The following is a 144,179-nucleotide window of genomic DNA, read 5'->3' on the forward strand; positions in this document are numbered from 1 at the left end:
CCCCTGGCTAAATGGGGGCTTGGAAATATAGTTTTTTTAGCTTTCTTCCCTCTACAGGTGGAGGACAGCAAAGGAGAAGGGACATGTGAATAGCTTTTAGGACTAGAATATGTCTACCACAGTCATGTGGAATTTGAGATGCTCTCTGTCATCCAAGTAGAGATGTCAGGAGACAGATATATTGGCTGAGGGCTATTCTTCCTCTTGAGGGGAAAGGGGTAATTTGGCAGTAGTTTTAAAGCATGACAACTAAGACATACATCTCAAGTCTTCTCTATTTCCTCAAACAAGAGGAAAGCAGAAACACTCCAGCCAAAAGAATGACTCCTTAACTGCTGGATTATTGAAGGTGGGTGACCAAAGGGACTTTAAAATAAGGACACAATAACTCTGTGTAGGTTGTGCTTGAAAGTGGCAGGGAATGGGCTTCCTGACCTTGCAATGACCCAGCCAGCCTCTCTGATGGTGCGTGAACCTGTAGTATCAGCTCTTAATATGTGGCCACTCTGGAGCACATCATAAACTTTAATGCACCAATTATAATGATGGTAATAACTTTTTTGCTTCATGGGCTGAATCCCATTCCTCCCTGTCCATTTTCTCCTTGAGAGGAGGCGGTGAGAACAAGGGAGCTGCCATTTCAAAGGAGATTGTTACTGGTGAGGTAACAGCTGAGCTGAGACTCAAAGGAGGTGAGGGAGGTGCCAAAAGAGCCTGTGCCCAGAAAACCCGGTTGTGGAGCAGTTCAGGCCGGGGCGAGAGCAGCCCTAAAGCCCGAAACTGTGCTGAGCAGTTTGGCACTGCACAGAGTGGGTTTATAGGGAAGAGAACCTATATGTTTAGGAGAAAATGGAATATTAACTCCAGAGTTTTTAATTTTAAAAGTTTTAGGTGAATTGTAAAAATGATAACCACTTGAAATATAATCCCATCTAATCTTCAAAACCTTATCCTCTGGGAAACAAGTAGTGACTCCAGAAAAAGACTACAAGAAAATCTCAACACAGTGGTAACTTATGTTATGCAGATAATGATAGACAGCATAGTGATTAAGGGCACATACTCTGGAACATTTGAAATCCTAGTTTCCTAGTTCCACCACTTAGCACCTGTGTGAGCTTGGGTAAGTTACTCAATCTCTCTGGGCTTCAAATGGGTATAGTATAGTAACCTACTTTCTAGAATTGTTGCAGAGCCTGAATGATCAGTAGATGAGTTAATATGTGTAAGGCATTCAGAATGGTTCACATAAAATATGCTATCTGTGTTAGCCATTACTCTTGTAAGGAAATTTCCAGGTTTCAGAAGGCAGAAACTGTTGGAAGCTGGAACAGGAGGATGTTGGGGTTTTGAAGGAAAGGCAGTAGGCCATGAAGGCATTTCAGGTGGTGGGCCAGGGCTTTGTTTTTTTAAAGAACAGGCTAAATGCTCATAAGTTTGATAAAGTATAGCTAAGAGTTCTTGACTTTTTCAGGCTACCACTCTTCTATTTTCATGTACTTATTGATTTGTTTTTTCTCTCCATCTCTTATTTTGTCCACCATTTCTGTTTCAAAGACATCAGTATCCTCTCCATTATCCAAGTCAGAAGGCTCGGCATGACCATTGTCTTCAAAGGGTGCAGTTGGCCAGGTGTCCACTTCCTCCTTCCCTCACTTTCCCACCCCCACACCCACTGCCATTTTCTTCCTTTGGGTCTTATCTCCAAGGAATCCTGTAGTCTGACTAGAGCCCACCTGCAGTCTCCTTCTCAGCCATTTCTGGAGGTCTCGTTAACCTCTCCCCATTTCCCCATCACTCTGTAATCTACAGCTAAGAGCATTCCTTAATTCTTCTCAGCACTTCTTCAGCAGGGCTCAAGTCACCCACCTTCCATCTGAGGCCATGTCTTGAGGAGCACCCTCTCAGCTGTTCTCTAGTGCATTTGTTCATTTATTTAATAAGCATGTATCTGGCATCATGGGAGGTAGTGAGAAAAAAATGTCATGTCCAGCCAAAAGCTTTCATCGCTGTCCTCATGGAGCTTACACATCGGCAGGGATATAAATTTAACCAGAAGAACACAAGTAAATTTATGGTCAGCACTGTGATGGACATTCTGAAGGAAAAGTATAGAAGAAAATATATTACGGAACTTTCTCTTTCCACTGCCACATTTGAGCCCTGTCCCCTGCACACCATCCCTCCTCATTCAGCTGGCTTCAAGAATCCCATCTTTATCAATGAGAATAAATTGAGTGCAGGTAACAGAAACCTTGACTAATGTTTATCTCATATGAAATGAGGTCTGGAGAAGGAGGGATCAGGGTTGCTTGAGAAACTCAATGAACTTTCCTTCATGGTAATGACTACAGCAGCGCCAAACATCACTCAGTGATGCCCCAGGCAGGCAGGAAGGGGGAGGCCAGAAAAGATGCCCTTTACTTTTCCAGCTGTCTTTGTTTATCCATGAGAAAAAGAGCTCCTCAGCTCCTCCGCTTATGTCTCATGGGCTGGTACCCAGTCACATGCCCACTCCTAATGATTATCAGCAAATGGGAATGGGATGGTTATGCTTGACTCGCATGTACTTGATTCATCCCAGGGCCTGCAGGAGGGGCTTAGCTACCCTCAATATGTTGCAGCCAAACCAAATGGGTTTCCATTGATTATAGAAGAAGGAACAATTGCTTTGAGATCAATGAGCGACAGTGCCAGCCCCATGAGCCTATCTATGAGTCCTCCCAAGACTGGTCCTAGAAGAGATGACTGTCTTCCTCTCTTTATTTTCTTCCTCTCTTTATTTTGTCTGGACATGGGTCCCCAGTGGTGTATTTCCTAATCACATCTAGAGGATGATTTGCCCTGTCCTAATTTCTAGAATTGTTGCAGAGCCTGAATGATCAGTAGATGAGTTAATATGTGTAAGGCATTCAGAATGGTTCACATAAAATATGCTATCTGTGTTAGCCATTATTTTAGACAAGACACCTAATTTGGGTGTCTTCAGAAGCTGACCCTGACACAAAGATTCATGTGCAAGGAGTTTCTTTGGGAGGTTTGGGGAACATTGGCAGGGATGGGAAGGGAGTCAATACAGGTGAATTAGTAAACCAGGTACCGCAGTGAGTGGCTGGAGCTTAAGCCCAGGGGTAAACTGGGAAGTAGTGGAAAGCACATTCCTCAGAACTATTCTACTCAAGAGATGAAGGAGCTGGAGTGTTTATATCCTAACTCCTACAGGCCATTGGGTGAGGGCTGCTCCCCAGGTGTGTGGATTCCCAGCACCCCTGGGCTGCACATGTGGACAGAATGGCCTTCTATGGCTTTGGAAAAGCTCTCAAGCCCAGAGATGCAGGTAATCCTAGTGGAAGTCATCCAAAGTAGAAAGAGATGATGAGAGGGGCACTGACCACATTTGCTACACATTCTGCCTCTAACACGCATGAGCCCTTCTTTGACGGAATGCTTCTAACTCAAATGTGTAACTTTATCAGTGTTCGCCATCAACCGTATGCTTCTCAAAATAAGGGTGGATTAGACTTGTGTAATTTAATTGGCACAGAATCCTGCACAGTACTGGGTATAAATAACCACTTTCTCACATGCATTTGATGGTGTCATATTGAGGATAAGAATAACTTCTTCCATGCCACAACATTTGGGCCAGTAGTTATAATCATGACAAATTTATAACTTTGATACAACTTTCCTAGTCAAGCCAGTGGGTTAAGTGATAAAGTCTGTATGGAGCATAGCTCTGTAACACAGGGACAATCTACACTACACCAAGGGGAGTGGAGATTTGGCAGATCCTTATTAATTTGATTTGAGTAGCCAACACAGTGGAAACATTCAGTACTTCAAATTCTAGAACCTAATCATATGTTAGGTCTACATGTTTTCTTCTGTCTCCTTTGAATCTAAGTGAAAAGAAGCATAACAATTTTTAGTCTTCATAATGGAGCATAAGCTGTTTTTATAAATGTGGAATAATTCATTGAGTATATAAGTAATGTTGAGGAAGCATCCTGAGAAAACCCTGCTTTTGATGTAATGTAGTCAAATGGATTATTTTCTTTCTTCCTGCTCCTCCGCCTCCCCCCCCGCCCCATTCATTTTTGTCAAAGTGAGTTTCCATATGTTTCATCTAAGTGAGTCACATTCAGAGAAATCATTCAAATTATCTGTGGGCACAGATACTTTTCTTTCATTTGTGGCTGTAAGGTGGGTGGTTATAAGGAGTGGAAATGATGGTGGGCTCTTCTCCAAACCCCAAATCCTTTGGCTTGCTCTGATTCTCTGAGCTCTCTGCATCTCCAACTTTATTCTATACCAGAGGGAAATAGCCATAGTAAATTGCAGAGATTATTCAATTTCAGTCCACTTTAAGTGCCCTTAAAGGGAGACTGCACTCATGACTTCTCAGGGGATAGGCGATGCATCTTGCCACAGATAAAGTGCTGGTTGAGAGGTTTTAAATCACATTTGTAGCTTGGGAGAATAACACTGGAGGCAGTCCTCTTCCTAAAAAGTAATGTCATCTGTGTCCCAGACCGTACAGAGCACAAGCCGGGGAGATCAGAGCCAACTTATTTAAAGCATGATAGAACCATTTAAAGGGTTTCTTTCAAGGGACTTAAACACCTTCCCCAGGTTAATAAAGACTGTCACTGCATTTCACACTTTCAGCATGAGGGATGCAATTGCTCTTTGCATCTCCCCAGGCTACCTTATATTGCACACACAATATAGCAATATACTCAAATCTGAATTCAAATGAGACAATGCACTTGATCCACACCAGAAAAAGAGATCTCTATTGACTGAGTTTAATGCTGTATTTGATCTTCACCCTTCTAATCAAAGGCTATGTTTGTTAAGTGAACATTTACAGGACACTCACATCTGAATGGTCTAGCTATGGAAGGTTTGCTGTTGACTTTTCTCCTCATTTGGCTGATGTTTTCAAATGAATGGGTACATTGTAGATTGTTTTGTGGATGTTATTGCTACTTGGGTTCAATAATCTCTATTACTGGAAAAGACCCACTCAACTGATTTCCACACACCCTTATTGAACACCAATGCTGGCCTGACTCTGGGGTAATGAACTCTCCAGCCTGTCTGGAATCCTGAACAACTGCTGGGCTCTCATGAAGACCACTCACTGCTGCATCTCACTGATATCTGGCTCTATCTTAAGAAAGGGAGAGCGGGTGAAGGGAAGGAAGGAAAGAAAAAAAGAAAAGAAGGAAGGAAGGAAGCAGGGCTCTAAACTTTTTAGATCATTTCAAGAAGAAAATATGTCTGTGAAAAGAATGCAACTGAAGAGGAAAATATCTTTCCTTTTTGCATCTGTGAACATCACTCTGTTGGACACATTCCATGTTGTGGGCAGTGTGATACACCCAGACTCCGTCAACCTCAGCTCTTTAAATGTTTCTAAAATTGGTGAATCTGCAGTCCTTCTATGCAGATGAGGTGGCTCTTGTCCAACCCTGGCTGTTGCCTTTCTGCTTAAACAACGACGTGGGCTCGGGTGGGAGTGTGTGTATTTCTCTCGCTTCCTTCTCACTCATTTCTCTTGTGTCTGGGCAGGATTCCTACAGCAACCAACCAGCTAGACCATTAGGTTGACTTACTACATGGGATCAGGTATATGGCAGCTGATTATGATCTGCATAAACAACAGAGTTGGGAAATAATGCAGGGTCAATGTGTTTGTCATTATTTGTTTTTTAAAAATGTATTTATGACTTAGTTCCTACCTATTTCTAAGGCATCTTTGAAATGGCTTAAAATAAAAGAAACATAACTAATTAGACTACTTATGGGATAAAAAGTTAAAGCTCATGTAATGTATGAAGTGATAAGCCTAGGCTAATGATAGCTAATATAGTTTCACACTAATTTTAGTAGTGGGTTCCTAGGCAATCAAAATTTAAAAACATAATGAGGGACTTAATTTTGGTTACCTGACAAAAGGAAATGTACTTGTTCATCCATAGGTGAGATTTCTTCTTAGCTCACTAACTGTTAATTGAAACTTATTACATAAATCCTGTATACAGGCAAAGGGTAACTAATGAACACATTTAATGATATTTGTAAAAATATTCTTCCTGTGTCTGTTTCTCACAGTGTGAAAAGAAGTTGGCGGCTTTGTATAAAAGAAATAAAGTACTTTTTAGCTTTTGAGTTTTTCTTTATCTGAATACCATCTTATCCGTGTCAGAAACACAGACATGAGCTTTTTGGCAGGACGTGTGATCACTGGCTACCCTGTCTTTGGCCAAAGGGGTTTATACCCCAGGCTCTTAAAGCGTTCACCATGTGCTTTTCCCTCAAGGATGTGTTGCCAAGCTTCCATAGCTCTGTGGTTCCAGGGTTCAGCCTGCATTAGGAATTCTTAAAATGTTTCTCTTGGCACACCCTCAGAGGTGCTTCGAATAGAAACTGGTAGACCCTTTAGTGCTTAGTTCTGTCCCCAGAAATCTTGGATTATTTTCAGGGAAGATTCCGGGCCTACTGAACATCTTTTGCATTCAGTTAAATGCATGGGCCTCTGGTTTCAGAGGTCTTTTGAGATGTATGCTAAGGCTGAGCTCTGGTGCTGTAGTTGCTCAGGCGATGAGACTCAAGCTTTTGGAGAGCCCCTCAGAGAACTAGGCATCTCATTTCAGCACTCAGTGCCACAATTAATTTCGGTAATCTTCAGTGTTTGACAAAAGTGCTCCTCATCATTAATATTTAGGGCATTTTATTTCTAAAATCCTGCCTAGTGCAATGACATCATACATGAGTAATACTGTATATCCCAACTTCAAAGGCTGACAAACAGTTTGATGAAAGCAGCAAATCGAGTCTGGCTCAGAGCCATCCATGCAGCAGGCATAGAACCCAGATGTCAAATGTCAAATATCATTTAAGACTGGAAGAGCACTAAAGCAATGGAAAATTTTACCTGGATAGGCGATACTGTCCCAGTAAACAGGCAACACAAGAAGGAAATGATATCAGGGATAAAAACACATGAGAAACATTTAATAACCCTAAGAACATATGGAAATTAATGATATTCAGAGCTTGTAGAATACCGAAATTTTTCAGCTTAAAATAATCTTCCTGCTGATGCACAGTGACTGGAGGGCTCCCAAAATGCCACAGAGAAAATTAGATGCAAGCAAAAAAAAAAAAAAAAAAAAAAAAAAAAGCAAAGCTCTGAGATTCAGGACATGGGGTAGAAATAAAGTGTAATTATTTGTGAAGATTTGAAGAGATGATGATATGGAGAGAGCCCTAGATTGAGACTTGGGCTCATGCTCCAGTTTTCTCCTTAACCATCCTAATTGGACACAATTCTTGTTCTTAATTTCTTTATTTATAAGGAGGGGTTTTCCTTTGTTATCTTTCAAGGTCCTTTACATTTTAAAAATGGTATATTCTATGCATATGATGGCAAAGGCCTAGTAGCCAGAATGACTTCTATCAGAAGAATCTCTACTGAAGTTGGTAGAGTTGCACCCCAGAATCCCCAGTGTTGGTAAATGTAGTAAGAACTCACAGCAGGAAGAAGTGCTCCTCTACTTCCACCCTTAACTACCATGACACCATAACTGCCTCAAGAACAGAGTATAGCTTGGGGAAAAGATGGAAGAAGAAAACAGATAGTTAATCCACCGCAGCCTATATTTGACCACATTACTCATTTATTCTTGTTTCTGCTTGAAATGGGGGCTAAATTGGGTAAAAAAATTTAGTGCAACTCAAAATCCCGAGGGTGAGGTTCTTCCAATGACAGGGTTCTCTAGTTTAAAAAAAAATAAAGAAGAAAGATGTCCCTAAGGTCTGGGAGGATGCACTCAACAGTGACATATCTGATTCTCTTATACTCATTTACCATAATTGAATCAGAGCTTCAAAATCCTTGAACTCTGTCTTCCATTTAACCCCAAGACCTTGCTGGCAAGCAGGATGCCTTCTAGAGAGAGGACAAAACCAGAAAGCTTTTAGTCAATGCTAGAGTCAAGAGTGACAGACTTTCTTCAAAGAGCTCTGAGGCCTGCAAAAATCACATGAGTGTTGGGAGGTCACCAGTAGATTTTTGAATTATTAACACATGTTTAACAATTAAAGGAATATTGATAGGTTATCTAGGCAATTAATTATTTAGCTGTACAAAGTAAAGCGTGGAAAAAAAAAGATTAAGTGCAGTGGGTATGAATCTCAGGCCACAAAGACAGGTGTGCGTGGAAAGCCTGTTGTAAAACTTGGTTTACCTGATATCAAATCACATCTAGCTTCAAGCCCCATTCTACGGGGCTGGTGCAAAATTTAATCTCAGGCTTTCTTAGCATTCTTTTTTCACCCTTCTTCAGAATCATGCAAAAGTCCTTATTGAGAAGCGGTAGATCCTTCATAAACTGTTGCTTGGGGTGTCTTTCTCTGATACTTCAGTGCAGGTTGAGGTTCCAGGGTCTCTGAAATTCTGAGGTATGTTTGGGGGCAGGACAAATTGTATTTAAGGACTGGACTTCTTGGATGTATCCCTGCCCTCAACTGCCTCTCCAGGCATGTGAAGGAGCCAGCTGTGGGTGGAGCCCCAGCAACCCTCCACTGCTTTAGCAAACTCAGGCCATAGCATTTCCCCTCTGCTGTCCCTCTTTTCCAGCAAAGGCATTAACTTCTTCACCATTCCCTTTGGAATGCCTGCCACTATCCCCTCTGAACTGCCTATGTCACTCTCCTCAAGGACTCAAGATTTCATAAAAGAGAGGAGGAGAGTCTATCTTCAGGAAGCTTCTTTTTTTTCTATCTGGCAATACAAATTTCTCTCCACACAGGAAGCACAAAACCTCAGCTACCTGCATGGAAATGGAGGTGGGAGTTGGAGAGGGAATGAATGGTCACTGCAAGTACAAACTCCAACTAACACTTCAACTCATCATTCCATCCCATTCTCCCATTCTCCCCTGAGTGAATCTTTGGGTTCCTGTAGCTGATATATCTGGGGCTTTATCCTAAGTAATTTCCACACACAAAGCTGGCTGAGTGGATGATATTTCCCCCTGACTTCTCAGGATCTGAGTATGCAAGCCCAGGTGCCAGGCAATGTTTTTGCTTTCTGGAGTGAGGAGGCACGTCTGTGTAACAACTCAGAACAGAAGTATCGATTGGGTTTCAGCGCAGTTAGGTATTAATGTGTAAAATATGATGAGAAGAAGGAAGGCTATAGTTTAGGCTCTCACTGGCAAGGAGGAATCTTCATGAAAGAATCTGGAAGTGGCACACAGTATGAATTGATGTAGAATATTGTGGTGCCATGGTGGCCATCTTAGAAGTAATTAATGGCTCCCCTGGCTATTGCATTACTGAAAAGTCTGAAGAAAGCTTCAGAAAGTCCATGTGGTTATGATAATTGAAGTTCAAGAAAAACTGCTTAACTAAATTCCTATGCTAGGAAACCTCCTCTCCATCCCTCTAACAAAATTCTCCTGGTCTTGGAGATTTTTTTAAATGTGTAGCCTGTAGCAAAATAGTAATTTCAAAATTATTGCAATTATTTATTTAAGGTTTGCCTTCCCTGCTATCTCTATAAGGACCAATATTTGAGTTTTTCATCCCTGTATCCCCAGAACCCAGTGCAGAGCCTAGTGCATAGTAGATGCTCAATAAATAGTTTGGTTGAATGAATGATGATCCAGTTAAAGTTGCATTTTTATTCTAAAGATATTCCTGGCCATGGAACCATAAGAACACCCGCTTTCCTCCTTTAAATGCCAGAAGCACTGATCACTCACATCTCTCAGCTGTCACTGAACATAAAATGCATGATATTGCCCAGTTTTTTAGGACAAATATTCCACATTCCTGCGTTGGCAGCTTGTAAAGTCTTAGGGGAGATGAAACTCACACTCCGATTCTCTCTAGCAGTAGCACGAGCTTTGGTCTCAGTAGGAACCTGATATATGGTATTTATAGACAACTGCTTTGTTTAGAAATAAATGTTTAGCACTCAGCCTTCTCTTGCAGATGATGTGCTATTCATGTAATGAAAATCCCTTAGCTGGAAAACAGCTGTAGGCACTTCTGCTATTAAAACACTACATGCATTTCTGAAAAAAGAGCATTTTGCTAAACTGTGCATCAAACATAACAGGGCTTATGGAAAAATTAGGATTAGGTGCAGGCCACTCAAAACCTCTGAAACTTTTGTAACTACAGCCCTTATAAAAAAATAATTGGTACCTGGGGAGAGAACTGAGGCAGAGAGGTGACTGCAGATGGCCTCAGGGGATACCAAAACGCATAAAATCAATAGAGTAGAGATGCTGGTCTGTGGACACTGAGGCCATGCAGATGGAAGAGCAGGTGCAGACTGTCAAAGCAGAGAGTGCTGCAAGGCTGGTAGTGGTGGTAGTGGTGGTGGCAGTGGGAGGTGGGGTTGGCTGGCTGTAGCCACTGATTTTATTAATAAATTTTCTTAAAATTGAACTAAAAGGGCTCCTGTGTACACAGTAGCCAAGCTAAGGGCTCTTTTCTTTGCTGCTGGAGGTTCTTTCTGTTCTGTTCCCTTTGCCTGGGAAAAACTCACCTACGAGCCAACAGAACTGGCTCCTCACATGGATAGCATTCCCTCCTTTAACAGTCGTGTGTGAGCTACCCATTGGTGCACAGATGGTGGCAGATAGATTGTACTTGTTTCAATCTCGATTTACTTGTCTTCCAATATTCCAGAATGTAGTTCCACTCGGAACGATTGGCTTAGGTGTTTTATTTTCACATCCTTTACTAAAAATATTAATGATGACAATAGCAGCAACAATCATTCCTTTCACACCTACAGCTACTGTGATAAGCATTTTACAGATTCTATTTAGTAGCCAGAGCAACCCTGCAATGAAGATATTCGCGTGCTTTTGTTACTGATGAGTAAACTTCCCGTTGGAACAGAGCATGCTCTCTACGAGGGTCAGTGGTCATGTCTGGATGCGAAGCTGGTTTGAATGTGCCGTCTAAAGCATGATGGGTAGTGAGGAAGGTCTGGAAAACACTCTATAAACTGACCTTTCTCCGCTCTTGGCCTCAATGAGGTTATACTAAGTTTCATAGTAAAGAGTGGCTGATTGTCTTCTTCTTCATCACCCACAGGTAAATGGTTTAGCATAGTATTGTGCCTTAGCAGGCAAATAGTCAAAATGTCTTCAGATTGGTAAGGTGAATCATCAGTTTCCAAGCTGACATTTCTTCTCCTTCAAGCTTTTTAATATCCGTGCTGCGAAAGCAAGCACCTCCTTAAAGCTTTTTGATCCCTTGTTTTGTAGTCAGTCAATTCTGTTGAGAATTTTCAATAAAGATTTCTTCCTTTATTTATTCTGAAAACGCTTTATCAGTCTCTTTCCCCAAGCAATTCTGAACTCACCAGGGGCTGACAGAAATTAAACTTCTTGAAGGCAAAGTTAATTAAGTTTCTCCTCTAATGCCAAAAATATATTGGAGGATTTTAGATAGTGACTTACAGCTTTCTTTTTGGTTTACCTATCTACCTACATTGTCTATATGAACATACCTTGTTTTTAATTAGATTATCACATGTCAGCCTTCACTTCTAATACTTTAATAGGAAAACTTTGTAAATTAATATAAGATTGTCAGCTATCCTGGCATTGACTGAAGGGTGCATTGACAGAATAAATGTGTAAGTCAACAGCATTAATCAGAAGTAAGAAACAGTAATTTGTAAAAATCTAATGAAGTTGTATGGTTTGAATGTTTGTGTCCCTCCAAAATTTATTTGTTGAAACCTAACCACCTAGGTGATGGTATTAAGAGAGGGGGCTTTCGGGAAGTTATTAGTTCACCCTTATACCCCTTAAGTCACTATGGGATTAGTGTCATATAAAAGAAGCTTGAGCCCGGGTGTGGTGGTGCATACCTGTAATCCCAGCACTTTGGGAGGCCAAGGCGGGTGGATCACCTGAGGTCAGGAGTTTGACACCAGCCTGGCCAACATGGTGAAACCCCATCTCCACAAAAAATACAAAAATTAGCTGGGCATGGTGTCACATGCCTGTAATCCTAGCTACTTGGGAGGCTGAGGCAGGAGAATCCTCCTCCACGAGGTGGAGGTTGCAGTGAGCCAAGATCACATCACTGCATTCCAGCCTGGGTGACAGAGTGAGACTCTTTTTTTTTTTTTTTTTTTTTTTTTTTTTTTTTTTTTTTTTTTTTTTTTTTTTAGAAAAAGGTAGAAGAGGCTTGAGAGAACTTGTTTGTCCCTTCTGCCATGTGAGAACACATAGAAGTCACTGTCTATCAGGAATGGGCTCTCACCAGACATGGAATCTGCTGGAACCTTGGACTGCCTAGCCTCCAGAACTGTGAGCAATAAACTTCTGTTGTTTATAAATTACCTAGGCCAAGATATTTTGTGTGGCAGCCCTGAATGGACTAAGACATGGAGCTATTATGCATATGTCAGAGATTGGAGGAGGGGCCTCAGGAAGGAGCTCTCAAAATTACTTAAAATCAGTCTTTTGCCACTTATCTAAATCAAAATACAATAGAGAAAGAGAAGGTTGAGTTCAAGTATCATCCAATTCCTTGTAACATTCTGAGCCAGTAAAAGGAGATACTTTTAGTTTCTTGCACGATAAAAAGAAGAAATTGGGGACACAGCAAAGATGAGCAATGTGACCTTAGTAAATCAGTGAGGTAAGAGGACCAGGAGCAGAGACATGGCATGAATTTTCCTAAATTAGTCAGCTAGCACTGGAACAAGCTAATGTTATGCACTGACATGCTTGTAGCACACACTGGGAATCTCTGTTTCTTTGGTCCATTCTCTGAGTCCCAACAAAGATGCTAAGGCAAGTGATTTTGTTGGTTTAAACTTGAGGCTGTAGTCTTTCTTTGTGTCTTCTTGCCCTAGGCGGGTAAAAATAGTTCTTATGGACAAAGAAAAGTCTATAAGTAACTCTTCAAAAGCTCAGAATTTATGTCATCCATTCTCTTTTCAGACTGAATTTGACTCCTACTGCTCTTTTTCCATGGATCTTTTTGGTGTTTATGATGGGGAACAGTGCACATCGCCTTCTAGGCTTTCTCACTAGAGCTGGGATGTATATTGCAGTACCGGCAGGAAGATAAAATACATTTTACGGTGGCAGTATGGTGCCCTTTTGGTCTGGCTTTTGGGACAAATTAGGACACATATATGTGGCTTTATCTCTGAAAGACACCTTTAATTAGTTATATGAATTGATAAATCGTTATTTAACTTACAACATGAACCAACTACTATCAATTTTTACGGCTAAATGAGAAGCTCTGGAGTGACGTATGTCTCAGGTCTGAAAAACTGGAAGTCATTAGTTGTCAACCTGAAAATTGTGAACACGAGTTCTCGGCCCTAAGAGAGCCTGAACCCAGCGTAAGCTGTAACATTACTTTGCTCTCCTCGACATTTGGTGTGGCAAAGGAAAATGATGCACATAATTCATGCCGCACTGTCAAAAACTCCACCTTATTGTTAAGAAGACATACTTCAAGTCAGTTTTCTCAGGGATTAAAAAAGTTGATCACTAGCGCAATTCTCCTTTATAACTGAGTAAAATATACCAAGATTTGGTCTTCCACAAGTGACATGATAGCTAATGGTTAAGGATGAATTCTGGAATCAGCCAGCTGGGGTTCAAATTCCAACTCCACCAGTTTCTAGCTCTGTGACTTTGGGCAAGTTAGTTTACTTCTCTGTGTCTCAGGTTAAATGAGTTAATGTAGAGACACACTTAAAACAAAATTTAGTGCATGGTAAAACTAGATGTTTGCTATTTATTTTAGAAGCAGAGGTAAAATTTTGCATATTTACTCAGGAATTTTAGAGACTAGTTTTCAATCACTGTAAATAAATTTTTGAGAAATATCAATGATTATAAATTAAACACAAATGACTCCTTACCCAGAAGCTAAACAATCATTGGAGATAGACTTTCCATGTCATATTTAAGTCAGCAATTCACTTCTGATCCCTTAAGAGATTTGTTTATTCAAGACACATTTATCTTTAAGAGGAATCAGATCTTTTCTAACTGTGGATTCATTGAAATACACTATAAAATTGTACAAACGTCGCTATAATAAGCAAATTTATCCTCTTCTCTTCCAATTGCTGCTCATATTTTCCCCCACTTCAGCAAATTAGCAGATGTTAAAATTTCATCTTGTCACTCTAACTTTGCAAACCAATAATCACTAAAAAATAAAACATAAAAAAAAAACAAAGAAAAGGTCTTTTTTCCTAGTGCTTTCCATACACAAAACTATTTTTTTCTTTCTCTGTTCACTTCCTTTTTTGTGTTGAACACCTATTATTGCAATGTTGACCAAAAAGCCATTACAAATGTTCCTTGTGAGGTTTCTAATTTAGCTCTCAAGCTATGAGATCACCTTAGGCAAAGAAATATGGAATTTGATTTCCTCAAGAAGCCACCATTTCTGGAGCATATGGTGAGACACAAAACAAGCAAACACAAAGCCCCCGGAGAGGCAAGACAGTGTCCAGGAAAGAGTTCTTTGTTTCTTCTTATAACATAGCACACAAAATGCAGTGCTCTTAGTGCAACAGGAACTCAGGATTGAAAACAAGAAATGAATATATTTTAGATAGTTTAGCAATACTAAACTTTACAGTTTAGTATTACAGTACTAAAGTATTATTGTATGCTTTATACTAAACTGTAATACTAAACTTTACAGTTTAGTATTACTGTCAAGCATATGTCAAAATCGATTTATGAAGTATTGACAGTTTAGTGGGATTCCACAGAGGACGACAAGCCAAGACTGAGGTTTGGGATCTCATCACCTGAGAAAGGGTGACAGGAAGTGGAGACATTTGGAGGAGGGGAAGTCAGAACTCTCTCCCTATATTTGAAGTGATGATTTGTAAAAGAGGAACTTGTTTTGTTACCTGAGAGGGCATAATTATCATATAAGTGAAAGTCACAGCAATTTACATTTCAACTCAGTATAAGGAAGAACCAAGTAATAATTGGAAGCATCTAGGAAATAGATTGGGTCATTTTAGGATATAGTTTATGTTTTTGTCAAATTAGCTCTTCTGACAGACACCATTTAATCATCTATCAGGGATTCTTTAGAAGATAACACTGGATGGAAGGTGGGTCTTGCTAATCTCTCAAGTTCCTTGCAACTGTAACATTCTGAATAGACTTTAAAAATCATATTTAAACAATCAGCATTCTGTGTCAGGAACAAATGAATTGTAGCACAAGTTCCATAAGGAAAAAAATGAATGTGACTGTCCAAAAGTAGAAAAGAAAGAAATAAATGGACTATATTCTCCCAGTCTTCAATGGGATGGGGTAGACTTCCGTCACGAGCATTTATTAGGCGCCTATTACATGCATAGTGATGCTAGGCTATGTACACGAAACACTCTGCAGTGGACAAGTATTATGCTTTTTGGGCTACCCAACATCTGAGCTCTCTTCCTCTGTTTTTAGAAGTTCCCTCACATTACAAGCCTTGAAGAGAGGTAGGTACCACTTTCTTTAATAGAAACTCTTTTTAAGTAGTTAAAGCTTACCTGCAACAAATTCATGGGAGTATAATCTGGAATCTACAAGTGAGAGCCATCCATTGGAGACTTGCTAAGGCTGTGAGGCTCCTCCTCAAAGGGAATGATGGTTTTGAGAAGAGTTCCAGGAACAGCAACAGCTGTGGTGCTCAGGATGGCATCGAGGATCCAGGCTGGAGATCTGTGTGGGAGACGATGTAGCATCGAATCTTGGGGACTGTGGCCAGAGGCATCCTCACCAGCAGTTCTGCAACATGATTTTAGGCATTGTTTCTAATTATATATCCCTAAACTTTGTTCTCCAGCCTTTTAAAAAATTCTGTGAGACATGCAGTGTCTTTTAATAGTTTTCTTTTCTAGCCGTTATCAGTCAGAGTTAACACTGTCGCTTTTTTATCAGAATGCTGAATGATGCTTAAGCTGATACCAGGAATGGTTGCAAGCAACTGGCTTTCAAAGACACAAGGGAATCTAGAATTTTTATATGCCCTGGTTGGGGCTAAAGTTCTTGCAGTTAATGATGCATAGTTGCAAAACAGCTGCAAATCACGAAATGTCTATGAAAGGCACTGAAAGATTTTGCCAAATTATAGGTCTTCGAAGTCTGAAAATTTGTGTAGGAGTAGATTCTAAGGTAGCTAGATTAAGGAAGAAACAATACAATATTAAGTAAAGTTAAATTATTTATTTATTTATTTATTTATTTTTGAGACGGAATCTCGCTCTCAGCTCACTGCAAACTCCGCCTCTCGGGTTCATGCCATTCTCCTGCCTCGGCCTCCTGAGTAGCTGGCGCTAACTTATTAATATGGGTGCTCTTAGCAAGTATTCTGGGTTGAATGTGCTAGCTCAAGTGATGAAGAAGTGGTTCCAATTAGTTACTTGCTTTGGTGTCTGATATTTGAATTAAATGGTGCCCATATTAAGTGAAGTTAAGATGCTAGGATTCCCTTAGTATTCTACAGAGGAAGAAATCCAAAGTCTTTGAAGAGGAGAACGTTGGAGTGGATTTATCATGTGTAATCTGCATATACTAACTATATACTATTAATAAATAGATTGGTAAGAGAAGCAGCAACACTTTTGTAAAGTCTCATGTGTCTGCTCTCCATAGGCTGAGGATTTAGTGCAACATGTTGAAGTGTAAATGGGTTCTCTATTTTTAATGTGGAAAGCAGAATGTGGTTATGCAGTTACTACACTAGACAACAAATCTGGCATCAGAAACAGAATTTTCTGATCCACAGGAATCTTCGTTGATGGTTAATTGGTCATGGGGCTGTAGGGTGGAAATGGATGGACCATCCCTTAAGATATTATTTAATTTGTGTTACTGTCAAAACAGTAAACTTGGCTAACAGAGGCCTGATTTGAGTTACTAGAATAGAAGCACAGCCCTGTTTTGTGCCCAGGTCTTAATTTATAAAGGTGACATCAGAGAGGCCAATGGCATTGAAAGTAGATTTTTATTACTTATATTAATACTTCCTGAGAGAGGGGAGCATGCTATTCCTCTCAGGACACAGGGGAAGCAATGGGATTAGTCAAGAGGCAAAAGCAGGAGAAGGGGGAGAGCCCAGGCCAAAGCTTTTACTGGAGTTTCCTTGGGAAATGTGAGGTAGGAGAAACAGTTTGAATAATAACAGCAGGCTCTGGGCTGCATGGGTGGGCCTAGTTGTCTGGAACTTGGTCCTGATTTAGGGCAGTGGAGATATTGGTTTTGTGTGTGGATTTCAAGGTAGATAGACTGGATGACTGGGGGGTGTAGACTCCCCAGATTATTGATTTGCATATGAAAGGCATATCAAAGGGATGAACCCTTGGCAATTTCTAAGGGCTGGCGAGCTCTGGGAAGGGCAGTCTTTCCTAGCCAGCAAAATTTTTAAGACATCAAAGTATTATAAGATACAGGAAATAAAAACATGGTTAATACATATCCTCCATCCATGTGCAGACACAGAGCCTGCTGAGTAAAGGGAGGTTAGCCCTTGAGGAAGGATTGCTATAAGATAGTGCCATGATTCTTCCCCCTAGACTTCTCCAAAGAGACTGAAAGATATGTATCAGAGTAAATAGATGGTGGAAAAGAAAATACCCAAACATTCTGAGTATTTTCTGGATAAAAGCAATACAAATTCTTGGAACTAAGAATGTCATTGTCAGATTGCAGCTTATGGTGGTTGAAAAGTAAGTAGAGTTTTAACTGCAGGCTCATTAAGACCTTAAATACATTTTGTGGTTATTTCCACAGTCTGTAAGGGCATACTTTTGATAGATACACGTATCAGTTGGTAAAATCCCTGCAAAGACTTTCTGTCCTGGAGTAGTGGCTGTTTATGACACGAAGGACTAAATGGAAATCCTTAGGACTCTTTCTTTCTGCCAAAATGGTAAATACTCCACCACTAGGAGAAACGCAGAGTTAAAGGTCACCATCAAAAACTCTGAAACGTGCAGGGATGCTGTTCTCACTACATACCCACCTAACTCACCAGTTTGGCTTATGCTGGAGATGGTTTGCTTGATCGGGAAGAATATCTACTTGCAGCTACTGTTTCAGATATGCTCTCCTTACTGAAGAAAATCAATGCATTCCCTAGCAAAAGGTATACAACTATTAACACAATGAAATCCCTTTTCTCCCAGCAGTCAGCAAACTTTTCTTTAAGGAACTAGATTGTAAATATTTCAGGCTTGTGGAGCCACATGACCTCAACTGCAACTGCTCAACTTTGACACTGTAGTGCCAAAGCAATTGTAGTCAGCATGTGATTGAATGAGTAGAGCTGTGTTCCAATAAAAGTTTATTTACAAAGAGGGGTGGCCACCTTCTAGAGGGCAATTCTGGGAGAATCTATAAACAGGTAAAGATGCCTTTTAAATCAGCCTTCCAGGTTTATGGAAATCCTCCTGAAAATTCTGGCACAGAGATGTATGCACAAAGATAAGCCTAAGTGTGCTACTGACTGTTAGACTTTTTTAAAGTTTAGCCCTAGTATAGGAAGAACCAATAAGATCCATGGAATAGAATTGAATCCATAAATGGACCCAAATATATTTGGGATTTTAGTGCATAATAATAATAGTGGAGTTTGAATGGAAAGTTTCCTCCCTTAAAAAAAAAGAGGACATAGAGTTATTTATGTAATGGGAAACCACATCAAAAGCAATAAAAATAAATGATGAGGATAATTTTGGTAATAAAAAAAGAAGGGTGAATACATGGAACTGGAAGGAGAGGTGGGTCAGAGCAAGTTTGCTTTTTCTGTCTCTCTTGGTGAGCAAACTCTCTAGCCAAAATCCAGCCTACAACTTGTTTTTCTCCTGTCTCATGAGGTAAGATTGGTTTTACATGTTTTTAATGATTGGAAAAAATCAAAAGAAGAATAATGTTTCATGACATGCAAAAATTAGATAAAATTCAAATTTTCATGCCCATAAATAAAGTTTTATTGGAACACACCCAGACAAAAAACAGGCGGCCAGCCCCTGGGTACAGTTTACCAACCTCTGCTTTATCGTGATAACCAGAAAGCACTGAAAATAATTTGCTTTAACCAGCATAGGACAATCACACATTTTTACCAGTGAGGCTAGGACAAGAAGCATTCTGGCAATAGATACATGCCAGGACCAGAACAAGTTTCTCCCAAGATAATTTTGGCCCCAAGTTTCCATGGCTGTCATGTACATATTTTCATTTCTTTTTCATCATATTCCAAGGGTACAAAAAGAGATGCTATGACACCCCATTTGCCTATTAAGTCAGTCTCAAGCTCCCACCACGACCTATAAAAGTCTAGTTACACTCTTCTCTCAGAATATTGGGCGGAAGTTGCATCACATCCATATAATTAAAAGGTTTCATTTTGGTGACTTTCCAAAAGAAAAATAATCTGATATTAGGTGACTCAGTAAATTTACCATTAGAAACAAATGTCCAGCAACGTCTCCCCCTAAAAGTAGAATGATAAAATTCTGCACTGTCTAGTACTCTAGCACATCCTCAGTTCCTTTTCTGTGTTTTCAATAGTGTAAACTATTTGCTACTAAGGGAATGCCCAGGCTATCACCCCATTCCTAATAAATTTCATCTCTTGAAATCTGATCTGTCTCCAGTAGAGAGGCACCACAGTTTCTAAATTACTGTGTGGCAATCTTATCAGTCACTAGAAAGCTGCTAATGTGTCCCATTTAAACAGGCATATTGGATTTGAGACCAGCACAGTGATAGAAGGCAGAGCTGACAGCTGCTCTGTCAATCTTTTTTTCTAGGCTGTGCCCTGCAGCTGTTTAGTATGATCACTTATTTACTGTTTAAAATAGGCATTTTGTAACAATAACTCAAAGCCAACTTGGCCACAAAGAAGAGAAAACTGGCCCTTGGGGTCTGGGGAAACTTTGTGGTCAGATATATATTTAAGCTTATGTTGTTTGAATACATCTCGTTACTCACTTTGAGTGACCCCATATCCTGCCACATCAAAGTGATCAAGCTCACCGCAAAGTGACTAAGTGGAAATACACAGCCCACTTTGTCTTTAAGCCCTCCTCATGAAACCAAAGTGCTTAAATACCTAAGAGAGATTTCCCTGATTCCAGAACTCAATGGCTGTGGCTAACTGCCTTGGCTTTCAGTCTTGGTTTCTACAGCCTAATTAAGTTTGCTGAATGTTTGAAGCTTCCATAAGAAGTGCTGTGTCAATCCAGTAAATTTTTCTCTTAAACGAGTTTGTGGCAACATGCACCCAGTAAATCATAACAGAGAGAGGGAGAGGTAAAGACAGAGGGAAAGAGAGATAGAGTAAGAGCTGAAGATGAAGACAGTGATGTAGGCTCTGTTTATACACAAGTTGTCTTAGAAAATGTGAGCATCTCTGTCATTGTCATGAATACTGTAAATCAACAGGGTTGAATAGGCTTTGGTGAGATCCATTTTGCTTTTTTAAATGGCTGTGCCATAGTCCAGCATCTCATGGATGTAAACCAGTCTTCAGATATGAATGGCTTTGAAAAGCAAATCTGCTAGCAATGTGAACCACAACTGGGCTATGGACCCTTAAGTAAGATAGTCTAAAGATAACCTCCCATTCATTGACAAAGGGCAAAGGGAAAATGTAGTGGAAGAAAAATAGAAAGAAAAGCTTTTCTAACATCCATCAACAGTAGACCGGATGAAGAACATGTGGTACATATACTCCATAGAATACTATGCAGTCATAAAAAGGAATGAGATATGTCCTTTACAATGACACAGACGGAGCTGGAGGCCATTATGCTAAGCAAACTAATGCAGGAACAGGCAACCAAATACCACTTATAAGTGGGAGCTTGTGATGGTTAATACTGAGTGTCAACCTCATTGGATTGAAAGATGCAAAGTATTGACCTTAGGTGTGTCTGTGAGGGTGTTGCCAAAGGAGATTAACATTTGAGTCAGTGGGCTGAGGAAGGCATACCCACTCTCAAGCTGGGTGGGCACCATCTAATCAGTTGCCAGTGAATATAAAGCAGGCAGAAAAATGTGAAAAGGCTACACTGGCTTAGCCTCTCAGCCTACATCTTTCTCCTGTGCTGGATGCTTCCTGCCCTTGAACATCGGACTCCAAGTTCTTCAGCTTTGGCACCCAGACTGATTTCCTTGCTCCTCAGCTTGCAGAAGGCCTATTGTGAGACCTTATGACTGTGTGAGTTAATACTACTTAATAAACTCTCATTCATATATAGGATATATATATATATATATATATATATATATATATATATATCCTATTAGTGCTGTCCCTCTAAAAAACCTTGACTAATACAGGCTTTGGTATCAGGAATGGTTCTAGAGGAACAGAATATTAAGGATGGAGTTCTTTCATTGGTTTTGGGGTTTCTGGAGTTGGCTGTTGAATCTGATTAGACCCACAAATGCTAACGACTCTACTTCTAATAGTATGGAGAACACTGATAGTCTTTGGCGTGAACTGTTTAGAGAGTTATGCAAAATAAATGCATTTGACACTCCCGGTTCACAGCTCGCGAGAGGCAAGGAGTTTAATGACTCTATACATAATACCCTTTGACCATATGTGGAGAACCAGGAAACATAATAAAGCTGGTTGGTTGCTCCTAAGTTCACTGGACAAAGTGATGAAAAAAATGATGAACTCAGTGATTCTAACTCCTGGTTTGAGAAGCAGATACTTAGCCTCAACTCATCTAAGATTGCCCTGAGTCAGAGTCTTATCTCCTGTAGAGAAAGAGCTGAAACTGTGGAAAATCAGACACAAGCTCTTATCATGCAAGTGGCTGACCTGCAATGAAAGGTGCATGCACAGCCTCACCAGGTATTTTTTGTTTTGAGATGGAGTCTAGCCCTGTTGCCCAGGCTGGAGTGCAGTGGCGTGATCTTGGCTCACTGCAAGCTCCGCCTCCCAGGTTCAAGTAATTTTCCTACCTCAGCCTCCTGAGTAACTGGGATTACAGGCGCCCACCACCTCATCTGGCGAATTTTTGTATTTTTAGTAGAGATGGGGTTTCACCATCTTGGCCAGGCTGGTCTCGAACTTCTGATCTCATGATCCACCTGCCTTGGTCTCCCAAAGTGCTGGGATTACAGGCATGAGCCACCACACCCAGCCTAGGTGTCTACTGTTAAAGTGAGGGCACTGATTGGAAAAGAATGGGACCCTGCAACTGGGAATGGCGATGTGTGGGAGGACCCTGACGAAGCTGGGGACACTGAACCTCTAAACTCTGATGAAACTTTCTTGCCAGAAGAAACAGCTTCCCCATCACCAGTGGTGGCAAAATCCCCTTCCTGATCCATGCTGCCATCAGCCTTTCCAGCTTTATCTGAGGAGATAAACCCTGCGCTGCCTGAGGCAACGGTGATGGCCTCCTCTGAGGTAGTTACCAGGCAAGATAATATTGATTCTCCTCAGGAGCCACCCCCAACACCCCTGTTTGCTTCTAGACCTGTAACTAGACTAAAGTCCTGGCGAGCCCCTAGAGGTGAGGTTCAGAGTGTGACTCGTGAGAAGGTGCACTACACTCGAAAAGAACTGCTTGAATTTTCTAACTTATATGAACAGAAATCTAGAGAACAGGCGTGGGAATGGATATTAAGTGTGTGGGATAACGGTGGAAGGAACAGAGTTGGATCAGCTGAATTTATTGATTTGGGCTGACTAAGTAGGGATTTTGCTTCTAATGTTGCAGCTCAGGCTGTCAAAAATGGTTCTAATAGTTTATTTACTTGGTTAGCTGAAATATGAATTAAAAGATGGCCCACTGTGAGCAAGCGGGAAATGCCTGACCTCCCTTGGTTTAATATAGAAAAGGGATCCAAAGGCTTAGGGAGATTGGGTTGGTGGAGTGGATTAGTCACTTTAGACCTACTCTTCCCAGCTTGGGGGGTCCAGAAGACATACCCTTGACCAATGCCTTGTGAAATAGATTTGTGAGGGCAGCACCTGCATTTTTGAAGAGCCCTGTAATTGCTTTTCTCTGTATGTCAGATCTAACAATGGAAATCATAGTTGCTCGACTACAACATATAAATACAATGGGGATAATTGGATCCTGAGGTGGCAGGGGCCAAGTGGTGGCACTCAACCATCAAAGGCAAGGTGGGCATAGCTACTGTAATGGACAGCAGAGGCAAAGCGGCAATCAGAATAGTCTGACTCGTGTAGAGCTCTGGCGTTAGCTAATTAATCATGGTGTTTCTAGAAGTGAAATTGATAAGAAGCCTGCTGAATTCCCACTTAATTTATATAAGCAGAAAACTTCCAGGTTGAATGGACAAAAGACTAACTTGAATTATAAAAACAGAGAATCACGATCCCTCAATCAATTTCCAGACTTGAGCCAGTTTACAACAGAACCCCTTGAATGAAGGAGATGCTGGGTCCCCTTGAGGAAGGACCCCGTTACATCACTGAATTTATGCTGTTAATCTTTCTCCCATCCTTCCCCAAGGAGACTGCTGGCCTTTTATCAGGGTAACTGTGCATTAGGGAAAGGGAAATGATCAAACATTTCAGGGACTACTGGACACTGACTCTGAGCTGACATTGATTCCAGGGGACCCAAAACATTATTGTGGCTCTTCAGTTAAAGCAGGGGCTTATGGAGGTCAGGTAATTAATGGAGTTTTAGCTCAGGTCTAACTTACAGTGGGTCCAATGGGTCCCCAGACTTATCCTGTGGTCATTTCCCCAGTGCCAGAATGCATAATTAGCATAGACATACTTAGCAGCTGGCAGAACCACCACATTGGCACCCTGACTGGTAGGGTGAGGGCTATTATGGCGACAAAGGCCAAATGGAAGCCATTAGAGCTGTCTCTACCTAGAAAAATAGTAAACCAAAAACAATATTGTATCCCTGGAGGGATTGTGGAGATTAGTGCCACCATCAAGGACTTGAAAGATGCAAAGGTGGTGATTCCCACCATATCCCTGTTCAACTTTCCTATTTGGCCTGTACAGAAGAATGATGGATCTTGGAGAATGGCAGTGGATTATCATAAGCTTAACCAAAGGGTGACTCCAATTGCAGCTGCTGTACCAAATGTGATTTCATTGTTTGAGCAAATTAACACATCTCCTGGTACCTGGTATGCAGCCATTGAATTGCTAAATGTCTATTTCTCCATTCCTGTCGATAAGGCCCTCAAGAAACAATTTGCCTTCAGCTGGCAAGGTCAGCCATATACCTTTACTGTCTCACTTCGGGGGTATATCAACTCTCTGGCTTTGTGTTATAATCTCATTTGGAGAGACCTCGATCACTTTTCACTTCCACAAGATGTCACACTGGTTCATTACAATGATGACATTATGCTAATTGGATCCAGTGAACAACAAGTAGCAAACACACTGGACTTATTGGTGAGACATTTGTGTGCCAGAGGATGGGAAATAAATCCGACTAAAATTCAGGGACCTTCTCCCTCAGTAAAATTTCTAGGGGTCTAGTGGTGTGGGGCCTGTTGAGATGTTCTTTCTAAGGTGAAGGATAACTTGCTGCATTTGGTCCCTCCCAAACCAAGAAAGAGGCACAATGCCTAGTGGGCCTATTTGGATTTTGAAGGCAGCACGTTCCTCATTTGGGTGTGTTACTCCACCCCATTTATTGAGTGACCTGAAAGGCTGCCAGTTTTGAATGGAATACAGAAGAGGAGAAGGCTCTGCAACAGATCCAGGCTGCTGTGCAAGCTGCTCTGACACTTGGGCCATATGATCCAGAGATCCAATGGTGCCTTGAGGTGACAGTGGCAGATAGGGATGCTGTTTGGAGCCTCTGGCAGGCCCCGGTTGGTGAATAACAGCAGAAGCCTCTAGGATTTTGGAGTAAGGCCCTGCCATCTTCCACAGATAATTACTCTTCTTTTCAGAGACAGCTCTTGGCCTGTTACTGGGCTTTGGTGGAAACTGAACGTTTGACTATGGGTCATCAAGTCACCATGCGACCTGAACTGCCTATCATGAACTGGGTGCTTTCTGACCCATCTAGCCATAAAGCAGGTCATGCACAGCAGCCTTCCATCATCAAATGGAAGTGGCATATACGTGATCGGGCTTGAGCAGATCCAGAAGGCACAAGTAAGTTACATAAGGAAGTGGCTCAAATACCCATGATCTCCACTCCTGCCACCCTGCCTTCTCTCCTCCAGCCTGCACCAATGGCCTCATGGGGAGCTCCCTATGATCAGTCGACAGAGGAAGAGAAAACTAGGGCCTGGTTCACAGATGGTTCTGCACGATATGCAGGCACCACCTGAAAGTGGACAGCTGTGGCACTTACAGTCCCTTTCTAGGGTATCCCTGAAGGATAGCGTGAAAGGAAATCTTCCCAGTGGGCAGAACTTCGAGCAGTGCACCTGATTGTGCACTTTGCATGGAAGGAGAAATGACCAGATGTGCAATTATATACTGACTCATGAGCTGTAGCCAATGGTTTGGCTGGATGGTCAGGGACTTGGAAGTAGCATGATTGGAGAATTGGTGACAAAGAATGTTGGGGAAGAGGTATGTGGATGGACCTCTCTGAGTTGTTAAAAGCTGTGAAGATATTTGTATCCCATGTGAGTGCTCACTGACAGATGACTTCAGCAGAGGAGGATTTCAATAATCAAGTGGATAGGATGACCTGTTTTGTGGACACCACTCAGCCTCTTTCCCCAGATACTCCTGTCATCGCCCAATGGGCCCATGAATAAAGTGGCCATGGTGGCAGGGATGGAGGTTATGCATGGGCTCAGTAACATGGACTTCCACTCAGCAAGGCTGACCTGGCTACGGCCACTGCTGAGTGCCCAATTTGCCAGCAGCAGAGACCAACACTGAGCCTTTGATATGGCACCATTCCTCGGGGTCATCAGCCAGCTACCTGGTAGCAGGTTGATTATATTGGACCTCTTCCATCATGGAAAGGGCAGAGGTTTATCCTCACTGCAATAACCACTTACTCCAGATATGGGTTTGCCTATCCTGCATGCAGTGCTTCTGCCAAGACTACCATCCATGGACTCACAGAATGCCTTATCCACTGTCATGGTATTCCATGCAGTGCTGCCTCTGAACAAAAAAACTCACTTTACAGCTAAAGAAGTGTGGCAGTGAGTTCATGCTCATGGAAGTCACTTGTCTTACCATGTTCCCCATCATCCTGAAGCAGCTGGATTGATAGAATGGCCATTTGAAGTCACAATTACAATGCCAACTAAATGACAATACTTTGCAGGGCTGGGGCAAAGTTCTCTGAAGGTTGTGTATACTCTGAATCAGCGTCCAATATATAGTACTGAATCTCCCATAGGCAGGATTCACAGGTCCAGGAATCAAGGGGTGGAAGTGGAAGCGGCACCACTCACCAACACCCCTAGTGATTCGTTAGCAAAATTTTTGCTTCCTGTTCCCTCTACATTACGTTCTACCGCCCTAAAGGTCTTAGTTCTAGAGGGAAGAATGCTGCCACCAGGAGACATGACAACAATGCCATTAAACTGGAAGTTAAGATTGCCACCTGGACACTTTGGGCTCTTCCTACATTTAAGTCAACAAGCTAAGAAGGGAGTTACAGCATTGGCTGTGGTGATTGACCTGGACTATGAAGATGAAATCAGTCTACTATTCCACAATGGAGGGAAGGAAGAGTATGTATGGAATACAGGAGATCCATTACAGTGTCTCTTAGTATTACCATGACCTGTGATTAAGGTTAATGGGAAACTACAATAGCCAAATCCAGTCAGGACTACAAATGGCCCAGACCCTTCAGGAATGAAGGTTTAGGTCACTCCACCAGGAAAAAATCTATGACCTGCTGAGGTGCTTGCTGATGGCAAAGGGAATACAGAATGGGTAGTAGAAGAAGGTAGTCATTAATACCAGCTATAACCAGGGGACCAGCTGCAGAAATGAGGACCTTAATTGTCATGAATATTTCCTCCTTCTTTTGTTAAAAGCATGTTTGTGCATGTATACACTTGTACTAAGAAAACATCTTCATTTTATTTCCTTTTTCCTTTATCTTGTGACGTAAGATTTATTGACTTCACATCAGCATTTAAGTACTGTTAACTTTCTGTAATAGCATTTGGGTTGAGGATTGGTGCATTTCCGGTTGTAGGAAGGATAGTTGTATTATGTTAGGTGTAATTATGACCTTATTATTGTCTTTATTTGAAGATTATGTATGATCTCAGGAGACGTGTATGGGTTCAAGTTGATAAGGGGCAGACTTGTGATGGTTAATACTGAGTGTCAACTTGATTGGATTGAGGGATGCAAAGTATTGATCTTGGGTGTGTCTGTGAGGGTGTTGCCAAAGGAGATTAACATTTGAGTCAGTGGGCTGAGGAAGGCAGACCTACCCTTATTCTGGGTGGGCACCATCTAATCAGCTGCCAGCAAATATAAAGCAGGCAGAAAAACATGAAAAGGCTACACTGGCCTAGCCTCCTAGCCTACATCTTTCTCGCGTGCTGGATGCTTCCTGTCCTTAAACATCAAACTCCAAGTTCTTCAGCTTTGGCACTTGGACTGGCTTCCTTGCTCCTCAGCTTGCAGATGGCCTATTGTAGGATCTTGTGATTGTATGAGTTAATACTACTTAATAAACTCCCTTTTAAATATATATCTATCCTATTAGTTCTGTCCCTCTAGAGAACCACGACTAACACAGAGATAAACAAAGAGAACACATGGACACATAAAGGGGAACAATGGACACTGGGGCGTCCTTGAGGGTTGAGAGTGGGAGGAGAGAGAGGAGCAGACAGAACACCTATCAGGCACTTTGCTTATTACCTGGGTGATGAAATAATCTGTATACCAAAGCTCCATGACACATGGTTTACCAACACAGCAAACCTGCACATGTACCCCTGAACCTAAAGTAAAAGTCAAAAAAGAATTTGCTCCAGGACCAAAGAACTTTCCCTGGTTTCTCTCAATGTCAGCACTAGAAACTAAAGTGCACAAAAATCATGGGAAATTCCATTGGCTTTATCAGGCAGTCAACTTTGATCAATCTATGTGAACTATAAGAATAAAATAGGAATTTGGGGGTTTTATGTATAAAAATCAGCTGTTCATTATCTGAAAAAATATTTGTTAGTGGATCAGACAAAGATCTATTGTATCTATTATCTGTGAAAATGTTTCAAATTGCCTTCTTGAATGAGATAATTGTCTTGTTCCCCGCCCCCCTCTCAGTGCATTTAGTTGCTGTCAGATTGTTTTCTTTTTCACTTTGTGAAATTGGAACTTTAAAATAATCAAAGTTTCTCAAGGAATCTTTCCAAGGTTTTGTATTTTTTTCAAATTAAATTCATGAATATTTTCAGAAACGGGAATTAATATTTTGAAAAGTCCCAAATGAAATAGATGTGTTTAAATTATACAGGGTTTGAAAACACAGTTTCATTAGATGACAATCTAATATACAATTAGATAAATATTCAAGCTCTTTTGGGTGAGGATATTGGGAGACTGGAGGTGAGAGGGGGTCCCAGTGAGTGGGGATGCACCTCACTTTCCCAAACTTTGCCAATCTTTTTCTCACATGCTTCCCATTGTCTCAGGAGTAGAACCATCAGTGGATGAGGAAGAGCATGTGGTTGGCACCTCTGCACTGAACACCATCCTAAAAGTGTGGGTAAGGGTGGTTAGGATTCTTGAGGGTGAGACGGGTGTTGTGTGGGAGGAAGAGAATTGCAAAATAAAGGAGTACTGGAGTTAGGTAAACAAGGGAAGTCTCTGCTCCCAAATTCAGTCCTTCCGGGGACCAAGGCCCTCACACATGAGAAGCATAGCCTTAGTGCTCCAATTAGCACTGGAGGATCACATCACACATTCAGGATTCATGGATGTCAGAACTGAGAGTCAGCTGTGGCCATGTGATCTGTGGCCACTCTGAATATAGGGCCGGGACTGCTCCGGAGTCCATCTGCCTGCCTCTTCATGGAGAGGTTTTTTGTTAGGGCTGCAAAAATGGGCCCAGGAACACGTCTTTGTCCTTAAGCACATTTGAAAAGAAGCGGGATTGTCCTCATTCATAGAAATTAAGATTCAGCAAAATGCATGCAACTTGGCTTGGATTATGGGGGGGCATGGAGAAGACTATTTGGGGAGGCTAGTTCCTAACCAGAGGTGGATGGCCAGGGTGCAGGGGCACATGGGGTGGCCCAGGCTCTCTGTCGCCCCTGTATTGGTTTAGATCCTTTCCTTCCATGAACCTCAGTTTCCTTCTCTGCTGGTTGATGGGCCTTGGGGCTTTCCAAGAGCTTGTCATTTCAAGAGGCCCAAAGGAAATCATCTTAGACAAAGCCTTGGGTAAGGATTGGGTCAGCCCAGACCAGGGTTCAGACTGGCTAGCATTTTACCTCCAGATCCAACCCCAGATCTCTCCCTCCAAGCTTCTGAAGGCAACTTTGACTGCAAATGGATCTTCTGAGGTGCAAGGATGTGTGTAGTTTCCTATAGAATATACCTTTGGCTTGGGGCACTCCCTAATATTTGTGAGGTTCAAGGCAAAAGTATATGGTGGCACAACAACCAAACATCTGAATGCTTACAATATAAACACCAAGCTACAAACTATTAAGGAAAAGATGTTCTATCCTCAAATTTAAAGTAAAATAGGACCAGGAGAAGATTTGACTTGATCTGTTGCTCACTGGTGCTGTGCTCCTGGGAAAGACAGACCACCCCTCATTCCTGAAGTTCGTATATTAGAGCTCCACCCTGATTGCAAGTAAGAATTACCTTAAGGTACTTATGCAAAATACTGTTGCCTGGGCTCCAATCCAGAACAAGTAAATATAAATATTATGGGTGGGGTTGGTGTAAGGCATTTAAACAAAAGATTTAGGTAACTTTAAAAAAACATTTTTTTTTTTTTGAGATGGAGTCTCACTTTCTCTGCTGCCCAGGCTGCAATGCAGTGGCACGAGCTCTGCTCACTGCAATCTCTGCCTCCCAGATTCAAGCAATTATCCTGCCTCAGCCTCCTGAGTAGCTGGGATTACAGGTGCGTGCCACCATGCCTGTCTACTTTTTGTATTCTTTTGTAGAGGCAGGGTTTCACTATGTTGGCCAGGCTGGTCTTGAACTCCAGACCTCAAGTGATCTGCCTGCCTCGGCCTCCCAAAATGCTGGGATTACAGGCGTGAACCACCGTGTCTGGCCAGGAGACAACTTTTGATCTGTAAAAGATTGGACTTACTCTCTTAAAACCCTTTGGCTCTTAATATGTCTGATTCTAAAATAAAAATTCATTTCAGAGTTCAAAAGCTTTTTTTTTCCATATGCTTTTCCTAAATGCTAAATCATTCTATTTTTATTGGATTATATGGCCTTTGCCCAAAAAATAAAATGGTGAGCTCTTGAGAGTCAAAAGTTTCTCATTCATTTTGATATTCTTGAAGTCTGGCACCTGAGTGGCATCTCATTAAGGGCTCAATTCATTCAATATGGACCAGGTACTAGATGAGGCACTAAGAATATCAAGAAACATTTCATCAATTCCATCAAGAGGGAAATATGTGAATATTTGGAGGCAGCTGTCTTTCTCCAGAGTAACTTGATAGGATTTCCCACACTTTCCTTGCCTTCTCTAGAAGGATTTCAATACATAAATTTCCTTCTTCAAACATGTGGGACCTGAAGGCCCTTAAAGGCAGAAGGATCATTAGGGCTTATTAGTTACTTCTAGATTCTAGTGTTCAGAGCATTGCTTTATTTTCACCATTGCCCTAAAGTTACGACTTTAAGATTGAGAATAAATAAAACACAAATCTGGTTTTTAGAAGACATGGTTTTATTTGAAATAAAAGGGTTGCCATTCTCCCATGTCCCATTATTCTCCCTTCTTGTTAAACTCTAAGCCCTTCTTGATATATTACAGTTGAGAAGAAAATCTTTCTCTTCTCTCTCTTTGGAAGAAAATAGATTTATTTTCTTTTATTCTATCTGGTTCTTCTTCACTTACTTGGAGTCCTAGGCAAATACTCCTAGGGTGAGAGAGGAGATAGATGCATAAAGGAAGAGACTTATTCTTTTTTTTTTTTTTTTTGAGACAGAGTCTCCCTCTGTGGCCCAGGCTGGAGTGCAGTGGCGCGATCTCGGCTAACTGCGAGCTTCGCCTCCTGGGTTCACTCCATTCTCCTGCCTCAGCCTCCCGAGTAGCTGGGAATACAGGCACCTGCCACCGCACCAGGCTAATTTTTTTTTGTATTTTTAGTAGAGGCGGGGTTTCACCATGGTCTCCATCTCCTGACCTCGTGATCCACCCACCTCGGCCTCCCAAAGTGCTGGGATTACAGGCGTGAGCCACTGCGCCTGGCTGAAGAGACTTATTCTTTTCAGAACTATTTGCTTCCTCATATGTCATATTCTATGAAAATTCCCTTTCACTGTTCCAAAGTTTGTTTTGTTCGTATTCTTTCCCTCATCGTTAATTCATTTTGTATTTCCAGGCTACCTTCATACTCCAAAGTCCTACAACTCTTTTGAAAGAAATACTGCAGCCTGATACTCTGTTAGTTTAGTTTCACAGTCTCTGTATATAATTTTCCTGTCAAAATTCACTGCATCTACTGAATGGATGTTAAGCTGCTCCTAAATCAATCAATATAAGTTTTCTTTGCAATGTTATTTGTCATTCTACCCTAAAATGCATCTTTCACTCCTGTCTGGCCAGCCTCCTTCCTGTTAAACTATTAGTCAATAAGATTAATACATTTATCTGGTCATTTGTTGAACAGATATTTATATTGGGTCCCATTTATGGTTGTGTTTGTCTCTGAGGGTGGTTTAGATACTTGGTACATATATGCACATATTTCACACCTGTCATTGTAATAGCCAAGGATGTTAATTCGCCAACCTTTGTAAGCAGGAAAATGGCTGTTGTTGTCATCCCAGAGATGTGAAGGAGGTGTTCTCGCAAAAGAGTGAGAGCAGAGAAATATTATTCTTTTGGACTCTTCTGTGCTTTGGGTTAATGCAAGTTAACTTTCCAACTTCTATTCTCCTGGCTAACAATTGGAAGAACCGTTTATCACAGGGCCATACAGATTAATAAGTATAAAGTCCAGGTGTCTTTGGAGGGGCAGTCTTCTGGCTTCTGAAAACCTTGTACAATATTAGTTGGTGTTATTTCTTCCTTAAATGCTTGATGGGATTTTCCAATGAAGTCATCTGATCCTCAGACTTTCTGATTGAAAAATGTTCTTTTAAATTGTAAGCTTAATTTCTTTAAGAGATGTAGGGCTATCCAAATTTTACATTTTCTTATTTCATTTTAGCAAATTGTATCTTCCAAGGAATTTGTTCATTTGAGCTAATTTGTCAAACTTATTGGCATAAAATTGTTCATAATTTTTCTTATTTTTTAAAATGTCTGTGAGATTAGAATAATGTCATCTCCTTCAAGGGTGAAACTGGCAATTGCCATTTTATCTCTTTTTAAATAACTGTAGATAGAGGTTTATTATTTTATGAATACTTTCAAGAGACCCATTCTCAATTTCATTGATTTTCTCTATTATTTGTCCACTTTCTATTTCATTGATTTCTACTTCACTTTGATTTTCATTGTTTTATTCCTTTTGCTTTAATTTGCTCTTCTTTTATTATCTTCTTAAGGTGAAAATTTAGATCTTTCCTTTTAAAACTTTCTTTTGTCCCATCTAGGGATTTCCCTCTAAATATTGCTTTAGCTGCATTTCACAAAATTTTGATATGTTTGTTTTCCTTATCATTCAATTAGAAATATTTTCTAATTTCCTTTGTGATTTATTTTTCACCCCATGGGTTATTTAGAACACTGTTGCTTAGTTTCCAAATACTTAGAAATTTTCATGATATCTTTTTGTTATTCATTTGTTGTGTCAGAGATCATACTTTTAGTTGCTTTGTTATTATTGGATAATATACTTTGTATACATTCAGTTCTTTGAAATGTATTTAGACCTTTTCATGGTCCAGCATATGATTTATTTTGGTGAATGTTTCACGTACACTTGAAAATATGTGTATTCTGTGGTTATCGAGTGCAGTATTCTATAATGTTAATAAGCCTAAGTTTATTGATAATGTTATTCAAATCTTCTATATATTTATTGATTTTCTATATATTTATTCTACCAATTTCTGAAAAAGAAATGTTACATTCTCCAACTTAAACTAGAGATTAATCTCTCCCTTAGCTCTGACAGTTTTTGTATCATATATTTTGAACATGTGTCTTAGGTACATACACATTTAGGATTGTTATGTCTTCTTAATGAATTGTTTATTGCATCATTATGAAATATCATTATCTTTATTCATGTCATAGGGATCTTTGGAAGTTTGAACTTAACAGTGATGACTTAGGGTATCTGGCAGAAGAAATTTCTAACCAGTAAAGCATTCAAGAGTAGCCTGGATGATTCCAACAGTCTGTGCTCAGATGTTGGAGAAAAGAAATGACTTAACATTGGAAGTTACATTTAAAAGAAAAGCAAAGCTTGTTTTTTTCTTGTAAATTTGTTTGAGTTCATTGTAGATTCTGGATATTAGCCCTTTGTCAGATGAGTAGGTTGCAAAAATTTTCTCACTTATAGGTGGGAATTGAACAATGAGAACTCATGGACACAGGAAGGGGAACATCACACTCAGGGGACTGTTGTGGGGTGGGGGGAGGGGGGAGGGACAGCATTAGGAGATATACCTAATGCTAAATGACGAGTTAATGGGTGTAGCAAAACAACATGGCACATGGATACATATGTAACAAACCTGCACATTGTGCACATGTACCCTAAAACCTAAAGTATAATAATAAAAAAATAAATAAATAAAAAAAAAGAAAAGCAAAGCTTAAAAGTTTGGAAAATTTGAAGCCTAGCCATGTGGTAGAAAATAATGCCCATTTTCACAAGAAGAATCCAAGCAGGCTGAGGCGCAACCATTTGATAGAGATATTTGCATAACTATAATGGAGCCAAGTGGTAGTAGCCAAGACAATGGGAAAAAGTCCTTGAAGGATTTTTTTTTCCAAGATGGTGGATGGGGGCAGGGTTAGCCTGCCTCTCCCACTTGGAAGAACAGAATAGTGTAGGGAGATTCACACTGTGAACTTTTTCAAAGAACCACCACAGGAAGTTACCAGGAAAACTGAAAGAATTCACAGATCGTTTGAAAGAGGCCACAGCATACTCTGCAAGACAGGTGAAAAGCTGTGTTTTTGGAGTATAGGAGGGGAAGAGCCTGCCTCCAAACACACATCTCCATGGGGAATCTGAAAATCCAGATCACAGGAGAAGGCTTTAACCTTACCTAGAGCTGGAATGGATTTAGGGAGTGGCGTGAAATAAAAAAGTAGAGGTGACAGTGGGAAGAGCCTTGTAGGCATTCCCAGTCTCCAGAACAAGCCCAGGGAAGCCATCCCTGACTGTATCTCACAGGGTCCCTTGGGGAAGCCAGACAGTGAACTCAGGAAGGGGCTGCAGGGAGAAAGAAGCCGCCAACTGAGTTTTATGATATAATTTCAAGTGGGCATGACCTCCCTTGAACGGAATTCAGGAGGCAAGTGGAAACTGTGTGCAGATATGAGTGCAGGAGCTAGGCACCTGGCCTTGCAGGCAGATGGAGAGGTGTGTGGCTTGAAAGCTGTGCATGCTTTCTCAGTGGGAAAGATTACGGCCTTGGGCAGGACTGACCTGTGTGCACAGGCTACCTGGATCTAAACCCAGTGCTGTTAGCGCTGTGGGAGTGAAACTGGCCTCATCAACTGTGTGGGAGCTGGGTGAGGCCTACCACTGCCAGTTATTCCTAACTCCCCTTGTGAACTCTACTGCACAGTAGAGGCAGTTATACTCCCCTCTGAAACATAGCTGTACTGGCCTAAGAACCACCCCCCAACCCCCACAGTGGCCATGGCAGGCCCCTCCCAAGGAAAGTCTGAGCTCAGACCTGCCTAACCCTCTTCCACCTGATGGTATTTCTCTACCCACCATGGTAGCTTAATACAAAGGTCATAAACTCTTGGGAGCTTTATGGCCCCATCCATCACTTGAGAAACACCAGAATATTTCCCCTGGCCAACTTAGGGCAAACTCAAATTCCACTGCTACTACTGCAGCTGGTGCTCAGTCTTCCTAAATTAACTCAGACAGTCTCAGATATTTGGGGTTCACGTAACTTGTAAAGGAAAACTTATCAGATTAATAGCAGATTTCTCAGCAGAAACCTTATAAGTCAGAAGGGATTGGGACCTATCTTTAGCCTCCTTAAACAAAATAATTGTCAGCCAAAAATTCTGTATCTAGCAAAACTAAGCTTCATAAATGAAAGAGAGATAAAATATGTTTCAGGCAAACAAATGCTGAAAGAATTTGCTACTAGCAAACCTGCACTACAAGAAATGCTAAAAGGAGTTCTAGATTTTGAAACAATACCTCAATATATACACCAAAATAGAACTTCCTTAAAGTATAAATCTTACAGGTCTTATAAAACAACAACACAATGAAAAAAAAACAAGGTATTTAGGCAACAACTAACATGATGAATATAATGGTACCTTACATCTCAATACTAACATTAACTGTAAATGGCCCAAATGCTCCACTTAAAAGATACAGAATGGCAGAATGGATTAAAAAAACCCCACAAACCAAGTATCTGCTGTCTTCAAGAGACTCACCTAACACACAAGGACTCACATAAACTTAAGGCAAAGGACTGACAAAAGATATTCCACACAAATGGAAACCAAAAGTGAGCAGGAATAGCTATTCTTACATCAGACAAAACAGACTTTAAAGCAACAACAGTAAAAATAGACAAAGAAGGACATAATATAATGATAAAAGGATTAGTCCAACAGGAAGGTATTACAATCCTAAATATATATGCACCTAACACTGGAACTCCCAAATTTATAAAACAATTACTAGTAGATCTAAGAAATGAGATAGGCAGCAACACAATAATAGTTGAAGACTTCAATACTCCACTGACGGCACTAGATAGGTCATCAAGACAGAAAGTCAACAAACAATGGACTTAAACTATACCCTAGAACTAATGGACTTAACAGATATTTACAGAACATTCTTCCAAACAACTGCAGAATATACGTTCTTCTCATCAGCACATAGAACATCCTATAACATAGACCATATGATAGGATACAAAGCAAATCTCAATAAATTTAAGAAAATCAAAATCATATCAAGTATCTTTTCAGACCACATTAGAATAAAACTGAAAATCAACTCCAAAAAGAACCCTCAAACTTTACAAATACATGGAAATTAAAAAACCTGTTCTTGAATAATATTTGAGTAAACAATGAAATCAAGATGGAAATTTAAAAATTCTTTGAACTGAATGATAATATTGACACAATTTATCAAAACCTCTAGGATACAGCAAAAGTGGTGCTAAGAGGAAAGTTCATAGCATTAAATGCCTACATCAAAGAGTCTGTCAAATAGAAACAGCCTAATGTGAAACCTCAAGGAACTGGAGAAACAAGAACAAGCTAAACCCAAACTCAGCAGAAGAAAAGAAATAACAAAGCTCAGAGCAGAATTAAACAAAATTGAAACAAAAAATTACAAAATGTAAATTAAACAAAATTCTACTTCTTTGAAAAGATAAACAAAATTGATAGAACGTTAGTGAGGTTAATCAAGAAAAGAAGAGAGAAGATCCAAATAAGCTAAATTAGAAACAAAACTGGAGATACTACAACCAATACCATGGAAATACAGAAGATCATACAAGGTTACTATGAACACCTTTACACACACAGACTAGAAAATCCAGAGTAGACGGATAAATTCCTGGGAATATACAACCCTCCTAGATTAAATCAGGAAGAAATAGAAACTCTGAACAGACCAATAACAAGCAGCAAGATTGAATCAGTAATAAAGAAATTGGCAACAACAAAAAAGTCCAGGACTGAAGGGATTCAGAGCTGAATCTATCAGACATTCAAAGAAGAATTGGTAACAATCCTACTGAAAGTATTCTGACAGATAGAGAAAGAGGGAATCCTCCCTAAATCATTCTATGAAGCCAGTATCACCCTAATACCAAGACCAGGGAGCAAATAAATAAAACTACAGATCAATATCCCTGATGAACACAGATGCAAAAATCCTCAACGAAATACTAGCTAACTGAATTCAACAGCATATCAAAAAGATAATACACCATGATCAAGTGGTTTTCATACCAGAGATGCAGGGATGGTTTAATATATGCATATCAATATATATGATATATCACATAAACAAAATTAAAAACAAATATCATATTATCATCTCAATAGACACAGAAAAAGCATCTGATAAAATCCAGCATCCCTTTATGATTAAAAACCCTCAACAAAATTGGCATAAAAGAGACATACTTCAAAGTAATAAAAGCCATTTATGACAAACCCACAGCCAATAACATACTGAATGGGGAAAATTTGAAAGCATTCCCTGTGCTAACTGGAACTGCAAACTGGAAGACAAAGATGCCCACTTTCACCACTTCTATTTTACCTAGTACTGGAAGTCCTAGCCAGAGCAATCAAACAACAGAAAGAAATAAAGGACATCCAAATCAGTAAAGAGGAAGTCAAACTGTCACTGTTCACTGATGATACGATTCTATACCTAGAAAACCCTAAGGACTCATCCAGAAAGCTCCTAGTTTTGATAAGTGAATTCAGTAAAGTCTCAGGATACAAAATCAGTGTACATAAATCAGTAGCACTGCTATACACCAACAACAACCAAGCTGAGAATCAAATCAAAACATGAATCTCTTTTACAACAGCTGCAAAAATTTTTAAATATTTAGGAATATACTTAACCAAGGAGATGAAGGACCCTTACAAGGAAAACTTAAGTCACAGATGACACAGAGAAATGGAAACCCATCTCATGCTCATGGGTGGGTAGAATCAATGTTATGAAAATGATCATACTGCTTAAAACAATCTATATATTCAATACAATTCCCATCAAAATAACATCATTCTTCACAGAACTAGAAAAACAATCCTAAAATTCATATGGAACCAAAAAGGAGCCCAGATGGCCAAAGCAATACCAAACAAAAAGAACAAATCTGGAGGCATCACATTACCCAACTTCAGATTAGAACATAAGGCTATAGTTACCCAAACAGTATGGTACTGGTATAAAAATAGGCACACAGATATGTGGAATAAAATAGCCCAGAAATAAATCCAGATACATCCAACTGATCTTCAAGAAAGTATACAAAAACATAAAGTGGGGGAAAAGATGCCCTATTCAATAAATGGTACAGGGAAAACTGGCTATCCTCATGTAGAAGAATGAAAATGGATCCTCATCTCTCACCTTATACAAAAATCAACCCAAGATGGATCAAAGACTTAAATCTAAGACCTGAAACCATAAAAACTCTAGAAGATAACATCGGAAAAACTCTTCTGGATATCGGCTTAGGCAAGGAATTCATGACTAAGACCCCAAAAGCAAATGCAACAAGAACAAAAAGAAATAAGTGGGACCTAATTAAACTAAAAAGTATCTGAATATCAAAGAAATAATCAGCAGAAGAAACACGCAACCCACAGTGTGGGAGAAAATCTTAGCAAACTATACATCCAACAAAGGACTAATATCCAGAAACTATAAGGAACTCAAACAAATCAGCAAGAAAAAAACAGTCCCATCAAAGAGTGGGCTAAGGACGTGAATAGACAATTCTCATAAGAAGATATACAAATGACCAAAAAACATACGGAAAAAAATGCCCAACATGACTAATTATCAGGGAAGTGCAAATTAAAACCACCATGCAATACCACCTTACTCCTGCAATAATGGCCATAATTAAAAAATAAAAATAAAAAAATAAAAAGAAACAGCCAGGCGCAGTGGCTCACGCCTATAATCCCAGCACTTTGGGAGGCCAGCCGAGGCGGGCGGATCACGAGGTCAGGAGATTGAGATCATCCTGGCTAACATGGTGAAACCCCATCTCTACTAAAAAAAGGATATAGTGAAAGGGAACACTTTTACACTGCTGGTGGGAATGTAAACTAGTACCATCACTATGACAAACAGTATGAAGATTCCTTAAAGAACTAAAAGCAGAACTGCCATTTGATCCAGCAATCCCACTACTGGGTATCTACCCAAAGGAAAATAAGTCATTATATGGAAGAGACACATGCACACACATGTTTATAGCAGCACAATTCAAATCAGCAAAAACAGTGAACCAACATAAATGCCCATCAACATACAAATGGATAAAAAAATGTTACATATATACACCATGGAATACTACTCAGACATAAAATGGAATGAAATAATGGCCTTTACATCAACTTGGATGGAGCTGGAGGTCATTATTCTAAGTGAAGTAACTCAAGAATGGAAAACCAAATATTGTGTGTTCTCACTTACAAGTGAGAGCTAAGCTATGAGGATGCAAAGGCATAAGAATGATATAATAGGACTTTGGGAACTTAGGGGGAAGAGTGCTGTGGGGAGGAATAAAACTACATATTGGGTACAGTGTACACTGCTCGGGTGATGGGTCCACCAAAATCTCAGAAATCACCACTAAAGAACGTATCTATGTAACCAAAACCACCTGTACCCCAAAAACTATTAAAATAATAAAATAAAATAAAAATATAAAAAAAAGTCCTTGAAGGCATTTCAAAGACCTTCATGGCAGCCCCTCTTATCAAAGGCCCAGAGGCCCAGAAGGACTGAATGTTTTGGGGGCCAACCCCAGAATGCCACTGTCCTGCGTCACCCCAGGAAGCTGCTCCTTATATTCTGGCCACTCTAGCTCTGGGCTCAGCTCAAAGGGTCCGAGATATTGCTTGGGCCTCGACTCTTGGAGCTTTCATGTGGTGTTAAGCCAGTAGGTGTGCAGACTGCAAGAATGAAGGAGGCTTGGCAGTCTCTGCCTAGATTTCAGAGGATGTATGAGAAAGCTTGAGCACCCAGGCAGAAGCCTGCCATAGGGGCATATCTTTCACAGAGAACCTCTACTAGGGCAGTGCAGAGGGAGAATGTGGGGTTACAGCCCCCACACAGATTCCAAACTGGCGTACCGCCTAGTGGAGCTACAGGAAAGGGCTGCTGTTCCCCAGACTCTAGAATGGTAGAGCCATAGGCAGCTTGCATCCTGTGCCTGGAAAGCTGCATACACTCAAGTCCAACCTGTGAGAGCAGCCACTGGAGCTGTACCATGCAAAGGCACAGCCTGGAGCTGCTCAAGGTCTTAAGGGTTCACCCCTTGCACCAGTGAGCCCTTGATGTGGGACATGGAGTTAAATGAAATTATTTTGGAGTTTTAAGAGTTAGTCTGTGCTGCTGGGTTTCAGACTTGTGTGGGGCCTGTAACCCCTTTCTTTTGGCCATTTTCTCCCCTTTGGGAACAGAAGTGTTTACTCAATGCCTGTACCCTCATTGTATCTTGGAAATATATAAATTATTTTGATCTCACAGGCTCATAGGTGGAAGGAACTCATCTCCAGATGAGACTTTGAACTTGGACTTGGACGTGGGACTTTGAGTAAAGCTGAAATAACCTAAGACTTTGGGGGACTATTGGGAAGGCAGGATTGTATTTTGCAACGTGAGAAGGACAAGAGATTTGGGTGGCCAGAGGTGGGATGATATAGTTTGGATATATGCCACTACCAAATCTCCTGTTGAAGTGTAATTCCCAGTGTTGGAGATGGGGCCTAAGGGGAGGTGTCTGAGTCATGGGGGCAGATCCCTAGCAACTTGCTGCTGTCCTCGCAATGGTGAGTGGGTACTCACAAGATGTGGTTGTTTAAAAGTGTGTGGCACCTCCTTGCTTCCCTGTTTTACCGTGCGATGTGTCTACTCCTGCTTCATCTTCTGCCATGAGTAAAAGCTCTCTGAGGTCTCCCCAGAAGCTGAGCAGATACCAGTGCCATACTTACTTGTAAAGCCTGAAGAACTGTGAGCCGATTAGACTTCTTTTTTTTTTTTTTAGATGGAGTGTCGCTCTGTCACCAGGCTGGAGTGCAGTGGTGCGATCTTGGCTCACTGCAACCTCTGCCTCCTGGGTTCAAGTGATTCTCCTGCCTCAGCCTCCCGAGTAGCTGGTACTACAGGTGTGTGCCACCATGCCCAGCTAATTTTTGCATTTTCAGTAGAGACTGGGTTTCACCATATTGGCCAGGATGGTCTTGATTTCTTGATCTCGTGATCTGCCTGCCTTGGCCTCCCAAAGTGCTGGGATTACAGGCCTGAGCCACCGCGCCCAGCTAGACCTCTTTTCTTTATTAATTACCCAGTCTCAGCCATTTCTTTATAGCAAAGCAAGAATGGCCTAACATGAACTGATTCTCTGATTTATTGCATCAGAGGGTGACAGTTCTGGGTCTCCCAAGATCCACCCCTCTGTCAAGTCTCCTGCCTGGACTTTAAAAATTTCTGAATGACCTACAACAAATCATGCGGCAATAACCTTTAGAGTTAAACTATGTGCAGCATGATTTTATCTTTATATATTTATTGAGATGTTTTCTCCTTGGCACTTCCTTTTTACTTTCTGGCCTTTTCCTCTTCAAACTAGACCTTGGAGCATCTTACCTTGGATACAGGTTATTATAAGCAGAAGGAGGAAACGAAGTAGCCAATTGCTTGGCTTTTCAAGTTCAAAAGCTTGTTTTGATTTTTTAAGAACATGGACTTTGAGCTATAAAGTCTGAGCCCAGATGGACTCTTGGAAGAATTTTTTTTCCAATAAAAGTCAATTATTTTTTAGATCTCCAACTCCCCAAGAAAAGATAAAGATTCCCAAGGATGTGTGGTGGAGCAGAATGTCAGAAAAGATAATGAGAGCTAGATGCTCATGAGATTCTGCCAGAAGGGGTCATGTGCCCTTCCATGTCCTGGCTGAGTCCTGATGAGGGGGCAGGGGATTTGAGAGCAGAGAGGACTTAAAGCTAGCTTCTCTGTCAATAGTTTCTAGTTCCTCGGAATGGCAAATGTCAAAGTATAAATTTTCTTAATTAAAAAACATGACTTCCGCTGGGCGCGGTGGCTCATGCCTGTAATCCCAGCACTTTGGGAGGCTGAGGCAGGTGGATCATGAGGTCAGGAGATCAAGACCATCCTGGCTAACATGGTGAAACCCCGTCTCTACTAAAAAATACAAAAAAAATTAGCCGGGCATGGTGGCTGGTGCCTGTAGTCCCAGCTACTTGGGAGGCTGAGGCAGGAGAATGGCGTGAACCCAGGAGGCAGAGCTTGCAGTGTGCGAAGATCGCGCCACTGCACTCCAGCCTGGGAGACAGAGCGAGACTCCGTCTCAAAAAACAAACAAACAAAAAACAAAACAAACAAACAAAAACATTAAACTGGAATGCAATTAAATTTTTCTCCTGGGCAGGTTGATAATGAAAACGACAGTTGGGGAACACTGCTCTAGAGCCCCAGTGACCCCTAAGAGGCCTTGTTACATGATGCTCCACAATTAATTTTAAAGGACACTCAGACATGTTTTGTCTTATTTCTAAATTGTGGATAATTCTCCTTAAACTAAGGGAGACATAGAGTACAAATTGTTGTATGGGGCATCTAGGCAGAGTGGGCCAAAGACATCTAGCTTCAGAGAGTTCCCCTCAAAGGCATGAGACCAGAAAAATATCTGCTTGGGATTCAAAGTCCTTAAGAATCAGCTGAGCGAGAATAGACCTGGCGTGGACCAGAGTTGGAAGAGTTGCTCAGAAGATGCCACAGCAGATGGATGGCATCAGGCAGCAGCCACACACCATTCCCTGGCACCCTTGCATCCTTCTGGACTGTACCTGTTCCTACAGGGGTAGGGAGAAAGCTGGCCCTGAATTGAATCAGATTACCTTTCCAATAGCCATCACAATGGGGACTCAAAATGGAAACTAAGCTCATGCAAAGAAAAATATAGCACATCATATTTCTTATGCCCACCCCCCCCCACATGTGTGACATGGAATTTTGCTTCCTTACATGTTTCGAAGGAAAAGGAGGTGAGGAGCACCCAGTAATGCAGTGAATAGAATGCTGGATTCCGGAATCCTTCTTGAGAATCTGGAATAGACACTGAGCAGAGCCACTGAAGGGCCTGCCCTGGGCCTCGGTGAGCTTTTCCTGCAGGAATCTTTACAGGTGTTGGGATATGGGGGCATAGGGATTGTCAACTTTGACAATGAAAGGTCAAACATCCAGGATTGAATTAATTAGAAGAGATGATGGTCTTTCTCCAGAAAATTTGGCTTCCAGCTCTTCCCTTTTGCCCACTGGGCTATGACGTCTTTCCAGGTGGTGAAATCATGTCTGAATTGAAGTGCTGAGCACTTTTCTTCCTGAGCTGCTTGAAGCCCAAGAAAAGAGCCCTGAGCACTGTGAAGTGAAGCTCCCATGAATAATTATGGTGAGATTTTATTGCCAAATAAAACATTCAGTTCCATGGGCTAAGGTAACCAACTCTGCATAAATGAGGAGGATGGCCCAGGGCCTGTGTCAGCCACAGCTGTGCTCAGCTTCTAGCCCAGAGGAAGCTCCATCGAAGCCCCTGTAGTGTAAAGGATACTTCTGAGAAAGTTGAAACCCTCATTCTCATAGACATATAGAATGAACTTGTGTTGGAGATGTATTCAACTCATTAATGAAGGAGTCAGTAAGACGGTAAAGCTGGTTTAAGGAGGATTTGAGGAACTGAGTATTGATAAGCATTTAAAAATACAGATTGAAATTATTTGCCAAGTTAGATGCAAAACTTATTAATGCCTACATGGCACATGAAACCAAAAACTTTGGAGTTATTTTCTGTGCTAGAGAGAAATCATTTGTGTTTCTCCTGGACAGAAGTCTGTGTTACGAAACATCACAGAATCTAATTACTAGTCAGCAAAGTCAAACACAGGTATCTTCTCCCAGTTTAATACTCCCTGGGCAGGCCTATTAAGCCATGCCTGTTGAAAGAACCTCATTCTTCCCCTTTGCCTTATCTTCAAGTCTTGGAAAATATATCTTAATAGTAACTCTTTGAAAAACTGCTGACAGTGTCTAGAGCTTATCAAAGAGCTATAAACCCTGTTAAATCAGTGCTTTGGGGCCTGAATATATATGCACCATAATTGAGGAAAACACACAGCCCATTGCAGAAGAGCTCTGGCTGGAGGAAGGGACTGGCTGGGAGATGCAGGGAGCTAACGGCATTTTGTGTTATCGAGCATCATGTGATTATTACTTTGGACTCAAATAGGGATTTTGGCTCAGCTTAGGTAAAAAAAGAAAATGAAGCAAAGAGAACAGGTTGTCTGATTTCTGGTTCAGCCACTGACTGAATGGGTGACCTGGGCAGCTCACAGAAGATCTCTGTAGGTGATGGCTTGTCTCCAAAGAGGGCTCCCCACAAAGAACTCTGCCTCTAATTTTAACACCATCGTGCAGATCCTCCATCGTGATGCAGGCTGTCCCCGTGACTCGAATTTTCCAGTGGAATGTCGGGAATTGATGCTACCTATGCTTCAGGAAGGATTACAGCCCCTGTGTTTTGTTTTTGGAAGCAGTTAGGCACATAACTGTGACTGTCCTGCTGGAGAGGGAGGCCACAAGCAGGGGCCCTGGAGGATGAGGGGCCACATGGAGGGTGAGGCCTCAGAGAGGAGTGCGGAAGTTCTGGACATGTGAATGAAGGTGCCACCTTGGACGTTCCAGCCCCGTCGAGGCTTCAAGGACACCAGACCCATCCATCGTGTGATAACAGCCAACAAGAGCCCCTAGGTGAGTGCAGCAGGACCACCCTGCCAAGCCCCTCAGCCCACAGAATTGTGAGAAAGATTAAACTGTTGTATTCCACTAAGTTTTGGGTTATGATGGATAACCGAGATGCTGCTCCCAGCAACCACTTCTAGGATTCCCTTCCAGAATGACTATGCCTTGATTCTCAGTCTGATGGACAAGGTTGTGTGTGCCTCACCCCTATGAAATCAGCACTGTTCTGTAATGACAGGCACGCAATGCTCATTTGAGAAAGGAAGCCTTTGTTGCATTTGAGAGGGATGGAAATGCTACTCTGCTGAAGTGAGCACCTGGACAACAAAATGAGGGATTTTAGAAGTTTCTCTTGACCCAAAAGGAAGATTGCAGCCCAGCTATAAAGGAACCCATGTCTGCTAAGTACCCTATTATATTTTCCTCATGTTTCTTGCCTTGATGTTTTTGTTCCACTCAGGTCTTTGTTCAGACTTCACCTCCTCACAGGGACCTCTCCTGAGCCCCTCTCTAGATTGGCCCCTCTGCCACTCCAGGTCCCTTCCTGTGCTTTATCCTGCTCTCCACCTGATGTCATGTAACTTTTTTTTTTTTTTTTTTTTTTTTTTGAGACAGAGTCTCACTTTGTCGCCAGGCTGGAGTGCAATGGTGCAATCTCGGCTCACTGCAACCTTTGCCTCCCAGGTTCAAGTGATTCTCCTGCCTCAGCCTCCCAAGCAGCTGGGACTACAGGTGTGTGCCACCATGCCTGGCTAATTTTTTTTGTATTTTTAGTAGAGACAGGGTTTTGCCATGTTGGCCAGGCTGGTCTTGAACTCCTGACCTCAAGTGATCCACCTGCCTCTGCCTCCCAAAGTGCTGGGATTACAGGTGTGAGCCACCGCACCCGGTCATGTGGTCATATAACTCTTTATGTGCCCTTGTCTCTCCCTAGACTGTTGGCTTCCTAAGGGCAGGCACTTTGTCTTTATATCTCCAGCCCCCCAAACATATTTGCCAGTCAAGGAATATTTGTTGAGTGAATGACTAGTGTTTCCCAACTTGGAAAAGAAAGACTAGAAATATTAAAGACCTTGAGGATCCCAAGAGGAAAATCTGATGACGTCCCAAGGAAAGAGCTGTGTGCCTGTATTTGGCAGCACTGACTGAGGCAGTGGGAGGGAAACATTTTTTTTTCTTCTGTATTAATTCAGTACAATAAAGAAGAAATGCCAAGATGCTATGGAAATGCACAGGAATTTAGGGTGAACCTCTACCACAGTGAAAATGCTGAAGCTAAATGCCTTAAAAACATGCCAACGAAAGCCATTTAAAAGAACTAAAGATGTCATTGCCAAGCAAAGCCAGACTGTGTGAGAGACTCCCTAGGGTACAGTTGAGCCTGATGAGAAAACAGGGAATTTTGGGGGGGGCAGGGCGGGGGGTAGAATTCAGCTTCATTGCAATGATGAAAAGTTGCAGCATCTTCTATTGAAAGAAGCCAGGGTGCACCATTTCTTGCTATTGCAAAGTTGTACAAATCACTGAAAAAGAGGCCTTAGGGAATAATCCTGGAGCAACCCCGGGTGAGAGAGAGAGAAGCCTGACCAAATAGGTCTATTCTATCTCTATGTGGATGGTTTTATTGCTGCATAACTGGGAGCTCTGAGCAAACCTGAAAAAGGAAGAATTACTTGAGGGTGAGATTTACTATAGCAACAAAATATTTGTCTTCTAAGGAAACCTGGTTGAAAAACACAGTTTACAAGATTTTAAACAGAAACATACTTTATTAAAATAAAATAGTGTCATGATTGTTTTAAACTACTTGAGCCTACCCTAAAATAAACCTTACCCTTCATAAATCTTGTCTGTGGAGTAATTTTTGAATTCAGAATAACATTTGAAATTGCGTGATTCAATGTAAAATAAAACTAAGCTCCCTTTCCTTTGAACTATTTAAAATAGTGAATTTCAGTATTTTCTGAACATGTAAATACTGAAGGTTTTCAAACTTCTCAACATGATAGCAATAAAGAAACACCAGTATCAAATGAGTCTTAAATGTGGTTCTTGTTTTTTTCTTAGAAAATTCTAAAACATCCAACCTCAAGTTACTCCTTTCTGTCCACTGCTTGTTCTATGTTAGTGACTCAGTTTATGTTGTCTGAGTCACCTGCAGACCCCACAGTGCTGTGTTATGTCTCTCCTTAGAGTCTTTTCTTGAGATCTGGGAGTGGATTGCCCCAGGTCTTGACACAGAGACAATTTTTGGGTCACAAGGATCTCAGAGATGGCAAGGGAAGTTCAAGGAATTGCACACCTGTGATAGCTGTGTACAGAATATGTGTTGCAAAGAAATGCAAACACAAAACTTGATTCGGAGCTGAGTCTTGTACTCAGCTGCCAGCACTTTTCACTTGATAGGGGCTTCAGGAATCATTCAGTCACCATTTTCACAGTCAATTACTAAGATGGAAATAATGTCAGACTTTAAAAGAAACCTTTTTAAATGGTCTAATTTTATAAAGAAACTAAGGCTCATAGAAGCTCAGCAACTGGTCTAATGGCTCAGAAAGAATGAGAGGTAGAATTTGGAAAAGGGTGTGAGTAATATTTGGTTAACACTTAGAAAATTAAATTAGGGCAGGAAAATCACAGACAATCTTTATATGTCATGGTCTATGTTTCTGCATGTTTGCCTAACTGCAAAGTGTTTTGTACAAAGAAACATTTAAGGACTCCTGAACTATTAGGATTTTTGTGACTCTGAGTCAGATACTAAAGAAACTTGCATGTAAGTGGAAACTAGTATATGGATATTTTGCTTATAGTTAATTTTGTTAATATGATATATGCACATAGTTTAAAAGACATAGTAAAAACTGTCCTCTGTCTTACTTGATTATCATCATGTTATTTTTCTTCCTAAAGGAACCACTTTTCTTCTCTTTTTTTCTGGCATTTACACCCCATTTCTATATAATATGCTATTTTATAGAAATAGTAATATAGGCTAATTCTCAGTAATTTGAGACATTAGTTATTAACTTTTTATTTTGCTAGTTGACAACTTAACTCAGTCTGAATGTTATTTACAGTAGAACCTGAGATTAAATTTCTCAATTCTTGGTAAGTGGGAACTTGGGATGAGATTTATGGATTTTGAAAATGAAAACATGACATTTCTTGCAATGAGGTGTTGTAAGGAAAGTTCATACCTGTTTCACTACATGTGCACACATCTGATACAAAGTCACTTAAGACACAACTTTTGAGATGTGTATTATTATCATCTTTGTTTTACAGTGTTCTATGATGAGGTTCAATGAGCGTAAGTCCGAGGTTATAGAATGTGTAATTGGCGTAGCCAGGATTTAAAGTCAGATCCCTTTGACACCAAAGACCAATTTTTTTCCCCAATTTTTCATACAGCTTGTATAATAAATTTTCATACAAAGAAAACTTTGTAGTTTTTGGCCATAAATAGATGTTACAGCTGCTGCTACCTTCTTCTTGCATGAAGGAAAACCTTTGAAAATAGTTCTGTGGGTCTTGCAATGAAATATAGTGTCATCTCTGTAACTTATTGCATGAAGAGGTGAGTGGAATAAAGGAGACACCTGGCATCTGGTGGTGGGAGAAAGAAGGCCAGGCTTCCAAGTTAATTTGGTGAGAGTAAGAGGACAAAGCTGAGTCCAGCAGGCAGCAGGACTGAAACGTTTGTTCCTGAGGTTGATGCCCTCACAAAGATCCTTTGAACTCAGGCATACAGATGGCAGAGGGAAACTTGGGCTATGGAGGTGTTTCTCCAATATAGGAGTGAGAATTCTTCTCATGTTGTCTTTACCTTGGGTAGGCAAGGTGTCTCCATTCATGAGAATGTAGTATGATCTGCTAAGGTATGGCTGAATGTAACAGCAAGAGTGAAAATGGCTTCTACTCTTCTCTCACCGACTGGGGAGGAGGATGGTTCTTGCCTAAGAACATGATTAGATTCTTAAAAGGAGTTACTAAAAGATTTTGGCAGCATCTTTAATCAGCTAAGGAAATGGCCATTATGAGGTATCTAGCTCTGTGATGGCTGTCTCCTGCACTAGCAGGTCTGGAAGTGAGTGTGGAGTGGTGATGGTGGAGGGCCAAAGAATTTAGATAAATTCCTCGGTGCAGCAAAGCAAAGGGGAAACTCCACTGTGACACAGGTGGCCTTGCAAATCACGGTGTGGGATGACAATGCTCCTGTTCTTTCTGTTGTTTTTAAATTCGACTGTCTCTTAGAATTAATATTTGTCCTTGGAAGTGGTGTGTGTGTGAGTGTGTGTGTGTGTGTGTGTGTGTGTGTGTTTGTGTTTTGGTCTGTTTGATTGACTTAAGAGTTACTTCTTGGGCAATGAAAAGAATAGAGCAGCAAAGCTGCAGCTTATTCTGGTGGAGAGACCTCAAAAGAATGGGGCTTGGGACCCTCAACTCCCCCAAAGACCAAATGCAGATTTGATCTCTGTTCTGCTGGGACCCAAAGAGCTATGTTAGCATAACTATTTGCACATTGGGGAAATGCAGCACCATAAAGACACTGGAGAGACTAATCTCTGTGAGTAGAGCATGGGATTTTCTAGAAAGGTGGCAGAAATTCACATGGGGATGAGAATTAGACAAAAGCACTTTTGCAAAAAAGGTACATAACAGCAAAGTTAGGAGCTAGGAGCATCCATGAAAGCTCTCTTTGTGAAGTTTTAACTTCTTAGTTGCTCTTTTCTTTTGGATCAATAGAAAAGCCTTAATTAGGATATAGAAAAATATAGATGTTTCTCCCTTTTGTTCTGTAGTTCCCTCATTAGTTTAAATCTTCAGTAAGGTTTTGTGTGTGATCTGGTGAGGACAAGAGGACCAGACAGTGAAGGTGGGTGTGTCTTACCCCTCATCAACCCCTTTGGTGGAATCTGTGCAAAGGAAGGTGTCCTGGGAATTGATCAGCCATGAGGTTGAAGGAAGCATGATAAGAGACAATGAGGACTGGCTGGGCGCAGTGGCTCACGCCTGTAATCCCAACCCTTTGGGAGGCCAAGGTGGGTGGATCACGAGGTCAGGAGTTCGAGACCACACTGGCCAACATGGTGAAACCTCATCTCTACTAAAAATACAAAAATTAGCCAGGCATGGTGGCGCATGCCTGTAATCCCACCTACTCAGGAAAATTGCTTGAACCTGGGAGGCAGAGGTTGCAGTGAGCTGAGATCGCACCACTGCACTCCAGAGCAAGATTCTGTCTGGAAAAAAAAAAAGAGAGAGAGAGACAATGAAGACCAGTTGCCCAGTGAACAGATTGGGAGAGAGTCACATGAATCTCTTGCCTCTCCTTTCTTAAGGTGAATGGTGAAAGTAGGAGGTGAATGTAACTTAGGTTACATTAGCTTATTTGAGGAATAGCATAATTCTACAACAAAGACTGTCTGGGCTATGAAAATCAGAGCTTGTTTGTCTTGAAAATGTCACTAGCTGTGTCACTTTTTCATTTGACTTGTTTGTGTTTTTAGGGTATCAAGGAACAACTGATGTGAACACATGCGAACATCAGAACATACAAACATGTGAAAACATCTGTGACTAAAAACTGTAAATTAAAATACACACTCTAGGAAAATACATACAGCTCTGGGAAAACTGGTGGTGGTAGTAATAGTATAGCTTTTGGAACTTCTCAAATTGCCCGCAAAAAGAGGTAGGGCAACTAGACAGCAAAACCCAAATCCATGCAGAACATTAACAAAATTAGGAAACAAAATATCTCCAGGAATTTCAAAATACAAGTGGGTGGGGGCAAACCACCAACAGCCGCAAGAGCTATGAGCTATTGGCTTCCGCATGGGAGAAGTGAAAGGGGCCACTGATGTATGTGATAGATCTGAGAACAGGAGAACCCCCACATGGCCAAACAGGGATGCACTGGGGAGCAAAGCAAGTGAGAGCAGTGTCTGAAGCTGAGAGCGCTTTTCCCACTACTATCACAGTTATGTGAGAGGGACGGCAGCAAGGTCTGAAGGCCCAACTCCTGTGAACTCTTAAAGCAGAACAGCATGGCTTCCCTCCACACGAGGGCCCACGCTGGGGAGGGCCTGCTGGCTGGGAGTGAGGTTAGCAGGACAGGGATAAGACAGATGAAGAAAAGAAAGGGCCCAGACACAAGTGAGGAGGGGACAAAGGGAGGGCATGTGAGACACTGAACACCATATGTCTTGACTCCTCATGGGAATAGAAGAAGAGGGAACTCTGTGAAGTTAGACAAGCTGCCAAAACCCAGACTTCTCAAGGTTTAGGAAAATGAAATTCACATCAGAATGAGCAGCAGAACAATAATTAGGGAAAATTCCATGCGTAATTACTAAGGAATAAAAGACAATGGAGAACATAATCATATCCTTGCTGATAATGAAAAACTGACAGAAAGATGCACTGTCTTGTGTTGTTTAACCTCTTCATTTTAAAGATGAGGACAGTGAGAACTGGAGAAGTTTGGTAAATGGCCATGCTATCATAAAGTCAAATGGCGACAGAGCTAAGACTGCTGGGCCATAAAGATTTAGACAACCTTATGAACTTTAAATCTGCTCCTCTGCTCCTCTGATGTATCACAGATAGCTTTTAATCCTTTTAAGCAATTATTCCTTATCATCCTGTGATATGTTAAGTGTGACTGGGGTATAAATTCCCTTTGGAGGTGTTACATGGCACCAACAACTGGCAAAGGAAATCGGAATACAATCCATGTCTTCCATGCTCACTTTATCTGTTGATGAGTTTTATAAAATTACATGCTAGAGAAACAAATCTTTTATAAAGGGAACTCATAATCTTTTAGTGACAATTTAATGAATATGTATTAAGTACACATATTGATATTTAATCCTGATCCTCTTAAAGATAGGTGGATTTGAGATGTTAAATGTGACTGAAGAAAACTGGCTTAAGAATAATCGAAGGTTATTTGTTATCAGAAATTTGTGTGAGTTTGAATGTGTGTCCGGAGTGTGGGGTGGAGAGAGGAAAGGAGAGGGGAGAAGGGAAAAGGGAGGGGAGAAGAGAGGAGGAGGTAATAATGAGCAATGGCTTTCCCTAAAGAGCTGGAATTAGGCAAGTCTCCTTGTTCACGGTTTGCTAATGTTGAAAGAAAGTGTGTTTTCTCTTGGTCTCAGCTCAGTGGGGATCTTCAAATTGCTTCCAGATCATGCCGACTAGGTGCAGTAGCTGGTCTTCCCTGAATGTCATCATCACCGCCATGATCTTCATTCCCATAGTTGCCCTCAACAGATGGAGGAGGGAGCTCCCTGGGAAAGGTTTCTTAAAGCCCAGACATGCTTCATGCCCACTGGACCCTCAGTGGGGACAGGGGGCTGGCCCTGGATGGGCAGCTAGGGCTGAATATATTTCCGCATGGCTCCCTACTCTGCTCCAGAAAAGTATTTTCCTTAAGAATCCAAGTTTCATCATTTCCATTTTCCCTGTTACTGGGGCTCTGCCCCCTTCTTCTTCTTCTTTATTAGTCTTTGATGTCTTTATAGACTCTGTGAGTGAAACACCAGCTCTGGACTCTCGCTGTCTCTCATACTATCCCTGACCATTATTTGTGTCTTCCCAATGGGTGACTCGCCTCCATTTAGTTACAGGGATGAGTGAATTTCTCATTGTACAATTGAAAACAACTTGAGGGGTATAAAATGAGGTAGAAAAACAAATTAACATTTAGAAGTATGACCTCACCACCCTGACATACAGACATCAAGGATATGGCTCTTTGTTACATCATTTCTTTATAAGTGGGCACCATATACAATTCCCAATGGCCATCTCTAAGAGAAGGTGATGGCATTACCATGATAGAACTGAAAATGCACATAAAACACAAAGGAAGCCAAAAAACATATAACAAGAAAGCACGTGTGGGAAAATAAGTTTGCTATATGTACATGCAAGAGGGATCTGAATTTACGATGTTGACAGAACCCACATCTTGACCTCTGAGGCTAACTTGTTTGGGTAACTACAGAGTTTGCAAATCTAAGTCATTCTAAGTTGGTACCCTCTGGCTGTTGGCCAAGATAAGGTCTGAAGTCCAGATCTCCCAGTGACCGAATACAGAAAAATGTTAATGCTTTGGAAGTGTTTCAAATCTTTCAAGCCATTAGGGGACCATTTTGTGTTGTTCTAAGAAAGATAATTTACTGAAACAAATTGTTATCATATGAAATAGCCAATGCAACTCTTCGAGTCAGTTGTTTATTTCTTATTTCCTAGCAGGCTAAGGGCACCCCAGTTGACATTCCTCTCTTTCCACCAATTCTCACATTGTCCTTTGAATGTTACCTTATTACATTACAGCACTTGGACTAATCTGCCTTGTGTTAAAGTTGTTTGGTACTAAAGTAAAACAAAACTGTGTCATAAGAGTATCATATGGAGACAGACTGACTTGGAGGAACAGGTGGGCCCAAGTCCCATAGAGAACATAGGGGGCCAAGAAGGGGCTCCCTCATCAAGGCAGGAAAAACAATAGAGAGAAGGCAAATTAGACAGTGACTGCTGGCTGAAACATTTCACCTCTTTTTTTTCTAGCAACGTCTGACAAAGTTTTGCACCATGTATATACTGGGTAGCAAATAACTTAGACAAGCAAAAGGTGCCACCTGACACTGGGATTTCAGGAGGGAGGGCAATGAAGAAAATCCAGCCTTGGTGAGTAGGGAAAGGGGCAGAGAGGAGAGAGGATGGTTTAGCTGGAGTTGACTTAAGAAAGAATTCTCAAAGGTTCAAGACTCATTGCACACAATGGAGTCCCAAGATGACTGAGAATCTAACTGAAAACACATCCTAGGGTCTCCCATGTCTCTTCTAGGAAACTATGAAGAGGCTTCCCTAGCATAGACATTCACCTCTGGCACTTTAGGAAAGTTGCCCCCAAAATGTTTCTGGATTGATTTATGGTAAATTCCCTACCTCATCGCTGTTTACATTTTGAGTTAAAACTTTCTTTGTTGTTATGGGGCTGATCTGAGCACTATAGGATGCTTAGAAGCATCCCTAGCCTCTACTCAGTAAATGCCAGCAGCACCTCCTCATTGAGCTGGGTGATAGCTGCTCTCTCCTCCTGGGAACCTTTGAGATATTCATGTGATTTTGAGGTCTCTGGGACACGACATGTGGAAGCCACACTTTTTCAGGCAGGGCGGAGAGGCCCCTCCTTCTTTTTTACACCTTATCATCTGGGGAATAAAACATGTTGTGGTTCTCCTATATTCTTCTGACATGTTCAAGGAACACTGCGTAAAGTCAAATAACTTCATCTTTCCTTTTTGGTCTGGGATAAAATTTGAACCCATTTGGGCTATCCCATAGGACTACTCAGTGACAGACACCATCTTGTTCTTTGCATTCCTGTGCCCTCTGACAATGCTGTTTTTGCTATTTCTCCCCTTCTCCATCTCAAGGAGCCAAACCTGGATATTCCCTGATCTTGGAGGTTGCAGGGCAGAAAGATAGGTTTTCCCAGAAAAATTCTCTGCCTGGTTTTCATTTTCAAAAATTTCAACTCATGGAAGAGACTATGCTGTGTAGTGAGGGAAGGGAGAAATATTTCTTCAGTCAGAAGGGCAGGAGATACCAATGGGTCCCAGGGAGATTATTTTCCTTGGCAATGCCCTCAGGGGGGTTGGAGAATCTCAGAAAGGAGACATACCTGGTGTACCTAAGGGTTTTTATGTTCTTCCCACCAGGACTTCTGCCTGGACAGCAATTCCCACACCTATGCTTAACTCAGAAGCATAGAGTTACCTGCCTCTTCATCTTCGAGGGTGAAACGTAAAAAATAACCACTGTGTTGCAAGACCGTGTTATCCTCAGGGGCAGGTTCCAAAGATGGCCATGGTATCTCCTATCTTGAAAGCTGTTTTGCAATGCAACCTTGCCTCTCCCATCAAAATATGAGGTCTATTTTCCCTGCCCTAATCCTGGTTGGCTATATAACTCTTGAAACCAACAAAATGCGGCGTAAGATGCTGCATGACATTCAGGTTAGGGCTGTGCAACTTCTGCCTGGTTCTCTTGAGATGCACAATCAGTGGGAAGCCACATGTAGGAAGTCCAGTCATCCTGAGACTGCCATCCTGGAAAAGACACATGTAGTTGTTGAAGGTCAAGAGCCCCAGCTGAGCTCCCAGCAAGCATCTAGCCTCATCAGCCCGCCATGTGCTGACGCATCCTGGGCATCCCACCCAGTGGAGTCTTTGGCTGCCTGAAGCCCGAGTCAACATCGGACTGCAGCCACATGAGAGACTGAAGCAAGAATCATCCAATCCAGCCATCCCCAAATTCCTGAATCACAAAACCATGAGCAAAAGAAAAGAGTTGTTTTAAGCCATTACGTTTTTGGGATAATTTGTTACACAGCAATAATAGATGGAATAACCTCTCTGAATTTTCTGTTCTCTTCAAAAACCCTAGGACTTCCGCATGACCCTGGGATGGAGAGAGCCACATTATAATTTAGTAGATTTTCTTACCAGCCCTGCAAGATAGAGGTCCTGAGTCAGATTGATAGGATTTTACTTTTGATCTAATAATATGACTTTTCCTGCAAACATGAGCTTATGAAGGAGAATTAATTCTTGCCATACTTACCTACCTGACTGTCTTTTCCTTTACAATGAGTTCTTTCCTAGCAGATCTTCAATCCTTTCTGTGAATAGGTTCCTGAGAGGCCCACCCAGAGCCTCATCAGAAATAGCAGACATGCCTGAAATTTGTGGTTAATGCTGAGACCCAAGCTAGAACCTCAGCTGCTCTTTCCACAGATGGTTGTGAATGAGCGAACAGGCACCGTTAGTCTGGATTGTGATGCCACCAGAACCTGAGTTTCCTTTGGATCACTGACCCAGGCCACAACATGAGCCCTGGCCACCATTGCCGTGTCCACAGCTGCATCCCTAGCTCCTGGCCTGTTGCTTAGCACATAGTAACTATTCAGTAAATATTAATTGCATGCATAAACTAAGGTTGAGAAAGAGGGCAGAAACAATGGAATAAGGGATTTATGTTAAATTTAGGATTTACAAGTGAGGCAGGAAAGTTAACAAATGCTATTTTATTTTTCTTGCCATTGCTTTAGCATGAAAAACATTTTTATCTTTGTGTTTTCAACCTAGAGGAACTTCAGTCTTTATCTGAAAGGGAAAAATGAATTCAGCCTCTAGGATTAGTTCCTCAGTTGAGTGATGCATAGGTAACCTTCAGGTTTCTATTTCTTTTTTTTTGTTTTTTTGAGACAGAGTCTTGCTCTGTCGCCCAGGCTGGAGTGCAGTGGCGCAATCTGGACTCACTGCAAGCTCCGCCTCCCGGGTTCACGCCATTCTCCCGCCTCAGCCTCTCGAGTAGCTGGGACTACAGGTGCCCACCACCATGCCCGGCTAATTTTTTTTTTTTTTTGTATTTTTGTAGAGATGGGGTTTCACCGTGTTAGCCAGGATGGTCTTGATCTCCTGACCTCATGATCCGCCTGCCTCGGCCTCCCAAAGGGCTGGGATTACAGGCGTGAGCCACCGTGCCCAGCCTCAGGTTTCGATTTCTATTCCTGCCTCTGTAAAGGTGATTTCTTTCAAAGTTCCTTTCAACTGAGAGATCACATTTCCCTTTAGACGTTATTCTAGGTCTCTATTATCAAGCTTAATTAAAAAAAAAATACCCCAGGCTCCTGAAGTGTTCTAGTTCCTACTTGTATGAAGTTTAAATAAAATATTTGATTTTTCTCTCTCTAATTTTCCTACATAACTAGTAAGTCAGTGTTTGTCATAACACTGCATACACATCAGGTCCCTTCCAAGTGTTAATTCTAGCTCTGGAAACAAAAGTAAATATGTATACTATGGCATATTGTCAGCCAGGTTTTCTAGAGCTTTCTAGGTAATTCTGTACAAACTTTTTACAACATGACATTCATCACTTCTGATATTGTCAAGAATAGGAGTTCAGTCTGAATTCCTATTACTGACTCTTTGTTTTCCCTTTTAAAGTAAATTAAGTAAAAGTTTTTAAGATAATCTCTACAGGAACTGCCTTCTGTATTAATAGCATTTACAGGATAGTATTTGCATTATTGATATTTTGGGTATATTCTATTTATCAAGAATGGGGATGAAGGGTGCTGATATTTATGTACAGAATTTCTTGGTGTTCTCTGGCCAGTGTGCCAGACAAATCATGTTTGTCTTTTGAGTTCTGAACTTTGCTGTCCTCATTGGCCTTATTCTATGCATTTACAGCAGCATCACACAATTAAATACTATTTTGTATACTAAATTAAATTTTGTACACCAAATTTGTCCACTAAATTAAATACTATTTTGTATTGTTTGTTTTCATTTTAATTTTGTTAGCCTTGTTTAGAATCAGAATGGCTACAACTGTGGTGAATCAATGTTAGGCCCCAATAAATACTTGCTGATTTGTTCTATTTTTTTGTTTTCAAATCTATGGGCTTGAAATCAAAAGACATTCTTGAATTAACAAAAGAATGATTAATTCTGACTTTCTTCATTCTGATAAGCCTGGGCTAGGGTGTGCCTTGCCTCATGTCCCTTAGATACATATTAAAGAAAGGACATTTTCCAATGGAACTATTGTTATGCTTCATAAAACAAACGGAATTTTTATTTTGGAGGGTGTTTATTAAATGAACATGTCCCCAAGTTTTGAAGAAAGCTGGGGAGGACTGGGAGCTAATTTTTCTCATTATTAACAGGACCTCTGGTCCCTGAAGGGGGGACCCAGAGTCACCAGCCTGCCAAGAAGCACGGAGCATCTCCTCTGGAGCAGGGAGTTAGGAAGGGAACGTGTGAACCATGCAGCCAGACCTGTCTCGAAATGGCGAGACCTCTGAGGAATTCATCTGTGGTCAATGTGAGCACATGCTCCAATAATTGGTTTCAAGAGATGGAACTCACACTTGCTGTCTGGTGGCAGGCACTGTCTCAGGAGGAAAGGTCTTGGGCACAGGGTAGCAAATGGTGCAGTGTCTTCATTTTGCATCTTAGCATGGGCTCTTGTCTTGGAAACCCTAGTGGTGGCTGCAATACAGCAGGGTGGTCACACCATCGCGTTTGGAGTCATATCAACTTGGGTTAGAAATTCTGTTCATCTTTTGATTGCAGTTGATAATACCTGCTTCAGAGAATTGTTGGGATGATTAAATGCAGTCATGTTTAGAAAACCTCCCTGGTGCTTCTTGACAATAAATGGTAGCTAATGGAATTCTTATGTCTGCTCAGAGGAGCCTGGGAAGGAAGACCTGCTGAGACCAAAGAAAACAAGTTGTTTCTCTGGAGAACAGAGATATTTTCTTTCTTTGTAATAAAATTTGGCTTCTATGGACCTCCCCAAATAAACCATGGTACAAAGAGGTGTCAGACTACAAGATGTCATTAAGTGACTGCCCTGCCTGCTTTTCCATAGGGGATGGCTCTTTTATGGAAAGAGTTGAAAAGCCTTCGATTTACCATGATAAACTGCTTACAGATATGTTTTTATTTCAATTTGTCTTTCAGACTTTATTACTCAGAGCATGTGCATGGAAACAAGCATTTGGGTTTTAAAAGATGGGAGTGTTTAGTCATTGAAACATTTGGCCAGTCCCACTCAGACTCTGTGGAACCACAGCTATGACTCCTTGGAGGGAAATCTTGTCTCTTCTTTTTAAGGTAGTTTAAGCAAGGCAAGATGGTCCCATCCTTGGCTTTGAGTTTCAAAGAAAAACTCATTTATTCACGCTTCAAGCTGATTTCTGAGCACCTGGGCACACAGGGTGCAGGACACACTTTGCTGGGGAGATAGCTACAATTCTGCTACACATTATCCCCTTCATTTGGCCAGAGAACAGAGACATAGAGAGTTGAGGTAACTTGTTCAAGATCCCATAGCTTAAAAAACTGGCAGAGCTGGGATTTCTACTCAGCATCCTTACACCGCATTTTAACTATTTTACCTCTTAGATAAGGATGATCGAACATGTTAAGTAACAGATCCAAGGTCACACAGCTATTAATGCAGTTCATACATGACAAACTTGTGTTTGAAATCATGACTACGGAGCCAAATGCCTGAACTCTGCCACGTAACCTGCTATCTCCCAAGCACATAGCTCTAAAGAGTAACTTTATCACATCTAGTAGCTCCCTTTACTCGGAAGCAGCTTTCTCTTAAAGCCCATTGGCTCTAGCAAAACTCTCGTTTGCAATGGACAACACCCCATATTTACCTGTACAGCCTAGGCACTTTTGCTGTGCTTAGGCAGAGAGATGGTCTGGATGGCAGGCAGAATAAACCCCAGCAGACCCAGGCACTTTCCATGGATTTATGCAGGACACTGGGAAGAAAGAAAAACAGAACCTTTGCATTTACGCAGACTCCCTGTCTCTGATGGATATCCCCTATGGAGTTTCAGGCAAGGAAAAAGCCACTAGGATATTCCAGACATTAGCATCCTTAGAAAATGAGAATTCCATTAAAGCAGGGTGACTCCAGGGTGAGAGCTGCAGAAGGCAATAGGCCTTCTGTGTGTGCTCTGGAGGCCCGCTCAAAGCATTTCTGGACAACGCTTCATCATGCTTCATGAAAGCATCATCAGTTATTGATTGCTGCTTTCTCTTGGGTGGAGAAACCCCCTGGCTCTGCTTACATTATTCTGTTTTCAGCCTTTGCTCAAGTGCAAAGTGCCCCGGATGTCTCGTTGCTCTTCCATCTCCTTCTTACTGACTCCACAAGCCTGGGAGGCTCCTTAGACTCCTGTGATCCATCCAGGCATTAGGGTGTCAGATGAGAGGCATTAATTGGGTGCATGGTCACCAAGGAAACCTTGGAAAGAAAGCACTAATGAAGAAGCAGAACCTCCCCAGGACAAGGCAGGAGGAACCTGGGCTACCATGACTGGGACATGGAGGGCTTCATCTGACCCACCCGAAGATGCTCTTCTATTCCAAACATAGTCACAGACCTATTGATTGCTGAGATGTGTTTTAAAAAGCATCTGGAATCAGGCAATTAGTTTCTGTTTAATGCAGAATGTCAAAACAGGGCCACCGATTCTCTAATTGATCAATTGGTTCCCTTGCATGGTAAGATATGGACTCAGCCAATGGGAGTAATAAAGTAGAATAAAAAGTTGAGAAAGTGGAGCCAAAGATTTATTAGTCTTCCAAAGAAATACATTGTTTATCCTCTCATTTCCCAGTAATTGCTTGTTTATTAAGGTAGCCACTCAAAGAGAAAGCCAACAGTAGAGATTGTCAATAGTAAAGAGGGGTTATGTGTTTACTGTAAGTAGATGGTATTGTGTTTCAGCTATTAGAGCTCTCAGACCATAAAGAAGCATAGAGAAAGTGCCTAGGCTGTACAAGTAAATATGGGGTGTTGTCCATTGCAAATGGGAATTTTGCTAGAGCCAATGGGCTTTAAGAGAAAGCTGCTTCCAAGTAAAGGGAGCTACTGGATGTGATAAAGTTAATCTTTAGAGCTATGTGCTTGGGACATAGCAGGTTACGTGGCAGAGTTCAGGCATTTGGCTCCGTAATCATGGTTTCAAACACAAGTTTGTCATGTATGAACTGCATTAATAGCTGTGTGACCTTGGATCTGTTACTTAACATGTTCGATCATCCTTATCTAAGAGGTAAAATAGTTAAAATGTGGTGTAAGGATGTTGAGTAGAAATCCCAGCTCTGCCAGTTTTTAAGCTATGGGATCTTGAGCAAGTTACCTCAACTCTCTGTCTCTGTTCTCTGGTCAAATGAAGGGGATAATGTGTAGCAGAATTGATGTTCAGACCTAGATGGGTCTGGTCCACCTGAATTTACTCTCAGGTGAGCTACTGGTGTTGACAGCTTCCCATCCCACACAGCTAAATTGTCTTCTCTAGAAGCCTGAGGGCTTTTTCCTGGCACCAGGAAACTTGCTTCACTGCACAGGCACATCCTGGATGCTGGAGTTGGTGCCCCTGGGGGCAACCCTGAAGCAATGGGGATGGGAGTCCTGGGTAAATATTCTAGCTTCCCCACCCTCTAGTGGAACAGTTCTGAAAAGAATCTTACCAGGTTCCCCTGAGGGTCCCCAATAGGACTGGGCCCATTTGCCCCCAGCAGTGACGTTACCATTATCACGCTTTCTCTCCTTAGTATCTCACTTACATTGCACCCTCATTCATTAGTCCATACTCACTTCCCTACATCAACTCCCTGCATGCAAAATCCTTGTCTCAGGGGCTGATTTGAGGAGAACCCAAATTAAGATACTTACTCTAAAGAAGTTAAGGCACTTACAGCAGTGTGTGACACATAGTAAAATTACCTGTTAGTAATTTTATCAGCTCTACTTTGAAGATTTGGAAGAGTAAATCAATGGATAATACTTGCTACAGTGTCTAACACATCATAGGCAATAAATAAACATCAATTTCCCTCCCTGTTACGTCTCTTACCCTCAAGTCCTACCGTGTACCTAGTGCCTTGTGCAGGGCTAGGGGAACCTAATATTGAGCAACTAGGGGTTCCAACATTGTTCTAGTAGCTTTATACTTGACAAAAAGAATAACACAATCAAACACTGACAATGGTAAAGTACAAAATGTACTAGCAAGGACAGAAAGGATGCATAGATATTGAACTTTAATTGTCCTGTATGCAAACAACACAGAATCACTTGCAGAAAAAGAAAAAGATCTGCATTTATACTTTGACTCCTAATGCCAAATAATGAGCTCAATAGCATTTACCCTTGATGCTTTGCTCTCATGACTGGGCCTCTAAACTTCTCTCTCTGATAAGAGAGATAAGTTTTGCTTCCCCAAAACTTATCAGTACTCTTGCTTATCTCTACAGAGCACTGGAATCTCCCAAGAGTCTGAGATGGAAGGCTGATGAAGAGAAGGAACAGGGAGAGGGAATTAACTTTCCTGAGCTCAGTAAGTGCTTTGATTACATGACTTTAAAAACTGCTTTTTGCATCATGGCACTCTACTGTGGTATTATCTCTAATTCTCAGGGACCCTAAACAATAGACATTTTCTACTCCATTTTACAGGTGAGCAATTCAGGGCTCAGTGAAGTGAAGTGACTTGCTTAGGTCATCCAGCAAGAATGACAGGAGCTGGGATTTGAGTTCAGCACTGTCAGTCAATGCTCATTTTACTTATTCTACTCTAACCAATGAAATCTCAGTGTATTGCTTGTTTTATTTTTGGCAAAGAATGGATTGTGTCTGAGGGTTTACTGCTCACAACCGTTCTATGAGTATTTTTGGTTATTCCCTTTTTATATGTCAGGAAACTGAGTCCGAATAAGATTGGATGATATATCTGAAGCCATAATGCTAGCAGTGGCAGATGTAGGATTAGTTGATCTGTTTGTCTAACTCCTGTTCTTTCCACTCTACCATGCTGTTGTAGTGGATAAAATTAGATCCTGAGAGGTGGAGTCTAATTCTCCTCCTCTATGAATCTGGCCTTGCTTTAGTGACTTGCTTGACTAATAGTATATGGTGGAAGTGATGTCCAGAGATTCCTGAAGCTGGACCATGAGAAGGCTTGCGTCTTCTGCATGGGCACCTTGGAACACTGCCTCTGGAGCTCTGAGTTACCATGCAAGAGCCTGGACAACCCTCATACCACCATGTTGGAAAGGCTGCATGTGGTCATTCTGGTCAACAGTACCAACTGATCCCAGCTACCTAGCCACCCTGAAAAGTCACCAAACATGTGAGTAGAGCTGTCTTGGAGCTTCTGGCAAACCCAGATGCTAATGAATAGGGTGCCTGACCTCTGTCAATGCTGCTGGAATAGAAACATCACGCAGCTGAGCTTTGCCTGAATTCCTGAACCAAAAAATCATGAGAGGTAATAAAATAATTGCTGTTTCAAGCCATTGCATTTTTAAAGACTTATTGAGGTATACTTAGTATAATAACTGCACATACTTAAAGTGTATGATTTGACAAGATTTGGCACATATATATATTTATATATATATATATATATATATATGCCTATGAAACCATCACTTGATCAAGAGAGCAAGCATATTTATCAGCCCCAAATTTCCTCACACTTCTTCAAAATTCCACCTCCTGCTCCTCTTCCCCCACCAAGGCAATCAATCATCTGCTTTCTGTCACTAGAGATTAGTTTGCATTTTCTGAAGTTTTATATAAATGGACAAAAAGAACAAATGCACTGTTTTTATGTCTGGCTTTTTTTTGCCTCAGCGTATTTGTTTAAGATTCATTCACATTGTAAGCTATATCAGTAGTTTCTTGCTTTTTATTATTGAGTTGTTTTTCATTGTGCAGGTATATTGCAGTTTGTCCATTTGCCTGTTGATGGACATTTAGGTTGTTTCCATTTTTTGGCTATTACAAATAAAGGTGCTATGGTCATTTCTGTTCCAGTTTTTGTACGGACATGTATTTTCCTGTCTCTTGGGTAAATACCTATAGTGGAATAGCTGGATCACATGATAGGTGTATGTTTAACTTTTTAAAACAAAAATTAAACTAATTTATTTTATTTTTATTTCAATAGTTTTGAAACAGGTGATGCCTGGTTACATGGATAAGTTCTTTAGGTGTGATTTCTGAGATTTTGGTGCACCCATCACCTGAGCAGTATACACCGTACCCAATGTGTAGTCTTTTATCCCTCATCCCCTTCCCACTCTTCCCCCCAAGCCCCCAGAGTCCATTATATCATTCTTACCCCTTCGTGTCCTCATAGCTTAGCTTCCACCTATAAGTGAGAACATACGATGTTTGGTTTTCCATTCCTGAGTTATTTTGCTTAGAATAATGGTCTCCAATTCCATCCAGATTCCTGTGAATGCCATTATTTCATTCCTTTTTATGGCCGAGTAGTATTCCATGGTACATATATGCTGCATTTTTTTAATCCACTCATTGGTTGATGGGCATTTAGGTTGGTTTCATATTTTTGCAATTGTGAATTGTGCTGCTATAAACATGCACGTGCAAGTGTCTTTTTCATATAATGACTTCTTTTCCTCTGGGCAGATACCCAGTAGTAAGATTGCTGGATCAAATGATAGTTCTACTTTTAGTTCTTTAAGGAATCTCCATACTGTTTTCCATAGTGATTGTACTAGTTTATATTCCCACCAGCAGTGTAAAAGTGTTCCCTTTTAGCCACATCCATGCCAAGCATTTGATTTTTAGATTATGGCCATTCTTGCAGGAGGAAGGTGGTAGCACATGTTGGTTTTGATTTGCATTTCCCTGATAATTAGTGATGTTGAGTGTTTTTTTCATATGTCTGTTGGCCATTTGTATATCTTCTTTTGAGAGTTGTCTATTCATGTCCTTAGCCCACTTTTTAATGGGATTATTTGTTTTTTCCTTTCTGATTTGTTTGAGTTCCTTGTAGATTCTGGATATTAGTCCTTGTCAGATGCATAGTTTGTGAAGATATTCTCCCACTCCGTGTGTTATCTGTTTGCTGATTATTTCTTTTGCTGTTCGGAAGCTTTGTAGTTTGATTAAGACCCACCCATTTATAATTCTTTTTCTTGAATTTGCTTTTGGGTTCTTGGTCCTAAACTCTTTGCCTAAGGCTGTATGTTCTCACTTATAAGTGGAAGCTAATTAGAAGAGTTTTTCCAATGTTATCTTCTAAAGTTTTTATAGTTTTAGGTCTTGGATCCACCTTGAGTTGATTTTTGTATAAGGTGAGAGATGAGGATCCAATTTAATTCTTCTCCATGTGGCTTGCCAATTATTCCAGCACAATTTGTTGAACAGGAAGTCCTTTCCTTACTTTATATTTTTGTTTGCTTTGTCGAAGATCAGTTGGCTATAAGTATATAACTTTATTTCTGGGCTCTCTATTTTATTCCACTGGTCTGTGCACCTATTTTTATACCAATACCATGCTGTTTTGGTGACTACAGACTTGTAGTATAATTTGAAGTCAGGTAATGTGATGCCTCCAGATTTGTTCTTTTTGCTTTGTATTGCTTTGGCTATGTGGGCTCTTTTTTGGTTCTATATGAATTTTAGGATTGTTTTCTCTAGTTTTGTGAAGAATGATGATGGTATTTTCATTGGGAATTGCACTGAATTTATAGATTGCTTTTGGCAGTATGGTCAATTTCACAATATTGATTCTACCCATCCATGAGCATGGCATGTGTTTCCATTTGCTTCTGTCATCTATGATTCTTTCAGCAGTGTTTTGTAGTTTTTCTTGTAGAGATCTTTCACCTCTTTGGTTAGGTATATTCCTAGGTACTTTATTTTTATTTTTTGCAGCTATTGTAAAAGGAATTCAGTTCTTGATTTGATTCTCAGCTTGGTTGCTGTTGGTGTATAGCAGTGCTACTGATTTATGTACATTGATTTTGTATCCGGAGACTTTACTGAATTCTTTTATCAGATCTAGGAGCTTTTTGGATGAGTCTTTAGGGTTTTCTAGGTATATGATCATATCAGCAAACAGCGACAGTTTGACTTCCTCTTTACTGTTTTGTATGCCCTTTAGTTCTTTCTGTTGTCTGATTGCTCTGGCTAGGACTTCCAGTACTACGTAGAATAGAAGTGGTGAAAGTGCATATCCTTCTTTTGTTCCAGTTCTCAGTGGAAGTGTTTTCAACTTTCCCCTGTTCAGTATATTAATGTTGGCTGTGGGTTTGACATAGATGGTTTTTATTACGTTAAGGTATGTCCCTTCTATGCCAGTTTTGTTGAGGGTTTTAAGCAAAAAGTGATACTGGATTTTGTCAAATGAGTTTTCTGCATCTATCGAGATGATCACTTGATTTAAAAAAAAATCTGTTTATGTGGTGTATCACATTTATTGACTTGTGTATGTTAATCCAACCCTGCATCCCTGGTATAAAACCCACTTGACCGTGGTGTATTATTTTTTCGATATATTGTTGGAGTTGGTTAGCTAGTATTTTGTTGGGGACCATTGCATCTACGTTCATCAGGGATATTGGTCTGTATTTTCTTGTTGTTGTTGTTATGTCCTTTCCTGGTTTTGTATTAGTGTAATATTGGCTTCACAGAATGATTTAGGGAGGATTCCCTCTTTATCATTTGGAATAGTTTCAGTAGGATTGGTACCAATTCTTCTTTGAATATCTGATAGAATTTAGCTCTGAATTCATCTTGTCCAGGACTTTTTTTTGTTGGAAATTTTAAAATTACTCTTTTAATCTCACTACTTGTTATTGTTTCTCTTTCTTCCTGATTTAATCTGGGAGGGTTGTATATTTCCAGGAATTTATCCTTCTTCTCCAGGTTTTCTAGTTTGTGTGCATAAAGGTGTTCATAGTAGCCTTGAATGATCTTTCATATTTCTGTGGTATTGGTTGTAACATCTCCAGTTTCATTCGTAATTGGGCACAGTTGAATCTTCTCTCTTCTTTGCTTGGTTACTCTTCCTAATGGTCTATGAATTTTGTTTATCTTTTCAAAGAGCCAGCTTTTTGTTTCATTAATCATTTGTATTTTGTTTGTTTCAATTTCATTTAATTCTACTCTGATCTTTGTTATTTCTTTTATTCTACTAGGTTTGACTTTGGTTTGTTCTTGTTTCTTTAGTTCCTTAAGGTGTGAGCTTGTTTATTTGTGTTCTTTCAGACTTTTTGATGTAGGCATTTAATGCTGTGTACTTTCCTCTTAGCACCGCTTTTGCTGTATCATAGAGGTTTTGAAAGGTTTTGTCAGAATTATTTATTTCAAAGAATTTTTTAATTTCCATCCTGATTTTGTTGTGGACTTAAGGATCATTCAGGGGAAGATTATTTAATTTCCATGTATTTGTATGGTTTTAAGGGGCCCTTTTGGAGTTAATTTTCAATTTCATTCCACCGTGGTCTGTGAGAGTACTTGATACAATTTTAATTTTCTTAAATTTATTGAGACTTGTTTTGTGGCCTATCATATAGTCTATGTTGTAGAATGTTCCATGTGCTGAGGAGAAGAATGTATATTCTGCAATTGTTAGGTAGAATGTTCTGTAAATATCTGTTAAGTCCATTTATTGTAAGGTATAGTTTAAGGTCATTGTTTCTCTGTTGACTTTCTGTCTTGACCTGTATAGTGCTGTCAGTGGAGTATTGAAGTCCCCCGCTATTATTGTGTTGCCATCTATCTCATTTCTTAGGTCTAACAGTAATTGGTTTACGGATTTGGAAGCTCCAGTGTTGGGTGCATATATATTTGGATTGTGATATTTTCCTGTTGTACAAATCTTTTTATCATTATATAATGTCTCTCTTTGTCTTTTTTAACTGTTCTTGCTTTAAAGTTTGTTTTGTCCGACATAAGAATAGTTATTCCTGCTCACTTTTGGTTTTCATTTGCATGGAATATTTTTTCCACCCCTTTACCTTAAGTTTATGTGAGTCCTTATGTGTTAGGATGAGTCTTTTGAAGACAGCGGATATTTGGTTAGTGTTTTGGTTTTTTTTTTAAATCCATTCTGCCATTCTGTATCTTTTAAGCGGATAATTTGGGTCATTTTACATTCAACATTCATATTGAGATGCGAGGTATTGTTACATTCATCCTGTTAGTTGTTGCCTGAATACCTTGTTTTTTTTTTTCTTTCACTGTGTTATTGTTTTATAAGTCCTGTGACATTTATGCTTTAAGGGGTTTCTACTTAGGTGTATTTTGAGGTTTTGTTTCAATATTTAGGACTCCTTTTAGCATTTCTTGTAGTGTTGGCTTTGTAGTGGCGAATTCTCTCAGGATTTGTTTGTCTGAAAAAGACTTTATCTCTCCTTCATTTATGAAGCTTAGTTTTGCTGGATACAAAATTCTTGGCTGATAATTATTTTACTTAAGGAAGCTAAAGATAGGACCCCAGTCTCTTCTGGCTTGCAGGGTTTCTGCTGAGACATTTGCTATTAATATGATGGGTTTTCCTTTATAGGTTACCTGATGCTTTTGCCTCACAGCTCTTAAGATTCTTTCCTTCATCTTGACTTTAAGTAACCTCATGTCTATGTGCCTATGTAATGATCTTTTTGTGATGAGCTTCCTGGGTGCTGTTTCAGCTTCTTGTATTTGGATGTCTAAATCTCTAGCAAGACCAGGGAAATTTTCTTCAATTATTCCTTCAAAGAAGTTTGCCAAACTTTTAGATTTCTCTTCTTGCTCAGGAACACAAATTGTTCTTATGTTTAGTTGTTTAACATAATCTCAAATTTCTTGGAGGCTTTGTTCATTTTTTAAAATTCTCTTTTCCTTGTCTTTGTCAGATTGGGTTAATTCAAAAGCCTTGCTTTCAAGCTCTGAAATTCTTTCTTCTACTTGTTCAGTTATATTGTTGAAAGTTTCCAGCGTATTCTGCATTTCTCTAAATGTGTCTTTCATTTTCAGAAGTGATTGTCTTTTCTTTATAATGTGTATTTCTCTGGAGACTTTTTCATTCATATCCTGTTTTTTTTTAAATTTATTTAAGTTGATTTTCACCTTTCTCTGGTGCCTTGAGTAGCTTAATAATCAACCTTCTGAATTGTTTATTTGGCAATTTGGAGATCTCTTCTTGGTTTGGGGTTATTGCTGGAGAGCTAGTATGATCTTTTGGGGTGTTATAGCACCTTGTTTTGTTATATTACTAGAATTTCTTTTCCAGTTCCTTCTCATTTGGGTAGATTGTTTCAGTGGAAAGATCTGAAACCCAAGCATTGCTGTTCAGATTATTTTGTCCCATGGGGTGATCCCTTGATGTAGTGCTCTCCCCACTTCTCTAGGGATAGGGCTTCATGAGAGCCAGATTGCAGTGATTGTTATTGCCCTTCTGGGTCTGGCCACTCAGCAGGGCTACCGGGCTCCAGGCTGGTGCTGGGGAATGTCAGCAGAGTCCTGTGATGTGATTCATCTTCAAGTCTCTCAGTCATGGATACCAGCACCTGTTCTGGTGGAGGTGGCAGGGGAGTGAAGTGGACTCTGTGGGAGTCCTTGGTTGTAGTTTTGTTTATTGCACAGGTTTTCTCAAATACTGGTTATGCTAGCAGTGAAGTTGTCACGTGGACAGACTCAGGACCTCTGGTTAGCCAGGGTGTTGCAGGCAGAGAAATTAGCTGTTGTTTTCTCCTTCTTTGTAACAGGGTTGTTCTGTTATGAGTTGCTGTAATCTCAATCTTTTTATGTGAAATGGTTGTACCATTTTATATTCTCACTAGCAGTTTTTGAGAGTTCCGGTTTCTCTACCTTCTAGCTAACACCTGGCATGCCCAGTCTTTTTAGTCTTAGCCATTCTAATAGGTATGTAGTGGTATCCCATTGTGGTATTAATTTGCAATTTTCTAGTGACTAATGATGTTGAGCATATGTACAGGTGATGATTTACCTTTCGTATGTTCTTTCTGGTGGAGTGTCTGTTTAAATATTTGCCCATTTTCATTTGGGCTGCTTTCTTATTTTTGAGTTTTGAACGATCTTTATATATGTTAGATACAAGTCCTTTACCAGGTAGATAATTAGCAAATATTTCTTTCTAGTCTGTGGCTAGTCTTTTTATTCTCTTCATGGTATTTTGTTTTTAAACCAAAGTTTATTCTGGCCAATTTACTGTATCAGTTTCTTTTCTTTTCTTTCTTTCTTTCTTCCTTCCTTTTTTTTTTTTTTTTTTTTTTTTTTTTGAGACGGAGTCTTGCTCTGTCACCCAGGCTGAAGTGCAGTGACACGATCTCGGCTCATTGCAACCTCCACCTCCCGGGTTCAAGCAATTCTCCTGTCTCACCCTCCCTAGTAGCTGGGACTAAAGTCTCATGCCACCAGACCTGGCTAATTTTTGTATTTTTAGTAGAGGTGGGGTTTCACCTTATTGGTCAGGCCGGTCTCGAACTCCTGATCTCAGGTGATCTACCTGCCTCTGCCTCTCAAAGTGCTGGGATTACAGGCGTGAGCCACCATCATGTCCAGCCTACTGTATCGTTTTATAATAACATCTCATAGATTAGAAATTGGCTTTGTTTTAAACGTTCCCTTCTATATCAGACACAATGATATTGAGGTAAGAGGGGTCCTTTCTGTAAACGAAAATATAATACAATACTTATGTAGTTCTGAATGGCCCAGAGATGTGGAAATAATGTATTTGTAAGAATTATGTTAAATGATCTTTATCTGAAAAACAATACCTTACAATCCTAATGCTATCTGTCAAACTTCAATGAGAGCAACTTCAGCATCAACTAATGAATAGTAGCTAAATTAACGTTTTATGAGTCTCTGGGCATTCAGGACCCAGCTACAGGGAAAACAGAATCAAACCAGCAGGTGCTCTGGACCCAAGCCCTCCCATCATGACCTGCCTTCCTCCTGGGGGCCCTGGTGGCCCATGGTCCCCCTGGTACTTCTGAGCCCCTATGGGCTGTGGGCAGAGCCCCAGGAGTCAAAAATCCTGTTGGGAAGGGCCAGAACCTGACCCCACAGTCAGTGGGCTTCTGCCTGTTTTCCTTCCAGAGTGTTACTGGTGGAAGGTATCTGAGCTACTGGTGGTGAATCTGTACGGGTCTGCAGCAACCTCAATTCTTGCCTCCTCAGAAGAAAGAATTCAACTGAGGAGCACAAGGCAGAAACAGAGATTGAGGCAAGTTTCAGAGCAGGAGTGAAAGTTTATATAAAAAGGCTTTAGAACAGGAAAGAAAGGAAAGGAAACTACGCTTAGAAGAGACCCAAGTGGGTAACTTGAACAAGTGCAACATTTAACAGTGATCCTAGGACTTTATAGGCTGGCCCCTTTCCCATGATACTTCCCTTAGGGTGGGCTGCCCACATGCACAGTGCCCCCTTACCCTTGGGAAGTGAGCATGCACAGTGTGTTTATGAAGTCATACACATGCCCATCTGAGGCTTCTTCCCTTTTCCAGTGGAGTGCCCCCAGGAGGTCATACTCTGCCATTTTGTCTCTCAGTGCGCACACCCACGAAGCTGCTTCTCCCTGGTGCCTGTGTTCAATTAACATTTTAGTACAATGAGTGTGGACCATCAGGAAATGGCCTCTCCCTGGTGCCAGCTGCCAGTTTATCACTTTTAGAGAGGTAATGTCATAATTGCTGAACCATTATCTTACATTCCTAGTGGGTGGGAGAGCCCTCTCTTGCCCAGCTTATACCTGTCTAACTACCAGTAACAAGAGCATCTGGAGTGCTCTCTCCATAGACATGGCAGCCATCCAGCCTTTCTGGGCCATTTTCTCAAGGAAGAAGATCTCCCTCTGAAAATTAAAAGTGTTTTTCCTCAATTCCTGGGCCAGGTCTTGGGCCATCTTCTTGTAGTGGTCACGAGTGTAACACACGGTTAAACTATTAGTGCACCTTGTGAAGTCTCTGGTCAAGGTCCTGGTAGTAGGTGTCCTCCTCCCTGGACTCCTGATGAGGTCCCATCATGCATTCTCGGTGTAGTTCAGGCACAGCAGGAAGCCCCAGCTGCAGCTTTGTAAGCTCCCTCCCCAGCAGTGCCCTAGCACACTGCAGAGAGGCTTGCTCACTGATCAACATTTTGAACTTGTGCTGTGCGTTCTGTACTCCTTTGGAATTCTTCCCACAATTGCATGTCTGCTACTCCAATCTCCCCCTCAGGACATTTGAAGGATGAACTTAAGTCACCATCGTCATCCACACTCTTCAGAGGGACTTGTGGCTGGGACGCTGGGGAACCACCATGTCCTGATTTCATGTTCCCCTCCACTGCTAAGTCCTCATCCTCCATGTGGTCTCTACTGCCCTGGAGTAGATGCAGGGCACTCGGTGGGGTGTGGGTCAGGGAGGTCAGTCGCCTCACTCCAGCATTTGTGGTGTGCTTGATTCCTGCCTTGACCTGCTCCGGCCTTTCTGTCTCTTCTCCTTCTTTGTCTGCAAGGTTGCTTCAGTCTCAGATTTCTTGGTCAGGCAGCTCTGCAGGTTGCTCACCGTCAGTGCGGTCATTCAGATCATTCATGCTTCACCTCTGAATATCTTCTCCACGACGCAGTGAGGGATGCAGAAAGTGCCTTGCATCAGTCACTCAGGGAAGTTCAGGAGGCCTGCTTTTTCCTGCTCTTTTCAGTTCACCTAGGTCCTGATGGGAAGAACTGCTCATTTCCTTGAGAACCCTCAAGCAGAGGGTTTGGGGTGATCAAGAACTGGCCTCCAGCCTGGGTGACATGAGGCCAGCACTGGCCTGGGGTGCCGGCTGCATTTTGGCTCTGGCCTTTTCATGGACCTCACCCTTGGCTGAATCCCTTTGTGCTGGCTCCTCCCTTCTTCTCACTGCATGTCATCTCCTGACCGTAAAGGCCACCACAGCAATGCATGCCCAGACCACCCAGGGTGTCCATAGGGTCGCTGGCACTAGTCCCAGAATTGCATGTCACTAGCACTGCTGCCCACAGGGGGGCCAGCAGCAGCTGAACAGGCATTGTGTGGTGGGCAGCAGGCCCTCCGTGGCTCCCGAGGGCTCCACAGCTCTGCCTCCACTTGCCAGTGGCCTGTGGGTCACAACTGACCACTTGGAACTCTGTGGAGTGTTCTGACTCTAACACAAACAAAGGCCCACCAACCAGCATAGACCCTCTCCTGGGCCAGGGGGAGAGGAGGCATCTCGTGTTCTAGAAAACTATGTGTCTGATTTTGCTGTGCAAATAGAAATGACATTACTTATGCAGGGCCCTGGAGAACTAGATAAGACCTCCTGGCTACCACTTCCTCAGGCCACTCCAGGCCCCACTTGGCCCTATAGCACAGCTAGAGGGTCAAGGCAAGGCCTTGCCACAGCCCTGTGTCCACACATGATCCTCTCAGGGCAGCGTGGTGGCCTGTCCCTGACGGGGCTCATTTCCCTGATTGCAAGTTTCCTTCTGTAGCAGGGAAGACTGTTCCTGCCTACAAAGAGTCTGTCCCCCCTGCTAGATTGAGCTCCTTGAAGAAGGGACAGTGTTTTTATCACATCCATAGCCCCCGTAGCTCACCAATGCCCACTATACACTAGGGGGTCCGTTGTTGTTTGTTTTCTTTTTGACTCTGACTTGGGACATGTCACTTTCCCCTCTTGACCTCCATATTCAGAACTGTGAATAGAAGTAAGTGGGTCAAAGCCCCTCTAGCATTCAAACCCCTCCAAAACAGAGAGAACTCTGAAACCAGAACCAGAAGCTGAGGACTGATAAGTTATTTTCTATTCAAGGGTAGAAGCAGATGAGTAGGAAAACTCCTGCTACAATTCTTGTGCCGTGGTGAATGGAGCATTTTCCCTGGCATGATGGGTAGGACATATGGATCTGGATATGAGGGTGGTGTCTTGTTCCTGGAATGCCTCTGCAGACTCAGACTCTAGTTTGCAAATCACACTCAAGAATGATTTTTAGTGTTGATGATTTTGTGTGTATGTGTGTGTGTGTTTATGGATTTTTGTTTGTTTGTTTTTGAGACTTTGTTATTGACAAAATGTACAGGCCAAGTCTTACTAATGCAGGCCTCCATAACAACTGTTTCAGTACTGACTGAGTGGCTAGGTTAAACATTAAAAGCCAGTGCCCTTATACGAAAGCTGGAATGTAACAAAAGCCCACCAAGAGTTTTGCCTAGGCCTTTCCTGGGGCTTAAAGCATAACAAAATCACAAGAGAATTCTTAACAGGACTCATTTAGGATTAAACAAGTTTTATTGTGGTCTGAAGAAACTCCCCAGGCCTCCACAAACAAGTTTATTGGGGTGTGAACGAACTCCCCAAACCTTCATGATATAGCAGGAGACAAGATAAGGATAATCACCCCAGCCCTGGATCCATTTAGATTAAGCAAATTTACTGAGGCTCCAAAGGAAGGTCTTCAAGACTCAGACCCTCAGACCTTAGTTATAGATTTAAAGAAGTTAATCACTTATGTCTTTAGATGAAAGCACACTTATACGTAGACATAGAACTTAGAAGGTATATAAGCTCTGGAAAACTTTGTAATTTTGAGTTAGTCTGGCTATGATTTCCAGGCCTTCTCCCTGTAACCAGTTACAGAATTAAAAACTCTCTTCTTCCCCAGTTCATCTGCATCTCATTATCGGGCCACAAGAAATAGCAGCCCTATCCTCCACTTGGTTTGGGAACAACAACAGCTTCTGGAAATTTTTTTTTTGTGTAGACTATGGGGGCTTCTTTGGCCAAATTGAAGGGGCACAGGCCCCATCTGCTCGGCAGTGGCTGTCTGGACCACAGGCTGTCTGTGGTGTCTTTCTCCTCTGTAGAGGTTTCTTCTGACATTATCGTGTGCCTGGCCATGCCATTTGTCGCAGCAGGTGCAAAACTGATGAGGACGAGAGCCTGAAGCTGCTGGGACGAGCACCTCCTGGGGAATCACACTCCTGCACTCAGCCCTGCTCTTTATAAGACAGGCGTGAGGACAGCCTGGGTCCTGCTCCCTCACCCCTATGGTCCGTGTGGGCAGCAGGCCCAGAGTGGTGCCAGCCACTGTGACAGTGAGGGCCAGAGCGAGTGGATGGTCACATTAGAAAGGCAGCCTCCTAGCCTCTGGAGATGGGCAGAGTGACTTGGCCTCCATCTGCCCTTGGAGCTGCCATCTTGTCGAGTTCTTCCGCAGGAGTCACTGGACTCCCACGGGGATGACGGTGGCCTTTTGGGCCCTGAGGGGGACTGGGCACATGTTGGAGAGGGGCGGCTGATGGGTTTGCCTTGGCCTAGCTCTGGGCCTAATGGTATCTTTTGAAGAACAGAAGTTTTAATATTGATGGAGCTAAAGTCATCTTTCTTTTTCTTTTATGGATCATATATTTGGTGTCATACCCAATAAGATTTTTGCTAACTCAGGGTCACACAGATTTTTTTTTCTGTGTTTTTCTTGTAGAAGCTTTTGGATTTTACATTTAAGACTGTGAACTATTTGAGTTAATTTTTGAAGATGATGAATGGTATGGATAGAAGGTTTTGGGGCTTTTTGGCCTATAGATATGTAATTTTTTACGCATCATTTGTTCTCTGCTGAATTACCTGAATAAATTGCTGAGAACCATTAGTCAATATATGTGTGAGTCTCTGGACTCTCTTTTCTGTTCCATTGATGTCTTTATTGATTTTTACATCAATACTGCAATGTCCCAATTGCTGTAGCTTTATAATAAGTTTTAAAATCAGATAGTGTGAGTACACTATATTTGGTCTTCTCTTTCAAAGTTGTTTTGGTTATTCCAGGTCCTTTACATTTCCATATGAGTTTTAGAATAGGTTGTCAATTTCTACAAAAATATGAGCTGAGATTTTGATTGTATTGTATTTAATCTATAGATCAATTTGGGGATCATTGACAATAATAGGCTTGTCAGTAATCTTAAAAGCCAAAAATCGATAAAAGCCCCTATACTCTCCATGAAAAACATTTCAGAAGCTGTTGTGTCAATAACAAAGTCTCAAAAAAGTGTTAGACTTCTGACAAATGAACATTCTCCATTTATTTATGTCTTCTTAATTTCTCTCAGGAATGTTTTATAGGTCTGTATACAGATCTTTTATGTATTTTGTCAGATTCAGATTTATCCTAATGCATTTTACATTTTCTGATACCAATGTAAGTGGTATTTATTGTTAATTTTAATTTTAAATTACTGATTGCTGGTTACAACCCTTAGTACAATGTTTAATAGACAGATTGAGAACAGTATTTTGCCATTAAGAAAGATGTTAGTTTTAAACTTTTAATAGATGTCTTTTTATAAGCTTGAGGAAGTCCCTTCTATTTGTAGTTTAGTGAAAGTTTTAACAAAGACTAGATTTTGGATTTTGCTAAATGATTTTTCTACATCTGTTGAGATAATCATGTGGTTTTTCTTTTTAAGTTTGTTAATGTGGTGAATTATATTGATTACTTTTTGTAGAATAAACTAACCTTAAATTCCTGGATAAACTTCATTTGGTCATGATTTACTATCCTTTTTAAATATTGTTGGCTGGGATTTTCTAAATTATTGTTTTAAAGTTTTGCATCTGTATTCCCAAGGAACTCTGTCAAGGCAGTAACCTGGGACAGTCCTCAGGCTCAACTCCTCTGTTTCCTGTCTCTCAGTGATTACTGGGTTTTGTCGCCTGATAGTCAGGGTCTTGAGAACTGTGTGTCATATATATTTTCCATTTTTAAAGTCAATTCAGGAAGGCAAGTAAATGCAGTCTTTTTTCCTCTATCTTGACAAGAATTACAAGTAGAAAACAGCAATTTATTTTTGAGACAGAGTCTCACTCTGTTGCTCAGGCTGGAGTGCAATGGTACAGTCTCAGCTCACTGCAACCTCCGCCTCCTGGGTTCAAGCAATTCTTGTGTCTCAGCCTCCTGAGTAGTTGGGATTACAGTGGTAACCCACCATGCCTGGCTAATTTTTTGTATTTCTAGTAGAGATGGAGTTTCAGCATGTTGGCCAGGCTGGTCTCAAACTCCTGGCCTCAAGTAATCCATCCACCTCAGCCTCCCAAACTGCTGGGATTACAGGAGTGAGCCGCCATGCTCAGCCAGAAAATGGTAATCTTAAAAGCCAAAAATTGATCAATTGAACAATGTCAAAATGAAAATCTGTGTTCAACAGATGATGCCATCAAGAACATTACTAGATTAGCCAGAGATTATAAAATTCTTTATAATAGATCTTTCAAAGGATTATATCCAAAATATATAAAGAGGCCGGGTATGGTGGCTTATGCCTGTACTTTGGGAGGTGGGTGGATTGCTTGAGTCCAGGAGTTCGAGACCAGCCTGGGCAACAAAGAAAGACCCCATCTCTACCACCAATAAAAAAAATTAGCCCAGCGTGGTGGCATGTTCCTGTGTTCTCAGGTACTCCAGAGGCTGAGGTGGGAGAGTAGTTTGAGCCCAGGACGTCTAGGCTGCAGTGAGCTGTGATGGCACCAATACACAGCCTGGGTGAGAGAGCAAGACCCTGTCTCAAAAACAAACAAACAAAAATAAAATACATACAGAACTTTCATACTTAAGACTAAAAAGATAAATACCCCCAGTTTAACAAATGGGCAAAAGACTTGAACAGATCCTTCAAAAAATATATATATATAAATGACCAATAAATGAATAAAAATGTGCTTACACATACTTAGTAACCAGGAAAACTGTTGTGAAATACCGCTTCACATCTAGAGTGGCTAACAAAACAAAACAAAGCAAAGAAAACAAACAACAACTAATAACAGCAGCTTTCAGTGAGAGTGTAGAGAAATTAGAATTCTCATACATTGCTGATCACAGCATTAAAATGTACATTCATGTTGGAAAGCTGGCATTTACTTAGACAATTAAACATTTACCCTATTACATAACAATTCTAGATTTTTATGTGAAACATGAAAATGTAGATTCACAAATGTCCATAGTAGCTTTATTCATAATGGCTAGAAACTGTGAACAACTCAAGTATACTTCTTTAGTAGAATAGATAAACCATTTGTGTATCTATACAATGGGATACTACAGTTATTAAAATGAAAGGAACTACTGATACATGCAACCATATGAATGAATCACAAAGATGACATACTTAGCAAAATGATATAAGCACAGATTGTTATCTATGAATCCATTTATATCGAGTTAATGAGCAAACAAACCTATATTGATAGACAACAGAATAGTGATTGCTTCTGGAAATGGGGATTGAATAGAAAAGGGCACAGGATAATTTTCTGGGATTATGGAAAATTATTTTAAAAAAACTTTCTATGTCCTCCTTAGGCAGTAGATTATTGTACTAGTCCATTCTTACACTGCTAGTAAAGATATACCAGAGACTGGGTAATTTATAAAGGAAAGAGATTGTTCAGCATGGCTGGGGAGGCCTCAGGAAACTTACAATCATGGCAGAAGAGGAAGAAAGCATGTCCTTCTTCACATGGTGGCAGCAAGGAGAAATGCAGAGTAAAAGCGGGAAAAACCCTTTATAAAGCCATCAGATCTCATGAGAACTCACTCACTATCGTGAGAACTCGTTCACTATCATGAGAACAGCATGAGGGTAACCTCCCCCATGATTAAATTACTTTCACCTGCTCCCTCCCACAACACATAGGGATTATGAGCACTACAATTCAAGATGAGATTTGGGTGGGGACACGGCCAAACCATATTATTATAATGGTGTATACATTTGTAAATAGCAGGGGAATTGACCCTGATTTCCGTGAAGAGGTAGGCTTGTGCTACACGAGGGTGGCAGGAAAGAGTATACCCAGAACCCAGAGAAGTCACAGAATCTTTCATGCTTAGTGAAAATGGTGAATGGGCAGTTGCATCAAACTCAGTCCAACAAGAGAAAGTCAACTCATGGCTCATATGCTTCAGGCCCGAGGGTCTGGCTCATCTATTAGGCATGCAATCCAGACCAGGTGAAGGGCTGCAGAGGGAAATCTAATATGCACAGTGGAGAAAGGTGACAATGAATATCAGCTCTAGCCTTGGGACAAGCTGCAGCATTGGAATCAACAGTTCTAGTCTTACTACATTTAGAGGCCTCTTGCATCATGTCTTTTCCAATATTGTATTTGCCAGTAGTACCTTGATGGCTACTTTGACTGTTTTAAGCTTTGTCCATCCTCTCATAAAAGAAGCGAGGTCCTCTTGTTCCATAAAAATGGAATACCATATTGTAATCTTGGAGGATATGCATGGATTTGCAGTGCAAGGGATAGAATGTGTCAGGCTGGTTGTCTGCACCATTTAAGTCCTCTTGGCATCCTCTGTCTCTAGTTTCAGCCACTGATGTGGTGATTTCTTCTATATAGGCTCCTATCATCTACATACAAACGTAGCCTGAAATTGTCTGCCTTGCCCACAAACTCTCTCTTTCCTTCTTTGCTAGGACTTCTCTGACATTTTTCTTTTCTCTACTTTGAAATCATTTCCAATTGAAATTTTGTTTTCAGAAAGTCCCTAATGTATGTGTGTATGTGTAGTTGTGTATCAAATACCCTTTTGTATATTATTATTTGCAAAAAATTAAAATCATTCAGAAAAGTTCTATGAAGTAAATAACCTCTAATCCCGTGGCTCAGAGATAGATATGGTTTATATTTTGTTGAACATTCTTCCAGATAACATCTTTCTTTCTGTATCTCGGTGTGTGTGTGTGTGTGTGTGTGTGTGTGTGTGTGTGTGGAATTTTATGTAAATGAGGTCATAATTCATGCTGCTTTCTCAACTGATTGTTTTAAACATGAAATCATGAGTATCTTTTCAAGTCAGTAAATTGGTCTATATCCAACATCATTTTATTGATTACTTATTTCATTGTATGTATATGCAACAATTTTTATCGGTTGTTTCCAATCAGTGGCTATGTAAGGTATTTCCATTTTTAAAATCATTATAAACAATGCTTCAACAAACAGACTTGTGCATTATTCTCTTCAGAGTAAATTCCTAGCAGTGAAATTGAACTTTCTGGGTCAAAGAATGTACAGATTTAACAATTGTATAATTTGATATAATTGGCCAACCCTTCTGAATTGTAGCATTATCCCTTTCCACTTGTCAATGTACCTTCAATATCATATCTTTATAAGCACTGGATTTTATAACTCTTTTTAAAACTTTGCCAGTGTAGTTGGGAAATTCCTTATTAGTTTTTAATTTGCATTTCTCTGATTGCTAGTGACACTGGAGTTACATTGTTTTCATTTCCATTGGCCATTTATTATTTTTTGAGGTGAACTTCTTGTTAATATCATGTAGTTATTAGATATTTTTCTTCATTTTTATTTTTTTCAGTAAAATAGTTGAAATTTTTCTGTTTTTTCTTCATCCTTGTTTCTGAGTTGTTACTGATTTTTGTTTTGTTTATACTATACAGAAGTTTAAAGTCTGTACAGACTTTATAATTTATGTAATTTTTAATAAGAAGTTAGAAAGACCCAAGGCTATACAGAACATATTTATTAATGTTTTCTTCTACTAATTTTATGGAGTCTTTTTTAATGTTGAAAATTTTTAAATTCATTTGGAGTCTATTTTGCAGGAGGAATAAGGTAGGGAGGCAGCTCTTTTTCTTCAAAAGGCGAGTCAATTTTCCATTGCTGCCCTTCCTTCCCCTCATCCATCATATACTAAAGTTCTGTACGTACACTTGGGTCTATTTCTGTACTTCTCTCACTGAGACCCCGTATTGTGGAATCACTTCCCTCACCATTTCTCCCTAACTGTTAAATACACAATTCAGACAAGGTAAGCTTGATCAAGTCTCAGGAATTTTTGGTCTTTTACTTCTCAAACCTGTTGTAGTCAGATTAATAGAAACCTCAGACAGCCATAGGCTCTTTAAGGATCAGAGGTTTTTGATAAAGTTCCTGTGACAATGCTCTTACTTTTGGACTTTAATGAATCTCTCCTGTGTTTCAAGCTCCTTTTGAAGTCTTGGGAACAATGTGTGCATAACTCAGATATTGAGGTGCACAAGGCTTATTAGTATTAGCTAAATAGAGGCTAGAATGAGACGTTTCCCAGAAAAATGTTAGGTAGAAACTGGAGTACAAGAAATATTTGTAGACTAATGATGAACAGGGCAAAATAAATGTGTTGAGACTTCAGAGTGTTAACAATTCTCAAGGGTTTCTTACTTGCTTCCTTATAAAGATTTCAAAATCTGTTGGTTAATGCTTCCAGTCCTCCAGCCCACTCCCGAGCCCTCCTTCCAACAGAGGCGATGCCTGGGAGAGAGTTTGAGGCTGCCAGGTGTGAGAACCCTGCCTACACATTTGCCTTCATCTGCATTCATGTTACCCTCATCCCATCTAGAGGGAGTGCCTTTCCTCTCAGTATCTTCTCTCTGCTGCATCCTTTCCTGCAGGAAATATTGTCTTTTGTGTGAAAAATAGTGACACACCCCTCCTCCATCCTCTCTTCTCCAGCTGTGCCGTGTCTTCTTTTTGCCTTTTTAACTGCCTCTTCCTACTTGCTCTCAGCCCATTGCAGTCTGATTTCCAACCCCCATGCTCCCAAACCATTCATTTTGAGGTCACTGATGGCCACAGCCAGTGGCCACTTCTCAGAGCCCAAGATGATCTATCAGGCACTTGACTCTACTCACTACTTTCTCTTTTCAAACCAATGTACTTGCTGGATTCCACAGGAGCACCCTTTCCAGTTCTCTGGATGCCCCCTGAGTATTGCTTCTCCAGCACCATCACTGTCTTCTTTTCCACTGTCTCCAGAAGTCTCTAAAAAATAGATGCTGCTTCCCTTTTCTGTTCTCCTTCCTTCTCCCTCCAGCAAGATTCTGTTTCTGATTCTCATTGTTTTCTTCATGCTTGATAACATTGATCAAAGTATCAAAGGCTTGATACTTCTTAAATTACATGTTAAAATCATAACATTTTGGGTGTATTGGGTTAAATATATTATTAAAATTAATTTTACCTATTCTTACTTTTTTGATGTGGTTATTAAAAAAATTAAAATTATATATGTGACTAGTAGTATTTGTGGCCTGTATTATATTTCTATTGAATTGTGCGTAAAACGGAATTGCTTATCTGGGGAAGTTGTAAGGTTTTGACATGACCAAAGCCCAGGATATGTTAAGCAGACCCAGTGCAATATGAGATGTGCCTGGAACCATGCAATCAACAAGGGGCCTATCTCAGAAAGTGGACAGGACTGGAACTTTTGCTTGCTGGGATAAAAGACCACCGAAGGCTTTAGCAGAACACCACCAGCCACAGACTTCTGTTTTAAAATCAACCTTCTGGACAATGAACTACACGTGGACTACAGGCTGAGGCTGCATGCAAGGACACAACTGAGGAACTGAGGAGACTGTTTTGTGGGTCTTACAAAATAGATAGCCAGGGCCACACTTTGCAGTAGTAAAGCTGGGAGAAAGAGATGGATGGTGGAGAGATGGGATGAGATAGAATTTGCAGGACTTAATAAGTGCATGGCAGTGGGAAGTAAGGGAGGGGAAGTAACCTAGGAATGACAGGTATAGAGTATTTAAACTGTCAACTGAGACAGGGACACAAATGTGGGGAAAATAACCAGTTTAACTGTACCTGTGTTGAGTGTGAGTTCCTGCATTAATCACCTAGAGATGCTCATTAGCAATAGAAAACACATGGACTACAGGAGCAAGATTCAGGCCGATAACATAGGTTTAGAAGTCAAAATAGATTGTTTTGAGAGTGGTGGTTTTAAGAGGAATTGATCAAAGGATTAGAGCCACGGGATTACAAGTTATTTACTTCTTAGAACTTTTCTGAATGATTTGAATTTTTTTGCAAGTAATTATATACCAAGGGGTATTTGATACACAACTACACATACACACATACATTAGGGACATTTCTGAGAACAAAACTTCAACTAGAAATGATTTCAAAGTAGAAAAAAGAAAAATGCCAGAGACGTTCTAGCAGAGAAGGAAAGAGAGAGCTTGCAGGTAAGACAGACAATTTCAGGCTACGTTTGTATGAAGATGATAGGAGCCTGTGTAGAAGTGATCGCTACATCAGTGGCTGAAGCTAGAGATAGAGAATGTGAGGATGCCAACAGGATCTAAGCTTTATTTTCAGTAGTTAATAGTGAGAAAGAATTCCAGCCATTCCAAGAATAAACTTAAAAAAAGACCATTTCCAGTTAATTATTACAGACCCATTTGTTCTTACGCTAAGGAATTTCTTGGTAACTCACATTTATTTCTGGTTTAAGCACATTGCGATCATAGAAGCAGCTTGTTCCTGACCGGAGACCAAATGGCCATGCGGTAGCTAACAGGTGACTCTCAAAGGACAAATATCCAGAGTGTGAATAGGGAGGGGGTGATGGAGGACAAGAGGAACTGGCTGAAGCTAATTGCAGAGAAAACATTTCATCTGGCTAAGTCACGTCTGCCCTTGGTGGTTTGTAAGTAAGCTGTGGCTGCATTTGGCCTTGAGTGACACTTCTGCCTTAGTTCCCCTGAGAGCACAGCCCATGTGAATCCAAGGAAGAGATTAAGAGCAAAGATGGCACATAATCATGAAAATAGTTCTGAAGCCTGAAGGCCACACGTGCTGTATTTCAATGCTGTACTCACTTGTCTTGCAACACAAGCATGGTTTCCTGGCTGTTGCTAGAGATGGCTAACATGTGGTTTAAGTAGACCCCACCCCAGTCATTTATGTCATGTTCCTTAGAAGGATGCTATTTAACATATGGAAACACTTCCCCCCTTTGATGCTCTATGGGGTTAGTGAGTTCAGTTATTTTGAAGGCAAATAACTCCAACCATGGGGTAAAAATAAACCCTCATCAATAAATAGCTTGTGAGATACTTAATTCTTAAATGGTGTGGCTTTTTTGGCAGCATGCATACTTGCAAAATAATCCTAAATTTTTTGACTTAATTATAGATGATTATGGAAATACTATTCTTAAAATGGAGAGTTAGTTCTGTAGATAACAGATTATAGTTATTAAAGAGATAAAAGGTATTTTTATTCTGTGTAGCTGGTTGTAATTTATTGCACTTAGGATGACCTAAACAACTATTCAGACTAAGTTTACATCTTTACAATGGATTCCATGAAATTGTAGCCATTTAAATATTTATAAGAAAATGATATGACCCAGGGTAGTGTTCCTCAGGTATGCCTATGGTAGGCCATGAAAGTCTGCCGATGAGCCATAAAATGAATCAAAGTATTATGTTTCTCATGCAATTCCATTGATATTTCTTCTTTTCAGTAAAAACTGGGAAGCGTTAGGTAAAGCAAGCCAATGAGGTTTGTAGTTTCTTTACTATTTTGGCTCTATTGACAGGTGTTACCATCAAAATTGTCTAAGGATCACTAGTCTGGGTGGCAATTCCAAGCCAAATGCACATATAAGTTTAGAAAGGCTGAATCTTGTATCCTTACTTGGAGAGGCAAAATGCACTTGAGCATAATGAAGACTCCAAGTGGTTGAGGCAGGTGTTTAATATCGTTTAACTCCTTCCCCCAATTACTTTGAATCAAAGCCACTTTTGTTTCTGCTTATGAAATATATAATAATAACTTGGAGATTATCAGAATTCCAAAGAAAACATTTTGAAAACTGGTGGCTTTGGGGCAATGAAGAAAACACCATCTATATCTCTGTATAATTGTAATCAACCAGCCACAGACCCACAAACTTGGCTACATTAATTATAAAGTGTCAATGCACCCTTTTCAATTTGTTCTTTGGCTATTTTAAACTATGGTTATTTTGACTGTGATTATTAAAGAATGAGGATTGACAAAACACAATAAGATACCATCTCACCCCAGTCAGAATGGCTATTATCAAAAAGTAAAAAAAAAAAAAAAAAAAAAAATAGGTGCTGGCAATGTTGCGGAGAAAAGGGAATGCTTATACACTGCTGGTGGGAACATAAATTGTTCAATAATTGTGGAAATCAGTGTGGCAACTCCTCAAAGAGCTAAAAACGGAACTACCATTTGACCCAGCAGTCCCATTGCTGGGTATGTACCCAAAGGAATACAAATTGTTAGAACAAAAAGACACATGCACACATATGTTCATTGCAGCCCTGTTGACTATGGCAAAGACACAGAAACAACTTAAATGCCCATCAATGGTAGACTGGATAAAGAAAATGTGGTATACACTATGAAATACTATGCAGCCATAAAAAAGAAAAAGATCACGTCTTTTGTAGGAACATGGATGTAGCTGGAGGCCATTATCCTATGCAAACTAACACAGGAACAGAAAACCAAATACTGCATGTTCTCATTTATAAGTGGGAGCTAAACGATGAGAACACATGGACACTAAAAGGGAAACAACACACACTGGGGCCTACTTGAGGGTGAAGGGTTGGAGGAAGGAGATAAACAGAAAAAATAACTATTAAGTATTAAGTTTAGTACCCAAGTAATAAAATAATCTGTACACCAAACCCCCATGACATGAGTTTATCTATATAACAAACCTGCACATGTAACCCTGAATCTAAAATAAAAGTTAAAAAAGAGTGTGGATTCAGACTTCAGAATTATCGATGAAAGATCTACAAATGACTAAGATGCATATGACAATTTATACATGCACACACACACAAATACAAACACACATGATTTCACAGGGGAACAATTCACATCATATTGTGTGTGAAAGGCACTCCATGGAATAAGCCATATGTGCGTATTTGCACAAGTGTATTTACAGACACACAGAATTAGGAAATCAAAGTTAATTCACTGAGTTTTTTTTGCTTTGTTTGTTTTTTTTTTTGTTTTTTTTTTTTTTTTTTTTTGAGACGGAGTCTCATTCTGTCGCCCAGGCTGGAGTGCAATGGCGCAATCTTGGCTCACCGCAACCTCTGCCTCCTGGGTTCAAGTGATTCTCCTGCCTCAGCCTCCCGAGTAGCTGGGATTACTAGGTGCCCGCCACTATGCCCAGCTAATTTTTTTGTATTTTTAGTAGAGACGGGGTTTTGCCATGTTGGCCAGGCTCACTGAGCACTTTTGACCATTGAAATAGAAGGACAACTTCATCTTAACCTAACAGGTGAGGGCTTAGAAAAAGCAATTTGTTTCTGCCTCCGTCTATTTCAAAGCCATTTTCCATATTAATAACTGTCTTCTTGTATGTAGTGCTTTTTACGATAATTTAATAGATGTTTTCTCTTCTTTTGGGAAATATGCCTGTAAGGTCCCCTCCATTCTCAAGGCAAGGAGAAACTTCTGATAGTAATAATCAGAATTTAAGAGAGACTTGGTAAAAGATAACTTTAAACACAGGGTTTTTGAACTTCAAGGGATCTAAATATTCTTTATACCTAGAGTAACCAATGTCCTTAATTTTTGTACTTACTTTCATGTTTTACTTTTACCTCTTGTTTGTGGATCTCTGAAAAATATAGTTTTGCCTGATTTTGAGCTTCATATGAGTGAAATAATCCTGTAAAATTTCTTCATTTTTTTGCTTGTTGTATGGCATTGTAAGAATCACCTATGCTGTTGCATGTAGTTCTAGTTTGCTCATTTTCTTTGCTATCATTCCAAAGCATAAATATAGAATAATTTATTACTCCATTCTACTATTCATGCATATTTTTTCCTCTTTTTGGAAGAAATCTGCATCACTGAGTGGCAGCTTCAAGGATAGACACAAGAAGATCATCCAACCTCCAGCCAAGTGTGACATGAGCAGGAAATAAGCCATTTATTACAGAATAACCTATCTTATCCTGAGTAATATAAATAGCAATAAAAATTCCTCTAAAAAATTTCCAGGCTCTTGTAGCTTCACTGGTAAGTTTGACCAAATATACAAAAAAGTAAAAAAAATCCAATTTAACGCAAACTATGTCAGGGTCTAGAAAACCTTCATAAACTCCCTGGTTTACTGATTGTAGTAGGCAGATGATGGCTCCCCAAGGATGTCCATGACCTAGTTCCTGGAACCTGTGAATGTGTTACCTTCCATGGAAAAAGGGACTTTGTAGATGTGTTAAAGTTGTCCTTGATATGGGGAGATTACCCTATTATCCAAGTGAGCCCAATCTAATCACATGACTTCAGAGAAGCAAATAAACTTTTCTGGCTGCAATCAGAGCAAGGTATGACTGCGGAAGGAGGATGAGAGAGATGTGACTGGAGAGGGACTCAGATAGGCTGCTGCTGGCTTTGAAAATGGAGGATGGGGTTTTCAAGCAAAAGATATGGAAGCCTCTTGAAGCTGGTGATGACCCTCAGTTTACAGCCAGCAAGGAATTAGGAACCATGGCACTAAAATCCCAAGGAGCCGAATTCTGCCGACAATCTAAATGAGTAGGAAACAGACTCTCCCCTAGAGCCTTGAGATCAGAATGCAGCCCTGCGGCCACCTTGATTTGATTTTAGCCCAGTGAGACCCGTGTCGGATTTCTGACCTCTAGAACTGTGAGATAAGAAATTTGTGTTGTTTAAGTCACTGAGTTTGTGGTAATTTGTTACAGCAGCAATAGAAAACTAGCATGCTGGTATAACCATACCAAACCCTGGCGAGGACAGTAAATGAAAGAAAAATATCAGGCCAAGTTTATTCATAAACATAAATGTGATCCTATACAACATATAAGAGAACTAAATCCAACAATCTATAAAAAGGAAAATACATTATAACCAAATGTGTTCATATCAAGAATGTGAGGTTGCCAGAAAATTAATCAATATAATTCACTGTGTTGAGAGATTTAAGGGAATGTATCATGTGATGTCCTTAGGAGATGTAAAACAGCACCTGACAAAATTCAACATTGATTTGTAATTATTTATTTATTATTTGTAATGATCACATCCATTTATATTTTTATTAATATACACAGACTCTAAGAAAATGAGAAATGGAAGGAAACTTCCTAAGCTGGGTAAAAATTATCAATAAAACCATACAGCTAATATTCTACTTAATTGAGTCATCCTGAAAATTTCCTTTGAAATTGGGAATAAAACAAAGATATCTGAGATCACCTCTTATATTTCACATTGTAGTGGAATCCCCAGCCAGTATAGGATTGTAATTTTTAATTATTGAAAAGGAAGAAACAAGTCATTATTATGTGCAGATGACATATTTGAGTATGTGGAAAATCCAAAAGAATGCCCAGATCAACTATTAGAATGTTAAGTAAAATTCAGCAAGTTCGTTGCATAAAAAGTGTAAAAATAAATTGTATTTCTATGTGTCAGGACCATAAAAGTGTCCAGTAACGTCATAAAAGACACAGGGAAAATTACAAAACTTTATTAAGAAACATTAAAGGCATACCATATTTATCAATTGGAAAATTCATTTTAAAGATGTTAATTTTCTCCAACTTGATTTATAGGTTCAAGGTTATCCCAGTCAAAATCTCAATTGAGGATATTTTTGATGGAACTTGAAAAACTGATTCTAAAATTTATATAGAAATATAAAAAGCCAATAACTGAAAAATCCTCATGCAAAAAAGTGGGAGGACCTGCTCTACCAGAAAAAGGACACAATTTGTTATAAAGCAATAATAAAAAAAATTATAACATTAGCATAGGAATAAAAAATAGACAATTGGAACAGAGTAGAGAATCCAGAAACAGATGATTCATATACAGTCAACTTGTGACAAAGTTAGCATAACAGAGCGGGGGAAACAATGGTATTTTCGGTACACAGTGCTGAGGTAAATCAGCATTTCATAAACAGAAAATTGCAATTTCATCCCTACCTCACGCTATATATGAATACCAACTCCAGATGGATTGTTCACTTAAATGTGAAAACTTATGTCCAGCTGGTAGGAGATAACATGGAAGAATATATTCATGTCCTCAGAATAGAAACGAGTTTTAAAGAAGGAAGACTCAACAAGCGCTGACCATCAAGGATGTGCTATCTGGCAGTTCGCTCTCTGGTCCATTTCCTGTCCTCTGCTCTGCTCTGTACAGAAGAGGCTGACCCCTGGCATCTGTGGAGTCCATGCTCCCTTGCAGCCAGCATCTGGCTGAGTTGGTTTAACAGGATTCATTGGCTGGAGCTTGTGGTAGGAGGAAGAAAGAAGCTTGTGAGGTGGCTCCTCTGGCAGTGACTTCATCTCCTCCCAGACAACTCCAGGTCCTTCCCAGGTCCCAGCTCCCACCAGGCAGCCCACCTTGTGGGTTCAGCTCCCACAGATAGTACCACCTCCATTCTGGTCAATCAACTTCCTCCCTTTGTCCCTGCAGCCCTTGGAAGTGGCAGTCACTTTCTGCTGTAGCTCCTCTCTGATTGCCTCAGCATCCCCTGTGTGGCTTCTCAGCAATTCCAACACTTTCGTGACAAGTTCTCCATAGTCAGTTCTCTCTATTGAACCATGTGGTGGTAGTTCTTTTTCCCTTGTTTTTTGGGCTACCTGTTCTCCTGAATTTGAATATCCAGAAAAAAATAAATTCAAGTTCCATTGAAATGAATAATTTCTATCCACCAAAAGCAAGATCTAGACGGGGAAAAGACTAAACATCTTTACTCAAATTATATAAACAATCCTGAAAATAATTTTTTAGAACCTCTGACAAACCAACAGAAAATATGCAAATATCTGGCATCTGCAATCAATAAGATCTTTTGTAACCCAAGAAGATTTTATCCCTTCCAGTAATAGGGAGACAAACCCATTTTCTCTCGTATCTTCTTCCCTGTTGTAGACATTGGCGGGCAAACAGTCCGTAGCTCCACATCAATTTTCTGCTTGTCCACAGCATGCTTTTGCCATGTCACCTTGGGCGCTGCCACCTGAGAGTATTGCTGGGGCAGCTCACAAACTTGGACCTGGGCTTTGAAGTATAAATGATTTTTCAAACTTTAAAGAATATGAACGTTGTTCTTCCTCAGAAATCTTTAGCCAAAAATAAAAAGGCGTTTTCTTTTTCTAGACCCTTTGAAACTAATCTTTCAAGAGAATGGATATTTGACTTCTTATGATGTTTTTAAATGTTTCTTATCCTCAGATCTATGTATCTATGTATCTATCTATCTATCTATCTATCTATCTATCTATCTATCTATCCTCTATCTAATCTATGTGTGTATGTGTGTGTGTGTGTGGAGAGAGATAATTTTTTTTTTTTTTTTTGAGACGGAGTCTCTCTCTGTTGCCCAGGCTGGAGTGCAGTGGCGCGATCTCGGCTCACTGCAAGCTCCGCCTCCCGGGTTCACGCCATTCTCCTGCCTTAGCCTCTCCTAGTAGCTGGGACTACAGGCGCCCGCCACCACGCCCGGCTAATTTTTTTTTTTTTGTATTTTTAGTAGAGACGAGGTTTCACCGTGGTCTCGATCTCCTGACCTCGTGATCCGCCCGCCTCGGCCTCCCAAAGTGCTGGGATTACAAGCATGAGCCACCGCGCCCGGCCGAGAGAGAATTTTTTAAATGGAGAAGAGATTTTACTTAAATTTTTCTTTGAAAACGCTACCCTGTTAAACAGGCTGCCAGTATTCTATTAAATGTAATTTAGCTATTCGTTCACTCTTGATAATTAAGTTTGCTTAAAAATTGTTTAACATGACGAATGCTAAAATGTGTGTAACCCACTAGCGACTGCGTTTGTGCCTAAATCTTTGACAGGTTCCCAGGGATGCTGATGCTGCTGGTTCAGGACCACTCTCTGAGAAGCTGGGCCCCAGCAGGTCTAGGAGTGGAAAGGGCTCCTCTCCAGGGAGGCTGCACCGCCCTTCTCATGCCCCCTTCACCCTGCCCACTCCTTTGTATAATAAATGTGTAATCATTATGCTGTTCTCAGTTACCCTGTTTGGGTGGGCCCCAGTTCCTGCTGTGCCCTGCCTTGTCCTGTGCTTTTAACTCATTACATTTAAGACCTTATACAAATTGCCTTTTAAAACAAGAAAAACAGAGAAAATAAAAGCAAAAAGCCAGCCCTCCTAACTCCTAGTGACCCAGGTCAACAAGAAGGATCCAGACAACAGCATGACACTGCTTTCTTCTTGAGAGAAATCAGAGAAAAAAAGAAAAAGAAGAAAAAAAACCTACACTTGGGTCTGGCACTGCTCCTGACGCTATAGTCTGATCTATTTTTCGACACTGTGACACTTGGACAAAATTAGAACGCTAAGGCTTTCTCCACACCAGTTCAACCCAGGCCTTTTCGAGGACTGGTTTTGGGAGACAGGCAGGCCTAGCCTCCCTCAGAGACTTGCACAGTGGAACTCCCTGGCCCTCTAAACTCCTTCCCCTCACCTAACCCTTCCTGTGAGTAATAAAGTTCAAATCACTTCTCGAGAAAAATTTCTGACATAAAATGAGCGTGAGGATGCTACAAAAGCAGGGAAAGTCCACAGAAAGAAAACCCCTGGGGAGTGGTCAGATGTCAGACCCCGTTTTACCCCTCAGCTTGTCCAAGGAACATTCAGCGTTTAGACACTCCCCTGTCTCACACAGCACATGGAAGGCTCCGGTCATTGAGTGACTGGCGGCCAGATGACACATGGTACCTCCCAGGGGCAGAAAGGTGAAAAGCATGGAAATAAAACTTGCCTATTATTTCCATAGGCATTTAGTATTTGGTGTTTGACAATGGAGAAAAAATTCCCCAAGTGATGACTGAATACAAACATCCCCAATTCACTCTATGACATTCATTTCTGTTTTCCTGCTACATAGTGTATTCTGTAAAGAAAAAATGGTGTTATTAAGAACATGTGAAAAATTCTTCTCAGAGAGCTCAGTTTTCAGACACAGAAAAAAGATGCCTACAGAATGGATGTGCATCTTTCTTCAGAATGGGGTTCCCCTCGGATGTTTGATTGAATATGAATAGGCATGTGCTAAACTGAGACGTGGCTTCCCACACAAACGATACAACAAACACACTCACTATTCATTTCATGCACCAACCAAAGGCATTATTTGTCATAAAAATACAAGGCTTCCAGCCAAGCTCTTGGACAGGTAAACTGTCAGTATTCGAACCACACATGCTTGCTACGATAGAAGTCATGCTAGAGTCTGGAATTTGTGTCTGGCTTTTCTTTCTTAAGGCTTGGAGCACGACCTATTCATATCCTGATGGATGGTTTTATTGAAAATAAATTTGGGGGAGCAGAGCAATGTCATGGGGCCATGCTGGCCATGGGGCTGACTGGAGGCACGTGAATCGTCTTCTCCCTGTGTGCAGGGTTTTTCTCTTCGTGCCAGTTTCCCTCCTCAGGAATCCTGTCTCTCCTTCTTTCAAAGTCTGTCCTCAGAGAAATGATCTGGAACTTCTGAGGTATAATTGATGCGATCTGCTCCTAGAATTGCCTCCCTGCTGAAACGATGAAACTCTTAACAACGGAATTTCACGTGGGAGAATGGGGTTATTTGGGGGGCAAGGGATTAGGAATTCTTACCACGGGTGTCCTTGAAAGCTTCTACATCAGTGACCCAGACCTTTTACAACCACAAAATTTAAGAATCAGGTTCAGTACACAGCTCTCTGTTCTCCACGATTCAAACACCATTGTGTACCCTGGAACAGACAAGACCTTTTATGAGGGCAATCTGTCGCTGACACAGGCAGCAATGTGGATTCTACACATCTTGTGACTTTTTATCTTTCCAGAAGCCTGTGATGCCCATTTCCAGCTTTGAGTTTCTGATTTAGTCATTGTTGAGCCAACACAGTCGTCACAATTAGGAACAGTGTTAGAACATACCTCCCTCGAACTTCCATGCCATCTCCCTTGCTTGCCTTACTTAAAACAAAACACAATGAAAAGAACCTTGCCAACTTTCATACTGTCCAGGGCCTCCTTCCGACCTGTTTGCATGAGACGAAGTGGCGTCTATCTTCCCTAACAGGCATCACTGTTTCTTTGAGGATGAATAAGCAAGGAGTTGGACATCGAGTTTTTAAAAATTACATTCCATAGAGATTATATGTCATTTTTTATGTTATGAAGGCTGCTGCTAGGCTCACAATAACATTTTTTATACTTTACTTTCCATGGGATTGAAGGCTTCCAATTCCTAATTCTTTTCTCTCCTTGTTAACAAAATAATTGATACATCACGTTTTTTACTTGGTCAAAACCCTGACTAACAAGTTTTAGGGGAACTCAGGAGTAATTCCATCTATTTTTGGAAACATTATGAGGTTTCATAAAGGTTTTTGTCTCCTAGGTATTTCCAATTTTTCTTGCCTAAAATACCTTTTTAAAAAAATTTTGAGACAGGGTCTTGTTGGAGTGCAGTGGCATGATCATAGCTCACTGAAATCTCAAACTACTGGGCTAAAGCTATCTTCCACCTCAGCCTCCCAAGTAGCTGGGGCTACAGGCATGTGCCACTATGCCCAGTTAATTTTAAAAAATTTTTTCAGAGATGGGGTCTTGCTATGTCACCCAGGCTGGTCTCAAACTCCTAGCTTCAAGCCATCCTTCCATCTCACCCTCTCAAAGCTTTGGGATCACAGGTGTGAGCCACCTTGCTTGGCCTGGCCTAAAATTCTAAAGTTACTTATTTCTTGCATCCTTACACTTCAGATAAAAATATATCGTGCTGGGGCCTGGTGCGGTGGCTCATGCCTGTAATCCCAGCACTTTGTGAGGCTGAGGCGGGTGGATCACCTGAGGTCAGGAGTTCAAGACCATCCTGGCCAATGTGGTAAAACCTCGCTTCTATTAAAAATACAAAAATCAGCTAGGCGTGGTGGTGAGCACCTGTACCTGCAGCTACTCAGGAAGCTGAGGCAGGAGAATCGCTTGAACCCAGGGGGCAGAGGTTGCAGTGAGTCAAGAGCGCGCCATTGCATTCCAGCCTTGGCGACAAGAGTGAAACTCTGTCTCAAAAACAAACAAAAACTATATATATGTGTGTATACACACACACACATTATATCTATATCTATATCTATATCTATATCTATATCTATATCTATATCTATATCTATATCTGTATATCTATATCTATATCTATATCTATATCTATATCTATATCTATATCTATATCTATATATCTATATATCTATATACATAGTGAGAAGAAGAGGGAAGATCCTGGGAGGGAATGGCTAGCTGCCTAACTTTATTGCTTTGGTCATTAGAACCCTAATGGTTTCCTCATGCCTGGAGAGGTGTGAGCATGTCCATGGTGCTGGTTTTGGAGTGCAGGGGTGAGTCTGGATCCAGTTCCAGATCTTCAACTTCCTACCTTTGTCACCTTGGACAGGTACTTCGGCTCTGTGATTCCCCAGTTGCACCACTTTTCAAATGGAGAAAATCCAACTACCTCAGAGAACTGGTGCAAGAAGAATCTGCGCAGTGCCCTGGGTCCAGTGCCTCCCTAAGTCTGGTCTCTGTAAATGCTTCCTTTAGTGCCTGTCCTTGGGCTGGTCACCCGAATTTCCATCCTGGCGAACTGACCATCCGCCTAGGTATGGTGGATCACTTTATTTCTTCCTGGGATACATGGAGGAAGAGTTGTGCTCCCAGGAAGCCCTCTTCAGCCTTCAGGGCTCCAGGCCACACTTCCTTCCCTGCCTGGCTGCGTCTCTGACCTGTGAGTCTTTTCCCTACACCTGCCTGTGCACCTGCTGATCTCCCATGTAAGTTTCCTCCTGCCCTCAGCCCACACTCCTTCTCCTGATGTTCACACCATCCCCACTGCCTCTTCAACGTCATCTCACCCCCTAAAGCTTTCTCTCTCTCTTTTGATTTCTCTCTTTGGTTGACACGTATACATCAGGCAGAGTTGATAGGACTGGAAAATCTAATTTTCCCCACTGTAGAGCATCATATGGGCAGCTGAGACCAACACTGCACAGTTTTCACTGAACAGTACTGACTGGAATGGGTCTCCCTTCTTGCTGCCTCCCCCCAGTGCTGGAGGTGCCTGTAGGCTTGGGCTCACCCTCGGCTCTCCCAGTTCCTAACAGCCATCATCAGCTGCCAGTTGTCACCTCCCATATTACAGGATATAGCAATTTTGCAGTCTTCTTCCTTAGATTCCCTATTAAAATCTGATGAAACTTCTTTTTACTTTGGCTTCTGTCTCTGGATTTTAAGATAAAATCTTGCAGTACCTTACCCTATATACTACATGTTTTGATATTTTCCCTTATCTGTTACACAGTTGAAGTCCCTTCCCCTCTCTTGGATATGCAGAAAGAAGTCTCCCATCTCTCACTGGCCATCTTTCCTTTTCTTGTCTTTTTTCCTTGTTTAGATTTATTGTAATTACCTGTATTTATGTGCTTGATTTTTAAAAGTTGCAACTTTTCAGCTACATACGAGACAGGTGGGTAGGAGTTTGTCAAGTCCACAAAAGGAATGGGCATTCCAGTCCCAGACAAAGGGACCCCGGTCAGAATTAGGGGTGCATCCCTGCTATTAATTACATATGGTTTCATCCTGGACAAGTGATTTGATTTTGGAGTTTTCATTTCCCATAAAATCTTTTTTGTGTCTATCTTGGGAAGAATAAATTAGATAACATAAAAATACAAGTCGATAAGCTCAAATACGAATTGGAATGCAGACTATTATAATTATCACAAAGGAAATTGAAGATAGGGTGTTAGGTGCTACAGCAAAGGCTGGGGAGACCCTGAGGAATTCACTTCTAAACAACAAGGTCTAGTTACAACAGAAAACCTCCTTGCCCGAGTCTTTATTCTGGCTGCTGGACTCAACTGGTGAGTGAGGAACACTGGATGCTAGACGGTCAAAGAGCTCATGCCCACAGGTGAGATGTGGGACTTGGTGAGTGATTGTTCCAGCTTTCTCACCCTGGGACATTTTCTTTATTCTCCTCCTGAGTTCTCTAGGAGATCTGAGCTGGGTTGCGCACCACAGTGGCTACTTTGATCACACACCTTTTCTTGGCCTCCTTCCTCTCTCTCATTTCCCCACTGGTGTTTCTTGGGATCACCTCACAAATAAATCCCAGTCAAATCCTTGCCTCTGTGACTACCAAGTCAGGGTTCTGAGTTTCCCTAAAGACATTAATTTCTGAAAAGAAAATAATCCCATGACAACCAGACTGTGAAGTGAACAAAAGGTCCTGGCTGCTATTATTTTTCTAAAGAGTGTGAAGGCTCTTTATATTAACATTTGCCTGTTGTTCTTTTACACAAGAGGAAGGGTTAATGGACAACCAGGAGCTCTTAGGCCTGTGAGCGGCCCACCACAGTTCCCAGGCAGTGAGCTGGGAAAGAAAATGTGTAAGCTGAATAATGGTCCCACAAAAGATATCCATGCTTCAATCCCTAGAACCTGTGGAAGTTACCTTATATGGTGGGGTCCCCAACCCCTGGGCCACAGACCAATGCTGGTCCATGACCTGTTAGGAACCGAGCTGCACAGCAGGAGATGAGCGGCAGGTGAGTGAGCATGCATTTCCACCTGAGCTCTGCCTTCTGTCAGATCAGTGATAGCATTAGATTCTCATAGGAGCCAGAGCCCTATTGTGAACCGCACATGCCAGGGATCTAGGTTGCATGCTCCTTACGAGAATCTAACTAACGTCGGATGATCTGAGGTGGAACAGTCCCCATCCTCTGGGGAGACTTTAGTGAAAGACAATTTTTTGCATTGTCTTCCATGAAACCAGTTCCTGGTGCCAAAAGGGTTGGGGACCACTGGTATATGGGACAGAGGGACTTTATAGATGTGATTAATTTAAGGGTTTTGAGATGAGGAGATTATCTTGGATTATTCAGTGGACTCTAAATACAATCACCTAGATCTTTATCAGAGGAAAGGAGAAGAGAAGGCAACGTGTGTATGGAGGCAGAGAGTTGGTAGTGGGGCTACAAGCCAAAGAATGCAGGCAGCTCCCGGAAGTGGGAAGAGACAGGGATGGATTCCTCCCTGGAGCCTCTGGAGGGAGTGCAGCCCTATCGATACCTGCATTTCAGCCAAATACTACTGCTTTCAGACTTGTGATCTCTATAAATGTAAGAAAATAAATTTCTGTTGTTTAAAGCCACCAAGTTTGTGGGAATTTGTGACAACAGCCACAGGAAACTAATGCAGAGGGTAAGAGAGGACGGAAAGGGGAAAGGAGCGCATGGGGCTGCAGCCTGGCCTAGATAGAGCCTATTTCCTATCTTTGAGCCATCTCAAAAGCCAAGCCTCATCCCACAGCTTGCATGCCTGTAAAAATGGTAGCACACCACCTGATATGAAGCTCATTATTTCTTTGGCCATTTCTGACCATCCCTAATCTTCTCTATGTTGAGGTGAAATAGGTTTCCTAGAAACTGTTGACCATCAGTTATTGTCTCTAGAATTGTCAAAAGTCAGAACTGAAAAGGACTTTCTAGACGTCATCTTCTGATATTTTCCAAATTGCAGAACCATTAGTGGAATATAAAAATCCATTTAGTAGGGTACAACCCACACTTTACAAAAATGAGATAAAAAAGAGTATTAGAATGCATAACTTGTAGCAAGGAAGAATTTTGTTTTGTAAAATTTTGTTATATATATAGAAAACAAAATTGAGTGTGTGTGTGTGTGTGTGTGTGTGTGTGTGTGTGTTGGGTTTCAAGGCAAACTTTATTTTTTGCTATGAGTAATTTTAGAAACTTAAAAAACACTGATGTTGTTTACCTCCTCATTTTGCAGATGGGATAAATTACATCCAGAAAAGTAAAATGACTTGCTTAAGATCCCCCAGCTGGCCAAAGGAAGAGTCCAGCTGGAATTTTCTTGACCTACATTTAGTGCTCTTTGAAGTACAACATCAGCCATGCTGAAGAAGCCTAATTCTTCTCCCATATTCAGACAGCAAATAGTACTCTTGTATCTCCACAGTTTTCTCTTCTTCATGAGTAACATTCCTAGTTTTTAAAATAGTGCCTCAAACAAAATGCTTTCAAAGCCCTTAAGCATCCTCATTTACCCTCTTCTCTACACACTTGAAATTGTTTGTACACATTTATAAATGTTGTACTCTGAGCTCATTTTTGTTCAATGTATTAGTGGGGTCATCATCTCCATTATTCCTGACTTTCTGCCTCTATAAAGATAATCTAAGTTTGCATTACCGTTTTGGGAAGCCATATATTATTGAGTCGAATTGACTTTATTTTCAATTCAAGCACCTAATTTTTTTACTTGTGGTGGGGAGGAAGGAAGGAAGTCAGGACCACAAGGAAGGAGGAAAAGTACCTAGCACGTGTGAAGGACCCAACCATAGCCCAGGTACTTTCACAAGTGTTAACTGCCTCAGCATAATTTTGTGAACTATTTATTAACATCATTGTATAGATGATAAACTGGAGTTCAGGAATGTCAAGAAACTTTACAAGATCAACTTAAATGGCAGAACCAGAGATTGAGAAGATATTGACCATGAATTCCTCCCACTGAGAATGTAGAAGGTTGGTGTACAGGAACAAACATGCTACCTTAATTTTCTCACTATACAAAGGTGGATGGGTGGACACTCCACCACCTGCATTCTGGTTAACTTTGGTAGAGCTCTAATTCCATGGCCGGTGATGGTCCTGATAGCTCCCTGTGAGTGCTCTGCTTTCTTAATACTGCTTTTCTTCCACTCCCATGTTCTTACCACACTTTTCCTGGGCCTTACAGAAAAAGAAATCAAGCTCTTCCTTGGTTTCTACAAGGAATCCACTCACATGGTGCATTTGACCACTGTGGGGACATTAATGAATATTTTTGGTTAACAATGAGGCGAGTATACATGGTCTTCCCCATTTCATCGACTTTATTGCATCTTTCTCTGTTTCTAGCACAATTAAAATTAATTATTCTTCTTTTCCTTACAGAGAGATTCTACCCACAATCAGTCCATTGGTGGCAGTGGGAAGCTCAATTTCTCTCTCATGGAATTTTTTTCAAGCAAATACAGTGAGCCCTCTATATTTGTGAGTTCCCCATCTGTGGACTCAACCAACTGAAAATTGAAAATATTTTTAAACAAAGGAGATGGTTGCATCTGTACTGAACATGTACAGACATTTGTTCTTATAATTAGTCCCTAAACAATACAGTATAACAACTATCTAGATAGCATTTACATTGTAGTAGGTATTATAAGTAATCTAGACATGATTTAAAGTATGTGGGAGGATGTGCATAGGTTATATGCAAATACTACTCCATTCTATATCAGGGACCTTAGCATCTGTTCCTTATGCCTGAATCTGAAAATATTGGTATCCTCCAGGGGAGGGTGGAAGTCTAGGAACCATTCCCCCACGGATACTGAGGGACAACTCTACAGCACCCTTCTTTCAAAGGTTTCTAGTAAATACAATTTTCTCCCTCCCATTATACTATTATTACATTTCATACTATTGTACAATATTTAATTAATTAATTAATTTATTTATTTATTTATTTTTGAGACAGAGTCTTGCTTTGTTGCCCAGGCTGGAGTGCAATGGTGTGGTCTTGGCTCACTGCAATCTCCTCCCAGGTTCAAGCCATTCTCCTGCCTCAGTCTCCCAAGTAGCTGGGACTATAGGCATGTGCCACCACGGCTGGTTAATTTTTGCATTTTTAGTAGAGAAAGGGTTTCACCATGTTGGCCAGGCTGATCTCAAACTCCTGGCCTCAGGTGATCCACCTGCCTCGGCCTCCCAAAGTGCTGGGATTACAGGTGTGAGCCAACGCGCCTGGCCTATTGTATAATATTTAAACGGAGACCTTTTCTCCCTCAGTTTTGGCTGAGTCTACAAAAGCTGTGAATAATAAAGGAGGCATCAAAGGCCCAAACATCCTAGACAGAAGGATTAGAGTGCACATGCAGATAGCTGACTACATTAGAAGGTTATAAAAGTGTGGCCAGAACTAGCCTTTCACCCAGCCTGAGATTCTGGAAGAGCCAAGGAGGGGCAGGGTGTTGAAGGTCTCTCGCATTTACCTACTGCCCCCAAGGGGAGAGGAGCATTTCTCTCTCTCATTTCCAACGATGTGAGAAGCGCGTTAAGGTGACAATTTAGAGAGTTGTCTTGTGTCCCATGGAGTTTGGGAAGCATAAGGAGTGGTGTTGGAGTTTTGTCAGGAAAAGTCTAAGGCAGGAGGGCATGTGCAGATGAATCGGAGGTTAGCAAAGCTGGGTCTAGAGAGAGCCACAGATTCACTGAGTCAGGGGAAAGGTCCATGTTTTCCACTGCCCAGGTGTGGACCCTGCACAATGAAACTGGCCTGGGTTGTCTTAAAAAGTACGTTGTGCAAGAAAAATTCTGGAGAGTGGGCTGAGGGACTGATGCCAGAATCCCCCAGCAGTAGGGGAGGAGTCGTAAGTGATCAGCTGTGGAAAAGGCATTTTCCAGTTGAGGGACCTGTAGGTAGAATATCCCAGCAGAGGATCCCTGAGGAACCCACAAAGGCACCCCACAAAAGAGAATTCATTGTGGACATCCATCGTTCTCAGAGAGTACCAGTGACAAGTGACCAAGTGCCAGTCAGGACAGAACTCTTCACATCTCATCTCCATTCTCATTCTACCTGCTCCATTCCCGGAGAGCAGAGAAACTCCAGGACCACAGCTAGTGAGTGGGAGTGGAGATAGGAGATGGTCATGAAGCCAACCTACTCCACTGCTCTCATGATTGACCTTTGAGTCTGGATATAGCTGCACTGGGTCAGGGAAGGCAGACGCTTTGACTGGATAAGTTCAAAGTTTTGATGATCAACCTGGAGTGAACTGGGAGTTGTGAGATCATTAGAGTGCCTTGGACATTTTAATGCTGTAGTGAAGGAATTACTTGATTCTTTTCTAAAAGTGACCCCTGAAATGCTATAGCACAGGTCCAACATGTCATACAGTGTCCGTAGAGAATGGGTCAGTGGCTACCCTGGGCATGGTGGCTCATGCCTATAATCCCAGCACTTTGAGAGGTGGAGGCAGGAGGATTGCTTAAGGCCAGAAGTTCAAGACTAGCCTGGGCAACATAGTGAGACCTTCTCTCTAGAATATATAAAAAAGCTGGACATTGTAGCATGAGCCTGTATTCTTAGCTATTCAGGAGGCTGAGGCAGGAGGATTGCTTGAGCCCAGGAGTTGAAAGCTGCAGTGAGCTATGATGGTGCCATGGTATTCTGGCCTGGGCTATACAGTGAAACTCTGTCTCTTAAAAAAAAAAGAAAAAGAATGGGTAAATGAAGTAAGTTTAGAGGAAGTGGTGAGAAAAAAACATTTAAATTAAGTTTGCTTTGTTACACATTATCAATGCCAATTATTCAGTTAGTAATGACCAAAACAAGACAATTGTAATAGCTAAGAAAGCTCTTTCCCTCTTTCCACGTATTTGCTGTCTCATCCAATTTCTTATCACTCATAGATTTGATAAATCATTTCTAGTAAAGTTGCAAGAAGTTATTCCATGAGGCTAACCATTAGCATTGCCATGGCATTGTATTCTGATTGGGTTGTAAGCACAGGCTGCCAGGTGACAATGAATAAATTTCAGGGGATAGATGTTAAATTTGTGTAAAATATTGATTACATACAGAGGTTGCTTGCTAGAGAGGGTACTTGTTGAATTGTGAGATGCTATAACGAATGTTAGTACTAATGTTACTTTTCTTGTCATCATTGCCACAATCTGAATATAGTTTGAAATTAAGTATATAATGATTACAAATCAGGACGTAGTTTTACAAACTCTCCATATCTTATTGTAAAGTAATATAATAAAGTGACTAAAATATACAATCTTGACTATTATTTTAGCTATTGCTATGGGGAGTACATAGCTATTTTAAATCAATTGCAGTATGAGTATTTGAGTATTATATTTCTATCTCCTAGACAATAACATCTATTGCGGCAAGGATCACAGCTTTTATTTAATTACATGAGCCAAGTGTTCTGGGCATTCTCTGAAGATGTGAACAGGTGCTCTGTGTTTTAATGGAGACCCTCAGCTTCCAGCCTTATTCTGGCTTACCCAGCAAGTCACTTGTGCTTGTGTTCTTGTTGTCTTTCAAATATTTCAATATTCCCTTCTAGACAAACTACAATATTTAGTATTGTTTGAAGCCCCATTAAGAAGGGGAAACATTTTTCTTTAAGAAAACAATATTACTGAATTTCAGAAGGGTGCTATTCAATTTCAAAGACCATTCTTACATAAGTACAATATCAGAAAACATGATCTGAACAAATTGCATTATTTATTTGGAAATCTTGGTATATTTTGTTAATTTTCTAGTGTTTTGTCTTAGTACAGTTTCTCTCAAAAGCAGATACCAAGACAAGGACTCAGTTGCAAGCAGATTATTTGACAGTTAATCCCAGGAAACGCCAGAAGGGGAGTCAGAGCACCGATAAAGGATGGTACCAAGTAAGGCTGAGTTACAGAGTCAGTTACTCCTGTGAGCCACTGGGCAGCTTAGGAAATCAGTAGAACGCACCTCAGGGTTATCTCAACCAGGGGTGAGGAAACAGGGTATCCATCCATCAGTCACGTTAGGGGCTGCTTCCTGGAGCACTAACTCTTTGTGCAGTTCTGTACTGTGATGTCCCAGGCTGAGTGGGCTCTCAGTCAGAGCAAAAGATGCTTGAGTCAGTTGCAGGTGTTTGTTTTAAACTTTAAGATCATGGAGGGTATGGCCAGGGGAAATGGGCCAGACACTGACAGGATCTGCTACACTTGGGCTAATAAAAAATTGGTGAAATGGGGAGTGGTGCCTGCTAGAAATCACAAGACCATGTTAGTTTCAAGTCAATGTATCTTTTCTTGAGGTAGGTAGAACGGGCAAAGCTTACTTACAATGATAAAAATCAGTGAGTGGGTAGATCAGATGGATACTTTGTGAAGGCCATTAAAACTGCCCAGTGAAACATCACACAACACCAAATAAGAGAATAAAAGTGGCACAGCCAGAATCAGGGCTAAGCCAGAGGCAAGGAGTAGTCTTCTTAGTGCCTGAGTGGGTATGGATGTGTGTGCATTAGCCTTACACTCAAAAGAGCTTGAAGAGTAGGACAGGTTTGAAGTCCCATTTTGAAGAACTTAGTGAAAGTACACATCTCCTGATTTTAAATATATATTCAAGAATAGGACAATTTAGAAACACTTTGGAAGTTTTATTTTCCCCTCTATGATGACCTGTGAATTTGAATCTTGACCATCTTCACAAGCTAACAACGTCCACAAGCAATTGCTTTACTTCATTGCCAAGGTTAAAAATCTCCATTCTGTCCTCTGAACAACTGTAGCGACCCAAGAATCTAATTTGGTGCCTCATAAATGATTGTGTTCCATCTCTTGACATTTATTTTTAAATTCTACAAAAACACCAGCTCACAGGATGTTGGCTTTTTCCTCCAGTATTTCTGCTGTTCCCCAGCTGTTTGAAATACGTTGTGGCTTTGATTTCTTCAAACTACCTCCTGTGATGAAGATTACCTTAATTGCTTGTTTGTAGAACATCCAGTCAGGGACATAATATGCTGTAACAATTATTAATAGGTGAAGGCTGACATTTTACATTTCTCGTTATTCTGTTAGCAGTTTCTTATGACTACTTTTTGGCTTTTTAAAAAAATTTTGCCTTGAAGACAGAAGATCCTTTGAAGGTTTGTGATCACAATGCTATCATCCCCTAAAGGGCCACATCATGGTCAGAGAAAAGGCTTCTTTTTTTCTTTCAAACAATATTCAACAGCCATTTATTGAGCATCTATTATGTGCCAGACACTTGTCCAAGGTGTAGGGGATACCTATGTAAATGTATCAGATTAGACTTTGCCCCCTTGGTGCCTACATTCTAATGGGGGAAACAGAAAACAAGCATGCAAACAAATCAGTGTGTGAAATAATTTAACATAATGACAATGCTATGAAGAAAATACAGCAGAAACCATAAGCAACCAATGTTTTTTTGTGTGTGTTTGTTTTTTCTCCCCAGAGCCATTGTATGCACATATAAAAACTCCAAATATATTCAGTATTCCCCTTTCTTATGCCAAAATTTTGGCATACTGTACCATACATCCGTTTTTACTACCATCTCTTTTCTGCTTAGCCATATATCTTAGAGATCATTCCTTATCACTACTTAATGAAATTCTTCATTATTTCTTATATGGCTACAACATATTCCACTGTGCAGGGGTACATAGCTTATTTCACCAGATTTATTTGATAGATATTTAGGTCATTTCTAGTCTTTTGCTCTCTCAGTCAATGCTGTAATGAATATCATTTTGCATACATCATTTTGCACATGCAAAGGTGTAATTGTCAGATAGCTAAGGTGTAACTGTCAGAGGTTAAATTGTTAGGTCAAGAGTATGTATATTTGTAATTTTTAAGTGAATCCATTTTATGCTATAACTTTTATGAATAGGTAATATGTACACTTAGTAAATCTTAGACATAAGCAAAATTGCATATAATGAAAATTAGGTCCTCCTCACATCTCTTTTCTGTCAGAATCAAATTCCTTTCTCCAAAGGAAACAAATGTCACTTACTTTTTGCTTTTTTTCTTATATATCATTCCAGACTCTCTATCACTACACACACACACACACACGCGCGCGCACACACACAAACACACACACACAATACGGATGCATAGACTTTATTGTCTCATCATTGTATTTCTGCCATATAACATCATTGCTCTGAATGTCATTAATAAAAGTGCTGGTTCTATTGGCTTCCCCATGCCTTTCACGTAGGGAAGGGCAGCTATGGGTATGAAGTCCTATTCTGTCCTTGGCCACAATTTTTTGAACCTGTTCCATAGGTCCTTGCTTCCTTTTGTCCTTGGTGCTTGTCAATCATTCTGAGACCTTCCTTAACCATCATGCTAGAGACTCTGTGTGTGTGTCTGTGTGCGTGTGCATGGGTGTGTGCAGTGGATCTTCTATTGCCTGGGACCTCGAATTCCTTTAGCAAGTGGCTTACTCTTAACATTAGGTAAGGTACATCCTTCAATAATGCCCTGAAAAAAAGGTTTCTGGGAGGTAAATTTTCTGAGACTTTGAATGTCTGAAAGTGTTTTTGTTCCATCTTCTCACACAATAGACTGCCTGACTGGGTATAGAATTTTAAGATAGAAAATAAATGTCTTCAGCATTTTGAAGATATTCTTCAATTATCTGTGAGCTCCCAGTGTTGCTCTTGAATAAGCTGCACAATTGTGATTACAAATCCTTTGTAAGGGACCTCCTCTTTCTTCCCTGGGACTCTAAAGATCCTGTTGATGCTGATGTTTTATAATTTCACAATGATGTACCTTATTGTTGATTTATTTTTATCTGTTGTGCTGGGCACTAAGGGCACCCTCTTAACTTAAAAAAATATGTTTTTCAGGTCCTGGTAATTTTCTCGAATTATTTCATTGACTATTTCCTCCCTCTACTTCTTCTATTCTGTCTTTCTAGACTTCCAATCATTTATATTTGCAACTTTTGGAATACTGGTCCTCCAATTTTGTTAATTCATTGTTCTTATTTTTTATCTTTGACTTTTTACTTAAGTGCTGTGAGGTTTTCTCAATTTTACCCTCAAAGCTTTCCAGTGATATTTTTCTCCTCTGCTCTCATGTTTCATTTCAGAAGCTTTTTTTAAAATGCCTGAATGTTTCTTTTTTATAGCATTCTGTTTTTGCTTCATAGAAGCAATATATTAATTTATCTCATGATGTGTGCATACATCCAAGTTTCTTTCTCTTTCATTCTATAAAGACTGGGGATTAAAAGACCTGTTAATGTGCTGCCACATAAGGGCAGCTATGAAATCCCAGAGTCAGAAACCTAACAGGAGCAATCACCCATAGGCCAAGCCAGCCACAGAGTGACCCCAAATCAGCTTCTCAGCTTCCTGTCTCCACCATATACTGTTGCCTGCAAGTGGACAGTGCCACTATGTCTTTGCCCTCCCTCCCTGTGGAGGGATAAAGCATGAGGCAACACAGTATTATGCATAGAAAAGAAAGCTGAATTGGGGGATTGTGATGGGAGGCTAAAAACTAAGAGGCTTGGAAATGTGATTGGTGATTAAAATTTTAATAACTAGATTAAAAAATTACTAGTCTTGATTAAGTTCACTGAACTAGAATAGAGCAAAATATCTTCTCTAGATGGGGTAGGAGTTCAAAGCCAAGAAAATAGGGGCAATCATGAAAACAGTTATCAGCCTCAAGTTTATATATATATGAAGAGTGATCCTCTAGTTACACCTGTTTTTTTCATATTATCTGTCTATTTTTACAGGTGCTTGAGTGATAGTCAAATCTCCGTATACCAATCATGGAGCAGAGGTGCTATGAGAGATTCCTAACTCCTGAAAAACTGTGACAAAGGTAAGTATCTGACCACCAAATGTTCCTGTTTTCCCCACAAGTGGCAGCTCCGCCAGAGAATGCATATTTCATCTAGGTGGGGTTATGTGATTAATTCTCCTCAAAGACATGTAAACAGCAGCAACATATGCCATTTCTCACCTGAGGTTGTTGGTATGGAGTGCGTGATACTCTGTGTATTCATTTCCTCCGCCATGGAATCTTAGCGTGGGGAGCCACAGGAAAGAAGCCATCTGGATTTCTGAGTCATTATTTGGAGAAAAATCTCATCTTGAACTGAGACATGAGCAAAAGACAAACTTCTGAAATTGTACTAAGCCATTGAGATGTGAGGTTCTTTTGTGTAATGGTCTGCCCTTATGAACATGCACAGACACATTTTGTTGGCTTACATGAGTAGCTAAAGCTACTAGGAATGCCCTCTGTGTTACTGAGCTTTCTGCTAGTGAGAAGATTAAAAATATTCTACATTTAGGTGCACATTACATTTTGGGGATGCATTTTACACAGTAACTATGGTAGAGCTATATCCCATTGTTAAAAACAAAAACCCACAATGTATGAAGGTGCAGACTCACATCAACAGATAAAACAGATAACTATCCCCACAGCACAAGAGGATTATTCACTTCACTGAATCATCCATCTTAGCATGAAAAAAAAAAGTATCAGGCTTCTTTAGGAAATATGACTTAACCTAATAAGATGGGCATTACTTTCATGCAGAGGCCCCTCAGCTCCTGCTTTTCATAGACCATCCAGTTCACTTGCAATGTGGTGCACCTGGGAAAAGTCATTCCAGGGGCTCAGGCATGGCCCTTCTTGCTCTCTTGCACATTCCTTCTGAGCACTCGTTTCATTGGCAGTTAGTACTCCTGAATACTCCTCGCATGCGTGTAAACTGGGCAGGAATAGTGAGCTTTCCCAGCCACCTGGAGCTCAGAACCCCCATTCACCTCATGCAGACTTTCAGCTCTCCATCCCCACTTTGGATTGTTGCTGGAAGCCCCTGGCGCATGTTACTTCTCGATCTCCTAGACCTTCCAGAACATCACAGAATGTCCTTACTTCAGTTCCCTTCAAGAGTCACCCAGGACACAGCCTGTTAGCATTCCCATAGGCTTGCCCCACAAACAGAGCACAACCCCTTAGCTTTGGAGATAAGCAAGAAACATCTCTTAGAACCATCCCACCTCTTCTTTCCACTTGCGGACGTGCCTATCTTGTGAAAGGCTGACGATGTAAAAGAGATTTCCAAATTCCCGTGGGTCGGTAGACATTCCAACTTTCCCAAAACTTAGCAACAATCCAAAGCATTTGTGGTAATGTTTGCATCTCATGATATTTCTAGAAATCTACCTATTGTAAAAATGTACAATGGTAATAGTAATAGCTGATACTTTTGAGCACTTACGGTGTGCTAAATATTCCTCTAATGGTTTACAAGTATTAACTGTTTGCCAACAAATGTTGACTATTTTCATCCATTCTTCTTAGTCAGATGTAAATAAGTAGAATGAGATTCTACTTACATGTCATTGTGATTCTTCTGTCCTGGTGGATGCATCCCATTTCTGGTTTCCCGGCCTATAGGCCTTGCTCATCTGACCTCTGACTAAACCAGGTTTTGATAATTAATTGTAGTTGTTTTTATTCCGTCTGCAGTCTCTTCCACATTCTCTCCCACTACACTACTCTTCCACATATCTTTTCCTTCAGTTGTAATAAAAGTATATACCACACACAAGATTTGATATTTGCAGAATGATTTTTAGTATCATAGACTTATATGCTTTTGGAAGTAGAAGAAGTGGAACCTCATAAAACTTTTTGCTTTTTGAAGATATGAACATTGACACAGCGAGATAAGTTACTTCCCTAAGATTGCATAGTTGGCCTGTATAGCTGGTACTAGACTTCAGAGAGGCTTCTTCCAAGTCCCCACTTATCACTCCGTGCTCCGTAAAAGAGAAGAAGGCTTTCATCTTAAAGCTCATTTTAAATCATGAAGTGGGTAAAAGGAAAGTCAGTCTGTGTGTGTATGTCTCTCTCTCCTTTTCTCTCCATTCATTCATCCTTCCATCATCTAAATTGCTTAGGTAAATTTTCTCGAAGTGCACCTGGGCATAAATTTCCTTGGATCATACCAGTCATATTGCCAATTTATATGGAGGTATCCAATGATCATGTGACTACCATGTCTGTTTACTTATAAATGTTATAAATGATGAAAAATGCAGTAACTGCAAGAATTGCACATGCTTCTGTGTATTTTGTTATTCAATAACAGACTTTTCTTCACATTTGCATTTATTTACCTTTTGAAGGATTAGAAGTTTTAAGATATGTGAAAATGGTTGAACCATCTACAAGAACTCTAAAAATCCAAAGAAGAAATGTTGATGAGGAAAATCAACTGGATTTTACACTGAAATAAGACTCACTATTGATGATGATAAAGATGGATAAAAAATGGGATAATGAGAAAAATAACTGGAAATATTAAGGAGCATAAAATGCAATGGATGATCCAGCAGTATACACGTTTGGGAGCATGATGTTAGAAATTTGTAAAAACTTGAGAATGGAAGATTTGGGGACAATCTTCAAATATATTAAATAAATTCTCTCAATGTTGTCAAGATGGAAAGGTTCCTCTGGGATCACTGTCTGTGACAGCCACTGAATAACAAAATCATTGTGTATACATGTGAAGAAAATAACCTACAGAGTGTATACTAAAGAACACAGCTTAGCAATGACTTTCACATCACAGGATACAAAGATAAAGTCACCATCTGGAAATGGTTCAAGCTATTTTCAAATATTTGGCCAGAAAAACAAATGCATCAACATTTTATTAATAGCTATTAAGCCTTGCTTAATGCATATGTTATGTAGCATATGGGCAAAGTTATTACTAATTCCCATATAAAGAAATGAAAACTCTAATAGGTGTTTGGCAGAGCCACTAACCTTCTAGGATCCCACATTCTGGGATCCTGACCCAGCCAGTGGTAGCCTCCGAGTAAGAAGAGCAGGAAGAGGAATAGCTGGACTTGCAGCACAAGTCATACAAAATTTTAAAATTTTTTCCTAGGGTTTTTTCCTCCCTCATTTGGCTTCAGAATCAAGGCTGAGTTTGAGCGTCCAGTTTTAGATGGAACACTGAAAAACTTGCAGATATATGAGGCAGTGGGGGAAGCAACAAGGATTGTGGCTAATCTAGTGACTAAGTCATAGGAGGGAAGGTTGAAGAAGCTGGATTCAACACTCAATAGAGTGATGGTACTCCTCCAATATGCCAGGGACTGAACCACGCTCTGGGGAGATGATGGTGAGCAATGCAGTAGAATCCCCTCCTTCACAGAACTACCTTTTAGTGGTAGAGACAGACAAGTGAATAAATGATTTTAATGTAGTGCATTAATATTTATAAAATAGATTAAGAGCAGAATGCCATGAGAGGGGTGTCTGATTCTGCTTTGTGAGGGGGATGGTGTGGGGGGGGGGCCTTGAAAGGATGAGTGGGAGGGATCCATTTGATGGGAAAAGAGGGCATTATAGGCAGAGGCTGTATATTAAGGTGCATGTGGGAGAGAAAAATGGCTTGGGAACTCAAAGTAGTTGAGAGTTTGATAGATTCTTTGTGAAAGATGAGTGATGGGCCTGGAGAAAGAAGCCAAGAAACACATAACGAAGGGCTACCGGGGATTAAAAGTTGAGCTTTCTTTTGAAGGCAGTAAGAAGCTATCTGGTGGTTTTTTTTTTTTTTTTTTTTTTAAAGATGTTGATGTTGGAAATATTTTTGAGGCTAATGTATTACCAGTGGATTGAAGATTAGAAGAGGCAAGACTCGAGGTAGGAAGGTCTCACAGGGCACCAGGAATCATTCAAGGGAGAGGATGTAATAGGCGTGAGAATGCGGAAGATCAGGAAGTTACTAGATGAATTAAAGTTGTATTAAGAAAGTTACTAGATGTAGGTTTGACACACTTAAGGTTTGATGGCACATAAATATTTTTGAATATTTGAAAGACTGTCATTTGGAGGTTCTTAGGGGCCAAGGAAGAAGTGGGACCATTGAGGGGAATCAAGTATTATAAGCTGGCAGAGCTTCCAAACAATGAACATGGTTTAACAATGAGATGGGAGGCCATGGGTTCTGGTAATTGCTGGGAGATTTCAAGTAGAAGTCGGGACAGATTCCTGTCGTGGGTGCTGCAGAGGATATGCCTGCATGGCACGTGGTCCTGGTGACTTTAAATGTCTGCTTAAATCCTGAGATTCTGTTATGGTTGACATGATTCCACATGGCTTCACCCAAAAACTGTCTCCAGGCCAGCAATAAGGTACTGGTATTCACCTGAAACTCTTGGCTTGTCGGATCTGCACTTCTTGTTCTGAAATGGAGGTATTTAAGGAAACAGAGAGGAACAGAGAGGAAATTAAGGCATTAAAATGTGCTTTTCTCTACCCAAATCATATCAAGTTTATGTTCTATGTCTTCCCACCATGGTGACTCTAGCATGCAGTGATGAGGTCAGGCACTGCACCCAAGTTTCTCCGCTACTGATTTAGTGTGCTGTGCTCACAGTGGTTTATTGTCTTCAAATGATAAGATCTAGGTGGAGCAGGTATTAACAGCATATAACACATGAAGTTTCTTAACTCTGGTTTCCTCCAAATGTTGCTGAAACAATATAACATAAGCCAGATGAAATACCAAAGGAAATTCTGTGACAATCAAACCACGGTATAGATACGTCACTTTAGGCAATGAGATTCTCAAGTCTCCAACTCATCAACTCATATTGGGGTTTCTTCCATATTAGAAAAATTGGATCATATTTTTCCCCTTTCCCTCGTCCTAATTTATAACAGTTACCCTGCCCAGTTCAAGCTATTTGAAGGTTTCTATGACATTTATTTTAATTAGGGCATAAATGCACACACATTTTTGATATATCAACAATCTCAATAAAATGGGAATATTCCATGGCAGAAATCTAAACTTAGGGGAATATTACAATCTCTAATAATTTTTAGGAAACAGTCACTATCTTTACTTTATGCGTCTTCCTAGGAAGAAGAGTTTGCCTTCCTTGCTAGGCACTAAATGCTTTTCTTAGTCTCCTTTGCTGCTACCATGCAGGCACAGGGTCAAGTTCACCAGTGGAAGGTGCCACAAACTCTGACATGGGAACTAGTAGAGACCAAGAAACACCGTACTTTGGTGGCAATGGCAAGGCAGGAAGACTGAATTTCCAGGGAAGTGGTGGCAGTGAGGTCACGGTTGACACTCCCGTGAACAGGCTGGTAGGACAAGCTGTGGGAACTAGCTCAAAAACATTAGCAATGGAGACTTCACCAGTTCTTTGACCTAATCCAAAGTGTTGTTCTGTCTGCATAGTTTGTGAGTCTTGTTGTTATCCTCTTTTGGTGATTATGTGAACTACCCAGTATTCTTTTTTTTTTTTTTTTTTTTTTTTGAGACGGAGTCTTTCTCTGTCCCCCAGGCTGGAGTGCAGTGGCGCGATCTCGGCTCACTGCAAGCTCCGCCTCCCGAACTACCCAGTATTCTTATAAAATATTCATATTTTGCTTCAAATTAACCAGAGTTTATATCTATTGCTTGCAACTAATAATCCTTATCAAAAGAGGACAATGCAAAGAAATACTGCACTCTTATGACCTGATTCTAGAATGGTAAACGTGAAAAGGTTTCATTGATAAATGCTCTCTTTGTTCTCTGTTAAACTCTCTCTAATAAAATAATTGCTCACATGATATATGGGAAACAGGATAAAGAGACGAGTATAACTGAGTTGCCTACTCTTTTGTTTCTAAGTGGGCAAATGATTCTGGAAAAAAATTGCATGATATGGAAACTAATTCACACTAATGTATAAATTACTCTATGACTAATTTGCATTTGAAAATAGAAACTTGTAGTTTAACCAAATCTTTAATTAAGGCAGACTGGAAAGATTCTTAGGACAAGTTAATTGAGCACGTTGTCTCATTCCATTCCAAATTTCTTTAGCTACCCAGAAAAGTATTCCACATAGGAACAGACATGAAGAAAGAGATGGTGATGTAGGGAGGGTTCATTTCATTTCCAGAGTTTCCTTCACTAGAGCGTCCTCCCAAGAATAGAGTCCTTCAGTCTACTTTGGACTATGGAATCAGAGTCAGGTAATTAAATATTTAAATATCCTGGGGCAAAACCCTGAGATCTCCTTGGCCATAAGGGAACACTAGGAACTTTGATCTTTGTTATGGTTATTCTGTGGACACCTTGACCACTGAGCGTGAATTGGGGAGCTAAGGAAATTGTGTGACCACTGTTCTTTTTCAGATGAAGGTGCTAATTTTTCACTGGTTTATTTGTTTAATTAAAATTGTCAGCATTTACTGAAAAATAATATAAGAATCATTGTCATATGTTCTTAGTTAGTCTTCTAATCACAGGTGCATTATCTGTTTCATAGGGGTTTTTGCCTTTACCGGGCTGGCAGAATGGGATTCCTGGAATGAGATAAACACATTTTCAGAGTTTAACAATTCAAGTCAAGGCAGAAACCCTGAAAGTGTTAGTCTCGAGTAGAACAAATTTAATAATTATGTTTCTCTTATAGGAGTCATTAACCAAAATTTGGTCTTTAGTTTCTTCTAGTGAAATAACTGAAAAGAAAATTTTGATTTCATTCATTCATTCATTTATTCAACAAAATACATGCACTGATGGCTGTCAATATGCCAGATTCTGTGCTAGACCTTAAGGATTCAAAGATAAGATAAAATGCATCTCACATTTCCAGGAGCTCGCAGCCTAATTCTGGAAAGACGTTTAGGCTCAAGTATGCTACATGGTAGTTGGTAATTTTTAGCTGCATGCACTAAAATAGCTTCACATTCTTGCTACCACTTTAGAATAGCACTGAAAGGACTTCAGGGTTTGTGTTCTCTGTGGGGGAATTACTCATCTAATTCTCATTAGTGCAAATGGGAAAGAGGTGTAAATCCACAGTGATCTAGCTGAGAAAACAAATACTCCTTATTTGACTTCTGTTGTTTGTTTATATTTGTTCCGGGTTGACTCAGGGAAATAATCAGGAAAATTACCCATGTTCAATTGCCCGGTTGCTCCAGAACGCTTGGAGTGCCTAATCACAGTTAATAATTAACACAAAGCAAGAAGACTCAAATGTTGGATTTAAGTATCATCAAGAGGGAAAGAAACCATTTGAGGGGGAAAATATGAGGAGTCTTTTGTGGTAGATAGACTTTTACGGACAGAAACATGGGCTCTAAAGAGAGAATGATTTTTTTTTTTTTTTTTTTTTTTCTGAGACAGATTCTCACTCTGTCACCCAGGCTGGAGTGCAGTGGCACGATCTCGGCTCACTGCAACCTCCGCCTTCTGGGTTCAAGCAATTCTCCTGCCTCAGCCTCCCAAGTAGGGAAGAGTGATCTTTTAAAATGGATGTGGATTATGGTAGATGGATAACTTAGTACCTATGAAGCTCCTATAGTGTCCCAAGCTCCGTGTTAGACCATATGGGGGACACAGGATACAACTAGCAAATTATATGTGACAGAAACAAAAACTGGAACCTGCAGTTTAAAATAGTATGGAATATTTGAAATAAGAACATTGACAGAAATTTAAGAAGTGGTCATAGTTTTAAGTAATATGAGTTAGGATGGGCTGTTATGCTGCAGCAACAAATAACCCCCAAATCATAGTGGTTTATACCAACAAGTCCTTTTCTAGGTCTTCTTGCTCTGGGACCCAGACTGATGGAACAGTCACTACAGGTTAGGACTCTCTAATCCTAAGTGTTTGGAACCAGAAGTGTTTATGGATTTTGGAATATTTGCATATACATAATGAGATGTCTTGAGGATGGGACTCAAGTCTAAACATGAAATTTATTTTTGTTTCATATACACCTTATACACACAGCTTGAAGGTAGTTTTATTTTTCCCTTGGGAACACTGAATAAACTGCCTGTTGTGTACCTGTGTTTTGACTGAGACCTGTTACATGAGGTCAACTATGACATTTTTCACTTAGGGCTCAAGAAATTTTGGATTTTGGAGCATTTTGGATTTTAGACTTTTCAGATTAGGAATGCGCAGCCTGTATCTCAAACCTTAGTATAAAACTCTATAAAGTCATGTGCTGACAATCAAATGCTTCCTTTTATGAATCATTGGCAAAAACCAGTCTTGTGGTCCCATTTAACCACAAAGGAGTTACAAATATCATCCTACTCTATGCCTAGAGAGCAGATAGCTGAAAATATTATGTGAACGCTACTAATGACTCTAACTCAGACCTCGCTAAAGTGGTCTGCTCAAATGTGGTCACATTAAATTTAAATTCAACTTGATACCTCTCACCTGTGTGAGATTTTACTGTCAGCCTAATTGCCCTCAAATTGAGCGTACATTAGAATCACCTGAAGGGCTTCCTAAACCATAGATCCCTGTGCCCCACCTCCAGAGTTCTGGGTCCAGTAAGTGGGAGGTGGGAGACTCTAACAAGTTCCCAGGGGACTGCTTATCTGGGAACTGCACTCTGAAAACCACTTGTCTTGGAAAATCCAATGAAAGTTTCCTGTCTTTGTCCATCTAAGCGTTCACTAAAATCATAGTAAATGCCAGAGCATGACTTGTTCTGGGGAATGGATGGAAGGACTACACACTCCAGCCAGGGGGATGGTTGCTTTCGGAACTCACAGGGTCAGGACCAGCCTCACCATGTAACTTCAGGGCCTCTCTTCTTCACCTTTTGGTTCCTTCATTATGTCGGAGGCCACCTTCCTTTTACTGGCTGGAAGATTCTTGAAACATGTTTGTAGATTTCATGATAAAGATAGTAAGGCCCAGAAAGAATTTGTTCTTCTTCCTTCTAAGGTCAGTTTTCTAAGTCCTCATTTCCTCCCTTGGAATCCTTTTCTTCCTAGATCATTGAAAATTAAATAATATCCATTTCCTTATTGGGACACGCTGACCCAAACCCACAAATGTGTGGTCCTGCAGCACAATTATAGCAGAAAGTACTAATGCCACATCCTTAAAAAAGAAACAAAAAGAAAGGCAGGAATGGGTGGGATGCTATTTCCTCTGCATCTGTCCCTCTGTGCTGCAAAGAAGTGTGCTCCTTTCATTTTAAATATTCTCTTGGATCTGGGATGTTTGGACTTAAGTAAAACCACCTGTGGGTCATTAGCCCTTCACTCCAGGTTGAGTACTACTAAGCCCACCCAAGTTTCTTTTTGTGGTCTTCCCTCCAGATCATCTTCCGTGTCCTTCCTGCAGGCTTCTGATTTTCAAGCTTGTGATTTTCTGGTGAGCATCTATTTCAATGGAGCACACGTCATGCTCAGGACCAAGTGAGGGTCAGGCACGGCACCACCTAAGAGACATCAGACGGCCTGTAGAGATGTAGCTGCTTATAACACACACAATCACACCGGGCACTCAACTCTGTGGAGCCTCTGCTTGACATGTGCATGGAAACAGGGTCCATTTGCTTTGACTTTCAGAAAAAAGAATAGCCTGCAATGGAAATACATTCAAAGCTCTACCTCTTGCAATTAAGAAGCCTGCAGCTTTGACATGGCCATTTCCCCAGCTTCTACCATACTAAAGTTTCAAAATTTTCAGCCTCTTTTAAGCCAGAGCTCATGCTTTCCATTTCTCAATAGTCTTTCCAAGTAAAATAAAATAAAAACAAAAACAGCTTTTCTTCTAAACGTAAGTTAGATATACAAGCGAATTCCTGTGGTGTCAGCAGGAAAAGGACCACTTTTATTTTCTATCACATGACCTATTATTTCCCCTGGGATATTTGCATTTTTAGAGAAACCTTACTATAGGAAATTCTTCAAGACAAGTCTTTAAGAGAGACTCGTGTTTGTTGCTATTCTAATTTTTAAAATTAGACATTCTAATAGTTTGTTGTTGATACACAAAAATGCAATTTTCTTTCATAATTGAACTTACCTCCAGAAACTTTGCTCAATTCTCTAGCTAATTCTAATATATTTCGCTGTAGGCTTTTTTTTTTGAGTTTTTTATGTGGACAATTATATGTAAATAATGACAGTTTTGTTTGTTCCTTTCCAATTAGTATATGTTTATATTTTTCTGTTTTCCTGCTGTGCTGGCTAGGGCCTCCAAGCCAATATTGAAGAGGAAAAAGCAGCCATCTTTGTCTTGTTTCTGACAGAAAACAGAAAGATTTGGTAGATACACTTTATCAGATTAAGGATGTTTCCCTCTCTTCCCACGTTACCGTTTCTTTCATGAGTGAATGTTAATGTTTGAATGCTTTTTTTGGCATCTAGTGAGATCATACTTTAAAAAATGTTAGTGTGGAGCATTACGATAATGATGTGTATGATGTATTATTTTATAAATTGTGGGATTTAGCTTGTTAATACTTTTGTTTAGAATTTCGTATCTTTGTTCTTAAGTGGGATTGACTTATATTGCCCTTTCTTATATTATCCATGTTTTGTTTTGATATGGACTATAACATGTGTCTCTGTATTTACACAAGATATACACTGACTACTAAGTGATTATGACTGATTGACTAAATTAAAGGTGATTTTGTTTTCTGTACAATTTTCTGCATTTTCTTTCTTTCTTTTTTTTTTTTTTTTGAGACAGAGTCTCACTCTGTCACCTAGGCTGGAGTGCAGTGGTGCAATCTCGGCTCTCTGCAACCTCTGCCTCTGGGTTCAAGCGATTCTCCTGTCTCAGTCTCCCATGTAGCTGGGATGGCAGACATCTGTCACCATACCCAGCTAATTTTTTTGTATTTTGAGTAGAGATGGGGTTTCACCATGTTAGCCAGGCAGGTTTTGAACTCCTGACCTCATGTGATCCACCTGCCTCGGCCTCCCAAAGTGCTAAGATTACAGGCGTGAGCCACCATGCCTGGCCAGTTTTCTGCATTTTCTGTTTCTCTACAATGAGATGGTATTATACACAATCATAAATCATTCACTCAAGCATAGACATATCATGAATACATGCATATAGCCTAACATAGGGTCTGACTGTTGATTCCAAGACACTGGATCATTTGCTTTTGTTCTGGATTTTAGGGTGCTCTCTGGTATGAGAGATAAAGAATGGCAAGCAAAATCACTAGGGAAGTCTCAAAATGAACATGGAATACCATGATGTAATACAGCAAATACCAGGGGATTTGGGGGCCCAGGTTTGAATATGTAGTAACCAGCTGTGTAAACGGGCCAGTTCACCTAACTCCTCTGAGCTTTAATTTTTCTCACTTGTAAAATGAGGAAAATAATTCAAACTGGTGCTTACCTCATAGGCTTGCTGGCTCTTTTAAAAGTATAGAGAATGTGAAAGTGCTTTATAACTTAATTTTTCATAACACACACATCATATCTATATGTGTATATATACATCTTATTATACTTCATATATCTACAGTGTGTCTGCATACAGAGAGACTGAAAAGAAAATGATTTTAAGGGACTCAAATAGAGATTAATAAAGTCTCTACTTAGCTGATTCCTTTATTCAGGGAGCATCTGAGGATCTGGTGACTCCCCAGTTGAATCAGGGTTGGAGTTTTTGGAGGAGAGGGACAGTTGAGTACCCATCTTTGCAGTTTGGGCTTAGACAGCAGTTTGCCACTTTAACTGAAACTCACAGTTGGGAGTCATCCCTGTTTTGTGCTCCTTGCTCAGTAACCATTAGAACAGTATTTTCCAAGGACTTTTTTATGCAAGTCTTATAGTTTATTGGGTGGTCAATGTTCACGAGGTGGAAGAGGTAGTTAGTTGGCAGACAGAAAGAAAAGGGGTCAAAGGTAGAAAGCAACAGGAAACTGGGGTTTCTGTAAAATGTTTGGTTTAGTTTTTTTCCAATAGATAGAATGATTTAGATAGATACAGACTGATGGATAGATATAAAAAGTAAAACAAAAACAAAATTATTAATATAGGCATCAGTATTCACAAGCTTCCTCTTCATATAACCCCCTCTCTTCTCTCGTCCCAGTATGCACACATCTCATTATAGCTGCCAGAGAGTAGTATATGCTTCTGTGTAGCACTTGAAGAGATGATGTGCAATGGAAAAATGAAGATAATGAAGTATCTTAGTTGATTTGTTTTTATTTTTAAGGGAGAGAGACAGGGAGACAGAGAAAAGCTATGAGAATTAGACTTGGGAGGGTTTTGATGTATAGAAGTAAACAGTGAAAGTTCAGGAGAACAGCTATCATTCCTGTGAATAAGATTGAGAAGGCAGAAATTGGGAGAGAAAAATTACAAAAATGGTTTTCTGGGCATAAAGGCTTAATAGACTGAGTAAAGATCTGAATTACTTTTTGTCCATTGGAACCAACTATGTTTCTCTTAATATGACACCATTCTGAAGCTGGACCAAAAGTCTCCCCAGTTACGTTTAGGTTATTCATAAAAATTTGCCCTGCAAATAGAAGACTTCAAATGTTTTGTTTTATGAACTTACCGATTTTTTTTTAACCTGGGACAGTAGGCAGATATAGGTTTGTGATACAAGGAGACAAGGAGAGACAAGTCTTACTGAATTATTCCCATAAGTCATTATTATTAATCAAAGCAGAGCTATTTCATACAAATACAAGACAAGAATTTCCCCCTAAACTCCCATTAGTTCTGCAATAACTCTCCCTGTGGCCCAAACTTCATAAAAATAATTCTTATTCAGTTTTTTTAAATCACCACGTGCTCAAGGGCTCCCCTTTTACTCAACTTTTTCCCCATTTTCCCCCCTATAGAGGAAAAGACCTCTAACTTTAAAGTACTGACAGAAGGAGAGAAATATGTGGAAAGAACAGGCTTTGAAAATGTTGAGTTAGACCGGGCATGGTGGCTCACATCTGTAATCCCTGCACTTTGGGAGGCTGAGGTGGGTGGATCACCTGAGGTTGGGAGTTCGAGACCAGCCTGACCAGCATGAGGAACCCTGTCTCTACTAAAAATACAAAATTAGTCAGGCATGGTGGCGCATGCTTGTGATCCCAGCTACTAGGGAGGCCGAGGCAGGAGAATTGGTTGAACCCGGGGGGTGGAGGTTGCGGTGAGCCGAGACCGCGCCATTGCACTCCAGCCTTAGCAACAAGACTGAGACTCTGTCTAAAAAAAAAAAAAAAAGAAAAAAAAAAAGAAAACGCTGAGTAAATAAAAGATAAGGTGGTGCAGTAGTCACTGTTGATGTCCTGCCCAGATAACATTGGCCTGCGCCATTCTAGTGCATACTCACCTCCTCCTACTGCAGGTACCTCCAACTCTTCACATGAGGGCTTTCTCTTGGCTTTGTATGGAGAGGGTCAGAAGCATTGGTAGTTCATGCCTCTAGAAACAGCTTGAAATCAATGATGGACAGGGATTGGTGGATGAATACCCCAGCTTTCTCATTTCTTGCTGGGGATAATTGCTGGGGATAACTAGGAAGGTTTTGTATTCTTTATTGGAGTCCTCATTGGAGTTGAACCCCAGTTGTCCTAGTAGTAAGTAACTTGATAATACATCCTTTATTGGTTTCCTTCCTTTCCCCTTTTTATTGTCCTATTCCTTTATCAGAGCTTTCTGAGATCATTTTTTTTAATTGAAAATTACCTGCACTGATGTTCTTATCTTACGATCTGCTTCTGGAGGCAGCCATCCTGAGACAGGTGGCTGTGGAAGGCATTTGTAAGGGGAGTAAGAACATCAGAAACAAACTTTCCCTACTTCATTGTGACTTGGTTCAGATCTTCCCCTTTTCCTATATTCTTTTCCTGTGGTAAGGCTTTGCAAGAACAGCATTGTTCTATCTAAGCTAGTTAAAATAAAAAGACAAAATAACTGTATGATAAGCATCTAATGGATGGGATACCACATTTAAAAAGACAAAGACTTAGGGGGAAGTTCATGCTTTGTATGGTACTCTGAGAACAAAAATCTATTTCTGATCGATTTCTTCCTTAACATTCTACCCACCCCCAAAACCCCTCACTTCATAAATCCAGGCAACTATACCTCAGGTTTCAGACAATATGCCTTTGGCCTGGGTTGTCTTCAAGATAACCTTGACAAGAGATGAATTCTTAAAGATTTTCTTTAGTGTTCTATATTTATATTTAATGTTCTGATCATCTGTCAAAGATTCTTCTAGGGCACTGAAGATAGCAAGTAGTCAGAAAACAAATAGTGAAGGGGCTTCCCATGACAGTTAATGGTCAATACCTGTTGAGACCCCAGAGAAAGTAAAAAATGATTCCTAATGATTGCTGGAGGTTGTGGCACTAATGGAAAATATTTATATGCATAATTAAAAATGGTATCCTTTTGAACTTCACTGATTTTTGGATGTGTGATGTTTTAGAGATACATTAGGCTTAAGTTTACCTTCCTTACATCTAAAAAAGTGGGGGAAGTGTGTAACTATATTTCAGGGTGCACAAGCCACTATTAATTCTGCCACCAGGTGGAATCTGAAAGTGGCACCATAATCATCATTTTCCACCTTGAAATTGAGGATGTCCATATGTGTCCTTTGAGTCCTCCTCTCTCTCCACGAGCCCCGTAATCACTACCTTGTATCTTCATTTATGTCTCTATCTCCTGCTTTGGATAATGGGCTCCTCTAAGGACATAGCCACATCTTAGCTATCTTTAGATTTCAGGCAACAATGAACACATACTGAGTGCTCAGTAAATGGTTGTTGAGTTGAATTTTTAAGAATTTCATGCATCCATTAAATGGAAATAATTGACTCACTAGTTAAAAATGACCTTCACCTTTTATGAAAGGAATTGATCATAGATCTTGACGTTTCCAAACTTTGGTTATTAGTTTGTGCAGCTAGTAAAAAAAAAAAAATATTCAGTTCTTAGTAATTATTCTATAATGTGGACTTGTCACTATTTTATATATTGTCCTCCCCCTATCGCTTTTCATGTTTAATGACATTTGCTGTATTTCCAAAGGAAAAAAGGGGTTTGGAAAGCCAAAAGGAATTAAAATGTAGAATAAAGTGGTATGGAGAGTTTCAGAAAAGGAAGAAGAAAATTTCAAAGGCAAGATAATGTATTCTTGTGAAAGTTTGCAGGAAGTCAGTCTCATTTAGCCAAAATCAACTCAGCACTTACTATTAGCCAAGAACCGTGACAAGTAATCTGAGGGATGTAAAGGTTAATAATAGTTCTCAAGAAGCAACCAAAAACTTTAAAAAGTGATCATATTTGCTTAGTGCAAGGATTGATGGAGATAAGTGGGGCTGACTTTGAAAAACCTGTATTTTAAAAATTACATATACATATTATATTTGGAAAAATACAGTATACATGTATTGATGTGACATAAAAATTAAATGGGCAAAAAGAAGCTGAAGAAGGGCCCAGAAATGGGAGGTGGGATTGGGCAGGAATTTTACTTATTTATTTATTTTTTTTGAGACAGAGTCTTGCAGCGTTGTCCAGGCTGAAGTGCAGTGGTGCTATCTCTGCTCACTGCCAGGTCTGCCTTCTGGGTTCATGCCATTCTCCTGCCTTGGCCTCCCGAGTAGCTGGGACTACAGGCGCCCACCACCACGCCTGGCTAATTTTTTGTACTTTTAGTAGAGACGGGGTTTCACCATGTTAGCCAGGATGGTCTCGATCTCCGGACCTCCCGATCCGCCGCCCGTCTCGGCCTCCCAAAGTGCTGGGATTACAGGCGTGAATCACCACACCCAGCTACTTTTTTTTTTTTTTTTTGAGATGGAGTCTCCCTCTGTCACCCAGGCTGGAGTGCAGTGGTGCCATCTTGGCTCACTGCAACCTCTGCCTCCTGGGTTCAATCAATTCTCCTGCCTCAGCCTCCCGAGTCGCTGGGATTACAGGCGCCTGACATCATGCCGGCTAATTTTTGTATTTTAGTAGAGCCAGAGTTTCACCACGTTGGCCAGGCTGGTCTCAAACTCCTGACCTCAAGTGATCCACGCAACTTGGCCTCCCAAAGTGCTGGGATTACAGGCGTGAGCCACCACTCTCAGCTGGAATTTTACTTTTTAATACATAATTTTACTTACTATCCCATACAGATAAAGTTTGTAAGTTTTTCTGAGTGTATGCATTATTTTTATAATGAAAATGATTTTAAAAGTAAAATAATTCTCAGTCCTCAGAGAACTTAATGTACCCTCTTGGAGCATTACTGCATGTTACCTACTGTGGTGGATCATGTGCAGAGATGGTGGCCATTCCTTTCCCCTCTTCCTATGAGTGCACACTGCTCCACCCACCGAGACTGGAGCCCACTTGCCCTACCCTTGCGACTTGCAATCCGTATGATAATGTGCCAGTTCTGAACCCAGCATTTAGAAAGCCTGGCAGCTTTTGCTTTAGCTCAAGTGAAGCCAAAAGCCATGCAACACATATAACTAATCTTGCTGTGGGAAGACCACTTGCTGAGGGAAAGCCCAAGCTAGTCATATGGACCAACCAATTGGAAAATGTATTTGTTTCCTGTGACTTCTGTAACAAATTACCACACACTTTGTGACTTAAAAATGATAGAAATTTATTCTGTCCTGGTTCTGGAGGCCAGAAGTCTGAAATCAAGATGTTAGTAGGCCAGGCTCCCTCTGCATCCTCCTCAGGGGAGAAACTGTTTCTTACCTCTTCCAGCTGCTGCCAGCATTCCTTGACTTGTAGTCACATCATTCCAATCTCTGCCTTTGTCTTCACATCCCCTGCTCCTCTGTCCCTGTATCTGTGTGAAAACCCTTTCTGATCTTCTCTTACAGGGATGCATGTGATTGCATTACAGGCCCACCAGAATAATTCAGGATAAACTCCTTTCTCAGGATCCTTAATTACATCTTTTGCCATATAAGGTAATAGCAACAAATTCTGAGGATTAGAAAGTAAATTCATTTTGGACATAACCATTTTTTAATTTTTTTCAGCCTACTGCAAAAGAGCATGGAGATATCAACCCGTGGTTAAAATAGCCCTGAGGTTTTTCAATTCAGCTAAACTTTTAGCTGAATGCAGCCAACCAGGCAATCCTAGCTGCTAGAGGCAGGTACATGATCCTCCCAGCTGACCCCAATTAACACATAATATCAGGAGAAAGCATAACTCATTATTTTCAGTCACTCACAAATTTTGTGGTAGTTTGTTATGCAGGAATAGAGAAATGAGAAATATAATCATAGTTCTAGACATATTAAAGAAAACTATTTTTCCTCTTTGTCAATGTATTTCAACTCTTGTTCCTGTTTTTTAAAGTTTTCTCTCACATTAGGTTTAATAGTAAAGTTGAAGAATAAAGATTTCTTTTTTTCCTGTTTTTGTTTGTTTGTTCCCACATCTGTCTACTCTTTCCCTCTTTGGCCAGAAAGTGGTCAAAGAATTCCAGGAGTCTTATTTCAGCCAACTATTCCACTTCTAAGTTTCTCAGGTTCTGTTTAAACAACATCGAACATAGCGTGAATCATTCTGGGCTGAATAAGACTGGCCTTGTTTTGATCATTTTTAAGGCTGGGTTATGGATACATGGGAATTTTATATTATTGTCTCCAATTCTGTGTATGCTTAAACTTTTTTTTGTATTAACAATTAGAGAGAGAAAGAAAGAACATGACTCTGTTTAAAAAAAGATAAGGACCCCCATCTCTACTAAAAATACAAAAATTAGGCCGGGCGTGGTGGCTCGCACCTCCCAGCACTTTGGGAGGCCGAGGCGGGCAGATCATGAGGTCAGGAGATTGAGACCATCTTGGCTAACACCGTGAAACGCCATCTCTACTGAAAATACAAAAAATTAGCCGGGCGTGGTGGCGGGTGCCTGTAGTCCCAGCTACTCGGACAGGCTGAGGCAGGAGAATGGCGTGAACCCGGGAGGTGGAGCTTGCAGTGAGCCGAGATCGTGCCACTGCACTCCAGTCCGGGTGACAAAGTGAGAGTCCGTCTTAAATTAGCCATGGTGGCAGGCGCCTGTAATCCCAGTGACTCGGGAGGCTGAGGCAGGAGAATCACTTGAACCCTGGAGGCGGAGGTTGCAGTGAGCTGAGATGGCGCCACTGCACTCCAGCTTGGGCGACAGAGTGAGACTCAGTCTAAAAAAAAAAAAAAAAAAAAAAAGAAAAAAAAAGAAGAAGGAAAGGAAAAGAAACCATTCCGGGTTGAATTAGAATTCTCAGTCAGATGCCTCCTGGCTGTGTGGTCTTGGGCAATCTTCTTTTCTAAGCCTGCATGAAACCGGTACAATAATATCCAATTTACAGGAGACTGGCAGAGGTTCAGTGCATGTAGGCAATGCTTAGCACATAGTAGGGTCTTAGTAAATATTAATTCTCACTACTCCCCTACCCATGACTTGTGTTAATAGGAACAGAGTAGCCTTCCTATCATGCCAGGGAACAGTATGAATAGAAGGAAGAAGAATTAGCTGGAAAGAGAGGAGACCCAGAGGTCTGTTTCTGAAAATCTCACACCAGAGAACAAAGTGAAGACACATCTATGTATAGAACCTGGAAATGTTGGTCTGGGGCACTCCTAGACCCCGCTTAGATTTTGTGCATCTTCCCTAACACTTCTGCCCAGGATCATATTTTTCTTAGGCTGCAAATACTTAATATTCTCCTCACCACCCCCTCCTACATCTCTCCTTCTTGGATTTGTTTCTTGTCTGTTCCCAGCCACCCCGGATGTGGATGTGTGAGAAGCCAGCCCACTTCATGGATAAGCGTAGGTGTCTGCCTTCCAGAGTCTGGGGCTGCAGGCCGAAACGCCTGAACTGCTGCCAGAAGACATAATCCTGTTTGTGAATGACGGCTTCTGCATCATTTAGCTTTGTTGGGGGTGAAGGGAGATCCTAGTATAAGATCTGTTGAATAGCTGATGACAAAGGCCTGTGAATTCCTAAACACTTGCCTTTCAACATGAGGAATCTTCTGCAGTATCTCCAGTGAGACATTGCCCAGGGGAGTCAGGCACAAGTGGGCAGTATCTTATTCTCACCAGAAATGAGGTACATAACCATACATTCATAGATATTGCTCAGGAACCCAGGCAAAACTTATAATTCCCCTTGTCATGTTAGACACTGCAAAAGCTGCATTAGAGTTCTGGATCTTCCCTTTTGAAGCTATACAACCCCACTCAAAGTATTTGATTTTTCAACCTTGATTTCCTTATCTGCAGAATGGAGATAATACCTACCTCACAGCACTATTGTGAGTGTTAAATGAAAAAATGTATGGAAGTTTGCCACCAGTAACAAAAGAATGTGGCGACAAGTGACCATTGCAAAGTTAAAATATGTGCCGTACCTGGAAAGTATGGAAAGTACCTGGCACAAGGTTGGTGCTCTGCAAACATCTGTAAGATGATGAAATGACATGTGGGTGATACTCTGTAAATACTGACCCCCAACTCACATGTTCAGAAAAACAGAACAGGCAGGAGAGGGAAAGGGGAATAATCCATGTCTGCAATATTCATTCAGGCCCTGGAGACCCACACACAAAAATTTATACAAATTAAGCAGTTCGGGTAAGTGAGACTCAAATTATTTGACACATCTCACATGGAGACGTGGTGTCTATATCCCTTCCACTTGAAACTGGGTGGCTCATAAATGCTTCAGCCAACAGAGTTTAACTTTTGACACTAGATTGTGAAAGACCACTCAGCTCTTCCTGGTTTTCTAAGGATGCCCTTAAGGAGGAAGCCAGCCACCATGTAAGAAGTCTCTCTGAGATGAAGACCCTCTCACCTGTCATGCTACAGAGGCCACAAATACATGCTCCAATATATAGCCCCAGCTAATCCCCCAGCCAACATCAGCCACCTCCACCAATAGCTGTGCAGGTGTGGGCTCCCCAGCCCAGATGAAAGGTCAGATGATTGCAGGCCAGCCAATATCTGACTGTAACTACAAAATCATGAGCAAAGTAAGAGAGTTGTTTTAAACTGTTAATTTTTGGAGTGATTTTTTATGTAGCAATAGATGCCACCAGAACAGCCAGGTCCCTGGGACCTTGTGGAATTGGAGAGTGTGCTTTATCTAACGTGGGAAGCCCCTCCTCATACAAGTGATGCTTTGGAGGTATGCAGGTCCTGGTTGGCCAGATGTACAACTAAAATTGCCAGTTCCAGAATTTTGTGAAATCTCCAAAGTTTTTAGATATCAGTTACTAATTAAAAGTTTTGAAAACCAGTATGCGTCACAGCAAAGCTGCCAATAAGATCTGTGAGCTGCCAGTTTGCCACATCTGTTGTCCATAGAAGTGAGGGAGTGCCTGCTTACCCCTACCCTATCCAACCTATCCAGTGCTTCCTGCAAACTGGGGCTATCACCCCTAACTGGCCTACAGCCCTGCAGGAATGCTTCCTGTATAACGTATTAGCATCTGAAAACCAGCATATAAGCAAGCATTTATACAATTCCACATCCAAGCCAAGCAAACTGCTTCTTGTTTTACTAGTGGCTGGAGCGTTGACTCATTTAAGCCTGACAGCAAAATAGTGATTGGTGGGTGTTGTTCCTGGTGTTTTGATTGGGAGGAAATGAAAGGAGTAGAAGGGATCAGGATGGGAGGAGGGGTGATAAAGGGGAACTTCTTGGAGGACAAAAGTTCACCAGTCTTCCCTTGAAGTCAGTTTAAGAACAACAGAATGACATCAACACATGTTTCAGTGAATTAAAAAAATTTTTTTTAAACAGCCCCTCATTATTTTCAGCTTTTGTTGAGAATGTTTTGCTCTGGGGCCTTAACGAATTCACCTTTAAAACTGTAGAGGAGGCCGGGCGCGGTGGCTCACGCTGTAATCCCAGCACTTTGGGAGGCTGAGGTGGGCGGATCACAAGGTCAGGAGATCGAGACCACGGTGAAACCCCGTCTCTACTAAAAATACAAAAAATTAGCCGGGCATGGTGGTGGGCGCCTGTAGTCTCAGCTACTCGGAGAGGCTGAGGCAGGAGAATGGTGTGAACCCAGGAGGCGGAGCTTGCAGTGAGCCGAGATTGAGCCACTGCACTCCAGCCTGGGTGAAAAAGCGAGACTCCGTCTCAAAAAAAAAAAAAAAAAAAAAAAAAAAAAAAAAACAACTGTAGAGGAAAAAGTTGCATGTCATTCCATATCATTTTCTTGTGTACTTTCTTCAAGGCATGAATGAGGCAGAAAACAGAGGGGCTGATCCCACCACTGAGGACCAAGGAGCCATTGCAGCCTCTGAGCGTGGGATGCAGAAGGACAAAGTGTTACAGTGGGTAGCTAGTCAGGCATGAGCAGGGCAGGACAGGGCTCCCCCAGCCCCACCAGGGATGTCAGGCAACCATCAGGTGATGGTCAGGCAGTTGTCACACTATCTCTCTAAAATAATAATTGATCGCAGCCCACGCCAAGGATAGGCAGTCTCCCAGTAGATAGAAACACCTGAAATTGGTGATCAGCAGCTTCCCGATAAGATCTCAGGAGTTGGGCCAATGGACTCAAGCATGAGCATTAGGGGGCAAAATGGCAGAGTTCTACTGGTATATGGCCTTTCAGGGACATTTGAGTGGTAAGGGAAGAATGCTTCAAGTGAGCATGCGCACAACTCCAGTAAACACGTTGTGTGTGCTCACCTCCCAAGTGCTAGCAGGACATTGAGCATGCGGATAGGCCACGCTAAGGGAAGACTCAGAGGAGAAGGGATGCAAGACGGTGGAAGTAGGCCAACATATAAAACCCTAAATCAAAGGTCAAACGGGGCACTTGACTTTTAAGTCATTTGCTTGGGCATCTTCCAAGTATACTTTCCTGCTCTAAAGCTTTTTAATAAGCTTTCACTCCTGCTCTAAAACTTGCATCTCACTCTGCCTTATGCCTCTGCGGTCAAATTCTTTCTTCTGAGGAGGCAAGAATTGAGGTTGCTCCAAACCCATATGGATTTGCTGCAAGTAACAAAAGAACGAGGGGACAGGTGACTATTGCAAAGTTAAAGTATGTGCAGTCATAGAGGGAGGAGGGGACAACTTTGTAAAGAGTGACAGAAGTGTCCTTGACCACAAGCCAGGCATTAGGAGTGTCTGTGAACACAGTCTTTTTGCTACATCAACAGAATGAATAAATATGTGAATATTCACTGAGGTATTCCTCAAAAAAGTTTTCTGTAAAGTGTGTTTAAAGATTGTTAATGTTTTCATCTTTTATACTGAAATTATTTTTGAAAAGATACAAAGGGAAAATGATGAAATGTCTCCTCCTAACCCAGTACCCTCACACTACCTTATTCCTGCATCTCACCAATATAATCCAGTTCTTGCCCATTTTCTAGAGATATGTATGCATGTACAAAATATATGAATTCCTGTTTTCTTACTCAAGTGGAGGCATGCTATACAGAATGCCCTGTGCTTATGCATTTTCATGTGTCTATATAACCTAAAGAGTGTTCCACATTTCCATAGCTATTCATGTGTGAGCCCTCATTCTTTCCTAAAGCTATGTAGTATTTTGTTTTATTGGTACATCTTAATTTATTTAACTAGTCTCCAACTGATGGACAAGTTTATTGCCTCCATAGTAATTTTCTTTTGAAATAATTTCGAGTACATTCTGTGATATGTGTCTGAGTGAAATCTGATCTGGGCCTTGGGAGTGATTAAATGGCATTTGAAGTAGTCTGATCAACAATCAACACTTTAAGGATGATTACTTAGACTTCAAGTATCCTCATTGAAATCTACATCAGAAGCTTTGTTAATTAGCGTAAGGATGAAATGAGTGGAGGTCAAAATAGGCGGTTGGTTTAGAAGATTATATATACCTCATAGTCTTTGAATGAACAGAGTAAAGAACTCTCTTGAGCAAGCCATCCATTGCCAATGGTGTAACTCTCAAGATATAGAGGTGGCCCACTAATTCTGTGTCCTTCACCTCATAGAGCACCTTGTTGCCTAACCTAATTAGTATGCTGGCCAGGCCTTCTCTCTGAATATCTTGGCTTCTGTTGTTCGAAGTACCTAGAGCAGAAAACCAACATCGCCAGCTATAGAACATATCACGTGCCTGCGTTTTGACTTGCTTACTAGTAAATGTTAGTATACTTGCCAAAATTTGGTCTGCTGGTTGCTTTCACAGCACCTGGAATTTGGTCTGGAGTTGCAACATAGCACTTGAAAGTGAAATTCTAAGGTAGAATACATGTAAGCCCCCAATAGCCAGAGACTATCAGCAGAACTATCAACAGAGTTATCAAAAGAAACTAATATTTCCTGAAGAGCCAAATTGCCTTAGGATAATTTGAAACAGGGACATTTAGATTGTTTCTAATCTTATACTATTATAAGTAATGCTGTAATGAATAACCATGTACATAGATCACTATGCATGTGTGAATAATTTAAATTGATGATATTAATTTGTGAAGCCTTCTTTTTGTTGGACACAGGGAGTCTCAAATTGAGTCATCACATATGCTCTCATATGTATGCCGTATAATTTGAAGAAAAAAAAGAGAACGATTTTATCATTTTAACTGATCCCAATTGTATTATTTGTGCTTATTGTACACAGTCCTCAAATTTGTTTTGCAGCCTTTCTAGGTGAAAATTCAGCTGAGAAAAGGCTATGTTGGATGCCCTCACTTTATAAGTCCTTTTACTTTTTCAGACCAATTTACTCCTCTGAAAAACAAAATAAAACAAACAAAATACCCTGTCTTAGTCTGCTCTGGCTGCTATAACAAAACACCATAAACTGGCTGGCTTATGAACACAGAAATTAATTTCTCACAGTTCTGGAGGCTGGGAAGGGGAAAACATTTAAACTATAGTAACATCTTGATATACAATATAAGCATAATCTTAAATGTTCAACTGACTGACTGACTGACTGTCTGACTGACTGGCTGACTGGCTGTCTGACTATCTTACTGACTGACTGACTATATGACTGACTGGCTGGCTGACTGATTGACTGGCTGACTGACTGGCTGGCTGACTGACTGACTATCTTACTGACTGGCTGATTGACTATCTGACTGGCTGACTGACTGACTATCTTACTGACTGACTGATTGACTATCTTACTGGCTGACTGACTGACTGACTGTCTTACTGACTGGCTGACTTTCTTAGTGACTGGCTGACTGACTGACTGACGATCTGGCTGACTAGCTGACTGGCTGGCTGACTGACTGGCTGACTAATTGACTATCTTAGTGACTGGCTGACTGACTGACTGACTGATTGACTGACTACCTGACTGACTGGCTGACTGACTAACTGACTATTTGAATGATTGACTCACTGGCTGACTATCTGACTGGCTGACTGACTATTTGAGTGACTGACTGGCTGGCTGACTGACTGACTAACTGACTATCTGACTGGCTGACTATCTGTATGACTGACTGACTATCTGACTCTCTGACTGGCTGACTATCTGTATGACTGACTATCTGACTGGCTGGTTGACTGACTGACTGAGTGAGTGACTGACTGACTCTCTGACTATCTGACTGACCAACTGACTGGCTGATGGACCGGCTGACTGACTGGCTAACTGGGCGACTGACTGACAAGTGACTATCTGGCTGACTGACTGACTATCTTATTGACTGTCTGACTGACTGACTGCCTGACCAAATGTCTCACTGGCTGACGGGCTGATGGACTGGCTGATGGGCCTGGGTCATCCTGGAAGAAATATATTAAAGTGGGAGTTGTGGCATCTGATGCAGGTTGGACTCTTTCTTTCAGCACCCAAGTTATCAATTTATCAGAGGCTCTTTTTTTTTTTTTCAGTAAGAAGCCAACCATCCCCATGAAAAATAAACAACACCAAAGGAAAAGCAGCTTATAAATTATTGGTAACAGATTTATGGTATTTACAAAGGCCTGATTAAACAAAAACTAAAAGAAAACAAAAGATTAAAAAAAACCTCAAAACTTTCCCAAGCAAATCTCTGAGTTTAGGCAGCTTCTATTGCACCCTCTCAGCTGCAAACAGGACCTACCTGAGGTGAACCTGTGACATAAACTAACTTTTTTTCTATAAATTTTCCCTCTGGTGGTGACCCTTTCTCTCCTTTCAGGTGTCTGGGACCTTGCCCTCTTCACCTCTTTCTTCTATCAAAACAGAGAGAGAGATCTGATAACCAGCCATTGACATTTGTTGGCTGATGTTGACTGATTATATTTTGACTGGAACTCAAATTCATCAGCACCCTGTCTGAAACAGATTTGTGAAGTTTAAGCCTTTTAGCTATAATTATGGGATGAAAGGTGTTCCATTCTAGTTAAAAGAATTTCAGGCATCAGCAGATGGGAAGGTAGAGGTGAAGGTCCACTCAGCCACCTCTGAATGTGATCCTGACTTTTTTGTGGGGGGTATTTTTTCCTACAATAAATCCCTAGCTCTGTTGTGGAGAATAACTCAGGGGCTGGCAGAGATAAAGCCAGACCAAGGATTGTTTAGATTAGAACAGGCAGTGACTTCTAGAACCTTCTAGATCTTGCTCCCACCTTCCCTGCTTGACCACAGTCAAATCTTGTTTCTCACTACCTCAATGAAATCCCTGACTTGAACTCATTCGTTTCAAGTTTTCATGACACGTAGTTTACCCATTCTGAGGGTATTCTGGTAGTTTAGTGATTACTTAATACTTTTTTCCTATCTTAAGCTCCTGTTTCTGTCATACTGAAAGCACATTTGTCCATTATCTCTAACTCAGGTGAAGTAAAAACAACAGAAAATATGTCATTAATACATAGCTCATTAATTAGAGTTTAAAGGCATGGTTACCAAGAAAGCTTGGGAATTAAGAATCTGGATTTTCAGTGTCCCTTTGGGATATATATGTTTGAAAGAAGTGTTTTCTTTTGAGTCCTAATATCCAAAGTGAGTGTTATCCCTGTCTCACCTATGAGGAAATTCATACTTGGCTGTCTAGTCATTTGCCTAAGAACACCTAGCTGGTTAAGTTGTGGAGTGAAGATTTGAGCTCAGTTATGCCTCGCTTCCAAGTCATGCTCTTCCCACTATGGCATAACAGTAAAAAATGGTTTTATTCCCCAGGGCTTCTGTATCTTTAGCTGTACCAAGAAAGAGATAGTCATCATTTCTAACACTGGGCTGAAATCTGCAGGACTTATTTAAAGGTAGCCAGTGAGTATCACTATTTTTAATATCTGATTGTTGTCTTCCAAATTTTTTGGTCCAAAAGTTTCTGGGAGAAGAAGTTTCATTAATTTCCTGATTATAATGGTCCTGATTCTTGCCGGAAGCTGGCAAAAATAAATGCAAAGCAGACAGAGTAGGCTGTATTACTTTTCAAGCAATAATTATTAATGTAAAAATAAATGAGAGAGAGGCCTTTTTATGAGACAAAAGGCATGAACGCTTGTTTCTGTCTCGGTGGACATATGTCTTAGCGAGTAGGTTAAAAGTTTACCCAAATAGATTTTGGTTATCTGTACAATTTCAAACCCAAAATCGATAAGTCTTATCAGAACATTTTTATGACTTCAGGGAGGTTATCACCATCTTAATATAGTGATGAAGACAAAAGCCAGACCTCAGGAGAGGTCAGAACTGAGTAATCAAATTAACATCTGTTAGGACTGACTCAGTCCAATCTTCAAGGTCAACATATTCACAAATGTCAAAGTGTCTGAATGAAGAGATGGTAATCATTGACCCTGAAACCTTCTGGGGCTTGGCAGGAAGCTGTGGGGGAGATAAATAGCTTTTTGTTGAGATAGCAAATGCATATTTGGATACATACTTCCTTATTTCTCTCTTTTGAAATAAGAGGAAATGCCAAAGCCAAGTCTCCATTAACCACAGTCCTACTGGATGGTGATAAACAGATCCTTGAGGTCCTGCTTTCCCACAACCATCTTCTCTGGAATTATAATTCAGAGCTCTTGACAGATATTATTTGCCTGTTCTTTCTTTTACTTATTAACCCTGAAGAGAAAGGGGAAAGAGGTGGGCATTCCGAAAAAGAAAAGGGGAGACAGGCATGGCTATTCAATAGAGGGATACGGGTCCAATTTTGCACAGAAAAGCTTTATATTTCATACAGTTTTGCTATACCATCGTTAACCTGTTAATCTCTTTTTTTTTTTTTTTTTTTTGAGACGGAGTTTTGCTGTGTCACCCAGGCTGGAGTGCAGTGGCTCGATCTTGGCTCACTGCAAGCTCTGCCTCCCGGGTTCATGCCATTCTCCTACCTCAGCCTCCCTAGTAGCTGGGACTACAGGTGCCCGCCACCACGCCCAGCAAATTTTGGTTTTGTATTTTTAGTAGAGACGGGGTTTCACCATGTTAGCCAGGATGGTCTTGATCTCCTGACCTCGTGATCTGCCCACCTCGGCCTCCCGTTAACCTGTTATCTCTTAACAAAGTCTATAAACTGAAAGTTTTTTCCACTGTAGATTAGAAATTGAATTTCTACTTGTAATAGAAATCTGGACTTGGATTTTTATTTTTTAAGCCCAAAACCTTAGTAGAACTGACAAGGGTACTCTTTACAGTCTACAATTTAGGGGCCTAAATGAATACTGAGGTAGTGTAAATTCCTGAGGACGGAAACTTTATCTGTTTTTCCAGAATGTGTTGGTAATGCCCAGAGAAGTGGAGAGGTAGGTCATCTCTGTTGCCAGCTTAAAGTCTCCTGGTACATTTTCTCTCAAAAAGTGAAGCAAACCAGTTCACCGTAATGTGACGAACATAGTGATGGTAAGTTTACTGTGATAAGGGAGATAAACAGGGCTGGAGGTTTGAGTTCTCATGTTAAATCTTTTAAAGAAGCTCTGATTTATTGGGAGTGAAAGTTAGGGCCTATGAAACCCCTTTTTTTTTTAATGGAAGAATCAACAAGTACCTTACTCATTTGTGAAATGTTGGTGCCAATCATGGCTGACTGGCAACTTGTTTTTGTGCCCATTGAGATTGACTTGACTTTTAACTGGGATGTAAGGGCAAAGATTATGTGGTGATGGCTACTTCTCTATACTGGCCACAAAACAATGACAATTATGGAATATAGTTAAACAGGACATTATAGCTCAGCTACATGGCTGATAGGAGAAACGAGTTTTGCTGCTGCCTACAGATTAAAATAACCCATAGAAAAGCACACAAAATAATTGTAATCAGCAGATAGTAATTGGCTATGTCCATGAGACTTGGCTGTAGTCTAGCTGGTTTACCTGGGTATGTAGCATGCAGTAGTGAAAAAACACTAGGACTGGGATGAGAAACCTGAATTCAAGTGCTAACTCTGTCTCTTATTAACTGGGTTTACCTTGAGGAACTTACTTGACCTGTCTGGTTCCTGGTTATTTATCTCCTTAACAACATTGTCAGGGGTCCTGTAGGATTTTTCTGAAGGAAAATGTTGCCCTTCAAAATAAGACCCTTAAAGAAAAGATGCATCTCTCAGATTTCATCCAATAAATTATCCATAAGGTAGATTTCCTACTATGCTTTTCAATCCTAAATTGGCTTCTGCTGCTATTGGGACATTTCCAAGCAAACTCCCCCTGCCAAACAGCCAGTATGTTTATGGGAATAAATAGCTGAATTCTCATGCTCTCACTCTTCAAGGAGAAAAAGCACACCTTCCAAGCCATATGCGGAGAAAACCTCCAGTGGCCTCTCTTATCTTATCCTGATGTTAAACATTCCTGGTCCTACATAAATCCATTCAAAGTCTCCTCCTGCCAACATGTATCACCACAGCCTGCAACAATATTGAGGATAATAATAACAAGTGGTAAGTGTGACATGGCCTTTGACACTCCAGCAACCTTGGATTCTTGATTTTATATGGAGTTGCTGGATTCCCTTAGCCCCATTTTTAAAGATTGTATGCAAGGCATGAGCTGCTGGATTAATGAGATGGATGTCTGTTTCACAATGGGGTTAGGAAGTAACCTAAATTTTGATAAAAGTGAGCAACGTTGTTAGCAAATGTGCTTATAAGAAAAGTCTCAGACAGGCATAGTGGCTAACACCTGTTAACCCCAGCACTTTGAGAAGCAGAGGTGGGTGGATCACTTGAGCTCTGGAGTTCGAGGCTAGCCTGGGCAACATGGTGAAACCCTATCTTTAAAATATATATATATATATATATATATATATATATATATATATGTAAAAATTAGCTGGGCACGGTGGTGTATGCCTGTGGTCCTAGCTACTCTGGTGGCTGAGGTGGGAGGATTGCACTGAGCACAGGAAATCTAGGCTGCAGTGAGCCATGATTATATCACTGCATTCCAGCTAGGGGTGACAGAGCAAAACCCTGTCTCAAAAAAAAAGAAAGAAAGGAAAGAAAGAAAGAACTTTGTAAACTTTCACTTACAGAAAAATATGACGATTCTTGGTGTAGACGTCTTTTGTTTAGAAATCTGTTATTTTTTTCTTAAATTGTCAAATTAAAAAGAAATGGCGTAAAAATCATATTAAACTCAGGAAATGGTAGTATTTGGTTATATTTTCCTTTCTACTTTTCCCATCATGCATTTCCGTATCAGTAGGCGTTAAAAGACAGTGACCACATTTTTGCAGATTTCCTCTTAGAACAGAGGCTGTGCCGTGTGAACTAGCAGAGTAAAGAAGGGACTAATACGTTGAACTTCAGCCGTATGCCAAGTTCTGTGGTGTCAGACTTGATTTCCTCATCTGTAAAATGTATCAGATAATAATAATGCATGCATTTTTGAGTCATTGGGAGCGTTGATGAGAAAAATATAGATGAGTCTAGTAAGGCAAGATTGTCTTTGGGGCAGGTTCTCACTTCTTGAACCATCTCGGTATTCTGAGTAGATCAGTGTCCCCGAAGTCCTGGGGTCAAAGTTTTCCATTAAGGAAGAACTATGTAATCATGCTTACTAACCGGTTGATGACTCATAGCTTCTGAAAGTGAATTGTCCTAAGATGTATGTTTGGTTGAGATGGAAGTTTAAGAAACGATCCTTGAAGATGATGGTTCCAGAAGTGAGACATTGGCAGGAGCAGATTCTTTTGGGGCTTGGGTGGCAATGGAGAGGGTGGGCAGAGTCAACTTCTTCCGACAGCACACCACGATCTTCCCCATCCCTGGAGGACAGCAGTGGCTGAGAGGTGTTGTGTGTTTCCAGCTCCATCATAGAGCCAGCTGAGGTGTGCACGTTCCCTTGAAGATGCTTCATGGCTTGTCCATGAGAGGGCACTGGTGCTCTAGCTTGCCCTTGCCAGAGTCTGTCTGAAGATAGATCAGGAGTGCTTGGCCACTTGTACCACAGCTGTGGCTATGTGCAATGGAAATTATATAGAGGGAACCACAGGGGCTCTGTCCTGTTGCCCAGCTTAGTAGATCTGTGGTCTTCAGACTCTGGCTGCCAACTGATAAACCTACTGTCCATATGTGGGAAGAGCAAGTGCCAGGTGTAATGGGTATTTATACAATTAGTGCAACAAGTCTGTAATTCAGTATTATACTTGAAAGAAGCACCAGGACCCCCCCCGCCCCCCGCAGAAGCCCTCCAAAGGAAGGAAAAGGGACTCGGCGGCTGGCAAGATGGCTGAATAAGAACAGCTCCGGTCTGCAGTTCCCAGCAAGATCATCACGGAAGGTGAGTGATTTCTGCATTTCCAACTGAGGTACGAGCTCATCTCATTGGGACTGCTTAGACAGTGGGTGCAGCCTACACATGGCAAGCAGAAGCAGGGTGGGGTGTCGCTTCACCCAGGAAGTGCAAGGGGTCAGGGAACTGCCTTCCCTACTCAAGGGAAGCCATAGCAGACTGTGGCATGAGGAACGGTGCATTCCGATACACATACTACACTTTTCCCAAGGTCTTTGCAAGTCACAGGCCAGCAGATTCCTCAGGTGCCTACACCACCAGGGCCCTGGGTTTCAAGCACAAAACTGGGTGGCTATTTGGGCAGACACTGAGCTAGCTGCAGGAGTTTTCTTTTTCATACCCCAGTGGCACCTGGAAAACCAGTGAGACAGAACCATTCACTACCCTGGAATGGGGGCTGAAGCCAGGGAGCCAAGTGATCTAGCTCGGCGGATCCCAACCCCATGGAGTCCAGAAAGTTAAGATCCACTGGCTTGAAATTCTCACTGCCAACACAGCAGTCTAAAGTCAACCTGAGACACTGGAGCTTGGTGGGGGAAGGGGCATCCACCATTACTGAGGCTTGAATAGGCCGTTTTCCCCTCACAGTGTAAACAAAGCTGCCAGGAAGTTTGAACTGGGCAGAGCCCAGTGCAGCTTGGCAAAGTCACTGTAGCCAGACTGCCTCTCTAGATTCCTCCTCTCTAGGCAGGGCATCTCTGAAAGAAAGGCAGCAGACCCAGTCAGGGGCTTATAGATAAAACTCCCATCTCCCTGGGACAGAGCACCTGGGGGAAGGGGCAGCTGTGGGTGCAGCTTCAGCAGACTTAAACATTTCTGTGTGTCAGTTCTGAAGACAGCAGTGGAACTCCCAGCACAGCACTCAAGCTCTGCTAAGGGACAGGCTGCCTCTTCAAATGGATCCCTGACCCCTGTGCCTCCTGACTGGGAGACACCTCCCAGCAGGGGTTGACAGATACCTCATACAGAAGAGCTCTGGCTGACATCTGGCGGGTCCCCCTCTGGGACGAAGCTTCCAGAGGAGTGAACGGGCAGCAATCTTTGCTGTTCTGCAACCTCCGCTGGTGATATTCAGGCAAACAGGGTCTGGAGTGGACCTCCAGCAAACTCCAGCAGACCTGCAGCAGAAGGGCCTGCCTGTTAGAAGGAAAACTAACAAACAGAAATGAATAGCGTCAACATCAACAAAAAGGACGTCCACACAAAAATCCCATCCAAAGGTCACCAACACCAAAGACTGAAGGTAGATAAATCCACGAAGATGAGGAAACACCAGCACAAAAAGGCTGAAAATTTCAAAAACCAGAACGTCTCTTCTCCTCCAAAGGATCACAACTTCTCACCAGCAAGGGAACAAAACTGGACAGAGAATGAGTTTGACGAATTGACAGAAGTAGGATTCAGAAGGTGGGTAATAACAAACTCCTCTGAGCTAAAGGAGCATGTTCTAACCCAATGCAGGATAGCTAAGAACCTTGAAAAAAGGTTAGAGTAATTGCTAACTAGAATAATCAGTTTAGAGAAGAACATACATGACCTGATGGAGCTGAAAAACACAGCAAGAGAACTTAGTGAAGCATACCCAAGTATCAATAGCCACGTCGGTCAAGCAGAAGAAAGGATATCAGAGATTGAAGATCAACTTAATGAAATAAAGTGTGAAGACAAGATTGGAGAAAAAAGAATGAAAAGGAATGAACAAAGCCTTCAAGAAATATGGGACTATGTGAAAAGACCAAACCAATGTTTGATTGGTGTGCCTGAAAGTGATGGGGAGAATGGAACCAAGTTGGAAAACACTCTTCGGGATATTATCCAGGAGAACTTCCCCAACCTAGCAAGGCAGGTCAATATTCCAATTCAAGAAAGACAGAGAACACCACAGATTCTTCTTGAGAAGAGCAACCCCAAGACACATAATCATCAGATTCACCAAGGTCGAAATGAAGGAAAAACTGTTAAGGGCAGCCAGAGAGACAGGTTGGGTTACCCACAAAGAGAAGCCCATCAGACTAACAGTGGATGTCTCGGCAGAAACCCTACAAGCCAGAAGAGAGTGGGGGCCAATATTCAACATTTTTAAAGAAAAGAATTTTCAACCCAGAATTTCATATCCAGCCAAACGAACCTTCATAAGGGAAGGAGAAATAAAATCCTTTACAGACAAAGAAATGCTGAGAGATTTTGTCACCACCAGGCCTGCCTTACAAGAGCTCCTGAAAGAAGCACTAAACATGGAAAGGAAAAAGCAGTACCAGCCACTGCAAAAACATACCAAATTGTAAAGACCATCGAAACTATGAAGAAACTGCATCAACTAATGGGCAAAATAATCAGCTAGCATCATAATGACAGGATCAAATTCATACATAACAATATTAACCTTAAATATAAATGAGCTAAATGCCCCAATTAAAAGACACGGACTGGCAAATTGGATAAAGAGTCAAGATCCATCAGTGTACTGTATTCTGGAGACCCATTTCATGTGCAAAGACACACATAAGCCCAAAATCAAGGGATGGAGGAATATTTACCAAGCAAATGGAAAGCAAAAAAAAGCAGGGGTTGCAATCCTAGTCTCTGATAAAACAGACTTTAAACCAACAAAGATCAAAGACAAAGAAGGGCATTACATAATGGTAGAGGGATCAATGGAACAAGAAGAGCTAACTATCCTAAATATATATGCACCCAATACAGGAGCACCCAGATTCATAAAGCAAGTTTTTAGAGACCTGCAAAGAGACTTAGACTCTCACAAAATAATAGTGGGAGATTTTAACACCCCACTGTCCATATTAGACAGATCAACAAGACAGAAAATTAACAAGGATACTCAGGACTTGAACTCAGCTCTGGACCAAATGGACCTAATAGACATCTACAGAACTCTCTACCCCAAATCAACAGAATATACATTCTTCTCCACACCACATCACACTTATTCTAAAATTGACTACATAATTGGAAGTAAAACACTCCTCAGCAAATGCAGAATAAGGGAAATCATAATAAACAGTCTCTCAGACCACAGTGCAAACAAATTAGAACTCAGGATTAAGAAACTCACTCAAAATCACTCAACTACATGGAAACTGAACAACCTGCTCCTGAATGACGACTGGGTAAACAAAAAAATTAAGGCAGAAATAAATAAGTTCTTTGGAACCAATGAGAACAAATACACAAAGTAACAGAATCTTTGCGACACAGCTAAAGCAGTGTTTAGAGGGAAATTTATAGCACTAAATGCCCACAGGAGAAAGCAGGAAAGATCTCAAATCGACACCCTAATATCACAATTAAAAGAACTAGAGAAGCAAGAGCAAACAAATTCAAAAGCTAGCAGAAGACAAGAAATAACTAAGATCAGAGCAGAACTGAAGGAGATAGAGATATGAAAAACCCTTCAAAAAATCAGTGAATCCAGGAGCTGTTTTTTTTGAAAAGATTAACAAAATAGATAGACTGCTAGCCAGACTAATAATGAAGAAAAGAGAGACGAATCAAATAAACACAATAAAAAATGATAAAGGGGATGTCACCACTGATCCCAGAGAAATACAAACTACCACTGGAGAATACTATAAACACTTCTATGCAAATAAACTAGACAATCTAAAAGAAATGGATAAATTCCTGGATACATACACCCTCCCAAGACTAAACCAGAAAGAAATTGAATCCCTGAATAGACCAATAACAAGTTTTGAAATTGAGGCAGTAATTAATAGCCTACCAATCAAACAAAGCCCAGGACCAGATGGATTCACAGCTGACTTCTACCAGAGGCACAAAGAGGGGCTGGTGCCATTCCTTCTGAAACTATCCCAAAAAATGGAAAAAGAGGGACTCCTCCTTAACTCATTTTATGAGGCCAGCATCATCCTGATGCCAAAACCTGGCAGAGACACAATAAAAAAAGAAAATTTCAGGCCAATATCCCTGAAGAACATCAGTGTGAAAATCCTCAATAAAATACTGGCAAACTAAATCCAGCAGCACATCAAAAGCTTATCCACCAGGATCAAGTCAGCTCCATCCCTGGTATGCAAGGCTGGTTCAACATACACAAAATTGCCTATTATTTTTGTTGCAATATAAACTCTGTGAGGGCTGGGACCTTGGCTACCTTTTTCACCACTATAGCCTCTGCTCCTAGAAACACTGCCTGATACAGCAGTCACCAACAAACATTGAATGGTGAAGAATAATGCCTGAAGGAGTCAACATTTTACAAAGACAGCCAAAGTGACATTTTACAAAGATGGCCAAAGCGAGGATGTTCAATGAAGGGCTGTGGCTTCAGATAAACTGAAAAACAACTCATAATGCAGCAGGCTCCAGTGGGTTTTGAATATGGGCAAAGTGAATGGTTTGCTTTTCTGATTAAGGAGACCCTGTGGTCATCTCAGTGGCCATCTACCATCTACACACCCACACAAACACACTATATATATATATATACATACATACACATATATATATAATTATATATATTTATATAACAAAATATAATCTTATAAATAAATATACATTTATTAACTCCTTAATTTATAATTGTAGAAAAAGTGCTTGTATGCATATTGAATTGTCCTAGAATTTGGAGTAAATGCATTATTCTATGGGGCAAAATTTAATGAAACACATTATCTGGTAAAATTCATGGGAATTTGGGTTTACAACTGTCCCATCTGTGAAAAGGAGTGATTATAGGGCCAGAATTTTATAGGAAATCCCTATGTGTCTTTATTTTGGGGTTCACATATACATATAAAGAAAATATTATACATATAAAGAAAATATACATATAAAGAAAATATTAATATACATATATACATATAAAGAAAATACAAAGTGACTTCAAAATAGAAATATGATCATTTGTTTATGTCAATCCCAATTTGGATTGTGAGTTTTGAATAACAAGGTAAAGAGGTAGGAGTGGCCAGCATTAGGTAGGATGTTGACAATTCAGAATTGGTGCCTGACTTGGGGAGCACCAGACTTACTGGAGCCACAAAGTGGGTTTGCCATGGGCATTATAAATTTATGCCTGCTTTCTAGTTTCAATACTAAATGGAATAGAACAATCCAGAAGACAGATGAAGCAACACATTTTTGAGTAACTACCATGTACTTTGTATCAGACTAAGGCTATGGGAGAGCACTTAACAGGGTTCTGTCTTTGAGGAGGTTAAAATATGCTGAGAAAATATGGCACACATATATCAGTGAGATGCTTCAATTCCAACAAAAGAAAACTCAGCTAGAATTGGCTTAGGCAAAATATAGGAATTGACTGTCTCTTAACTTCTGTTAAAGTTTCAAGCTAACTTCAGGCCTGACAATAAGCCACCAGATCTCAATATTTCTCTGTCTCTCAGTTGGGCACTGCCGTCCTCCCTGCATTGTCTTCATTCTCAGGCTCTTTGGCGACAATTCCTCCAGGGCTCAAGCGTGATGGGATAAACCAACACCTCTTCCTATCTCTCAGATGAAAGCCCTACAATGAACCTTGAGAGGGCTGATTAGCAGGGCTTGCCTAAATGAGAACTGGAGGCTGATAGCTGAAGCCCTGTGAGTGGAGGGGGGTGACCAGGAGATGACAAAAGACCACACATGCACAAGGACAATGAATACGGTGAAGCAGAAAAGGTAAATGCAAATATCTCAGGTCCAAAGTCATTTGAGAGTTTTGGGAGAGCGAGGTTGATGTGATTTGGAGTCATGAAGATAGACTCCAAAGGATAAAGAAAAGCTTGGTAAGGATCTTGCAGAACAATTTTTTGGCATCTTATATGCCTCTACATTTTCTGGAGAGCTTAGTATATATGAGGGAAAGAAAGAGCTTCATGGACAGCACGCCAGTGTCACAGCCAGTGTCCAACACATGGGTTGTCCCCTTCAAAGTGATACGAACAGGAGACAGGGAAATACTGGGTAGAAGAGGGTGGTTCCCTGGCAAAGGCCCCATCCTCAAGCCTAGATAGATACCCATGGCCCTAAATGAGAACAGGCATTCCTGTTTTCAGGCCCAAATCATTGCCTTTTGGCCCACCATGCCCCCTATCCTGTACCTATATCAACCCCGAACCCCAGGCTCCAGAGGAGACCAGCAGACAAGGAGATGAGACAAGCAGACAAACAGTGGAACAACACAGCAGAGAAAGAGAGAAGAGAAGGAATGTCTCAATGCTGAGAGGAGTTTGGCCAGGGGTAGTTGGAGAGGAATTCAGCACTGGATGACCCATCACCAGGGGAAGATCACCTTCCCACTCCATCCCTCCCTTCCGGCTCCTCATCCACCCTGCTGAGAGCCACCTCCACCACTCAATAAAACCTTACATTCATCCCTCAAGTCCATGCGTGACCCAATTCTTCTGAGACCTTGGGCAAGGGCTCAGGACACAGAAACTGTCACACTGGCCCTCTGCCCTTGCAAAAAAGTAATCTACGGACAGCAAGGCTAAGAGAGCATTGTTAACACTGAGGTTGCAGGCACCCACCCTTAGACACTACCATGGGGCCGGAGCCCAAAGCGCTCACCCTGGCCTCTGCACCTGCCCGTCTGTGTGCTCCCCCTCCCACAAGGGGTTTGAGCAACTGAACAGGCAAGCCATAACCCTGTTGCACATCCAGCAAGAGGGATCAGGAAACTCTCCCATTTGAAAGTGCAGTGAGAAAATTGCTGCATTTGTAAATGCTCTAGGTGCAGGACCATTTACTGAGTCCCAAGGTGCTTAGTTGACACATGTTTTGCTTCACGGTGATGGGGCAAGTTTCATTTCAGTTTTTGGTCTGCTGCTACTTGCTTTACACCTTGCCTGAGCAGATGATCTGCTATCTTATCAAACACATTCCCCAAGTCAGTTTTGAAACTGCAAGGCCTGGAAAGCATTCTTTCACCAGAAGAGCAAGCTCCCCTGCAGGGCAGACATGGCTCCCTCAGTGTGGGAGAGACCTGAGGGATTCAGCCCTGAGTTGAGTGGCAGACATTAAATCTTTTGTGGAATATTATTTCTGAAAGGAAGATCTCATATCCTTAGCTAATTTATTTTTATGCTGCTTTTTATACTGACCTGCCATATGAGAAAACAGTGATAAAAGCATTTATTAATAAACAGTGCTTCTCTGATTGCATCATGATGATTCTAGTTTGTTGGAGTGCCACTAGGAAAAGATGTGGTTTGTTGTGGTGTCAGACTTGGATATAAACCATCTTTATCTTTTCTGTTGGAGCTCAGCAACAGCATATGTCAATATTGACCTAGGATCTAGGGCTCAGTGTTAGGTTTATCTGGAGGCTATGAAATTTGGGCTCTCACAGAACTTTCCAATGCTTTAAAATTGTGTTTCTGTACAAAGTTTAAAAGAAAGATAATCTAAAAACACAAGACATATATACACAAACACACACATACTCCTATGGGCTGGAAGGGTTGATTAACCGGACTCCCTGAAATAGTGTAAGATTCCAAGTATGCATTTGCTGGTGTCTTCTGGGACAGGTAGATGACAGTGAGTTTCTCTTGTCCTCATATTGCACTACTAATATAGTGGGATCAAATCCATTGGTCTATTTCACTTTATATTGGTAAAATGATGTAGTTCCTGCTTTATCTTTCTGAATATGTTGTCATTTTTTTAAGCCTCAAAGTAGTTCTCAAGAATATCTGAACATTTTTTTCTCCAGAAAGTTTTGTCTCTTTCCAGTGTTTTAGACCTATTTTTGCTGGCACATCAGAAGCTTTAGGATATTTTACATATAATTGATGTATTATCAGTCACAACTAAAAGCCCAGTGACTAAATGCAAGTTAAAGTTTTACAAATTAGAATCCTATTTTTAATCAGAAGGAATGCTCA

At 40.8% G+C, this 144,179-nt stretch overlaps 1 long non-coding RNA gene across 1 annotated transcript; it reads left to right on the top strand.

Annotated features, from left to right (window-relative positions):
- Positions 1-12,168: 12,168 nt before the first annotated feature.
- Positions 12,169-109,677, top strand: LOC129479261 (uncharacterized). Its single transcript, XR_008656626.2, has 5 exons — positions 12,169-12,362; positions 53,478-53,597; positions 61,781-61,863; positions 105,571-105,659; positions 109,447-109,677. It is a non-coding gene; the product is annotated as an uncharacterized lncRNA (long non-coding RNA).
- The last annotated feature ends 34,502 nt before the right edge of the window (positions 109,678-144,179 follow it).

Source organism: Symphalangus syndactylus, chromosome 3 (genome assembly GCF_028878055.3).
Source record: "Symphalangus syndactylus isolate Jambi chromosome 3, NHGRI_mSymSyn1-v2.1_pri, whole genome shotgun sequence".
NCBI lineage: Eukaryota > Metazoa > Chordata > Mammalia > Primates > Hylobatidae > Symphalangus > Symphalangus syndactylus.